We start from the raw sequence: 144,179 nt of genomic DNA on the forward strand, positions 1-144,179 counted from the left end.
ACAGGAGGACTGTGATAAGATGGCGCCCCCTGACAGGAGGATTGTGATAAGATGGCGCCCCCTCTGACAGGAGGACTGTGATAAGATGGCGCCCCCTGACAGGAGGACTGTGAGATTTCTTGTCTCTCTTGCAGCTCACGGCCTCCAGTGCTTCAGCTGTAACATCATTTCTGGGGCCCGATACATAGACAAAGGCTGCACCAGCCCCGAGGTCATCACCTGCTCCCATTCACACAAAGGATTCAAGCAAAGATTCTGCATCAAGACGGAAAGTGGTGAGTGCTGGACCCAAGGCGGACTACAAATACCATGCGGCCTTCACACCTCCCTGACAGGAATGTGAATGCAGTATCTGACAACACAAGACTGCCTGTAGTCTGTTACCATGGAAACACATTGCCGGATCAAACTACACAGGATTGTCTGATACCATGATGTATCTCCATGGTAACAGACAACAAATAACCCTGTTTTGTCTGCAATGTTCTGTAACCTCAGTCTGATCCTACATTATTCTCCTCGCCTCCATGGCAAGAGACCAGACTACACAGGGTTGTTAGGAGTCTGTTACCACGGAGACACATTGTCGGATCAGACTACACAGGGTTGTTAGGAGTCTGTTACCACGGAGACACATTGTCGGATCAGACTACACAGGGTTGTTAGGAGTCTGTTACCACGGAGACACATTGTCGGATCAGACTACACAGGGTTGTTAGGAGTCTGTTACCACGGAGACACATTGTCGGATCAGACTACACAGGGTTGTTAGGAGTCTGTTACCATGGAGACACATTGTCGGATCAGACTACACAGGGTTGTTAGGAGTCTGTTACCATGGAGACACATTGTCGGATCAGACTACACAGGGTTGTTAGGAGTCTGTTACCATGGAGACACATTGTCGGATCAGACTACACAGGGTTGTTAGGAGTCTGTTACCATGGAGACACATTGTCGGATCAGACTACACAGGGTTGTCCTTTGCAGAGGAGCTGATCATTCACAGAGGGAACCTGCTAGATGTGATGCCCGATTGTGACAGAGCGCCCCCTTCTGATCGCCTTCTTCCTTTTTTTTTGTAGTGGTGCTGGGGAAGCTCCTGACCAGCGGCTGCGCCACATCCCGTCACTGTCAGCAGCAGGAGCTGCCCGGGGTGCGGATCCACTGCTGTGACACGGATCTCTGTAATGGGGTCGCACGTCCCCCCGGCCTCAGTCTCCACCTCATCGGCCTCTTGTGGTTGATCTGTTTCTTCCTGTAGGATCCTCGGTGTCATGGCCGATCCAGATCAGAGGCCGAGGGAGTGATTGGGGGACGCACATTGTGACGCTGATCCTCAGGAAGTGTAATGTGGGTCAGTATCATGGTGGACCCTTAATCTGTCTGACCCCACAATAGAGCCTCAGCGATCCCCCATATAATGTCACCCAACGGCCCCGACACAAAGGACCAAAACATCATCTGCCGAGTGTGGGAAACAATGAGGCTCATCAGAAGTAGATCCCTGGGGGATCCACGGACCGCGTCCCTCTGTGGGATCCGATCGATCCTAATTGGTTCTTCTGCTTTTCTATGAATAAAGGTCCTTGGCCGCCTCTGTTCTCACTGTGCTGTTTGTCTCCAGTAATAAGACCTCCGATCCCCGCTCTGACCCCCGATCCCCGCTCTGACCCCCGATCCCCGCTCTGACCCCGATCCCCGCTCTGACCCCCGAAACCTGCTCTGACCCCGATCTGACCCCCGAAACCTGCTCTGACCCCGATCTGACCCCCGAAACCTGCTCTGACCCCCGATCCCAACACGGTTTTGGAGGAAATAGGCTGTTTTTCTAATTCTAAACCCCTTTTGTTGGAGACCAGACGCTAAACCCCACCTACTAATGATAAATGGGTGGGGTTAGTGGTTTAACTTGCTGATAAGCCCCACTTGTGGCTCTCCAGCTGTTTCAAAACCACAACTCCCAGAATGCCTGGACAGCCTTTGGCTATCTAGGCATGCTGGGAGTTGTGGTTTTGCTACAGGCTGGAGACGACTGGTGTTAATGAATAAATTACACAGCAATGGACACAGACTGAGCCGCTGTTCTTCCAGATAAATATATATTTACATATGTTACAGGAATGCTTGTGGTGTGCAGAGCGCCCCCTCCAGGACTGCGGTGTGCAGAGCGCCCCCTCCAGGACTGCGGTGTGCAGAGCGCCCCCTCCAGGACTGCGGTGTGCAGAGCGCCCCCTCCAGGACTGCGGTGTGCAGAGCGCCCCCTCCAGGACTGCGGTGTGCAGAGCGCCCCCTCCAGGACTGCGGTGTGCAGAGCGCCCCCTCCAGGACTGCGGTGTGCAGAGCGCCCCCTCCAGGACTGCGGTGTGCAGAGCGCCCCCTCCAGGACTGTGGGGTGTTGATCCTGGGCTGCAGACATGGCCGCCTCCTGTCAGGAGATGGCGCAGACGCTGCTGTTCTTTTGGTTTTTTAGCACCTGACGTTTCTGTAATTCCCGTGAGATTCGCCTCTTGATGCCCAGAAGATACAACTCGCGGTCAAACAATCCGGCAGCCAACGGAATACTGAGAAGAGCAAAGACAAGAAGCGGCTTAAAACTACAACTCCCAGCATGGCCGGAGCAGTGTTACCACAGAGACTTTACAGCTGCTGCAAAACTTTATAACAGCAGAAGGTGGTCAGCGCACAATGGGAGTCATGGCGGCGCGTCAGCGCACAATGGGAGTCATGGCGGCGCGTCAGCGCACGATGGGAGTCATGGCGGCGCGTCAGCGCACGATGGGAGTCATGGCGACGCGTCAGCGCACGATGGGAGTCATGGCGGCGCGTCAGCGCACGATGGGAGTCATGGCGGCGCGTCAGCGCACGATGGGAGTCATGGCGGCGCGTCAGCGCACGATGGGAGTCATGGCGGCGCGTCAGCGCACGATGGGAGTCATGGCGGCGCGTCAGCGCACGATGGGAGTCATGGCGGCGCGTCAGCGCACGATGGGAGTCATGGCGACGCGTCAGCGCACGATGGGAGTCATGGCGGCGCGTCAGCGCACGATGGGAGTCATGGCGACGCGTCAGCGCACGATGGGAGTCATGGCGACGCGTCAGCGCACGATGGGTAAAAAGGTAACATGGGGTAGGGGTCACCAAAGAGCAATGACCGGAGGCTGCAGCCATTTACGGCTTCATATAGAGTAACTGGGCACAGGAGACCCCGATGTCCCAACTGCTGGGGGTCCAGACACATACAGGACGGTATTATACAGAGTTATTGAACCAATCCTGCACCGTGTCACTGAACGGAAACACTGGTGACCTCCAGAGGCTGCTGACAGTCCTGTTCAGGCCATGCTGACATAGGCGCCTGGTTTGTTACAGTGTGTCAGCCAAGGACACAGTCCTAGATGGTCTATTTTAACCCCTTCCCAACCCATGATGTACAGTTACCACAGGCCAGGTGAGGCGTCTAATATCTGCAGCTGACACCCACCAGGAAGGAATGACAGTGGAGATGGCTCCTATGCCGGTCATTTAAATGTTTAGATGCTGAGTTTGCTATTGAGGCCCCCCTCCGGCCTGTGTCATGTCAGGGTGCAGACAATTTGGGGATGTGACTTACTTGTCTCTGCCGGGTCGGATCCGTACTTCATATAACCCGAACACTGGTCTGTGGTCTGAAGTCTTCACCAGTGAGCAGGCGGCGTACCTCAGGGCTCGAATGTCTCCCTTGTTCCGGCTCTTATACACCACCCGGTCCTGCAGGGGGCGACACAACATGAGTGACTGACACCTAATCCTCAGATACCACAGCACATCATGGCCTGAGATAATGAGGGTCACCAGCAACACATACCCACCCCCCCCCAGCGGACCTGGCTACTGGGCACCTGCGATCCCCCGAACCCCCCCGCCCAGCGGACCCGGCTACTGGGCACCTGCGACCCCCCCCAGGGGGACCCGGCTACTGGGCCCCTGCGACCCCCGAACCCCCCCGCCCAGGGGACCCGGCTACTGGGCACCTGCGACCCCCGAACCCCCCCGCCCAGCGAACCCGGCTACTGGGCACCTGCGACCCCCCCCCCCCAGGGGGACCTGGCTACTGGGCACCTGCAACCCCCCCCAGGGGGACCCGGCTACTGGGCCCCTGCGACCCCCGAACCCCCCCGCCCAGGGGACCCGGCTACTGGGCACCTGCGACCCCCCGAACCCCCCCGCCCAGGGGACCCGGCTACTGGGCCCCTGCGACCCCCGAACCCCCCCGCCCAGGGGACCCGGCTACTGGGCCCCAGCGACCCCCGAACCCCCCCCGCCCAGGGGACCCGGCTACTGGGCACCTGCGACCCCCGAACCCCCCCGCCCAGGGGACCCGGCTACTGGGCACCTGCGACCCCCGAACCCCCCCCGCCCAGCGGACCCGGCTACTGGGCACCTGCGACCCCCGAACCCCCCCCGCCCAGGGGACCAAAAATGACAGCAGGGGCCCCCCTTGGTTTCCATAGGGATAGTCAGAGCCTCTTACTGTATAGGACGGAGTTCTCTGCTTTGATGTTGTGTCGTAGTCGTCACAGCCGATATCAAACTTATACGTGGGGAGGAACTGGATGGCGGCTTCTTCAAAGCCTTTAAATATGGATCCTGGATAAAGAGAAATAATGAGATGATGGAGGAGGAGCGGACGTCAGGGTCACAGTCAGGACAGATGGCGTCGGCTCAGACTATAATCCGCACTACACCACGTGTGACTGGGATACGAAGACCCATGAGGGGTCAGTGGTCTGGGACGCGTCCTATACGCCGCCATTACCGTCATTCATCTCTTTGATCAGCTGATCGTACTGCAGGAGATGTGACATGTCTCGCTCCGGTTTACGTTGCAGAATCGAATTTACTCCCAGACGATCCTTGTTCAACCGGAAGTTAAAGTCGCCGAACCAGAAGACTTCATCAAATCGGCTGGTGACGTCCACTAAAGGGTTAAACAAGAGACAAAAAGGAGAAGGTGACAGACGGAGGAGATTATCAGCTGTGGAGCGGACAATTAATCTGCTGTAAGATGGGGGGGGGGGGGCAGTCACATGACCTTTACAGGAAGGACTGGCACCGGCGCTCACACTTACTTGACATCTGTTATATAGCAAATAAATATATAAGCGTGAACGCATGCTGGGAGTTGTAGTTTTTCAACAGCTGGATTGCTGCAGGTTTTACACTTAGACTCTAAGGTAGTATTTCCAAACTAGGGTGCCTCCAGCTGTTGCAAGACCACAAATCCCAGGATGTCCGGACAGCCAACGGCTACAGCTGGAGGCACTCTGGAATAAAACTTTGAAAACAAAGATTGTGGTTTTGGGGGGAGCGGACACTGCTGCTGTGCACTGGGCGGGGGGAGGGAGCGGACACTGCTGCTGTGCACCGGGCGGGGGGAGGGAGCACACAATGCTGCTGTGCACCGGGCGGGGGGAGGGAGCACACAATGCTGCTGTGCACCGTGCGGGGGGAGGGAGCACACAATGCTGCTGTGCACCGGGCGGGGGGAGGGGAAGCAGACACTGCTGCTGTGCACCGGGCGGGGGGAGGGGAAGCAGACACTGCTGCTGTGCACCGGGCGGGGGGAGGGAGCGGACACTGCTGCTGTGCACCGGGCGGGGGGAGGGGAAGCAGACACTGCTGCTGTGCACCGGGCGGGGGGAGGGGAAGCAGACACTGCTGCTGTGCACCGGGCGGGGGGAGGGAGCGGACACTGCTGCTGTGCACCGGGCGGGGGGAGGGAGCGGACACTGCTGCTGTGCACCGGGCGGGGGGAGGGAGCGGACACTGCTGCTGTGCACCGGGCAGGGGGAGGGGAAGCAGACACTGCTGCTGTGCACCGGGCGGGGGGAGGGGAAGCAGACACTGCTGCTGTGCACCGGGCGGGGGGAGGGGAAGCAGACACTGCTGCTGTGCACCGGGCGGGGGGAGGGAGCGGACACTGCTGCTGTGCACCGGGCGGGGGGAGGGAGCGGACTCTGCTGCTGTGCACCGGGCGGGGGGAGGGAGCGGACACTGCTGCTGTGCACCGGGCGGGGGGAGGGAGCACACAATGCTGCTGTGCACCGGGCGGGGGGAGGGAGCACACAATGCTGCTGTGCACCGTGCGGGGGGAGGGAGCACACAATGCTGCTGTGCACCGGGCGGGGGGAGGGAGCACACAATGCTGCTGTGCACCGGGCGGGGGGAGGGAGCACACAATGCTGCTGTGCACCGGGCGGGGGGAGGGAGCACACAATGCTGCTGTGCACCGGGCGGGGGGAGGGAGCACACAATGCTGCTGTGCACCGGGCGGGGCGGGCGGACACTGCTGCTGTGCACCGGGCGGGGGGAGGGGAAGCAGACACTGCTGCTGTGCACCGGGCGGGGGGAGGGGAAGCAGACACTGCTGCTGTGCACCGGGCGGGGGGAGGGAGCGGACACTGCTGCTGTGCATCGGGCGGGGCGGACACTGCTGCTGTGCACCGGGCGGGGGGAGGGGAAGCAGACACTGCTGCTGTGCACCGGGCGGGGGGAGGGGAAGCAGACACTGCTGCTGTGCACCGGGCGGGGGGAGGGGAAGCAGACACTGCTGCTGTGCACCGGGCGGGGGGAGGGGAAGCAGACACTGCTGCTGTGCACCGGGCGGGGGGAGGGAGCGGACACTGCTGCTGTGCACCGGGCGGGGGGAGGGGAAGCAGACACTGCTGCTGTACACCGGGCGGGGGAGGGGAAGCGGACACTGCTGCTGTGCACCGGGAGGGGAAGCGGACACTGCTGCTGTGCACCGGGAGGGGAAGCGGACACTGCTGCTGTGCATGTCTACCATCTTCTCAAGAACAGCGCCACACCTGTCCATAGACTGAGGCTGGTCCTGCACTTAATACCAGACACCGCCTAAGGAGAGGAGGGGCGCTGTTCTGGAGGGAACCCTTTCAGTTCGGATACATGACAGGCCGTTCTCATACTCACAGGGATTGGAGCGGTACGGGTTTGTGTCAGGAATATTTCGAGGTAGCGCCAAACCCTCAACGATTTTCTTGTAGTCGAGAATCCGCTCACTGACTTTCCCATCTCCAGCTGCCAAGAGAAACACAAGGATCAGAACATGGACGCCAATCAGAACAGGGACACCGATCAGAACAGGGACACCGATCAGAACAGGGACGCCGATCAGAAGAGGGATGCCGATCATCGTCTAGATATAAATGCATTATTCACCCTAAGATCTCTGTTTACTGTTTGTAAAGATTCTTGTTAACACCCAGATGATTAAACCCTTTCCTCATCTAGGGCTGCACTATATTTCTAGTCACTGACAGCAAGCACAAGCGCTAGACTTTCTACTACTTTTCCTATGAATAAGTTGCAGGATTTCCTCACATTCTGCTTATATAGTCGCCTCAAACACCTTCCTACATATTTGTAAATCACTTCAGTTACCAAAAATTTTTCTTGCCCTGGAAAAGGGCAAGAGGGGACCAATAACAGAATTAAAAGCCCTAACATCCCCTTGTCCCCACTGGGGAACATCATTAAAATCTTCTGCCAGGTACAATTCAAGAGTCATATATAAAAGGCAGGATGGATCCTCTTCATGCTGGATATACATACATGTGAAATGTGATGTGATGAAGAGGAAGGAGGTGCCGAAGAAAGTGAAGGACACGCCCAGCGCGCCTTTAGTCTTGATCTGTGAGACGATCCGCGTGGTCACTGTGGCGGATTCAACCTCTGTAGAATGAAGCACACGAGGTGGGATTATTACATGCAGCGAGTACAGCACTACATGATAGAGTGCCCCCAGGGGGCACCGCTATGGGGTCACCCCACGGGGCACCGCTATGGGGTCACCCGGCGGGGCACCATGATATAATGCCTCAGTGTGACAATGGTGGCTGTGTAACACTTGCTGCCCCCGTCCCCAGCGATATCAGGATCCTTCATAGGACACACTTGCCGGTCATGTAACATTATTCATGCAAAATAAAGGAGCGGCTCTTACCCGAGCAGAACCAGATCAGGTCTCGTCGAATGAAGACTGAGAGGTAGAGGACACCATGAGCGCTGGAGTGGAGCAGCACGTAATGTGGGCCCAGGGTCTCCTGCAGCCGGATCTCCCACTCCCGCCTGTAAGGACACAAGGGTCATAAAAAACTAAACCGAAGGAAGATATCAGTATAGGTATCTCTTCTAAGACTAAGGAGCGGGGGTTAACCCCAGAGGGGACCGATACCTCGGACAGACCCCAGAGGCGACCGATACCTCGGACAGACCCCAGAGGCGACCAATACCTCGGACAGACCCCAGAGGCGACCGATACCTCGGACAGACCCCAGAGGCGACCGATACCTCGGACAGACCCCAGAGGCGACCGATACCTCGGACAGACCCCAGAGGCGACCGATACCTCGGACAGACCCCAGAGGCGACCGATACCTCGGACAGACCCCAGAGGCGACCGATACCTCGGACAGACCCCAGAGGCGACCGATACCTCGGACAGACCCCAGAGGCGACCGATACCTCGGACAGACCCCAGAGGCGACCGATACCTCGGACAGACCCCAGAGGCGACCGATACCTCGGACAGACCCCAGAGGCGACCGATACCTCGGACAGACCCCAGAGGCGACCGATACCTCGGACAGACCCCAGAGGCGACCGATTCCTCGGACAGACCCCAGAGGGGACCGATACCTATGGCAGACCCCAGAGGGGACCGATACCTATGACAGACCCCAGAGGGGACCGATACCTATGACCGACCCCAGAGGGGACCGATACCTATGACCGACCCCAGAGGAGACCGATACCTATGACAGGCCCCAGAGGGGACCGATACCTATTACAGGCCCCAGAGGGGACCGATACCTATGACCGACCCCAGAGGGGACCGATACCTATGACAGACCCCAGAGGAGACCGATACCTATGGCAGACCCCAGAGGGGACCGATACCTATGACAGACCCCAGAGGGGACCGATACCTATGACAGACCCCAGAGGGGACCGGCACCTATGACAGACCCCAGAGGGGACCGGCACCTATGACAGACCCCAGAGGGGACCGGCACCTATGACAGACCTTAGAGGGGACCGATACCTATGACGGACCCCAGAGGGGACCGATACCTATTACAGGCCCCAGAGGGGACTATTCTCACACAATTCTTCTATGTCAGGGTTACAGGCAGGAATGGGGATCTGGCCCTCAGATTTGGGCCTGAAACCTCCAGCACCAATAACTAATCATTATTTTATTAGACACTTAAGCCTCTATGCAGGTTGTATGACGGTGCAACCTGTGTAGAAGAAGAGTGGTGCAGTTACCCATAGCAACCAATTAGATTGCTTTTTTTAAAAGAATTAAAGAAGCTATTTGGTTGCTATGGGCAACTGTTTAACTTTGGGTCAGGGTTGTGCTCACTATCGAATCCCTCAGGTAAATCTGAAACATATAGATGAGGGATAAGGACACTGACCGCTCCGGGCTTCCTTCTTGGACGCCGACCACATACATATCCTGAGCAAAGTCATCATCTGGCGGCAGCAGGAAATCATCCAGGCTCTCCGGGAGCTCCTGCACAAGGCAGACAAGGGGTTAATGCATACACAATAAGGTACAGGACATAATAACCAGAAAGTAATAATCATGATGTCACCTATAAGGCAATACAACAAAGAATATGTTGCCGAGGCCACCCACTGGGAAAATCCAACAACAACAACAAAAGCGTCAGCAACAAGAATGTATGAAACATTACAAAAGTTTATTTATTGAGAATCATATAAAAAATGCATCATAGCGATTAAAAAGCCCAGTGTACACAGCTGGAAGAAAAGGCAGAAACATACAGGCTCAAAGTGAGGGGTATTTGGATGAAAAGCACAGGGCCCCCTGACGAAGCGCATTGGCGTGAAACGTGCGTTGGGGTAGGTGCAGGTAACTACATGGCTCGGTTGTGGTAATATACACTTGTCCTTTTCTCTGACTGTTGTTGCATTTGTACTCAGTTTATTGAGCTTCACTGCATTGTCTGCATCTTTTCATGCGAGTTCCTTGTTTATACAACGTTTGTCAGTGTTCTTTGCATTCATATACCCCTCACCCTGAGCCTGTATGTTTCTGCCTTTTCTTCCAGCTGTGTACACTGGGCTTTTTAATCGCTATGATGCATTTTTTATATGATTCTCAATAAATAAACTTTTGTAATGTTTCATACATTCTTGTTGCTGACGCTTTTGTTGTTGGAAAGTAATGGTCATCCATAATGGGTTCTCCACCGAAAATTAATGGGAGAATGGATTCACCCGACACATGACTGGCAAAGGGAACGGATCAGGTCAAACAATAACACACAGGTCATGTGACCACACAATGGCTCCCCCGCAGAATATTTCACCTATCGGGATATGGATCCCTGTGGTGGGGAACCGATGACACCTGGTATTGTCCACTGCACATGGGTCCGTATCCAGAGGATTAATAATGTCATTAACAATATCCCGAGGGTGAACAGCGTCAGTAATAATATCCCGAGGGTGAACAGCGTCAGTAATAATATCCCGAGGGTGAACAGCGTCAGTGATAATATTCCGAGGATGAACAGCGTCAGTAATAATATCCCGAGGGTGAACAGCGTCAGTAATAATATCCCGAGGGTGAACAGCGTCAGTAATAATATCCCGAGGGTGAACAGCGTCAGTAATAATATCCCGAGGGTGAACAGCGTCAGTAATAATATCCCGAGGGTGAACAGCGTCAGTAATAATATCCCGAGGGTGAACAGCGTCAGTAATAATATCCCGAGGCTGAACAGCGTCAGTAATAATATCCCGAGGCTGAACAGCGTCAGTGATAATATTCCGAGGCTGAACAGCGTCAGTGATAATATTCCGAGGATGAACAGCGTCAGTAATAATATCCTGAGGATGAACAGCGGCAGTAATAATATCCTGAGGATGAACAGCGTCAGTAATAATATCCCGAGGATGAACAGCGTCAGTAATAATATCCCGAGGGTGAACAGCGTCAGTAATAATATCCCGAGGGTGAACAGCGTCAGTAATAATATCCCGAGGGTGAACAGCGTCAGTAATAATATTCTAAGGATGAACAGCGTCAGTAATAATATTCTAAGGATGAACAGCGTCAGTAATAATATTCTGAGGATGAACAGCGTCAGTAATAATATTCTGAGGATGAACAGCGTCAGTAATAATATTCTGAGGATGAACAGCGTCAGTAATAATATTCTGAGGATGAACAGCGTCAGTAATAATATTCTGAGGATGAACAGCGTCAGTAATAATATTCTGAGGATGAACAGCGTCAGTAATAATATTCTGAGGATGAACAGCGTCAGTAATAATATCCTGAGGATGAACAGCGTCAGTAATAATATCCTGAGGATGAACAGCGTCAGTAATAATATTCTGAGGATGAACAGCGTCAGTAATAATATTCCGAGGATGAACAGCGTCAGTAATAATATTCCGAGGATGAACAGCGTCAGTAATAATATTCCGAGGATGAACAGCGTCAGTAATAATATTCCGAGGATGAACAGCGTCAGTAATAATATCCCGAGGATGAACAGCGTCAGTAATAATATCCCGAGGGTGAACAGCGTCAGTAATAATATCCCGAGGGTGAACAGCGTCAGTAATAATATTCCGAGGGTGAACAGCGTCAGTAATAATATCCCGAGGGTGAACAGCGTCAGTAATAATATCCCGAGGGTGAACAGCGTCAGTAATAATATCCCGAAGGTGAACAGCGTCAGTAATAATATCCCGAGGGTGAACAGCGTCAGTAATAATATCCCGAGGGTGAACAGCGTCAGTAATAATATCCCGAGGGTGAACAGCGTCAGTAATAATATCCTGAGGATGAACAGCGTCAGTAATAATATCCTGAGGATGAACAGCGTCAGTAATAATATCCTGAGGATGAACAGCGTCAGTAATAATATCCTGAGGATGAACAGCGTCAGTAATAATATCCCGAGGGTGAACAGCGTCAGTAATAATATTCCGAGGGTGAACAGCGTCAGTAATAATATCCCGAGGGTGAACAGCGTCAGTAATAATATCCCGAGGGTGAACAGCGTCAGTAATAATATCCCGAGGGTGAACAGCGTCAGTAATAATATCCCGAGGGTGAACAGCGTCAGTAATAATATCCCGAGGGTGAACAGCGTCAGTAATAATATCCCGAGGGTGAACAGCGTCAGTAATAATATCCCGAGGGTGAACAGCGTCAGTAATAATATCCCGAGGATGAACAGCGTCAGTAATAATATCACGAGGGTGAACAGCGTCAGTAATAATATCCCGAGGATGAACAGCGTCAGTAATAATATCCTGAGGGTGAACAGCGTCAGTAATAATATCCTGAGGATGAACAGCGTCAGTAATAATATCCTGAGGATGAACAGCGTCAGTAATAATATCCTGAGGATGAACAGCGTCAGTAATAATATCCCGAGGCTGAACAGCGTCAGTGATAATATTCCGAGGCTGAACAGCGTCAGTGATAATATTCCGAGGATGAACAGCGTCAGTATGAATATCCTGAGATCAGGTGCAGAGCGGAGGACGAGGGATCTACAAGGAGATGACACCTCGGGGAGCGCACGGCTCTCAGCACAGGAAAGAAAGTATTTATAGTCGCCCCAGGGTGCACAGGTAAATATAGGTCAAAGAGGAGACTATACAGTGACAGCGCAGGAGCATCCGGAGCCACAACCTGATCCTTGTATATACCAGCAGAGCACCGGGAATATCCTACCTGATCCCCCCACCCGCTGATCAATCCCCCCACCCAATGATTGATCCCCCACCCGCTGATCAATCCCCCCACCCAATGATTGATCCCCCACCCGCTGATCAATCCCCCCACCGCTGATCAATCCCCCCACCCAATGATTGATCCCCCACCCGCTGATCAATCCCCCCACCCAATGATTGATCCCCCACCCGCTGATCAATCCCCCCACCCAATGATTGATCCCCCACCCGCTGATCAATCCCCCCACCCAATGATTGATCCCCCACCCGCTGATCAATCCCCCCACCGCTGATCAATCCCCCCACCCAATGATTGATCCCCCACCCGCTGATCAATCCCCCCACCCAATGATTGATCCCCCACCCGCTGATCAATCCCCCCACCCAATGATTGATCCCCCACCCGCTGATCAATCCCCCCACCCAATGATTGATCCCCCACCCGCTGATCAATCCCCCCACCGCTGATCAATCCCCCCACCCAATGATTGATCCCCCACCCGCTGATCAATCCCCCCACCCAATGATTGATCCCCCACCCGCTGATCAATCCCCCCACCCAATGATTGATCCCCCACCCGCTGATCAATCCCCCCACCCAATGATTGATCCCCCACCCGCTGATCAATCCCCCCACCCAATGATCAATCCCCCCACCCAATGATTGATCCCCCACCCGCTGATCAATCCCCCCACCCAATGATTGATCCCCCACCCGCTGATCAATCCCCCCACCCAATGATTGATCCCCCACCCGCTGATCAATCCCCCCACCCAATGATTGATCCCCCACCCGCTGATCAATCCCCTCACCCAATGATTAATCCCCTCACCCAATGATTGATCCCCCCACCCAATGATTGATCCCCCACCCGCTGATCAATCCCCCCACCCAATGATTGATCCCCCACCGCTGATCAATCCCCCCACCCAATGATTGATCCCCCACCCGCTGATCAATCCCCTCACCCAATGATTAATCCCCTCACCCAATGATTGATCCCCCCACCCAATGATTGATCCCCCCACCCGCTGATCAATCCCCTCACCCAATGATCGATCCCCTCACCCAATGATTGATCCCCCACCTGCTAATCAATCCCCTCACCCAATGATTGATCCCCTCACCCAATGATTGATCCCCCACCTGCTGATCAATCCCCCCACCCAATGATTGATCCCCCACCTGCTAATCAATCCCCTCACCCAATGATTGATCCCCTCACCCAATGATTGATCTCCCACCTGCTGATCAATCCCCCCACCCAATGATTGATCCCCCACCCGCTGATCAATCCCCCCACCCAATGATTGATCCCCCACCCGCTGATCAATCCCCCCACCCAATGATTGATCCCCCACCCGCTGATCAATCCCCCCACCCAATGATTGATCCCCCACCCGCTGATCAATCCCCCCACCCAATGATTGATCCCCCACCCGCTGATCAATCCCCCCACCCAATGATTGATCCCCCACCCGCTGATCAATCCCCCCACCCAATGATTGATCCCCCACCCGCTGATCAATCCCCCCACCCAATGATTGATCCCCCACCCGCTGATCAATCCCCCCACCCAATGATTGATCCCCCACCCGCTGATCAATCCCCCCACCCAATGATTGATCCCCCACCCGCTGATCAATCCCCCCACCCAATGATTGATCCCCCACCCGCTGATCAATCCCCCCACCCAATGATTGATCCCCCACCCGCTGATCAATCCCCTCACCCAATGATTAATCCCCTCACCCAATGATTGATCCCCCACCCGCTGATCAATCCCCCCACCCAATGATTGATCCCCCACCCGCTGATCAATCCCCCCACCCAATGATTGATCCCCCACCCGCTGATCAATCCCCTCACCCAATGATTAATCCCCTCACCCAATGATTGATCCCCCCACCCAATGATTGATCCCCCCACCCGCTGATCAATCCCCTCACCCAATGATCGATCCCCTCACCCAATGATTGATCCCCTCACCTGCTGATCAATCCCCTCACCCAATGATTGATCCCCCACCTGCTAATCAATCCCCTCACCCAATGATTGATCCCCTCACCCAATGATTGATCCCCCACCTGCTGATCAATCCCCTCACCCAATGATTGATCCCCCACCCGCTGATCAATCCCCCCACCCAATGATTGATCCCCCACCCAATGATTGATCCCCTCACCCAATGATTGATCCACCAACCAATGATTGATCCCCCCACCCAATGATTGATCCCCCACCCAATGATTGATCTCCTCACCCAATGATTGATCCACCAACCAATGATTGATCCCCCCACCCAATGATTGATCCCCCACCCAATGATTGATCCCCTCACCCAATGATTGATCCCCTCACCCAATGATTGATCCCCCACCCAATGATTGATCCCCTCACCCAATGATTGATCCCCTCAACCAATGATTGATCCCCTCACCCGCTGATCAATCCCCTCACCCAATGATTGATCCTCCACCCGCTGATCGACCTGCACCCCCATCCATTGACAAATCCATCCCTCCGCCCACTGACTCATAGTCCCACCCACTGCGCTCTTTATCTCACCTTCCTTCCTTGCATATTCCAGGTAGCAATGAAAACTCTGAGCGACCTCTCCGGGAAATATCGATCCAATTCCTCGGCTCCAAGTAGCGCCCCCCTAGCCAAGAGGCTGCCCTCCAGATAACTCCTGAGAAGATAGAACAGAGATATATACACTCAGCAGATACACAGGGATATATATATACAGAGAGGATACACAGGATATATATATATACAGAGAGGATACACAGGAGATATATATATATATACAGAGAGGATACACAGGATATATATATATACAGAGAGGATACACAGGATATATATATATATATATATATACAGAGAGGATACACAGGATATATATATATACAGAGAGGATACACAGGATATATATATATATATACACAGAGAGGATACACAGGAGATATATATATATATACAGAGAGGATACACAGGATATATATATATACAGAGAGGATACACAGGATATATATATATATATACACAGAGAGGATACACAGGATATATATATATACAGAGAGGATACACAGAACATATATATATATACAGAGAGGATACACAGGATATATATATATACAGAGAGGATACACAGGATATATATATATACAGAGAGGATACACAGAACATATATATATATATACAGAGAGGATACACAGGATATATATATATATATACACAGAGAGGATACACAGGACATATATATATATATACAGAGAGGATACACAGGATATATATATATATACAGAGAGGATACACAGGGATATATATATATATATATACACAGAGAGGATACACAGGACATATATATATACACAGAGAGGATACACAGGACATATATATATACAGAGAGGATACACAGGACATATATATATATACAGAGAGGATACACAGGACATATATATATATACAGAGAGGATACACAGGACATATATATATATATATATATATATATATATACAGAGAGGATACACAGGACATATATATATACACAGAGAGGATACACAGGATATATATATATATATATACAGAGAGGATACACAGGACATATATATATATATACAGAGAGGATACACAGGGATATATATATATATACAGAGAGGATACACAGCATATATATATATACAGAGAGGATACACAGGATATATATATATATACAGAGAGGATACACAGGATATATATATATATATATATATACAGAGAGGATACACAGGACATATATATATATATACAGAGAGGATACACAGGATATATATATATATATACAGAGAGGATACACAGGACATATATATATATACAGAGAGAATACACAGGATATATATATATACAGAGAGGATACACAGGACATATATATATATATATACAGAGGATACACAGGACATATATATATATACAGAGAGGATACACAGGACATATATATATATACAGAGAGGATACACAGGGATATATATATATATATACACAGAGAGGATACACAGGACATATATATATATACAGAGAGGATACACAGGGATATATATATATACAGAGAGGATACACAGGATATATATATATATACAGAGAGGATACACAGGATAGATAGATATATACAGAGAGGATACACAGGATATATATATACAGAGAGGATACACAGGATATATATATATATATATATATATACAGAGAGGATACACAGGACATATATAAATACAGAGAGGATACACAGGATATATATATACAGAGAGGATACACAGGACATATATAAATACAGAGAGGATACACAGGATAGATATATACAGAGAGGATACACAGGATATATATATATATATACAGAGAGGATACACAGGACATATATATATATATATACAGAGAGGATACACAGGACATATATATATATATACAGAGAGGATACACAGGACATATATATATATATATATATACAGAGAGGATACACAGGATATATATATATACAGAGAGAATACACAGGATATATATATATACAGAGAGGATACACAGGACATATATATATATATATATATATATATATACAGAGAGGATACACAGGACATATATATATATATATATATATATACAGAGAGGATACACAGGACATATATATATATATATATATACAGAGAGGATACACAGGACATATATATATATATATATATATACAGAGAGGATACACAGGACATATATATATATATATATATACAGAGAGGATACACAGGATATATATATATACAGAGAGAATACACAGGATATATATATATACAGAGAGGATACACAGGACATATATATATATATATATATATATATATACAGAGAGGATACACAGGACATATATATATATATATATATATATACAGAGAGGATACACAGGATATATATATATATATATACAGAGAGGATACACAGGATATATATATATACAGAGAGGATACACAGGACATATATATATATATATACAGAGAGGATACACAGGATATATATATATATACAGAGAGGATACACAGGATATATATATAATATATATATACAGAGAGGATACACAGGACATATATATATATATACAGAGAGGATACACAGGACATATATATATATATACAGAGAGGATACACAGGATATATATATATACAGAGAGGATACACAGGACATATATATATATACAGAGAGGATACACAGGACATATATATATATTATACAGAGAGGATACACAGGATATATATATATATATATATATATATATACAGAGAGGATACACAGGACATATATATATATATACAGAGAGGATACACAGGACATATATAATATATACAGAGAGGATACACAGGATATATATATATACAGAGAGGATACACAGGACATATATATATATACACAGAGAGGATACACAGGACATATATATATATATACAGAGAGGATACACAGGATATATATATATATATACAGAGAGAATACACAGGACATATATATATACACAGAGAGGATACACAGGACATATATATATATATACAGAGAGGATACACAGGATATATATATATATATATATATATATATATATATATATACAGAGAGAATACACATGACATATATATATATATACAGAGAGGATACACAGGGATATATATATATATATATACACAGAGAGGATACACAGGACATATATATATATATATACAGAGAGGATACACCAGGATATATATATATATATATATACAGAGAGAATACACAGGACATATATATATATATACAGAGAGGATACACAGGATATATATATATATATACAGAGAGGATACACAGGACATATATATATATATATATATACAGAGAGGATACACAGGACATATATATATATATATAAATACAGAGAGGATACACAGGATATATATATATATATACAGAGAGGATACACAGGACATATATATATATACAGAGAGGATACACAGACATATATATATATATATACACAGAGAGGATACACAGGACATATATATATACACAGAGAGGATACACAGGACATATATATATATACAGAGAGGATACACAGGATATATATATATATATTTACACAGAGAGGATACACAGGACATATATATATATATATATACAGAGAGGATACACAGGATATATATATATATATATACACAGAGAGGATACACAGGACATATATATATATATATACAGAGAGGATACACAGGATATATATATATATACACAGAGAGGATACACAGGACATATATATATATATATACAGAGAGGATACACAGGATATATATATATACACAGAGAGGATACACAGGACATATATATATATACAGAGAGGATACACAGGACATATATATATACACAGAGAGGATACACAGGACATATATATATATACAGAGAGGATACACAGGATATATATATATACACAGAGAGGATACACAGGACATATATATATATACAGAGAGGATACACAGGATATATATATATATACAGAGAGGATACACAGGACATATATATATATATACAGAGAGGATACACAGGATATATATATATATATACAGAGAGGATACACAGGACATATATATATATACAGAGAGGATACACAGGATATATATATATATACACAGAGAGGATACACAGGACATATATATATATATACAGAGAGGATACACAGGATATATATATATATACAGAGAGGATACACAGGACATATATATATATATACAGAGAGGATACACAGGACATATATATATATATACAGAGAGGATACACAGGATATATATATATATACACAGAGAGGATACACAGGATATATATATATATACACAGAGAGGATACACAGGACATATATATATATATATATACAGAGAGGATACACAGGAGATATATATATATATATATACACAGAGAGGATACACAGGACATATATATATATATATATACAGAGGATACACAGGACATATATATATATATATATATATATACAGAGAGGATACACAGGATATATATATATACACAGAGAGGATACACAGGACATATATATATATAATTATATACAGAGAGGATACACAGGATATATATATATATACACAGAGAGGATACACAGGACATATATATATATATACAGAGAGGACACACAGGACATATATATATATATATATATACAGAGAGGATACACAGGACATATATATATACAGAGAGAATACACAGGACATATATATATATATATACAGAGAGGATACACAGGACATATATATATATATACAGAGAGGATACACAGGACATATATATATATATATACACAGAGAGGATACACAGGACATATATATATATATACAGAGGATACACAGGACATATATATATATACAGAGAGGATACACAGGATAGATAGATATATACAGAGAGGATACACAGGACATATATATATATAATACAGAGAGAATACACAGGACATATATATATATATATATATACACAGAGAGGATACACAGGACATATATATATACACAGAGAGGATACACAGGACATATATATATATATATATATATATACAGAGAGGATACACAGGATATATATATATATACACAGAGAGGATACACAGGACATATATATATATATATACACAGAGAGGATACACAGGATATATATATATATATATACAGAGAGGATACACAGGACATATATATATATATATACAGAGAGGATACACAGGATATATATATATATATATATATATATATACACAGAGAGGATACACAGGACATATATATATATATATATATATACACAGAGAGGATACACAGGACATATATATATATATACAGAGAGGATACACAGGATATATATATATATATATATATACAGAGAGGATACACAGGACATATATATATATATATATATACAGAGAGGATACACAGGACATATATATATATATATACAGAGAGGATACACAGGATATATATATATATATACAGAGAGGATACACAGGATATATAGATATATATATATATATATATTTACAGAGAGGATACACAGGACATATATATATATATACAGAGAGGATACACAGGATAGATATATATACAGAGAGGATACACAGGACATATATATATATATATACAGAGAGAATACACAGGACATATATATATATATACAGAGAGGATACACAGGATATATATATATATATATACAGAGAGGATACACAGGACATATATATATATATATACAGAGAGAATACACAGAACATATATATATATATATACAGAGGATACACAGGATATATATATATAAATATATATATATATATATTTACAGAGAGGATACACAGGACATATATATATATACAGAGAGGATACACAGGATAGATATATATATATATATATATTTACAGAGAGGATACACAGGACATATTATATATATATACAGAGAGGATACACAGGATAGATATATATACAGAGAGGATACACAGGACATATATATATATATACAGAGAGGATACACAGGATATATATATATATATACAGAGAGGATACACAGGACATATATATATATATACAGAGAGGATACACAGGACATATATATATATATATACAGAGAGAATACACAGGACATATATATATATACAGAGAGAATACACAGAACATATATATATACAGAGAGAATACACAGGACATATATATATATATACAGAGAGAATACACAGGACATATATATATATATACAGAGAGAATACACAGGACATATATATATATATACAGAGAGGATACACAGGACATATATATATATATACAGAGAGAATACACAGGACATATATAATATATATACAGAGAGGATACACAGGACATATATATATATATATACAGAGAGGATACACAGGACATATATATATATATACAGAGAGGATACACAGGACATATATATATATATATACAGAGAGAATACACAGGACATATATATATATATACAGAGAGGATACACAGGACATATATATATATATATACAGAGAGAATACACAGGACATATATATATATATACAGAGAGAATACACAGGACATATATATATATATACAGAGAGGATACACAGGACATATATATATATATATACAGAGAGGATACACAGGACATATATATATATATATATATATACAGAGAGAATACACAGAACATATATATATATATATACAGAGAGAATACACAGGACATATATATATATATACAGAGAGAATACACAGAACATATATATATATACAGAGAGGATACACAGGACATATATATATATATATATACAGAGAGGATACACAGGATATATATATATATATACAGAGAGGATACACAGGATATATATATATACAGAGAGGATACACAGGACATATATATATATATACAGAGAGGATACACAGGACATATATATATATATACACAGAGAGGATACACAGGATATATATATACAGAGAGGATACACAGGACATATATATATATATACAGAGAGGATACACAGGACATTATATATATATATATCAGAGAGAATACACAAGGATATATATATACACAGAGGATACACAAGGATATATATATATACACAGAGAGGATACACAGGATATATATATATACAGAGAGGATACACAGGATATATATATATATACAGAGAGGATACACAGGATATATATATATACAGAGAGGATACACAAGGATATATATATATACAGAGAGGATACACAAGGATATATATATATATATATATATATATATATATATATATATATATATACACACAGAGAGGATACACAGGATATATATATATATACACAGAGAGGATACACAGGATATATATATATACAGAGAGAATACACAAGGATATATATATACAGAGGATACACAAGGATATATACAGAGGACACAGTGATCCGCACGCTGTCCCCCCGTACCTGTTGCGCACATCCTTGGAGCGCAGGGGGGTGAGTAGGCTGTAGGTGCTCCTCATGGACTGATTGGCGCAGTGGTCGCACGCTGCACTGTTCAGTCTCGTGTCGCTGCTGCTCTGCCGGAGAGGCTGCGTTAATCCGTGTAATCCGTCTCCATCCTATTAGTCGTCCTCAGTGTCCTGGGCGCCACATTGCTCTCTATCTGGGGGAGACGCTGCAGGGGCTTCGCCAGGCGCGGTTTATGGGTAACGGACGGACGACTGATCTTTGGAAACCTTGAGGCCGTGCAGGGTTGCAGATGATTGGCCCCTGGATCCTGGATGGCTTCCTGCAGGGACCCGGTGGAGGAGCCACTTCCGTTGGGGTCAGTTAAGCTCCCCTGGCTGGTGGTAACTCTCCGGCGCCAGCTCTGGTCGTCCAGGGAGAAGGCGCGCTCCAGTCTCGGTGGCCTTGGTCTGTCGGGGGGTTTGGGGGTAACACGGTTCGTGTGGTTCTTACCGCCATCATTCTGCTTCTCTATCCAGTCCCCTGATGTCCTGCTCTTTACTTATCACCGCGCCGTCCTCCGCCATGACACTTCCTTGGCCGGACACCTGAGAGGTGCGAGCGTTCTCCATCCTTATGGGCATGGCGGGTCCAGATCACTGCCGGCCATGGAGGAAGGAGAGTTACAGCGGCCCCTGAGCGAGGGTCCCGGACCCCATCCAAAGGCCGATGACTGGAGGCGACATTTTACTTCATGGAATAATATCTGTAAGAGGAGACGAGATGACACTGATCACCGGCACCGCGCTGGTTACTATAGATACGAGCGTCTCATAGGACCCGGGGGACTCAGTGACACAGGCCTCCGGGGCCATAAATACCCGACCATCACAGGTAAGGGGAGCAGGGGCCCCAAACTAACACAGCCCCCCAATACATAACGGGAACAGGGGCCCGAACATAACACAGCCCCCCAATACATAACGGGAACAGGGGCCCGAACATATTACAGCCCCCCCAATACATAACGGGAACAGGGGCCCAACATAACACAGCCCCCCAATACATAACGGGAACAGGGGCCCCAAACTAACACAGCCCCCCAATACATAACGGGAACAGGGGCCCGAACATAACACAGCCCCCCAATACATAACGGGAACAGGGGCCCAACATAACACAGCCCCCCAATACATAACGGGAACAGGGGCCCAACATAACACAGCCCCCCAATACATAACGGGAACAGGGGCCCGAACATAACACAGCCCCCCAATACATAACGGGAACAGGGGCCCGAACATATTACAGCCCCCCAATACATAACGGGAACAGGGGCCCGAACATATTACAGCCCCCCAATACATAACGGGAACAGGGGCCCGAACATAACACAGCCCCCTCAATACATAACGGGAGCAGGGGCCCCAACATAACACAGCCCCCCAATACATAACGGGAACAGGGGCCCGAACATATTACAGCCCCCCAATACATAACGGGAACAGGGGCCCAACATAACACAGCCCTCCAATACATAACGGGAGCAGGGGCCCCAACATAACACAGCCCCCCAATACATAACGGGAGCAGGGGCCCCAACATAACACAGCCCCCCCAATACATAACGGGAACAGGGGCCCAACATAACACAGCCCCCCAATACATAACGGGAGCAGGGGCCCCAACATAACACAGCCCCACCCAATACATAACGGGAACAGGGGCCCCAACATAACACAGCCCCACCCAATACATAACGGGAACAGGGGCCCCAACATAACACAGCCCCCTCAATACATAACGGGAGCAGGGGCCCCAAACTAACACAGCCCCCCAAAACATAACGGGAACAGGGGCCCCAACATAACACAGCCCCCCAATACATTACAGGACCCGGGGGACTCAGTGACACAGGCCTCCGGGGCCATAACTACCCGACCATCACAGGTAACGGGAGCAGGGGCCCCAACATAACACAGCCCCCCAATACATAACGGGAGCAGGGGCCCCAACATAACACAGCCCCCCCCCAATACATAACGGGAACAGGGGCCACAACATAACACAGCCCCCTCAATACATAACGGGACCAGGGGCCCCAACATAACACCGCCCCCCCAATACATAACGGGAGCAGGGGCCCCAACATAACACAGCCCCCCAATACATTACGGGAGCAGGGGCCCGAACATACCACAGCCCCTCAATACATCACAGGAGCAGGGGCCCCAACATAACACAGCCCCCCAATAAATAACGGGAGCAGGGGCCCCAACATAACACAGCCCCCCAATACATTACAGGTAACGGGACCAAGGGACCCAACATAACACAGCCCCCCCCCCCAATACATAACGGGACCAGGGGCCCCAACATAACACAGCCCCCCAATACATTACAGGTAACGGGACCAAGGGACCCAACATAACACAGCCCCCCCAATACATAACGGGACCAGGGGCCCCAACATAACACAGCCCCCCCCCCCCAATACATTACAGGTAACGGGAGCAGGGGCCCCAACATAACACAGCCCCCCCCCCCAATACATTACAGGTAACGGGAGCAGGGGCCCCAACATAACACAGCCCCCCAATACATTACAGGTAACGGGAGAAGGAGCCCCAACATAACACAGCCCCCCAATACATTACAGGTAACGGGAGCAGGGGCCCCAACATAACACAGCCCCCCAATACATTACAGGTAACAGGAGCAGGGGCCCCAACATAACACAGCCCCCCAATACATAACGGGACCAGGGGCCCCAACATAACACAGCCCCCCAATACATTACAGGTAACGGGAGCAGGGGCCCCAACATAACACAGCCCCCCAATACATTACAGGTAACGGGAGCAGGGGCCCCAACATAACACAGCCCCCCAATACATTACAGGTAACAGGAGCAGGGGCCCCAACATAACACAGCCCCCCAATACATTACAGGTAACGGGAGCAGGGGCCCCAACATAACACAGCCCCCCAATACATTACAGGTAACGGGAGCAGGGGCCCCAACATAACACAGCCCCCCAATACATTACAGGTAACGGGAGCAGGGGCCCCAACATAACACAGCCCCCCAATACATTACAGGTAACGGGAGCAGGGGCCCCAACATAACACAGCCCCCCAATACATTACAGGTAACTGGACCAAGGGCCCCAACATAACACAGCCCCCCCCCCCCCCCCAATACATTACAGGTAACAGGAGCAGGGGCCCCAACATAACACAGCCCCCCCAATACATTACAGGTAACGGGAGCAGGGGCCCCAACATAACACAGCCCCCCAATACATTACAGGTAACGGGAGCAGGGGCCCCAACATAACACAGCCCCCCAATACATTACAGGTAACGGGAGCAGGGGCCCCAACATAACACAGCCCCCCAATACATTACAGGTAACGGGAGCAGGGGCCCCAACATAACACAGCCCCCCAATACATTACAGGTAACGGGAGCAGGGGCCCCAACATAACACAGCCCCCCAATACATTACAGGTAACGGGACCAAGGGCCCCAACATAACACAGCCCCCCAATACATTACAGGTAACAGGAGCAGGGGCCCCAACATAACACAGCCCCCCAATACATAACGGGACCAGGGGCCCCAACATAACACAGCCCCCCCCCCCCCCAAAACATAACGGGAGCAGGGGCCCCAACATAACACAGCCCCCCCAAAACATAACGGGACCAGGGGCCCCAACATAACACAGCCCCCCCCCCCCCCCCCCCCAAAGAAAAAAAAACATTACAGGTCCCCGCACTGCCCCCTCCTCCTCCTCCCCCCCCGGGTGTACACCCCGCACTGCCCCCTCCTCCTCCCCCCCCGGGTGTACACCCCGCACTGCCCCCTCCTCCTCCCCCCCCGGGTGTACACCCCGCACTGCCCCCTCCTCCTCCTCCCCCCCCGGGTGTACACCCCGCACTGCCCCCTCCTCCTCCTCCCCCCCCGGGTGTACACCCCGCACTGCCCCCTCCTCCTCCCCCCCCCCCGGGTGTACACCCCGCACTGCCCCCCTCCTCCTCCCCCCCCCCCCCCCCCGGGTGTACACCCCGCACTGCCCCCTCCTCCTCCCCCCCCCCCCCCCCGGGTGTACACCCCGCACTGCCCCCTCCTCCTCCTCCCCCCCCCGGGTGTACACCCCGCACTGCCCCCTCCTCCTCCTCCCCCCCCGGGTGTACACCCCGCACTGCCCCCTCCTCCTCCCCCCCCCCCCCCCCCCCGGGTGTACACCCCGCACTGCCCCCTCCTCCTCCCCCCCGGGTGTACACCCCGCACTGCCCCTCCTCCCCCCCCCCCCCGGGTGTACACCCCGCACTGCCCCTCCTCCCCCCGGGTGTACACCCCGCACTGCCCCTCCTCCCCCCGGGTGTACACCCCGCACTGCCCCTCCTCCCCCCGGGTGTACACCCCGCACTGCCCCTCCTCCCCCCCCCCCCCCCCCCGGGTGTACACCCCGCACTGCCCCTCCTCCCCCCGGGTGTACACCCCGCACTGCCCCTCCTCCCCCCGGGTGTACACCCCGCTAATGCCTCACTCACCGCGATAACAACCACGTCCCCATCCACACGTTCCGGCCCTTAGTAACCAGGACAATGAGCGTCCTAGAGACCAGAGAAACAGCGAAAACTCCACCAGCGGCCTCCAGTGGTAGGAGGAGATCACTGCAACGGCTCGAGACAGCGAACTCTAGTGGTGGGAGGAGATCACTGCAACGGCTCGAGACAGCGAACTCTAGTGGTGGGAGGAGATCACTGCAACGACTCGAGACAGCGAACTCTAGTGGTGGGAGGAGATCACTGCACCAGCTCCACACAGCGACCTCCAGTGGTGGGAGGAGATCACTGCACTTTACACTCCTTTCACCTGATCCTTACACAACCTTCAGCCACAATCTGAGCTCCTCAGTGATTATATAGGGATAGTTACAGTGTGTCACCCCAGGAGTAAGGAGATTACATGAGGAGGGGGTTTGTTACAGTGTGTCACCCCAGGAGTAAGATTACATGAGGAGGGGGTTTGTTACAGTGTGTCACCCCAGTAGTAAAGAGATTACATGAGGAGGAGGTTTGTTACAGTGTGTCACCCCAGGAGTAAGATTACACGAGGAGGAGGAGGTTTGTTACAGTGTGTCACCCCAGTAGTAAGGAGATTACATGAGGAGGGGGTTTGTTACAGTGTGTCACCCCAGTAGTAAAGAGATTACATGAGGAGGAGGTTTGTTACAGTGTGTCACCCCAGGAGTAAGATTACACGAGGAGGAGGAGGTTTGTTACAGTGTGTCACCCCAGTAGTAAGGAGATTACATGAGGAGGAGGTTTGTTACAGTGTGTCACCCCAGTAGTAAGGAGATTACATGAGGAGGAGGTTTGTTACAGTGTGTCACCCCAGTAGTGAGGAGATTACATGAGGAGGAGGAGGAGGGGGTTTGTTACAGTGTGTCACCCAGTAGTAAGGAGATTACATGAGGAGGAGGTTTGTTACAGTGTGTCACCCCAGTAGTAAGGAGATTACATGAGGAGGAGGTTTGTTACAGTGTCTCACCCCAGTAGTAAGGAGATTACATGAGGAGGAGGTTTGTTACATTGTGTCACCCCAGTAGTAAGGAGATTACATGTGGAGGAGGTTTGTTACAGTGTGTCACCCCAGTAGTAAGGAGAATACATGAGGAGGAGGTTTGTTACAGTGTGTCACCCCAGTAGTAAGGAGATTACATGAGGAGGGGGTTTGTTACAGTGTGTCACCCCAGGAGTAAGATTACACGAGGAGGAGGAGGTTTGTTACAGTGTGTCACCCCAGTAGTAAGGAGATTACATGAGGAGGAGGTTTGTTACAGTGTGTCACCCCAGTAGTGAGGAGATTACATGAGGAGGAGGAGGAGGGGGTTTGTTACAGTGTGTCACCCCAGTAGTAAGGTGATTACATGAGGAGGAGGTTTGTTACAGTGTGTCACCCCAGTAGTAAGGAGATTACATGAGGAGGAGGTTTGTTACAGTGTGTCACCCCAGTAGTAAGGAGATTACATGAGGAGGAGGTTTGTTACAGTGTCTCACCCCAGTAGTAAGGAGATTACATGAGGAGGAGGTTTGTTACATTGTGTCACCCCAGTAGTAAGGAGATTACATGTGGAGGAGGTTTGTTACAGTGTGTCACCCCAGTAGTAAGGAGAATACATGAGGAGGAGGTTTGTTACAGTGTGTCACGGAGATTACATGAGAAGGTTTCTTATAGCGCATCACCCCAGTAGTAAGGATAAGTAATGTAATGTATGTACACAGTGACCTCACCAGCAGAATAGTGAGTACAGCTCTGGGGTATAATACAGGATATAACTCAGGATCAGTACAGGATAAGTAATGTAATGTATGTACACAGTGACCTCACCAGCAGAATAGTGAGTACAGCTCTGGGGTATAATACAGGATATAACTCAGGATCAGTACAGGATAAGTAATGTAATGTATGTACACAGTGACCTCACCAGCAGAATAGTGAGTACATCTCTGGAGTATAATACAGGATATAACTCAGGATCAGTACAGGATAAGTAATGTACTGTATGTACACAGTGATCTCACCAGCAGAATAGTGAGTACAGCTCTGGAGTATAATACAGCATATAACTCAGGATCAGTACAGGATAAGTAATGTATGTACACAGTGACCTCACCAGCAGAATAGTGAGTACAGCTCTGGAGTATAATACAGGATATAACTCAGGATCAGTACAGGATAAGTAATGTAATGTATGTACACAGTGATCTCACCAGCAGAATAGTGAGTACAGCTCTGGAGTGCTGACCAATTAGTTGCGGGTGTGGTCGTGCTTCAGCTGTGCTGTGTGTCTGCTGTGTCTCCTGAGCTCCAGGGAATTACCATCTGTTCCACCTGGGGCCTGCTTCCTCCTCCCCAGGGAGGGAGTGGGTTTCCAGGCATGAGTGAGGGAGGCGAGGCCCAGGCTTCTGCTCCTCGGACTAGGCCGCAGGGGAGCAGTAGGAGCCAGCAAGCGGCCGGAACATCGGAGGATTTGGGGGTGAGGCGTTCCACCAGGAGTCGCAGCAATGCTGCTCCAACTCCCCCCACAGAGGCGAGAAGCTCCAAGGTGGGATCCTCCTTGGGAAAGCTGGGTGCTGCCAGTGGAAAGCTGGGTTCGTCCGGAAGAAGGCAGAGTACTCACGGAGGTGAAGCCGACCTCAGTGAGGAAGGCTGGGGAGTGCTGAGGACCCGGGAGTCTATTTCCACCTATACCTCCCGGGTAAAAAGTCACCTCCGTGAGTATGAAGACGCCTGTAAGGCCATCAGGAGGCTCCGAGAGGAACTGCGCTGTGCCCGTGCTAGAGCCAAGGTATCTCCTAAACGGAAAAAAACTGAGATCCAGTCAGAGATAAAAAGACTTATGGCTGACATGCAAGTTTTGGAGGAGAGGAGAGCAGAATTACTGGAGAAGAGTGGGCCATTTAAAGAGAAATTGGAAAATGAGGAGCGCTTCAGGGTGACAGAAGAAGAAAAAAATAAAAGGTTGATGGGGCTGCAACCTGAGAGCCAGGTGGATGATGCGGAGGAGATGGAGGAAGAACTACAGCCAGATCCACCTGGTGGCCTGCGGCAACAGCAGCAGGCCCCGTACAGTGGGCCCCCTGCACAGCAACCAGCATTATCACCTGCCGACTCAGGAGAGGACAGTGACAGCAGCTACCAGGGAGGGGCGCTAATGGCCCAGATCCGCATGCTGGAATCCCCAGTGTGTCCTCAGAACCTGGTGTTTGGAGATGAGCTCCCAGATGAGGCACCTGGGGGTAAGAAGAAGAAGACCAAGCCAAAGCAGCAAGAAGTGGTGAGTTACATCTACACCCCCCTCCCTGTATACCCTGAGTCGGCCGCAGGGTCAGCTCATTGTGCAAGCCCCGTTACCCAGCCCAGCCCGTGTTCTGTGGTGGACTCGGTGCAAAGGTGCGGGGAGAGTACAGATACAAAAAGGGCGCAGAGCTCCATGCCTGTTTGCAGTAGCAGGGATGGAGCAGAGAAGGCATCGGCCGAAAGGCCGTACAGTGAGGGCGGCCCAGCGGTGGGCAGAGAGGCAGACTCCGGTGCTGTAGTTCGCTCCCCTGTGGGAGAGGGGGGTGACTCAGTGCCGGAGGTAACAAAGGGCATAACAGACACTCCTAAAAGTAAAGAAAAACGTTTATTTTGCATTGGTGCCGCTGATCCCATTGATCAGCGGCGCCATGAGAAGACTGGAGATGATGCTGATGAGGCGGAGGGCACTAATAAGAACAGGGCTGGGGCCTCCTCTAGACCGGGCAAGCATGCTGCCCGGTCCCTTAAAGGGCCAGCGGAGGTTGTCCCAGCCCCAGTGCCCCGTGATGCTGAGGCAAAACAGGGAAAAACATCATCATCATCCTCGTTTCCCGGATTTGCTATTTCTGGTCCAGCCAGTGTGAATGAGAAGGTAAATGGGGGTGCGGGGTGTATGACTGGGGAGCGGATGGAGGTTAATGTTATTGGAGAAGGTGATTTTGCTGTTGCTGTAATTGGGGGTGGTGGTGATGGGACTACAGATGAGGCTATTGGAAACAATGTTGTTGGGGGAAGTGCTAATGTTGTTATTGAGGGTGGTGGGGATGTTGTCATTGGCAGTGGTGTAGGTGTAGGGTCTGGTCCGGTTGCCCCCCCAGTGGTGACAGATCATAGGAGTTATGCCAATGTCACTGCTGGGGGAAGTAGAATACTTTCCTCGTCTCCTGACTCTAGGGACGGTTTATTGCAGCGACGTCTCCTGGAAGCTCTGAAAAAGGGGGAAAGGTCGATTAATGTAGAGGGTAGAGCAGTTGATCTATCCTTCTGGATAGAGAGACACGGTCTCTCTGCCTTCCGAGAGGAAAGAGGGGACGATACTGTGTGGTCCCTCCCAACAGCCGGGGCAGGTAGTAACCGTAGGAATGTGGTCCGTCTTCGGTGGCAGGGCGAAGATATGTGTCCTTCAAGGACCAAAGTGGTTGAGCTCTTGCTAAAGATGGGCTTCAAGGCAGTCGATATCTTCGCCTTGATACATCCCTACGGTACTCCTGAATTCGATATCAGTTTTGTTCGGCCAGAGGGGCTTGAGCTTTTCTGGTCGAATTATGAATTGGTAAAGAATGAGCCCGGCTGGCGAGACTTTGCCGTACAGGCATTGTCTCGTCAAAACGAAATAAAAAAAGTGACCGTTTTGACCCGTAACGAATCACTCTCTTGTGTTGACATCATCACCTGGTTAGGACGGTATGGCGAGGTAATGGGGGTCCCGCAGAAGAACAGGGACGAGTTTGGCATCTGGTCAGGAGCCTGGACGTTTTTGGTAAAACTTAAGCGTTCAGGAAATACAGTTACCCATATTCCATCCTCTGCCTTTCTCGGCAGGGATCGTATCCAGATTTTCTACCGGGGTCAGCCGAAGCTCTGTCACAGATGTGGTGACCCCACACACTTCAGTGCAAACTGTACGGTGCAGAAATGTGCCTTGTGTGGGGGTGTAGGCCATCTTGCCGCATCTTGTGCAGAGATTAGGTGTCACCTGTGTGGTGACTTAGGTCACCCATTCAGTCGTTGCCCTCGTTCTTTCGCTAATGCGGTCTTGTCCCCAGCGGGTGAAGATCACGAGCCGGAATCTGCTGGGGAGGGGACTAGCAGGGGTGGAGGAACTGAGGGGTCAGTTAGGAACAGCAAGAGAAAGACACCAGCCCAACTAAGACGTCTTGATAAACGCCAAAGGGATAGGGTGATGGGGAAAGCCCGGGTTACTGGGACGACCTCTCATTCTGTCCCAGAGGCCAACCTTGCTGCTGAGACCCTGAGGGATGGCGAGCTGAATGAGGAGGTCAGGAGGATCCAGAATGAGGAAGGTGCCATCTCCTCAGATAGCGTGGAGGAGGATGATATGGGATGGCAGAAGGAGACACGAAAGCGGGGTACAAGTAAAAAAAAAAAGGGAGATTTGAGATCTTCTCCCACCCTGGTCCAGGTGCCAAAGGAAGGCAAAACTGACTCCCCTCTGGTTGGCCTTTCCAATCGATTCCGACCCCTCAGGGACATCTCCTCCTCTTCTTCGGAAGGGGAGGATGAGGGGGAGGTGGCAGAGGGGCTTCCAGGGGGCGCCGAGTCCTCTTCCCCTGGGGAGGTTATGTCCTCGGGGGAAGGGACTGGCCTAGAATCCGGAGACGAGGAAAGTAAAACGACGTCTGGTGAGATGGACACTTCTATTTCTCTAAAGAGGGTGAAGAGTTCTTCTGATGTGGAGGGTGAGAAGGGGAGTGGGAAAAAGAAAGCTGTCTAACTCAATCACCCTTGATGGCGGCACCCTCTCCGTTGACTCTGGCATCCATTAATGTCGCCAGCATTAAGTCAGATACAGCTCGATTTGCGGCCTATGATTTTTTTGCCCATATTAATGCTGATATTTTATTTTTGCAGGAGACCAGGCTAACAGATATGTCATCTATCTACAAGGCTAAAAGAGAGTGGAGGAATGGGCCCTCCTACTGGTCTCTTGGGGCCGAGCCGTATAGCGGAGTGGCGGTCCTTTTTACCGCAGCGGTAGAATGCCGACGGGTTATCGAGTTAGAAATGGGGAGGTGCCTGATCTTAGATGTCCTCATGAGGGGACAAGAACTTCGCCTTATTAACATCTACGGCCCACAGTCTAAGTGGGACCGGAAGTGCCTCTTTATGAGGATCAAGCCCTATCTTTTTACAAGTCGGCAGGTGGTCTTTGGAGGGGACTTTAATGCTGTCACGAGGCCCCAAGACAGGGGAGGTGCCAGAGACAAGCTGACTTATGATAGCGTCGCCCTTAATAGCATAGCGAGTGAGGCTCGCCTGGTGGATGTCCACATCCGGCACAACCCCAGGCCACGCGGGATTCACCTATCATAGGGGTAGTTGTAGGTCTAGGATAGATAGGTTTTTTTTTAAAGGAGGAGGCCGTCTCTTCAGCAGTGTCTGTTGTTGAGGTGGAGTTCTCCGATCACTGTTTAATTTTGTTTTCTCTGAATGTCACAGAGACCCCCCGGATGGGCAGAGGCTATTGGAAGCTGAATTCGTCTCTCTTGGAAGAAGCGGAGATAAGACAGTCCTTTGAGGATTTTCTTCAGAGCCAGGTACCATTGCTGGGCCTTTGTAACAGTAAGTCAGAGTGGTGGGAGATCTTCAAGGAAAGGGTTGCGAGATTCTTCCGCCAGCTCTCGGGCCTCAGAAGCCTAAACAGGTACCGCTTGTACCAGGGCCTGAGGAAGAAACTTGAGCACCTTGTCTCGACTGGAGGTAGCCGAGAGGATATCTCCAGAGTGAAGTCCTTGCTGATGAAGTGCCAGTACGATAGGCACGCATCTTTGGTTTTTGAGAGGGATTACGGGAAGTACCGCTCGCCCGACCCTTACAGAAACTGCAAGATGTCAGTGAGTAGTAAAGTAGTCTCAGGACTGATTGATAGTACGGGATCCTTGAAAAGGTCCAGATCAGGGATCCTGGAGGTCATCAGATCCTTCTACTCGCACCTCTTGGGAAGGAAGGATCTAGATCGAGATAAGGTATCAGCTTTCTTGGCTGAAACCGTCCCTGAACCAGGAGTAGACCCCTCTCTTGACGTTTTGACAGAGATGATCCGGGAAGAGGAAGTCAGGATGGCTATTGATGGGCTTGCCCTCAAGAAGTCACCCGGTCCGGATGGCTTAACATCTGAGTTCTATAAGACCTTTAAGGACACTTTGGTTCCCCTCTTGACCGCGGTTTTTAATGAGTGTCTATCCTCGGGCACTCTGCCAAAGTCAATGAGGAGGTCAGCGCTGATCATCCTGTCAAAGGGTAAAGACCCGTCCCACATTGAGAATTGGCATCCCATAGCACTTCTCAATGCGGACTTAAAGATTCTGGCAAAAGTGCTGTTTAACCGGTTGGTGGAGTTTGCACCCCGGCTCCTTTCGGGGGCTCAGCATTGCTCTGTTCCGGGCCGCAGTACATTTAGTGCTGTACTCAGTGTGCGGGAGGCTGTGGAGCAGGGTAGGGCTGGCCACTGGAAGGGGTACTTGCTGTCCTTGGATCAGGCAAAAGCGTTTGATCGGGTTAACCATGAGTACCTCTGGTCTGTCCTTCTGAGATATGGTCTGCCAGGGGGGTTTGTTGATTGGCTTAAGACCTTGTATGTAGGGGCAGAGAGTTTCCCGCTTGTGAATGGTTGGATTGGCTGCTCTTTTGAGGTTGGGTCTGGTGTCCGTCAGGGTTGTCCTTTGAGCCCTTTGCTGTACGTGTTTGCAATCGATCCTTTCCTTAGAAGAATTGATTGTGGACCGTTGGCGGGGGTGAGAATGGACCTGGTGGTGCCGGATTTGGCTCTGAGGGCGGTAGCGTATGCTGATGATGTCACCGTGTTTGTCTCCTCACAAGAGGAAGGCCAATGGGTGATGTCAGAGGTGGACCGCTACTCGGAGGCATCCGGGTCCAAGATCAATCAGGATAAGTGTGAGAGTCTCTGGCTGGGAGGGGGAGATCCTGATTTTGATCTCCCGGACGCCCTTCCAGAGCCCCAGGAATCCGCAAAAGTCCTCGGCATCGAATTTGGTCAAGGGGATTACCCCAAACAAAACTGGGAAAGCAGGCTTAAGATCGCCGCTCAGAAGGTGGATCAGTGGAAGGGTTGGTCTTTGACCCTCCGGGAAAGGGTTAACCTGATGAAAACTTTCCTTTGCTGATATATCTGGGCAGTGTATGCATGTTGCCAGAACCTCTTTGGACCCGGGCCTACAGTGTGTTCTTCCAAATGTTATGGGGGAATAGACTGAACCTAGTGAAGAGGGAGGTTACTTACCGTACGAGGAGACTAGGGGGGTTGTGTATGGTCAACCCTGTGGTGTTCCTAGTGAATACCTTTCTTAAGACCAATATAGCAAACCTCTGGTCAGAGAGGGCTCCTCCGTGGGGTATCCTCCTGTAGGGGATGGTTTCGGCCTTTCTTCCAGAAATGGGAGACAGGAGGGCAAGTGAAGGATCTTCGCACACCACACGGGCATCTCCCGGCTTACGCTACCCCGGTTCTGAAGGTTATTCGTCGGTGGGGTCTGGGGATGTGGGAGATTAGGACTCTGCCGAGGAAATTCCTTGACAAGAGGGTCCTGTCTTCTCATTTCCAGAGGCCATTGGCGCTCAAGGACTGCCCAAGTCGGGATCTGGAGGTGGGTTTAGAGCTTTTGAATTCTATCAGGATCCCCTTGAAGTTTTGGGACTTGACTTGGCGCTGCTTCCATGGGAAACTGTGTGTGAGGGACAATCTGAAGTGCAGGAGCTCTGATGACCGGGGATGTCCCCGCGAAGAGTGTGGAGGCATGCTGGAAAGCATGGAGCATTTTCTGCTTCATTGTCCCTTTAACACAGAGGTTTACAACAGGGTGGGCGCTTCCATTGGTTGGCCTCGGCTGGCCAGTCTCTCCTATGCGGAATGGGCCTATGGGGCATTCAGAAACCTTGGAGGCTGGGACTGGTGCACTTTATTCCTAGTCAGCTCAGTGGTCAGGTATTACACGTGGAACGCACGGTGTTTAGTGTCGACGCAGCGTAAAATCCTCCCTGTGGGTGAGGTGGTTAGGAACATTCTTGGTGACCTGGTGAAGGTGCGTTCTCTGGAGTACGAGAGGCTGGGTGCTGGCAGGGCCTCTTGTCTGTGGAGGGGCTCTGCCTTTAAAGTGCCTTAGCCTGTTGTCTCCCCCTGGTGGTGGGCTGATGCTGGCACATGAGTCTTTTTGTTTTGTGCTGTAGATATATGGTGATATAGGGCTTGCAGGCACTGAACTTGAGCTTTAGGGGTTTGTGTGATTGAAAAGCCTTATTGTTGTTTGGTTTGTATAGTTTGCATTATTTTGTATATATTTGTTTTGTTTGTACATTTATGTATATGTGTATATATGTATATATTGTGTTTTTTTTCTAGGGGTTGTGTTGTGTTGGGGTTCAGTGTTAGGTTGGGTGGTGGGTAGATGGGGGGAGGGGGGTTTCTGTGTGGGACTTTTTATAAAAAAAAAAAAAAAAAATCCTGGACTGGTTCATGGACGTCTGTTATCATGTACTGGGGGCATGGGATGCGGGACCAGCTCAGGGCCAAAAAAAAAAATAAAAAATAAAAAAATAAAAAATAAAAATACATTGTATATTCTGTTTGCGGTGTTTGTTGGTGGTTTGACATATTTATTATTTTGGGTGGGGAAATGCAACCGGACCAGTTTTTTAGTTATTATTGTTGTTATTATTATTACTGTAAGTATTATTATTATTGTAGAGTGTTTAGTAGTTGTTGTTATTATAGCGGTGTGTTTGGTGAGAATGAGGCTGCACCAGAAGATACTTGGTTGGACATTTTTGGACTAATATGGACTCATTATTGTATATATTATACAGGTGTATGTTTGTATTATTGTTATGGTGATGTTTGTTCTTTTTGTAATGTTTTATATTTTTTAATAAAAGATCTACAGGATATAACTCAGGATCAGTACAGGATAAGTAATGTATGTACACAGTGATCTCACCAGCAGAATAGTGAGTGCAGCTCTGGAGTATAATACAGGATATAACTCAGGATCAGTACAGGATAAGTAATGTAATGTATGTACACAGTGACCTCACCAGCAGAATAGTGAGTGCAGCTCTGGGGTATAATACAGGATATAACTCAGGATCAGTACAGGATAAGTAATGTAATGTATATACACAGTGACCTCACCAGCAGAATAGTGAGTACAGCTCTGGAGTATAATACAGGATATAACTCAGGATCAGTACAGGATAAGTAATGTAATGTATGTACACAGTGACCCCACCAGCAGAATAGTGAGTGCAGCTCTGGAGTATAATACAGGATATAACTCAGGATCAGTACAGGATAAGTAATGTAAGGTATGTACACAGTGATCTCACCAGCAGAATAGTGAGTACAGCTCTGGGTATAATACAGGATATAACTCAGGATCAGTACAGGATAAGTAATGTAAGGTATGTACACAGTGATCTCACCAGCAGAATAGTGAGTACAGCTCTGGGTATAATACAGGATATAACTCAGGATCAGTACAGGATAAGTAATGTAATGTATGTACACAGTGATCTCACCAGCAGAATAGTGAGTACAGCTCTGGGGTATAATACAGGATATAACTCAGGATCAGTACAGGATAAGTAATGTAATGTATGTACACAGTGACCTCACCAGCAGAATAGTGAGTACAGCTCTGGAGTATAATGCAGATCAGCAGAAGACATTGTATATTTTGTATAAGAGATCGGTCGCTCTTCGGTGAAATCTAAGCCTTTGTGCATTTTTTATTTAAATAATTTTAAAAAACATTTAAAAGCAATTTCAAGTTGGCTCCGCCTCCGGGATCTCCTTTCTTAGTCTCTTAAGACACAGGAGGACGGGGGAGGGGCAGAAAGACCTAGAACCTTAGTGAGGAGAACGTTCTAGAGCAGCGGCAGAGTCTTCTCTGGTTCCAGGTTTAATCAGCATCAGAGAAAGCGAGAAATTATATTGCACTTAAAATCACAGGTATCGGAAAAGAAAGATCAAAACCTACAGGGGAGGGAGGGGGAGGGGTCGCGCCCAAGACCCCCGCACCCACCTGGACCTATTATACAAAAGACTATACAAGTGATTCCAGGAAGACGCCGTCCGGGTCGGGATACAGCTCTGATTAGTCACAGTTTTAAGTTAATATATAATATTCTGGGGGGGGGGGGGCGCAGTCTATATTCTGCTGTACGGGAATATATCCAGGACCTGACGGAGCCGATCACAGAAATCTCCACTCCTCCTGCGCAGTGAAATACGGGAAAGAGGGAAAAGGCCACCAAGAGCGACGTCTGTTCCGGACCCCAGAGGGGTGGGGGTGGGGGGCGGTCGTGGCGGACGCGTCTCAGGATCCCCCTCCCCCATCGTCATCTCACAGGGAATTCATGTTCTTCCAGGATGAAATGTTTGGTTCCTGCAGCCGATGTCGCCTTCACTTCAGGGTTGGATATTTCCGTTGTCCGAGTCGACCAGAACGCGCCAAACCAGAGGAGGCCGGAGACTGCGGGTAAAAAGAGACAGAAGGGAAGGTGAGCAGTATCATATCCTCCAGAGCTGCACTCACTATTCTGCTGTTACATCATGTCGTCTCCTCCAGAGCTGCACTCACTATTCTGCTGTTACATCATGTCTTATCCTTCAGAGCTGCACTCACTATTCTGCTGTTACATAAGGTCTTATCCTCCAGAGCTGCACTCACTATTCTGCTCTTACATCATGTCTTATCCTCCAGAGCTGCACTCACTATTCTGCCGTTACATCAGGTCTTATACCCCAGAGCTGCACTCACTATTCTGCTGTTACATGGTGTTTTCTCCTCCAGAGCTGCACTCACTATTCTGCTGTTACATCATGTCTTATCCTCCAGAGGTACACTCACTATTCTGCTGTTACATAAGGTCTTATCCTCCAGAGCTGCACTCACTATTCTGCTGTTACATCATGTCTTATCCTCCAGAGCTGCACTCACTATTCTGCTGTTACATAAGGTCTTATCCTCCAGAGCTGCACTCACTATTCTGCTGTTACATAAGGTCTTATCCTCCAGAGCTGCACTCACTATTCTGCTGTTACATAAGGTATGATACTCCAATAATGCTGGTTTCACTGTCCAGCAGTTCTAGAACTTTTTTCTCCTTTATTGACCATTTTATTCTCCTGGTTTTGGACATGATGCAGATTTTCTGCAGCACCCAATCATGTGCATTATTTACTGTAGATTTTGGACATCACCATTGAAGTGAATGGGGAAAACACAGGGAATCTGCTACATAGACCGACATTGTGCTGATGCAAACATTTCTCTGCAGACGTGATGTGGAGCTTCTTACAATAGAAGAGGGACAAGAGATGATTCAGAATTAAATAATTATTAAAAAAAATAAAAAACATCAATAATAATAATAATGATAAAAAATAAAATAAATAAAATGAATGAACAACAAAAATGTACTAGGGCCCCAGGAAGCAGCTGAATGTTGAATGCAGCTCTGGATGTGACAGGAGATGAATAGGTTAACACCGCAGCAGCACTGATGTCTCTATATACAGGGACATTGCTTTTCTGGTTGGGACACACTGTAGAAGGATCCAGATTCACCTCTATAAGGAAGAACTCTACAGAGCGATAGGAGATCCCCCGAATGAACTTACTTGTGCAAAACTCGCAGGGTTGTAGAATGGAACGGCAGCGGCAGGAGGAGGAGGAACGGCAGTAGCAGGAGGAGGAGGAGGAGGACCACCGGCAGGAGCCACGTCACCAGAACCCTGGAAGAACAATACATGTGATCAGGTGTCCGATACCGCAGTGCTGTGGGGGGGGGGGGGGGGGGGGGGGGGTCTCCCGGCAGAGCCAATCACTGGGGGGTCTGATGAACCTTATAAAGAAAGTCATAGACTGAGCACTTACACCAGAACCTCGGCCTACCCCCATCCCACCCGGCACTTACCCATCACTACGCTAGCGTACCCCCAAACCTCCCCCTATTATGACCCTGCCGCTCCCCCTTAGCTTAAGCCAGCCTCCCCCTCATCTTTACCCTGGCCTTCACCCCCTCATGCTACCCCGGCACTCCCCCCCCCCCCCCCCCTTTCCTGACTCCAGCACAACCCACTCTTCCTGATGCAACACTCCCCTCCCCCCCTTTATCCTGACCCAGGCGCTCCCCTAAGTCATCCACACCCCTGCCCATTCTGACCCGCCGCTCCCCCCTTGCCCTCGACCCGCCGCTCCCCCCCTTGCCCTCGACCCGCCGCTCCCCCCTTGCCCTCACCCCGCCGCTCCCCCCCCTTGCCCTCACCCCGCCGCTCCCCCCCTTGCCCTCACCCCGCCGCTCCCCCCCTTGCCCTCACCCCGCCGCTCCCCCCCTTGCCCTCACCCCGCCGCTCCCCCCCTTGCCCTCACCCCGCCGCTCCCCCCTTGCCCTGTGGCTCTACAGCTATTGGTGTTTTGGGGTTGCAGACCACACTGCACGGCCTCCTTTGACCTGGTCCTGCTCACACAGCTGAGGGATTGTTACAATGTGATCACACAGTCTGCTGCAGCGTATATCGGTGTGGGGGGGGGTTCCTCTGGAGTCTATACTGTTTATCTCCCAGGATTGTCTAGGTGGAGTACAATGTAACAAATCCTCAGCTGTGGACAAGTTTTCAGCTGCTGATGTGTCCAGCGAGTTCTGCTGAGGAGAATATGGGAAGCTGCTGCTGCTGATTTTTCCTCCTTTCCAGCCTAGATGCAGTTGTACAATTGGAATCTGAGGCTCTGCAGGAAAACTCCCCCACAACACAGCGGTCATAGTGCGAGGACCGGAGCGCAGGACGGCGGCGGGTCAGGTTATTACAGGCACGCTCCATGCAGTGGGAGAAGTGACTACACAGCATGCACATAGACCGAGGGGTTAATATATTAGGTACCAAAGAGGTGTGCACGCTCCGTCTCTGTGCACGTACGGCTCGTCACTGGAGGAGGTGTAATGGATGCTTAGATCTTATACTATTACACTGGATAGTGGGCAGCTTTAGAGGTGACTAGAGCAAAATACAAGACTACAGGATAAAGCAAAGTATTCCCAAGGCTTCTAGAAGTCTGCAGCCTGTGCGTATACATGAGGCCGGACATATTCCAGGGGGCCAGTCAGCAGTGGATCAATCCTATAGTGTCACACTGAGCCCAGATTATGTCTAGAGTGCCTCCAGATGCTGCAAAACTACAACTCCCAGCATGCCCGGATAGCAGTTGGCTGTCCCAGCATGCTGGGCATTGTAATTTCGCAACAGCTGGAGGCACTCTGGTTAGGAAACACTACGCAAGAGCCTAGGTGTCCAACCTGCAGTACTCCAGCTGTTTCAAAACTTCAACTCCCAACATGCCCGGACAGCAACAGCTGGAGAGTCACAGGTTGGGGAACACCACTAGATGCTGCAGGCTCTATGGGCATGCTGGGAGTTGTAGTTTTGTAACAGCTGGAGGTACCCCGGTTAAGAAACACTACCTTAGGACCTACGTGTCCAACGTGCAGCAGTTGCAAAACTACAACTCCTAGCATGTTCGGAGAGGCTGCAGCATTTAGAGTGCAATTCCAAAAATACAACTCCCAGACCAAAAGCTGATGCTGGCTGAGAAGGCTTGCTGGGAGTTGTAGTTTAGCACGAGCTGTGGAAGCATAGATGGGGGACGGTGCTGTAGATATTTAGGATTTGCCCCATTTATCAGCTGTAACCTACAGAACAGTCCCCTGGAGTGAAGTGTGCGCTCAGTGTTTCCTTCCACCTTCACAGGGTTAGGAGAGGGGTGCGATATAAAGCAAGCAAAATAAGTACAAAAAAGGCGTAAAATGTGAGTGCAATGAAGAAATAAAAGGATGCATGGCCGCCAGCCGCGTATACCTGATGGAAATGTTGGCTTACTTCACGCGATAAGGAACTCAGAGAACTAGATCTAGAAAGCTACAAAAAAAGCAAAATCCACACAAAAAAATTAAAAATACTCATGCAAATCACCGTGCGTCAAATCCTCCAAAACCGAACTACACGGCAAACAAATAAGAGAAGACGAGAGCGCAAAATGGTCTGGGAAAGGCTGAGCGACAGATGACGGCTTCTTACAGGGCTGGGGGGTCCTGTCTATAAGGGGGGTCCAGGCATACTGGGAGTTGTAAGTTCACATCAGCTGGGGGGATTCTGGTTTGGAGAAAGTAGGTGTCCAACCTGCAGCAAAACTACAACTCCCAGCATGCCATGAAAATGTAAGGATCACAGGTTCGGGAACACTGATGCAGGCTCTATGGGCATGCTGGGAGTTGTAGTTTTGCAATGGCTGAAGGCATTCTGCTTGGGAGACACTAGAGTATAGTTGTGCAACCTGCAGCAAAACTACAACTCCCAACATGCCCGGAAAGCCTGCAGCATCTAGAGTGTTGTTCCCCAACCTGTGACTCTCCAGCTGTTTCAAAACTACAAATGCAAGCATACCCGGAGAGCAAACGTCTGTCCAGACATGCCTGCAGTTCTAGCTTTTCAACAGCTGGAGGCACATCGGTTGGGAAAAACTACCTTAGAGCCTAGGTGGCCAACCTGCAGCATTTAAGCTTTTGCAAAACTACAACTCCCAGCATGCCCTGAGAGCCTGCAGCATCTTCAGTGTTGTTCCCCGTAATGCAGCTTTATGTAGGGAACATGACCCTATACTGGGGATTCATGTGGCCGCTCTGTATTGTGTACATGTGGCTATAAGGCCAGGACCCCCGTATGAGAGCTGGGAGTATGTGGGTTATGTAATCACAGATATTGGGGGGTCCCTGCTGCTTCCACCGGTCCCAATACCATATAAGTCCCAATGAATGAGAATAGTGATGACTGACATGACGTCTGTAATAGCGGGACGGTGGCGTTAGCTCAGTGACATTGTGATCACACCGGATCGTACCTCTCCAGAGGGTACGTCTTCATGATTTGGTGCCGGGAGATCCAGAACGGGGGCCGTGCTAAAAAACTGAAAAGGGAAAAGGATAGAAGCGTAAAGGAGGCGTCCAACCAAAACGGTCATCCTGCAGATCAAGGGTGGAGATCAGCGATGCAGGAGCAACGTCACAAGTATAAGGTAATATAGCTGCACAATCATATTACCAGCAGGCGAGGTTACATCTGCAACGGGTAACTCCAAAAACATGGAACAGCAATACATCCAGACACCATTATATAATCTATACAGGACCACCTACCAATACATCCATCAGAGACCATTATATCATCTATACAGGACCACCTACCAATACATCCATCAGAGACCATTATATCATCTATACAGGACCACCTACCAATACATCCAGAGACCATTATATAATCTATACAGGACCACCTACCAATACATCCAGAGACCATTATATAATCTATACAGGACCACCTACCAATACATCCAGACACCATTATATCATCTATACAGGACCACCTACCAATACATCCAGACACCATTATATCCTCTATACAGGACCACCTACCAATACATCCAGACACCATTATATCCTCTATACAGGACCACCTACCAATACATCCATCAGAGACCATTATATAATCTATACAGGACCACCTACCAATACATCCATCAGAGACCATTATATCCTCTATACAGGACCACCTACCAATACATCCAGAGACCATTATATAATCTATACAGGACCACCTACCAATACATCCATCAGAGACCATTATATCATCTATACAGGACCACCTACCAATACATCCATCAGAGACCATTATATCATCTATACAGGACCACATACCAATACATCCAGAGACCATTATATCATCTATACAGGACCACCTACCAATACATCCAGAGACCATTATATCATCTATACAGGACCACCTACCAATACATCCAGACACCATTATATAATCTATACAGGACCACCTACCAATACATCCATCAGAGACCATTATATCATCTATACAGGACCACCTACCAATACATCCAGAGACCATTATATCATCTATACAGGACCACCTACCAATACATCCAGACACCATTATATCCTCTATACAGGACCACCTACCAATACATCCAGACACCATTATATCCTCTATACAGGACCACCTACCAATACATCCATCAGAGACCATTATATAATCTATACAGGACCACCTACCAATACATCCATCAGAGACCATTATATCCTCTATACAGGACCACCTACCAATACATCCAGAGACCATTATATAATCTATACAGGACCACCTACCAATACATCCATCAGAGACCATTATATCATCTATACAGGACCACCTACCAATACATCCATCAGAGACCATTATATCATCTATACAGGACCACATACCAATACATCCAGAGACCATTATATCATCTATACAGGACCACCTACCAATACATCCAGAGACCATTATATCATCTATACAGGACCACCTACCAATACATCCAGACACCATTATATAATCTATACAGGACCACCTACCAATACATCCATCAGAGACCATTATATCATCTATACAGGACCACCTACCAATACATCCAGAGACCATTATATCATCTATACAGGACCACCTACCAATACATCCAGACACCATTATATCCTCTATACAGGACCACCTACCAATACATCCAGAGACCATTATATCCTCTATACAGGACCACCTACCAATACATCCAGAGACCATTATATAATCTATACAGGACCACCTACCAATACATCCAGAGACCATTATATAATCTATACAGGACCACCTACCAATACATCCAGAGACCATTATATCCTCTATACAGGACCACCTACCAATACATCCAGAGACCATTATATCATCTATACAGGACCACCTACCAATACATCCAGAGACCATTATATCCTCTATACAGGACCACCTACCAATACATCCATCAGAGACCATTATATCATCTATACAGGACCACCTACCAATACATCCAGAGACCATTATATCCTCTATACAGGACCACCTACCAATACATCCAGAGACCATTATATCCTCTATACAGGACCACCTACCAATACATCCAGAGACCATTATATAATCTATACAGGACCACCTACCAATACATCCAGACACCATTATATCCTCTATACAGGACCACCTACCAATACATCCAGACACCATTATATAATCTATACAGGACCACCTACCAATACATCCATCAGAGACCATTATATAATCTATACAGGACCACCTACCAATACATCCAGAGACCATTATATCCTCTATACAGGACCACCTACCAATACATCCAGAGACCATTATATCACCTATACAGGACCACCTACCAATACATCCAGAGACCATTATATAATCTATACAGGACCACCTACCAATACATCCAGACACCATTATATCCCCTATACAGGACCACCTACCAATACATCCAGAGACCATTATATAATCTATACAGGACCACCTACCAATACATCCAGACACCATTATATCCTCTATACAGGACCACCTACCAATACATCCAGAGACCATTATATAATCTATACAGGACCACCTACCAATACATCCAGACACCATTATATCACCTATACAGGACCACCTACCAATACATCCAGAGACCATTATATAATCTATACAGGACCACCTACCAATACATCCAGAGACCATTATATCATCTATACAGGACCACCTACCAATACATCCAGAGACCATTATATAATCTATACAGGACCACCTACCAATACATCCAGAGACCATTATATAATCTATACAGGACCACCTACCAATACATCCATCAGACCATTATATCACCTATACAGGACCACCTACCAATACATCCAGACACCATTATATCACCTATACAGGACCACCTACCAATACATCCAGACACCATTATATCCTCTATAAAGGACCACCTACCAATACATCCAGAGACCATTATATCATCTATACAGGACCACCTACCAATACATCCAGAGACCATTATATCCTCTATACAGGACCACCTACCAATACATCCAGAGACCATTATATCATCTATACAGGACCACCTACCAATACATCCAGAGACCATTATATCATCTATACAGGACCACCTACCAATACATCCAGAGACCATTATATCCTCTATACAGGACCACCTACCAATACATCCATCAGAAACCATTATATCATCTATACAGGACCACCTACCAATACATCCAGAGACCATTATATCCTCTATACAGGACCACCTACCAATACATCCAGACACCATTATATCCTCTATACAGGACCACCTACCAATACATCCAGACACCATTATATCCTCTATACAGGACCACCTACCAATACATCCAGACACCATTATATCCTCTATACAGGACCACCTACCAATACATCCAGAGACCATTATATCCTCTATACAGGACCACCTACCAATACATCCAGACACCATTATATCCTCTATACAGGACCACCTACCAATACATCCAGACACCATTATATCATCTATACAGGACCACCTACCAATACATCCAGACACCATTATATCCTCTATACAGGACCACCTACCAATACATCCAGAGACCATTATATCACCTATACAGGACCACCTATCAATACATCCAGAGACCATTATATCATCTATACAGGACCACCTACCAATACATCCAGACACCATTATATCACCTATACAGGACCACCTACCAATACATCCAGAGACCATTATATAATCTATACAGGACCACCTACCAATACACCCAGAGACCATTATATCCTCTATACAGGACCACCTACCAATACATCCAGAGACCATTATATCATCTATACAGGACCACCTACCAATACATCCAGAGACCATTATATCATCTATACAGGACCACCTACCAATACATCCAGACACCATTATATCCTCTATACAGGACCACCTACCAATACATCCATCAGAGACCATTATATCATCTATACAGGACCACCTACCAATACATCCAGACACCATTATATCATCTATACAGGACCACCTACCAATACATCCAGACACCATTATATCCTCTATACAGGACCACCTACCAATACATCCAGAGACCATTATTTCATCTATACAGGACCACCTACCAATACATCCAGAGACCATTATATCCTCTATACAGGACCACCTACCAATACATCCAGAGACCATTATATCCTCTATACAGGACCACCTACCAATACATCCAGACACCATTATATCCTCTATAAAGGACCACCTACCAATACATCCAGAGACCATTATATCCTCTATACAGGACCACCTACCAATACATCCAGAGACCATTATATCATCTATACAGGACCACCTACCAATACATCCAGACACCATTATATAATCTATACAGGACCACCTACCAATACATCCAGAGACCATTATATCCTCTATACAGGACCACCTACCAATACATCCAGACACCATTATATCCTCTATACAGGACCACCTACCAATACATCCAGAGACCATTATATCACCTATACAGGATCACCTACCAATACATCCAGAGACCATTATATAATCTATACAGGACCACCTACCAATACATCCAGACACCATTATATCACCTATACAGGACCATCTACCAATACATCCAGAGACCATTATATCCTCTATACAGGACCACCTACCAATACATCCAGACACCATTATATCCTCTATACAGGACCACCTACCAATACATTCAGACACCATTATATCCTCTATACAGGACCACCTACCAATACATCCAGACACCATTATATCCTCTATACAGGACCACCTACCAATACATCCAGACACCATTATATCATCTATACAGGACCACCTACCAATACATCCAGAGACCATTATATCCTCTATACAGGACCACCTACCAATACATCCAGAGACCATTATATCACCTATACAGGACCACCTACCAATACATCCATCAGAGACCATTATATCATCTATACAGGACCACCTACCAATACATCCAGACACCATTATATCACCTATACAGGACCACCTACCAATACATCCAGAGACCATTATATAATCTATACAGGACCACCTACCAATACACCCAGAGACCATTATATCCTCTATACAGGACCACCTACCAATACATCCAGAGACCATTATATCATCTATACAGGACCACCTACCAATACATCCAGAGACCATTATATCATCTATACAGGACCACCTACCAATACATCCAGACACCATTATATCCTCTATACAGGACCACCTACCAATACATCCATCAGAGACCATTATATCATCTATACAGGACCACCTACCAATACATCCAGACACCATTATATCATCTATACAGGACCACCTACCAATACATCCAGACACCATTATATCCTCTATACAGGACCACCTACCAATACATCCAGAGACCATTATTTCATCTATACAGGACCACCTACCAATACATCCAGAGACCATTATATCCTCTATACAGGACCACCTACCAATACATCCAGAGACCATTATATCCTCTATACAGGACCACCTACCAATACATCCAGACACCATTATATCCTCTATAAAGGACCACCTACCAATACATCCAGAGACCATTATATCCTCTATACAGGACCACCTACCAATACATCCAGAGACCATTATATAATCTATACAGGACCACCTACCAATACATCCAGAGACCATTATATCCTCTATACAGGACCACCTACCAATACATCCAGACACCATTATATCATCTATACAGGACCACCTACCAATACATCCAGAGACCATTATATCATCTATACAGGACCACCTACCAATACATCCAGAGACCATTATATCATCTATAAAGGACCACCTACCAATACATCCAGAGACCATTATATCATCTATACAGGACCACCTACCAATACATCCATCAGACCATTATATCATCTATACAGGACCACCTACCAATACATCCAGAGACCATTATATCACCTATACAGGACCACCTACCAATACATCCAGACACCATTATATCCTCTATACAGGACCACCTACCAATACATCCATCAGACACCATTATATCATCTATACAGGACCACCTACCAATACATCCAGAGACCATTATATCATCTATACAGGACCACCTACCAATACATCCATCAGAGACCATTATATCATCTATACAGGACCACCTACCAATACATCCAGACACCATTATATCCTCTATACAGGACCACCTACCAATACATCCAGAGACCATTATATCCTCTATACAGGACCACCTACCAATACATCCAGAGACCATTATATCCTCTATACAGGACCACCTACCAATACATCCAGAGACCATTATATCCTCTATACAGGACCACCTACCAATACATCCAGAGACCATTATATCCTCTATACAGGACCACCTACCAATACATCCAGAGACCATTATATAATCTATACAGGACCACCTACCAATACATCCAGAGACCATTATATCCTCTATACAGGACCACCTACCAATACATCCAGAGACCATTATATCCTCTATACAGGACCACCTACCAATACATCCAGAGACCATTATATAATCTATACAGGACCACCTACCAATACATCCAGACACCATTATATCCTCTATACAGGACCACCTACCAATACATCCAGACACCATTATATCCTCTATACAGGACCACCTACCAATACATCCAGAGACCATTATATCACCTATACAGGACCACCTACCAATACATCCATCAGAGACCATTATATCCTCTATACAGGACCACCTACCAATACATCCAGAGACCATTATATCATCTATACAGGACCACCTACCAATACATCCAGACACCATTATATCCTCTATACAGGACCACCTACCAATACATCCAGACACCATTATATCCTCTATACAGGACCACCTACCAATACATCCAGACACCATTATATCCTCTATACAGGACCACCTACCAATACATCCAGAGACCATTATATCACCTATACAGGACCACCTACCAATACATCCATCAGAGACCATTATATCCTCTATACAGGACCACCTACCAATACATCCAGACACCATTATATCCTCTATACAGGACCACCTACCAATACATCCAGAGACCATTATATAATCTATACAGGACCACCTATCAATACATCCAGAGACCATTATATCCTCTATACAGGACCACCTACCAATACATCCAGACACCATTATATCCTCTATACAGGACCACCTACCAATACAACCATCAGAGACCATTATATCCTCTATAAAGGACCACCTACCAATACATCCAGAGACCATTATATAATCTATACAGGACCACCTACCAATACATCCAGAGACCATTATATCCTCTATACAGGACCACCTACCAATACATCCAGACACCATTATATCCTCTATAAAGGACCACCTACCAATACATCCAGAGACCATTATATCCTCTATAAAGGACCACCTACCAATACATCCAGAGACCATTCATTATATAATCTATACAGGACCACCTACCAATACATCCAGAGACCATTATATCCTCTATACAGGACCATCTACCAATACATCCAGAGACCATTATATAATCTATACAGGACCACCTACCAATACATCCAGAGACCATTATATCATCTATACAGGACCACCTACCAATACATCCAGAGACCATTATATCATCTATACAGGACCACCTACCAATACATCCAGAGACCATTATATCATCTATACAGGACCACCTACCAATACATCCAGAGACCATTATATAATCTATACAGGACCACCTACCAATACATCCAGAGACCATTATATCCTCTATACAGGACCACCTACCAATACATCCAGAGACCATTATATCATCTATACAGGACCACCTACCAATACATCCAGAGACCATTATATCATCTATACAGGACCACCTACCAATACATCCAGAGACCATTATATCATCTATACAGGACCACCTACCAATACATCCAGAGACCATTATATCATCTATACAGGACCACCTACCAATACATCCAGAGACCATTATATCATCTATACAGGACCACCTACCAATACATCCAGAGACCATTATATCAACTATACAGGACCACCTACCAATACATCCAGAGACCATTATATCCTCTATACAGGACCACCTACCAATACATCCAGAGACCATTATATCATCTATACAGGACCACCTACCAATACATCCAGAGACCATTATATCATCTATACAGGACCACCTACCAATACATCCAGACACCATTATATCATCTATACAGGACCACCTACCAATACATCCAGAGACCATTATATCATCTATACAGGACCACCTACCAATACATCCAGACACCATTATATCCTCTATACAGGACCACCTACCAATACATCCAGAGACCATTATATCCTCTATACAGGACCACCTACCAATACATCCAGACACCATTATATCATCTATACAGGACCACCTACCAATACATCCAGAGACCATTATATCATCTATACAGGACCACCTACCAATACATCCAGAGACCATTATATCCTCTATACAGGACCACCTACCAATACATCCAGACACCATTATATACTCTATACAGGACCACCTACCAATACATCCAGAGACCATTATATCCTCTATACAGGACCACCTACCAATACATCCAGAGACCATTATATCACCTTTACAGGACCACCTACCAATACATCCAGAGACCATTATATCCTCTATACAGGACCACCTACCAATACATCCAGAGACCATTATATCCTCTATACAGGACCACCTACCAATACATCCAGAGACCATTATATCACCTTTACAGGACCACCTACCAATACATCCAGAGACCATTATATCCTCTATACAGGACCACCTACCAATACATCCAGAGACCATTATATCCTCTATACAGGACCACCTACCAATACATCCAGAGACCATTATATCACCTATACAGGACCACCTACCAATACATCCATAGACCATTATATCATCTATACAGGACCACCTACCAATACATCCAGAGACCATTATATCCTCTATACAGGACCACCTACCAATACATCCATCAGAGACCATTATATCATCTATACAGGACCACCTACCAATACATCCAGAGACCATTATATCCTCTATACAGGACCACCTACCAATACATCCAGAGACCATTATATCACCTATACAGGACCACCTACCAATACATCCATCAGAGACCATTATATCATCTATACAGGACCACCTACCAATACATCCAGAGACCATTATATCCTCTATACAGGACCACCTACCAATACATCCATCAGAGACCATTATATCATCTATACAGGACCACCTACCAATACATCCATCAGAGACCATTATATCCTCTATACAGGACCACCTACCAATACATCCAGAGACCATTATATAATCTATACAGGACCACCTACCAATACATCCAGAGACCATTATATCCTCTATACAGGACCACCTACCAATACATCCAGAGACCATTATATAATCTATACAGGACCACCTACCAATACATCCAGAGACCATTATATCCTCTATACAGGACCACCTACCAATACATCCAGAGACCATTATATCACCTATACAGGACCACCTACCAATACATCCAGACACCATTATATCATCTATACAGGACCACCTACCAATACATCCAGAGACCATTATATCATATATACAGGACCACCTACCAATACATCCAGAGACCATTATATCATCTATACAGGACCACCTACCAATACATCCAGACACCATTATATCACCTATACAGGACCACCTACCAATACATCCAGAGACCATTATATCCTCTATACAGGACCACCTACCAATACATCCAGAGACCATTATATCATCTATACAGGACCACCTACCAATACATCCAGACACCATTATATCATCTATACAGGACCACCTACCAATACATCCATCAGACACCATTATATCATCTATACAGGACCACCTACCAATACATCCAGAGACCATTATATCATCTATACAGGACCACCTACCAATACATCCAGAGACCATTATATCCTCTATACAGGACCACCTACCAATACATCCATCAGAGACCATTATATCATCTATACAGGACCACCTACCAATACATCCAGAGACCATTATATCATCTATACAGGACCACCTACCAATACATCCATCAGACACTATTATATCATCTATACAGGACCACCTACCAATACATCCAGAGACCATTATATCCTCTATACAGGACCACCTACCAATACATCCAGAGACCATTATATCCTCTATACAGGACCACCTACCAATACATCCATCAGAGACCATTATATCATCTATACAGGACCACCTACCAATACATCCAGAGACCATTATATCCTCTATACAGGACCACCTACCAATACATCCATCAGAGACCATTATATCATCTATACAGGACCACCTACCAATACATCCAGAGACCATTATATCACCTATACAGGACCACCTACCAATACATCCAGAGACCATTATATCATCTATACAGGACCACCTACCAATACATCCAGAGACCATTATATCATCTATACAGGACCACCTACCAATACATCCAGAGACCATTATATCCTCTATACAGGACCACCTACCAATACATCCATCAGAGACCATTATATCATCTATACAGGACCACCTACCAATACATCCAGAGACCATTATATCATCTATACAGGACCACCTACCAATACATCCATCAGACACTATTATATCATCTATACAGGACCACCTACCAATACATCCAGAGACCATTATATCCTCTATACAGGACCACCTACCAATACATCCAGAGACCATTATATCCTCTATACAGGACCACCTACCAATACATCCATCAGAGACCATTATATCATCTATACAGGACCACCTACCAATACATCCAGAGACCATTATATCCTCTATACAGGACCACCTACCAATACATCCATCAGAGACCATTATATCATCTATACAGGACCACCTACCAATACATCCAGAGACCATTATATCACCTATACAGGACCACCTACCAATACATCCAGAGACCATTATATCATCTATACAGGACCACCTACCAATACATCCATCAGAGACCATTATATCCTCTATACAGGACCACCTACCAATACATCCAGACACCATTATATCACCTATACAGGACCACCTACCAATACATCCAGACACCATTATATCCTCTATACAGGACCACCTACCAATACATCCAGAGACCATTATATCATCTATACAGGACCACCTACCAATACATCCATCAGACACCATTATATCCTCTATACAGGACCACCTACCAATACATCCAGAGACCATTATATCATCTATACAGGACCACCTACCAATACATCCATCAGAGACCATTATATCATCTATACAGGACCACCTACCAATACATCCAGACACCATTATATCCTCTATACAGGACCACCTACCAATACATCCATCAGAGACCATTATATCCTCTATACAGGACCACCTACCAATACATCCAGAGACCATTATATCATCTATACAGGACCACCTACCAATACATCCAGAGACCATTATATGACCTATACAGGACCACCTACCAATACATCCAGACACCATTATATCCTCTATACAGGACCACCTACCAATACATCCAGACACCATTATATCCTCTATACAGGACCACCTACCAATACATCCAGACACCATTATATCATCTATACAGGACCACCTACCAATACATCCAGAGACCATTATATAATCTATACAGGACCACCTACCAATACATCCAGACACCATTATATCCTCTATACAGGACCACCTACCAATACATCCAGAGACCATTATATCCTCTATACAGGACCACCTACCAATACATCCAGAGACCATTATATCACCTTTACAGGACCACCTACCAATACATCCAGAGACCATTATATCCTCTATACAGGACCACCTACCAATACATCCAGAGACCATTATATCCTCTATACAGGACCACCTACCAATACATCCAGAGACCATTATATCACCTTTACAGGACCACCTACCAATACATCCAGAGACCATTATATCCTCTATACAGGACCACCTACCAATACATCCAGAGACCATTATATCCTCTATACAGGACCACCTACCAATACATCCAGAGACCATTATATCACCTATACAGGACCACCTACCAATACATCCAGAGACCATTATATCATCTATACAGGACCACCTACCAATACATCCAGAGACCATTATATCCTCTATACAGGACCACCTACCAATACATCCATCAGAGACCATTATATCATCTATACAGGACCACCTACCAATACATCCAGAGACCATTATATCCTCTATACAGGACCACCTACCAATACATCCAGAGACCATTATATCACCTATACAGGACCACCTACCAATACATCCATCAGAGACCATTATATCATCTATACAGGACCACCTACCAATACATCCAGAGACCATTATATCCTCTATACAGGACCACCTACCAATACATCCATCAGAGACCATTATATCATCTATACAGGACCACCTACCAATACATCCAGAGACCATTATATCCTCTATACAGGACCACCTACCAATACATCCAGAGACCATTATATAATCTATACAGGACCACCTACCAATACATCCAGAGACCATTATATCCTCTATACAGGACCACCTACCAATACATCCAGAGACCATTATATCCTCTATACAGGACCACCTACCAATACATCCAGAGACCATTATATCACCTATACAGGACCACCTACCAATACATCCAGACACCATTATATCCTCTATACAGGACCACCTACCAATACATCCAGAGACCATTATATCCTCTATACAGGACCACCTACCAATACATCCAGAGACCATTATATCATCTATACAGGACCACCTACCAATACATCCAGAGACCATTATATCATCTATACAGGACCACCTACCAATACATCCAGACACCATTATATCCCCTATACAGGACCACCTACCAATACATCCAGAGACCATTATATCCTCTATACAGGACCACCTACCAATACATCCAGAGACCATTATATCATCTATACAGGACCACCTACCAATACATCCAGACACCATTATATCATCTATACAGGACCACCTACCAATACATCCATCAGACACCATTATATCATCTATACAGGACCACCTACCAATACATCCAGAGACCATTATATCATCTATACAGGACCACCTACCAATACATCTAGAGACCATTATATCCTCTATACAGGACCACCTACCAATACATCCATCAGAGACCATTATATCATCTATACAGGACCACCTACCAATACATCCAGACACCATTATATCACCTATACAGGACCACCTACCAATACATCCATCAGACACTATTATATCATCTATACAGGACCACCTACCAATACATCCAGAGACCATTATATCCTCTATACAGGACCACCTACCAATACATCCAGAGACCATTATATCCTCTATACAGGACCACCTACCAATACATCCATCAGAGACCATTATATCATCTATACAGGACCACCTACCAATACATCCAGAGACCATTATATCACCTATACAGGACCACCTACCAATACATCCAGAGACCATTATATCATCTATACAGGACCACCTACCAATACATCCATCAGAGACCATTATATCCTCTATACAGGACCACCTACCAATACATCCAGACACCATTATATCACCTATACAGTACCACCTACCAATACATCCAGACACCATTATATCATCTATACAGGACCACCTACCAATACATCCAGACACCATTATATCCTCTATACAGGACCACCTACCAATACATCCAGACACCATTATATCATCTATACAGGACCACCTACCAATACATCCAGAGACCATTATATCACCTATACAGGACCACCTACCAATACATCCAGAGACCATTATATCCTCTATACAGGACCACCTACCAATACATCCAGACACCATTATATCCTCTATACAGGACCACCTACCAATACATCCATCAGAGACCATTATATCCTCTATACAGGACCACCTACCAATACATCCATCAGAGACCATTATATCCTCTATACAGGACCACCTACCAATACATCCAGAGACCATTATATCATCTATACAGGACCACCTACCAATACATCCATCAGAGACCATTATATCATCTATACAGGACCACCTACCAATACATCCAGACACCATTATATCATCTATACAGGACCACCTACCAATACATCCAGAGACCATTATATGACCTATACAGGACCACCTACCAATACATCCAGACACCATTATATCCTCTATACAGGACCACCTACCAATACATCCATCAGAGACCATTATATCCTCTATACAGGACCACCTACCAATACATCCAGAGACCATTATATCATCTATACAGGACCACCTACCAATACATCCATCAGACACCATTATATCACCTATACAGGACCACCTACCAATACATCCAGAGACCATTATATCACCTATACAGGACCACCTACCAATACATCCAGAGACCATTATATCCTCTATACAGGACCACCTACCAATACATCCATCAGAGACCATTATATAATCTATACAGGACCACCTACCAATACATCCATCAGAGACCATTATATCACCTATACAGGACCACCCTACCAATACATCCAGACACCATTATATAATCTATACAGGACCACCTACCAATACATCCATCAGAGACCATTATATCACCTATACAGGACCACCTACCAATACATCCAGACACCATTATATAATCTATACAGGACCACCTACCAATACATCCATCAGAGACCATTATATAATCTATACAGGACCACCTACCAATACATCCAGAGACCATTATATCCTCTATACAGGACCACCTACCAATACATCCATCAGAGACCATTATATCATCTATACAGGACCACCTACCAATACATCCAGAGACCATTATATCACCTATACAGGACCACCTACCAATACATCCATCAGAGACCATTATATCATCTATACAGGACCACCTACCAATACATCCAGAGACCATTATATCCTCTATACAGGACCACCTACCAATACATCCATCAGAGACCATTATATCATCTATACAGGACCACCTACCAATACATCCAGACACCATTATATAATCTATACAGGACCACCTACCAATACATCCATCAGAGACCATTATATCATCTATACAGGACCACCTACCAATACATCCAGACACCATTATATAATCTATACAGGACCACCTACCAATACATCCATCAGAGACCATTATATCCTCTATACAGGACCACCTACCAATACATCCATCAGAGACCATTATATAATCTATACAGGACCACCTACCAATACATCCAGAGACCATTATATAACCTATACAGGACCACCTACCAATACATCCAGAGACCATTATATCCTCTATACAGGACCACCTACCATTACATCCAGACACCATTATATCACCTATACAGGACCACCTACCAATACATCCAGAGACCATTATATCATCTATACAGGACCACCTACCAATACATCCATCAGAGACCATTATATCACCTATACAGGACCACCTACCAATACATCCAGACACCATTATATAATCTATACAGGACCACCTACCAATACATCCATCAGAGACCATTATATCACCTATACAGGACCACCTACCAATACATCCAGACACCATTATATAATCTATACAGGACCACCTACCAATACATCCATCAGAGACCATTATATCATCTATACAGGACCACCTACCAATACATCCAGAGACCATTATATCCTCTATACAGGACCACCTACCAATACATCCAGACACCATTATATCCTCTATACAGGACCACCTACCAATACATCCAGACACCATTATATCATCTATACAGGACCACCTACCAATACATCCATCAGACACCATTATATCATCTATACAGGACCACCTACCAATACATCCAGAGACCATTATATCCTCTATACAGGACCACCTACCAATACATCCATCAGAGACCATTATATCATCTATACAGGACCACCTACCAATACATCCAGACACCATTATATCACCTATACAGGACCACCTACCAATACATCCAGAGACCATTATATCATCTATACAGGACCACCTACCAATACATCCAGACACCATTATATCATCTATACAGGACCACCTACCAATACATCCAGACACCATTATATCATCTATACAGGACCACCTACCAATACATCCAGACACCATTATATCATCTATACAGGACCACCTACCAATACATCCAGAGACCATTATATCATCTATACAGGACCACCTACCAATACATCCATCAGACACCATTATATCATCTATACAGGACCACCTACCAATACATCCAGAGACCATTATATCATCTATACAGGACCACCTACCAATACATCCAGAGACCATTATATCGTCTATACAGGACCACCTACCAATACATCCAGACACCATTATATCCTCTATACAGGACCACCTACCAATACATCCAGACACCATTATATCCTCTATACAGGACCACCTACCAATACATCCAGAGACCATTATATCATCTATACAGGACCACCTACCAATACATCCAGACACCATTATATCATCTATACAGGACCACCTACCAATACATCCAGAGACCATTATATCACCTATACAGGACCACCCACCAATACATCCATCAGACCATTATATCATCTATACAGGACCACCCACCAATACATCCAGAGACCATTATATCACCTATACAGGACCACCTACCAATACATCCAGACACCATTATATCCTCTGTACAGGACCACCTACCAATACATCCATCAGAAACCATTATATCATCTATACAGGACCACCTACCAATACATCCATCAGAGACCATTATATCATCTATACAGGACCACCTACCAATACATCCATCAGAGACCATTATATCCTCTATACAGGACCACCTACCAATACATCCAGAGACCATTATATCATCTATACAGGACCACCTACCAATACATCCATCAGAGACCATTATATCATCTATACAGGACCACCTACCAATACATCCAGAGACCATTATATCATCTATACAGGACCACCTACCAATACATCCAGAGACCATTATATAATCTATACAGGACCACCTACCAATACATCCAGACACCATTATATCCTCTATACAGGACCACCTACCAATACATCCATCAGACACCATTATATCATCTATACAGGACCACCTACCAATACATCCAGAGACCATTATATCATCTATACAGGACCACCTACCAATACATCTAGAGACCATTATATCCTCTATACAGGACCACCTACCAATACATCCAGAGACCATTATATAACCTATACAGGACCACCTACCAATACATCCAGACACCATTATATCACCTATACAGGACCACCTACCAATACATCCATCAGAGACCATTATATCATCTATACAGGACCACCTACCAATACATCCAGAGACCATTATATCATCTATACAGGACCACCTACCAATACATCCAGAGACCATTATATCATCTATACAGGACCACCTACCAATACATCCAGAGACCATTATATCCTCTATACTGGACCACCTACCAATACATCCAGAGACCATTATATCATCTATACAGGACCACCTACCAATACATCCATCAGAGACCATTATATCATCTATACAGGACCACCTACCAATACATCCATCAGACACCATTATCATCTATACAGGACCACCTACCAATACATCCATCAGAGACCATTATATCATCTATACAGGACCACCTACCAATACATCCAGAGACCATTATATCATCTATACAGGACCACCTACCAATACATCCAGACACCATTATATCCTCTATACAGGACCACCTACCAATACATCCATCAGAGACCATTATATCATCTATACAGGACCACCTACCAATACATCCAGAGACCATTATATAATCTATACAGGACCACCTACCAATACATCCAGAGACCATTATATCATCTATACAGGACCACCTACCAATACATCCAGAGACCATTATATCCTCTATACAGGACCACCTACCAATACATCCATCAGACCATTATATCATCTATACAGGACCACCTACCAATACATCCAGACACCATTATATCATCTATACAGGACCACCTACCAATACATCCAGACACCATTATATCATCTATACAGGACCACCTACCAATACATCCATCAGAGACCATTATATCATCTATACAGGACCACCTACCAATACATCCAGAGACCATTATATAATCTATACAGGACCACCTACCAATACATCCAGAGACCATTATATCATCTATACAGGACCACCTACCAATACATCCATCAGACACCATTATATCATCTATACAGGACCACCTACCAATACATCCAGACACCATTATATCCTCTATACAGGACCACCTACCAATACATCCATCAGAGACCATTATATCACCTATACAGGACCACCTACCAATACATCCATCAGAGACCATTATATCATCTATACAGGACCACCTACCAATACATCCATCAGACACCATTATATCATCTATACAGGACCACCTACCAATACATCCAGACACCATTATATCCTCTATACAGGACCACCTACCAATACATCCAGAGACCATTATATCATCTATACAGGACCACCTACCAATACATCCAGACACCATTATATCCTCTATACAGGACCACCTACCAATACATCCATCAGAGACCATTATATCATCTATACAGGACCACCTACCAATACATCCAGAGACCATTATATCCTCTATACAGGACCACCTACCAATACATCCAGACACCATTATATCCTCTATACAGGACCACCTACCAATACATCCATCAGAGACCATTATATCATCTATACAGGACCACCTACCAATACATCCATCAGAGACCATTATATCACCTATACAGGACCACCTACCAATACATCCAGAGACCATTATATCCTCTATACAGGACCACCTACCAATACATCCAGACACCATTATATCCTCTATACAGGACCACCTACCAATACATCCATCAGACACCATTATATCATCTATACAGGACCACCTACCAATACATCCAGAGACCATTATATCATCTATACAGGACCACCTACCAATACATCCAGAGACCATTATATCATCTATACAGGACCACCTACCAATACATCCAGAGACCATTATATCCTCTATACAGGACCACCTACCAATACATCCAGACACCATTATATCCTCTATACAGGACCACCTACCAATACATCCATCAGAGACCATTATATCATCTATACAGGACCACCTACCAATACATCCAGAGACCATTATATCCTCTATACAGGACCACCTACCAATACATCCAGACACCATTATATCATCTATACAGGACCACCTACCAATACATCCATCAGAGACCATTATATCATCTATACAGGACCACCTACCAATACATCCAGAGACCATTATATAATCTATACAGGACCACCTACCAATACATCCAGAGACCATTATATCATCTATACAGGACCACCTACCAATACATCCATCAGACCATTATATCATCTATACAGGACCACCTACCAATACATCCATCAGACACCATTATATCCTCTATACAGGACCACCTACCAATACATCCAGACACCATTATATCATCTATACAGGACCACCTACCAATACATCCATCAGACCATTATTTCATCTATACAGGACCACCTACCAATACATCCAGAGACCATTATATCACCTATACAGGACCACCTACCAATACATCCATCAGAGACCATTATATCATCTATACAGGACCACCTACCAATACATCCAGACACCATTATATCCTCTATACAGGACCACCTACCATTACATCCAGAGACCATTATATCACCTATACAGGACCACCTACCAATACATCCATCAGAGACCATTATATCATCTATACAGGACCACCTACCAATACATCCAGACACCATTATATCCTCTATACAGGACCACCTACCATTACATCCAGAGACCATTATATCGCCTATACAGGACCACCTACCAATACAACCATCAGAGACCATTATATCATCTATACAGGACCACCTACCAATACATCCAGAGACCATTATATCATCTATACAGGACCACCTACCAATACATCCAGAGACCATTATATCATCTATACAGGACCACCTACCAATACAACCATCAGAGACCATTATATCATCTATACAGGACCACCTACCAATACATCCATCAGAGGACATAGTGTCTCACCTGGGTCTGTGCGGTGCCGTCCATACTAGGTTGTTCAGACTGTTGCGCCATTTCTGCCTCTGAACCTACAGGCGGCTGGGACTCTTCGGGGACTGCCAGAAAAAAATAAAGCAAAACAAAGAATTAAATATAAATGTCCTTCAACGCATGGAAAAACTACAACTCCCAGCAAGGCCTAAAGTTTAATCCCATTGTGGCTGTCAGGGCATGCTGGCAGTAGTAGTTCTGTTGCAGCTGGACAGTCACAGGTATGACATCACTATAAAATACTCCAAGACATGAAAACCCTTTGTATGAAAGAATCCGACCCTATGACTCAATGATGCAATTTATAAAAATCCACCCCTCCGGGGGGACAAACTGTCACATGACCGACGGCACATAGGAGGGACCGACGGCACATAGGAGGGACCTGACATGAACAGCACCACAGACCTGCGTTAGGGACAAAGAGATTTGTCAGGATCGGCATTGGGGCCAAGGGAGCAAACAGATCGGCTGGTGGCGGCACAGAGTTTGTAGTTTTATTGCCCCCCGGGTTTAACACATCCACATAGCGGGCGCGGGCTCCTCCTGGAAGAAGGGACAAGAAGAAGGGAGTGCATTTAACGTATTACAGTAAAGAGTCAGACGTGCCCCCTGATTACAGTAAAGAGTCAGACGTGCCCCCTGATTACAGTAAAGAGTCAGACGTGCCCCCTGATTACAGTAAAGAGTCAGACGTGCCCCCTGATTACAGTAAAGAGTCAGACGTGCCCCCTGATTACAGTAAAGAGTCAGACGTGCCCCCTGATTACAGTAAAGAGTCAGACGTGCCCCCTGATTACAGTAAAGAGTCAGACGTGCCCCCTGATTACAGTAAAGAGTCAGACGTGCCCCCTGATTACAGTAAAGAGTCAGACGTGCCCCCTGATTACAGTAAAGAGTCAGACGTGCCCCCTGATTACAGTAAAGAGTCAGACGTGCCCCCTGATTACAGTAAAGAGTCAGACGTGCCCCCTGATTACAGTAAAGAGTCAGACGTGTCCCCTGATTACAGTAAAGAGTCAGACGTGTCCCCTGATTACAGTAAAGAGTCAGACGTGTCCCCTGATTACAGTAAAGAGTCAGACGTGTCCCCTGATTACAGTAAAGAGTCAGACGTGTCCCCTGATTACAGTAAAGAGTCAGACGTGTCCCCTGATTACAGTAAAGAGTCAGACGTGTCCCCTGATTACAGTAAAGAGTCAGACGTGTCCCCTGATTACAGTAAAGAGTCAGACGTGTCCCCTGATTACAGTAAAGAGTCAGACGTGTCCCCTGATTACAGTAAAGAGTCAGACGTGTCCCCTGATTACAGTAAAGAGTCAGACGTGTCCCCTGATTACAGTAAAGAGTCAGACGTGTCCCCTGATTACAGTAAAGAGTCAGACGTGTCCCCTGATTACAGTAGAGTCAGACGTGTCCCCTGATTACAGTAAAGAGTCAGACGTGTCCCCGTGATTACAGTAAAGAGTCAGACGTGTCCCCGTGATTACAGTAAAGAGTCAGACGTGTCCCCGTGATTACAGTAAAGAGTCAGACGTGTCCCCGTGTTTACAGTAAAGTCAGACGTGTCCCCGTGATTACAGTAAAGAGTCAGACGTGTCCCCGTGTTTACAGTAAAGAGTCAGACGTGTCCCCGTGTTTACAGTAAAGAGTCAGACGTGTCCCCGTGATTACAGTAAAGAGTCAGACGTGTCCCCGTGTTTACAGTAAAGAGTCAGACGTGTCCCCGTGATTACAGTAAAGAGTCAGACGTGTCCCCGTGATTACAGTAAAGAGTCAGACGTGTCCCCGTGATTACAGTAAAGAGTCAGACGTGTCCCCGTGATTACAGTAAAGAGTCAGACGTGTCCCCTGATTACAGTAAAGAGTCAGACGTGTCCCCGTGATTACAGTAAAGAGTCAGACGTGTCCCCGTGATTACAGTAAAGAGTCAGACGTGTCCCCGTGATTACAGTAAAGAGTCAGACGTGTCCCCTGATTACAGTAAAGAGTCAGACATGTCTATGTGCACGACAGCTCCTATGGCTCATTCACTTTACCTGCTTTAATGGAGAAAACATTAACTGAAGGATTGGGGGGCGCAAAGGGTGCCCCGGGCCCTACAGGAGCGGCCAGAGGTCTCTTGGGCATGCTGGATGGAGGCGGCGGTAGGGGTTTGTTCTGGAAAACACAATATTACACAGAATTAGAGTAAAAAGATTCTTTGTCCTTATAGATGAGAGCGCGGTCCTCAGACTCCACCGCCACAGCTGGAAACTCACATCCTCCCCCTCCGGCTCATCCTGGTTAATCCATCGCTGTCTGGTCTCATCCCACACAATCTGCAACAAGAACAAGAATCAGCAATGGCTGCACGATGCCAGGCGTGTCACACCCCCCCCCCCCCCCCCCCCCCGAGTGCCAGGCGTGTCACCTCCCCGATGCCAGGCGTGTCACACCCCACACCCCCCCGGATGCCAGGCGTGTCACCTGCCCCGATGCCAGGCGTGTCACACCCCTCCCCCGGATGCCAGGCGTGTCACAACCCCCCCCCGGGATGCCAGGCGTGTCACACACACTCACTGTCAGGAGGCAATAGATAGAAGAAATAAGTGCTTAAAAAAATAAAAATAAAGCTGCAATGCAAAAACACTAATAAAGCAGATGAGCTGTTCCAGTGCGGTTCTGCTCAACCTATTTATACAATGTCCGTGTTCACAGCAGATACTGATCAAACCGGAGTACAATGTCACAGCAGATACTGATCAAACCGGAGTACAATGTCACAGCAGATACTGATCAAACCGGAGTACAATGTCACAGCAGCAGGGACTGGGCCTGTACTGGGGACATAGTGGTCAGCAGCTTACCCAGTAAAATGAGTCGACTGGACACCATCATCCAGTCACTGCTGCACATTTGAAAAAATATATAATTTTTATTTTATTTTTTTAAATAATAAAGAATTGAAAGTTTAGAGGGCTAAAAAACTTTAAAGACCATGTTCCCATGTGTCAGATCCACCCTGGACTTTTTGGGGTGGATTAGGACAGAAAACAGTCTACCCTGATTAACAATCCACATCTTAAGCAAGTGAATGGGGTTTTATCTAACTCTGTTCACACACATCAGAAATGTTGTGCGGGGATTGTGTGTGAACAAACAAGTGGCGCCACATTTACTACAGATCCTCCGCTGCACTGCAGACAATGAGGCTGATCATCTGTGTGTGGATCCACAAAGCGTGGCAGAAATCCAAGGGTGAACACATCCCTAAAGTGTGCGGAGCAGAGACCCAGCTGGACAGAGCACAGGGGGCAGAGTACAGGCCGCTCAGAGACCCAGCTGGACAGAGCACAGGCCGCTCAGAGACCCAGCTGAACAGAGCACAGGGGGCCGAGTACAGGCCGCTCAGAGACCCAGCTGGACAGAGCACAGGCCGCTCAGAGACCCAGCTGAACAGAGCACAGGGGGCCGAGTACAGGCCGCTCAGAGACCCAGCTGGACAGAGCACAGGGGGCCGAGTACAGGCCGCTCAGAGACCCAGCCGGACAGAGCACAGGCCCGCTCAGAGACCCAGCTGAACAGAGCACAGGGGGCCCGAGTACAGGCCGCTCAGAGACCCAGCTGGACAGAGCACAGGCCCGCTCAGAGACCCAGCCGGACAGAGCACAGGGGGCCGAGTACAGGCCGCTCAGAGACCCAGCTGGACAGAGCACAGGCCGCTCAGAGACCCAGCTGAACAGAGCACAGGGGGCCGAGTACAGGCCGCTCAGAGACCCAGCTGGACAGAGCACAGGGGGCCGAGTACAGGCCGCTCAGAGACCCAGCCGGACAGAGCACAGGGGGCCGAGTACAGGCCGCTCAGAGACCCAGCCGGACAGAGCACAGGGGGCCGAGTACAGGCCGCTCAGAGACCCAGCCGGACAGAGCACAGGGGGCAGAGTACAGGCCGCTCAGAGACCCAGCCGGACAGAGCACAGGGGGCCAGAGTACAGGCCGCTCAGAGACCCAGCCGGACAGAGCACAGGGGGCCGAGTACAGGCCGCTCAGAGACCCAGCCGGACAGAGCACAGGAGACCGAGTACAGGCCGCTCAGAGACCCAGCCGGACAGAGCACAGGGGGCAGAGTACAGGCCGCTCAGAGACCCAGCCGGACAGAGCATAGGTGGCCGAGTACAGGCCGCTCAGAGACCCAGCCGGACAGAGCACAGGGGGCCGAGTACAGGCCGCTCAGAGACCCAGCCGGACAGAGCACAGGGGGCCGAGTACAGGCCGCTCAGAGACCCAGCTGGACAGAGCACAGGGGGCCGAGTACAGGCCGCTCAGCGACCCAGCTGGACAGAGCACAGGGGGCAGAGTACAGGCCGCTCAGAGACCCAGCTGGACAGAGCACAGGGGGCCGAGTACAGGCCGCTCAGAGACCCAGCTGGACAGAGCACAGGGGGCCGAGTACAGGCCGCTCAGAGACCCAGCTGGACAGAGCACAGGGGGCCGAGTAGAGGCCGCTCAGAGACCCAGCTGGACAGAGCACAGGGGGCCGAGTACAGGCTGCTCAGAGATGCAGCTGGACAGAGCACAGGGGGCCGAGTACAGGCCGCTCAGAGACCCAGCTGGACAGAGCACAGGGGGCCGAGTACAGGCCGCTCAGAGACCCAGCTGGACAGAGCACAGGGGGCCGAGTACAGGCCGCTCAGAGATGCAGCTGGACAGAGCACAGGGGGCAGAGTACAGGCCGCTCAGAGATGCAGCTGGACAGAGCATAGGGGGCAGAGTACAGGCCGCTCAGAGACTCAGCTGGACAGAGCACAGGGGGCAGAGTACAGGCTGCTCAGATGCAGCTGGACAGAGCACAGGGGGCAGAGTACAGGCCGCTCAGAGATGCAGCTGGACAGAGCACAGGGGGCAGAGTACAGGCCGCTCAGAGATGCAGCTGGACAGAGCACAGGGGGCAGAGTACAGGCCGCTCAGAGATGCAGCTGGACAGAGCACAGGGGGCAGAGTACAGGCCGCTCAGAGATGCAGCTGGACAGAGCACAGGGGGCAGAGTACAGGCCGCTCAGAGATGCAGCTGGACAGAGCACAGGGGGCAGAGTACAGGCCGCTCAGAGATGCAGCTGGACAGAGCACAGGGGGCAGAGTACAGGCCGCTCAGAGCCATCGTCCTTACAGATTTATTCCTGTCATCTGGTAAGTGAGCTTCGTTCTTCCCTTTCCTCGTCAGCCAGCCAAACCAACTTCTCCCGCTCTACAAAATGGTGTAAAGAGAGACAAGTATAAGGACTGGATGCTGAGCCACCGGCCACGTACAACACAGAGGGGTCACTACAGAGACTCCATGATGTTACATTCAGCCATATTATTGTACAAAGACAACGGCCACAGAGGAAATCACATTTACCTGGGAGTGAATCACTGTATGGGTCATTGTCTATGCACAAGGTTTATCTAAGTGACAGCACCTTCCCGGTATGGGGAGAACTCCCATATATTTACACCCAGATTCAGAAGGACCCACTTACCCCATGTGCAGCATTGGACTTTGGTTCTTTCTTGGGTTCTGTCTTCTTTACTTCAGGGATAGGAGGAGGTGACGGCTGCATACCGACAGAGCTCCGCCTGGTGGAACCAATTGAGTGGGTGGAGGACTCTGAGGTGGTCCGGGTCCGTCTCTGCCCATAAGGATAGATAATGTCAGTGATGAGGAGGGGGTCCGCTCTATAACAGAGGGTAAACCTCCATAGAATATAGAACAAAAGTGTCTTACCATATGAGAGGATGACTGAGACACCGTCCTGGACCTGTGCCCTGGAGCCTAAGAGAACAGAAATGGTTAATAGTCACCAACTGCAGAATAAAGTGTACCTGTCCATTTAATGTCAAAACTTTTGATTGGTAGAGACCCCGACCAATCAGGAGAACAAGCAGGCATCAGCGTGCGGTAAAATGCTTTACTTCCCAGCTCAGAGATCTTTGTCTCAATGTCCCATAGTCCAGTGTTTCCCAACCAATGGGGGAGATTTATCAAAGGATTCAGAATGGTTTTCCTGTCTAAATTTGTCGCAGTCTAAATATGTGCGACTTTTCTGCGACTTTTGCTTTTGAGGATTTTTAGAACATGATGCATTCTGGTCTATTTTAGACATTGGTGCTGAATTTATCAAAAGAGACTTTTCAGTGACAAGTCGCATTGGCTGAAAGTCCAGAAATGTCAGACGGTGCTGGAGCGGGATTATATACAGTATAAAGCGTAGATCCCGAAGTCTGTGCGCAGAATTTATCAAGAGCCGCGCGAGTTTTCATAAATTAGACGCACAATGGACCGGACTAACGCTCTGTAGTTTGGTCTATATTGATGCAGGAAATAGACAACTTTGATAAATCTCCCCCAATGTGCCTACAGCCAACGGCTGTCCGGGCATGCTGGGAGTTGTAGTTTTGCTACAGCTGGAGGCACCCTGGTTGGGAAACACTGCCATAGAGCTCAACTGATCAAGACTTTTGGTGTCACAGCCCCATATAAACCCCGAGCTGTACATGTTTGCTCACACACCGCAGACCGGATGCGGACATTTTTGCTCCTGTTCTATTCACACACATGGAACAGAAATCCCCAGGATCCGGCAAAAATCCCCTTTATGTTCAAGCACCGAAAGAGGCAGAAAATATCAAATTCTGCACAGGAATATTTATATACATTTTTATTCAATGCTAAGAGAAGAGATACGAACCATCTTCGCCATTTCACCATAGAAGTCAAAGCCAGTGTCGTGGAAGGTGGTTTTTGTGGGGGAGTTTGTTGGGGGTCTCTGCAGAGCTGAAGAGAGATAAAGACAATGAATAACACTGAGTGAGCAGGACAGGCGGCCATGACAGAACTGCCTACCCCGATCCCATGCTGTCATACACTGCCATCTACAGGTAATATAGGAGTCCTACATGGCGTGCAGTAATGAGCATGAATAATATTTACAATAGGAGCCATGTGACACTATTGTCGAATTTAATTATTAAGTAATAAAAATACACACAAATGTCGCTGCCAGTAACCCTAGTGCTTGCTGCGGTGTCTGGCAGCTTCCTCCCAGATATCACAGTAAGGTGTAACATGGCTGTCGCTAGTGAACTCACCTGGATCCGGGCTCCATTGCTCTAGAGATTCTGCAGGCTGAGGACTCTGTGCAGACTCCATGGGAGCGGGGGGATACGTGGGCACCTGTTCACTGCTGACAGGCACAAACCCTTGCCCGGGTAACGGAGGTGCTAGCATGGGTGAGGGTGCGTATATCTGGGGTGGCACAGAGCTTGGTGGCTCGCTGACTGGAGGAGGCTGATAAAAAGTGGCAGTATTATCAGGGCCTAGAAGAGAAAGAAACCTTGTGACCGACTGCGACATATACAAGACCACACGAACAATGACCTGGAAAAAAGCGCATGGTGAACGGTTCACGGGTGAGAAGGCGGGATACAACCAATGTCCTCAGGATGGACCCGGGAGCCTGCCATCATGCCCGTCACCTCTCAGCTACTCCCGTCATACCCGTCACCTCTCAGCTACTCCCATCATGCCCGTCACCTCTCAGCTACTCCCATCATGCCCGTCACCTCTCAGCTACTCCCATCATGCCCGTCACCTCTCAGCTACTCCCATCATGCCCGTCACCTCTCAGCTACTCTCATCATGCCCGTCACCTCTCAGCTACTCCCCGTCATGCCCGTCACCTCTCAGCTACTCCCCGTCATGCCCGTCACCTCTCAGCTACTCCCCGTCATGCCCGTCACCTCTCAGCTACTCCCATCATGCCCGTCACCTCTCAGCTACTCCCCGTCATGCCCGTCACCTCTCAGCTACTCCCATCATGCCCGTCACCTCTCAGCTACTCCCCGTCATGCCCGTCACCTCTCAGCTACTCCCATCATGCCCGTCACCTCTCAGCTACTCCCATCATGCCCGTCACCTCTCAGCTACTCCCCGTCATGCCCGTCACCTCTCAGCTACTCCCATCATGCCCGTCACCTCTCAGCTACTCCCATCATGCCAGTCACCTCTCAGCTACTCCCGTCATGCCCGTCACCTCTCAGCTACTCCCATCATGCCAGTCACCTCTCAGCTACTCCAGTCATGCCCGTCACCTCTCAGCTACTCCCATCATTTCACATCTGTCCTCACACCAGGCAAGTGTCCTAATCACATGGGCACGTGGGCAACCTCACCAGGGGCAGAGCTGGAAATGCTAACGTTCGCTTCCTAAGCCATACCACATACTAGACACTGAGAACCCAATGGACTCCACTGACTTTAACCCCTTAAGGACCAAGCCCATTTTCCACTTTAAGGACCAGCCCAATTGTATTTATGCGTTTTCGTTTTTTCCTCCTCGCCTTCTAAAATCCATAACTCCTTTATATTTCCATCTACAGACCCATATAGAGGCTTGTTTTTTGCGTGACCAATTGTACTTTGTAATGAAACCTCTCATTTTACCATAAAATGTACGGCAGACCCTAAAAAAGTATTTTTAGGGAGGAAATTTAAATGAAAACAACAATTTTGCACATTGGAGGATTTCGTTTTCACACTGTACAATTTACGGTAAAAATAACGTGATCTTTATTCTGTGCGTCAATACGATTAAACTGATACTGATGGCTAGATACTTTTATATTTTGTACCGCAACAAAAAAATAAAATAAAATTAAATAAATTAAACAAAAATAAAAAATGCGAAAACTTTTTGTACAAAAATCAGTAATCGCCCTATTTTGACCACCTATAACTTTCATTTTTCCGTATATAGGGCGGTATGAGGGCTCGTTTTTTGCGCCGTCATCTGTACTTTATTGCATATATAAAATTTAGATCATTTTATTTTTTGGGGGAATAAAAACAGCAGCATTTTTGTACATATTTTTTAGGTTTACGCCGTTCACCGTACGGGATCATTAACATTATATTTTGATAGTTCGGACATTTATGCATGCGGCGATACCAAATAGGTTTATAAAAAAAAATGTTTTACGCTTTTTGGGGGTAAAATGGGAAAAACTGACAATTTTCATTTTTATTGGGAGAGGGGATTTTTCACTTTTTATTTTTAAAAATGTTTCAACTTTTTTTATTTCATTTATTTATTTATTTTATTTTATTTTTTACACACTTTATATGTCCCCATAGGGGACTATCTTTAGCAATCATTTGATTGCTAATACTGATCAGTGCTATGCATAGGGCATAGAACTGATCAGTATTATCGGTCATCGTCTGCTCGATCTCAGACCAGAGCAGGAGACGCCGGGAGACGGACATGTGACACCTCTGTTCGCCATTACAGATTATCGGATCACCGCGGCAGTGCTGCGGGCGATCCAATCATCTATTTTAACATGCGCATTGCCACAGATGCCGAGATCTGTACTGATCACAGCATCTGAGGGGGTTAAGGGCGGACATCCGCGCGATCGCAGATGTTGGCCATTACCGGCGGGTCCCCGGCTGCTGAAAGCAGCCGGAACCTGCCGTCTGTGACACGAGCACCGCTCCGCTGCTCACGGTCATACACAGGACGTAAATGTACGTCTTGGTACACGAAGTACCGCCAAACCAGGACGTACGTGGTCATTAAGGGGTTAATGATGTTCGTCAGGTTTCCAGCATTTTACCAGACTAAAGTGTAACATGCTGCAATGTTATGTCCAGCAATTTGGACAGAATCTGCAAAAGGAACTCCTAAGGGCATACGCCCTGAATTACTGTAGTGTGAATAGGGCCTAACAGATGTGAACATAGCCTATAAGAGATGGGACGTGTGGTCAGGTGATTATGAAGTGCGGAGTAACCCTTAACATACAGAAATGGTCTGCTTGCTGTTTACAGTGTGTGCCCAAAGCCAAGTGAGGATAAATATGGCCGACTTTACTGAAGACCCCCTAGGGGCAGCTCTAAGATTTCTGAACCACTTCTAGAGTAGTCATTGTCAATGTTTGATCTGTTTTTACAACAAATAGAACATGTGATGAAGTGAGGAAGCAGTAATGTCATTTGTTACTACTCCTCCACCTACATGACAAGTGCTATGGATTTGCTCTTACCTGGCAGCGCCAGCTGGACCCCCGGGGCAGACACCACGCTGGGCAGGAAGTTTGTCAGCAGCGGGTTGTCTGTAGCAGCGGGCACCTCGTGTGCGGCAGTGATGCCATCAGACTGGCTGACGTGGTCGTGCTCAGAGCTCGGCGTGCTGCAGGCGTACTGCTGTGGGGTGGTCCGACCAGTGTTGTATACCACAGTTCCTTGCTAAAGGGTGAAGCAACATGACAGGAAGAGACTGGTTCATCCATGTTCTCTGTGGTCACAAAAGTACCGGTAAAAAAAAAAAAAAAAAACTAAAAATCTTTTATACCTTCATCTGCATGTCCAAGTGCCGGAGGTGAAGCAGCCATGGAGGCTCCACAAACAGCTCCTGCTCTGGCTTCTCCTTCAGCTGAGGATCAAAGAACCTCAAATGTGACGACACCTGAAAGAGCGGTGTACAAAGGGTTAACACCGGATAGGAGGCTCCGCGCAGAATATTACACGACAAGGGAAGCAGCTGAGGTCTGTGAGAACAGAAACACCTGACACAAAGATCACAACTGCGCTACAGAAAGGCGGGTCATGTCCAAGACTGCTGAGCGTTCTAGTTCACCAGGGAAAAAGAAACCTAGGAGTGGACTGAGCGCCGTGCAACACAGGGACCGCCAGCAAATCAGAGCATGCAGACTTGTGGCAGAATTTGCGCCATTTTCCAATCTTTGTTAATATATGTTTAAACTATAGAGACAAAACCCATGTGGAGAACATCTCCCCTCCCCCCCCAGCCCTGCAGAGAACAACCCCCCTCCTCGCCCCGTGAAGGACACCCCCCTCCTCGCCCCGTGAAGGACACCCCCCTCCTCGCCCCGTGAAGGACACCCCCCTCCTCGCCCCGTGAAGGACACCCCCACTAATGAAGCATGTTTCAGGTCTGTCCAGTGGTAACATTTGCTATTTTTTGCATGATTTTATGGCTCAGATTAGAACCTTGTCCGCAGCGACCGCCTCATCACACGTTGGCCGCGGTGTTTAACATCAGCATTTTCCTTTGTGTAGACAACAGCTGCAGGACGGACAAAGCTTTACCCTGCTCAGATTTGTTACAATGTATCAGTTATAGGGCCAGGCTGTTCGTTTATAGTGGTGGTTCTCAATCTTTTTTGCCTGAGTACCCCTTGACAGCCCATTCCCAAAAAATTGTCCCCCATATTAGAGACATTTTGTAATGATTATAGTATAATGCATATGCTTTCCTTTCCTCTATAACAGGCCCCCTGTTCCTCTCCCTAATTTTTCGAGTAACCCCTGGAGAACTGCTAAGTACCCCTGAAGGTACTTGTACCCCAGGTTGAGAACCACTGGTTTATAGGATTAAGTAAACCGGATACAATTGTAGCAGAACCGCAACCTGTTCAATTAATATGTAGATAGGGAAAGTTCCAGAGCTTCTCCTTATACATAAGATCAGACACCCCCTTTAATGAGTAGAAAAGTTCTAATCCCTCCCATTGACTGTAATGGACACAGAGCCGAGATCCCCTTCTCTCTGCAGTTGTGCTTCGCTCTTACAGAGGGGTCACCCACTTCTCTCCCAATAGGTGGGGTCCCCCATATAATGCAGATATAAGGAGTCCCGTCTGCAGACTCACCTCCAGCAGCTGCCCCACCAGCACAGGGGAGTAGTAAGATGGGTGTTTGATGATGGTCTTGGAGATGACCTCACAGTAATGGAAGGCCTGAGCGGAGAGTCCGTATTCAGCCAAGCGACAAGCGTAAATGAACTTAAAAACCTGAGAGAAAATAGTCTGTAATTACCGAGTCCCAAACAACAGACCTGAGCCCTAATATACACGGGGGGGCCTTACCTGTATATTAGGGAGGGAGATGGTCTGGGCTCCCAGGGACTGTGCGTACTCGTAGGCCTCCGTCCTCTGGATCGATTCATTGCTCGCAAACTTAGCAAAAGGCAAACTAAGGCACATGATCATTAGTAATGTATACAGGTTCAGGGCTCATCCCTATAGACTATATATCAGCGCCATCTTCTTACCTGTGGTTGGAGCCAATGAGAACCAACTTGGTTGATTTCTTGGTGAATATGCCAAATCCGACCTGAGCCATCAAATAGCAGAAATGTGCGGCTTCTAGGAGACCTCTGGAGGCTGAGACACAAAATAGTGTGAGGAAACTGGTTTTACCTCTAAAAATATAAAGTTAACATCTCCTAGTCCCACCAAAAAAGAAAAAGAGGCAAAATTCCTGAAATTATACATAGCAAATAGAAATGAGGAGAGGGCAACATAGGAAAGAAAACCTGCAGCCACCAATACAGGTCTAATGTTAGTTCAGGATAGCAGCCACCAATACAGGTCTAATGTTAGTTCAGGATAGCAGCCACCAATACAGGCCTAATGTTAGTTCAGGATAGCAGCCACCAATACAGGCCTAATGTTAGTTCAGGATAGCAGCCACCAATACAGGTCTAATGTTAGTTCAGGATAGCAGCCACCAATACAGGTCTAATGATAGTTCAGGATAGCAGCCACCAATACAGGTCTAATGTTAGTTCAGGATAGCAGCCACCAATACAGGTCTAATGTTAGTTCAGGATAGCAGCCACCAATACAGGTCTAATGTTAGTTCAGGATAGCAGCCACCAATACAGGTCTAATGTTAGTTCAGGATAGCAGCCACCAATACAGGTCTAATGTTAGTTCAGGATAGCAGCCACCAATACAGGTCTAATGTTAGTTCAGGATAGCAGCCACCAATACAGGTCTAATGTTAGTTCAGGATAGCAGCCACCAGTACAGGTCTAATGTTAGTTCAGGATAGCAGCCACCAATACAGGTCTAATGTTAGTTCAGGATAGCAGCCACCAATACAGGTCTAATGTTAGTTCAGGATAGCAGCCACCAATACAGGTCTAATGTTAGTTCAGGATAGCAGCCACCAATACAGGTCTAATGTTAGTTCAGGATAGCAGCCACCAATACAGGTCTAATGTTAGTTCAGGATAGCAGCCACCAAAACAGATCTAATGTTAGTTCAGGATAGCAGCCACCAATACAGCTTGTGCTAGTTCAGGATAGAAGCCAGCCTCCATGATAACCTGATCCCTGGTTATTTTTAAGATCTCTGCTTCCTGTCACTTAATGAAACATAGAATGTGTCGGCAGATAAGAACCATTTGGCCCATCTAGTCTGCCCAAGAATCTGAATATTATGAATAGTCCCTATCTCTATCTTATATGAAGGAATAGCCTTATACCAATCTCTATCTTATAAGGATAGCCTTATACCTATCCCTATCTTATATGGAGGATAGCCTTATACCTATCCCTATCTTATATGGAGGATAGCCTTATACCTATCCCTATCTTATATGAAGGATAGCCTTATACCTATCCCTATCTTATATGAAGGATAGCCTTATACCTATACCTATCTTATATGAAGAATAGCCTTATACCTATCTCTATCTTATATGAAGGATAGCCTTATACCTATCTCTATCTTATATGAAGGATAGCCTTATGCTTGTCCCTATCTTATATGAAGGATAGCCTTATATCTATCTCTATCTTATATGAAGGATAGCCTTATGCTTATCCCTATCTTATATGAAGGATAGCCTTATACCTATCCCTATCTTATATGAAGGATAGCCTTATGCTTGTCCCTATCTTATATGAAGGATAGCCTTATATTTATCTCTATCTTATATGAAGGATAGCCTTATGCTTATCCCTATCTTATATGAAGGATAGCCTTATACCTATCCCTATCTTATATAAAGGATAGCCTTATACCAATCTCTATCTTATATGAAGGATAGCCTTATACCTATCTCTATCTTATATGAAGGATAGCCTTATGCTTATCCCATGCATGTTTAAACTCAGTCACTGTATTTGCAGCGACCACTTGTGCAGGAAGGATATTCCCTGTATCCACTACTCTCTCAGTAAAGTAATACTTCCTGATATTACTGCAGAAACCTTTCCCCTCTAATTTAAAACTATGTCCTCTATATAACACTATGTCCTCTATATATATATATATAACACTATGTCCTCTATATATATATATATATATATATATATATATAACACTATGTCCTCTAATATATATATATATATAACACTATGTCCTCTATATAACACTATGTCCTCTATATATATATATATAACACTATGTCCTCTATATATATAACACTATGTCCTCTATATATATATATATATATATATATATATATATATATATATATATAACACTATGTCCTCTATATATATATATATATATATATATATATATAACACTATGTCCTCTATATATATATATATATATATATATATATATATATATAACACTATGTCCTCTATATATATATATAACACTATGTCCTCTATATATATATAACACTATGTCCTCTATATATATATAACACTATGTCCTCTATATATATATAACACTATGTCCTCTATATATATATAACACAATGTCCTCTATATATATATATAACACTATGTCCTCTATATATATATATATATAACACTATGTCCTCTATATATATATATAACACTATGTCCTCTATATATATATATATATATATAACACTATGTCCTCTATATATATATATAACACTATGTCCTCTATATATATATATATATATATATATATAACACTATGTCCTCTATATATATATATATATATATATATAACACTATGTCCTCTATATATATAACACTATGTCCTCTATATATATAACACTATGTCCTCTATATATATATAACACTATGTCCTCTATATATATATATATATATATATAACACTATGTCCTCTATATATATATAACACTATGTCCTCTATATATATATAACACTATATCCTCTATATATATATATATATATATATATATATATATATATATATATATATATATATATATATATATATAACACTATATCCTCTATATATATATAACACTATGTCCTCTATATATATATAACACTATGTCCTCTATATATATATATATATATATATATATAACACTATGTCCTCTATATATATAACACTATGTCCTCTATATATATAACACTATGTCCTCTATATATATATAACACTATGTCCTCTATATATATATAACACTATGTACTCTCTATATATATATATATATAACACTATGTCCTCTATATATATATATAACACTATGTCCTCTATATATATATATAACACTATGTCCTCTATATATATATAACACTATGTCCTCTATATATATATAACACTATGTCCTCTATATATATATAACACTATGTCCTCTATATATATATAACACAATGTCCTCTATATATATATATAACACTATGTCCTCTATATATATATATATATAACACTATGTCCTCTATATATATATATAACACTATGTCCTCTATATATATATATATATATATAACACTATGTCCTCTATATATATATATATAACACTATGTCCTCTATATATATATATATATATATATATAACACTATGTCCTCTATATATATATATATATATATATATATAACACTATGTCCTCTATATATATAACACTATGTCCTCTATATATATAACACTATGTCCTCTATATATATATAACACTATGTCCTCTATATATATATATATATATATAACACTATGTCCTCTATATATATATAACACTATGTCCTCTATATATATATAACACTATATCCTCTATATATATATATATATATATATATATATATATATATATATATATATATATAACACTATATCCTCTATATATATATAACACTATGTCCTCTATATATATATAACACTATGTCCTCTATATATATATATATATATATATATATAACACTATGTCCTCTATATATATAACACTATGTCCTCTATATATATAACACTATGTCCTCTATATATATATAACACTATGTCCTCTATATATATATAACACTATGTACTCTCTATATATATATATATATAACACTATGTCCTCTATATATATATATAACACTATGTCCTCTATATATATATATAACACTATGTCCTCTATATATATATAACACTATGTCCTCTATATATATATAACACTATGTCCTCTATATATATATATATATAACACTATGTCCTCTATATATATAACACTATGTCCTCTATATATATATATAACACTATGTCCTCTATATATATAACACTATGTCCTCTATATATATATAACACTATGTCCTCATATATATAACACTATGTCCTCTATATATATAACACTATGTCCTCTATATATATATAACACTATGTCCTCTATATATATAACACTATGTCCTCTATATATATAACACTATGTCCTCATATATATATATATATAACACTATGTCCTCTATATATATAACACTATGTCCTCTATATATATATATATATAACACTATGTCCTCTATATATATATATATATAACACTATGTCCTCTATATATAACACTATGTCCTCTATATATATATATATATATATATATATAACACTATGTCCTGTATATATATATATATAACACTATGTCCTCTATATATATAACACTATGTCCTCTATATATATAACACTATTTCCTCTATATATATAACACTATGTCCTCTATATATATAACACTATGTCCTCTATATATATATATATAACACTATGTCCTCTATATATATATATATAACACTATGTCCTCTATATATATATATAACACTATGTCCTCTATATATATATATATATAACACTATGTCCTCTATATATATATAACACTATGTCCTCATATATATATAACACTATGTCCTCTATATATATAACACTATGTCCTCTATATATATAACACTATGTCCTCTATATATATATATAACACTATGTCCTCTATATATATATATATATATATATATATATATATATATATATATATATAACACTATGTCCTCTATATATACATATAACACTATGTCCTCTATATATATATATATATATAACACTATGTCCTCTATATATATATATATATAACACTATGTCCTCTATATATATATATATATATATATATATATATATAACACTATGTCCTCTATATAAATATATATATATAACACTATGTCCTCTATATAAATATATATATATAACACTATGTCCTCTATATATATATATATATATATATATATATATATAACACTATGTCCTCTATATATATATATATATATATATATAACACTATGTCCTCTATATATATATATAACACTATGTCCTCTATATATATATATATATATATATATATATAACACTATGTCCTCTATATATATATATATAACACTATGTCCTCTTGTGGTAGTTTTTCTTGTTTTAAATATGCTTTCCTCCTTTATCATGTTGATTCCCTTTATGTATTTAAAAGTCTCTATCATATCCCTCAGTCTCTTCTTTCTTCTATACATGTTCAGGTCCTGTAACCTTTCCTGATAAGTTTTATCCTGCAATCCATGTGCTAGTTTAGTATCTTCTTTGAACTCTCTCTAGAGTATCTATATCCTTCTGGAGCTATGGCCTCCAGTACTGCGCACAATACTCCAAGTGAGGTCTCACCAGTGCTCTGTACAGCGGCATGAGCACTTCTCTCTACTGCTAACCTCTCCCTGTACATCCATGAGCACTTCTCTCTACTGCTAACCTCTCCCTGTACATCCATGAGCACTTCTCTCTACTGCTAACCTCTCCCTATACATCCATGAGCACTTCTCTCTCTCTACTGCTTATACCTCTCCCTATACATCCATGAGCACTTCTCTCTACTGCTAACCTCTCCCTATACATCCATGAGCACTTCTCTCTACTGCTAACCTCTCCCTATACATCCATGAGCACTTCTCTCTACTGCTAACCTCTCCCTATACATCCATGAGCACTTCTCTCTACTGCTAACCTCTCCCTATACATCCATGAGCACTTCTCTCTACTGCTAACCTCTCCCTATACATCCATGAGCACTTCTCTCTACTGCTTATACCTCTCCCTATACATCCATGAGCACTTCTCTCTACTGCTAACCTCTCCCTATACATCCATGAGCACTTCTCTCTACTGCTAACCTCTCCCTATACATCCATGAGCACTTCTCTCTTTCTACTGCTTATACCTCTCCCTATACATCCATGGGCACTTCTCTCTTTCTACTGCTTATACCTCTCCCTATACATTCATGAGCACTTCTCTCTTTCTACTGCTTATACTTCTCCCTATACATCCATGAGCACTTCTCTCTTTCTACTGCTTATACCTCTCCCTATACATCCATGAGCACTTCTCTCTTTCTACTGCTTATACCTCTCCCTATACATCCATGAGCACTTCTCTCTTTCTACTGCTTATACCTCTCCCTATACATTCATGAGCACTTCTCTCTTTCTACTGCTTATACCTCTCCCTATACATCCAAGCATTCTGCTAGCGTTTCCTGCTGCTCTATTATATTGTCTTCCTACCTTTAAGTCTTTTGAAAGAATTCCTCCTAAATCCCTCTCCTCAGATACTGAGGTCAGGGCTGTGTCAAATAATCTATATTCTGCCCAAGGGTTTTTACGCCCCAGTTGCATTATCTTGCACTTATCCACATTAAATTTCAGTTGCCAGAGTTCTGACCATTCTTCTAGTTTGCCTAAATCCTTTTCCATAATGGAAGCCTTCTTTATATTCAGCATGACAGGAGCCCAGGGACAGCCGCCCATCTCCTCTTATCACCAGGCAGAGTACGTTGGGTAACCCTGGACCCCCTAGACACTTTAATCTCATTTAGTATTAGACTGCTGACTGGTCCACTTTAAGCTATATATAAAACTTGTTAAACTTATTTCACAATGAAGCTTAGTTAACCCAGTGGTAACAAGTCCACATCCGGGAGGCCGTAGACCAGCGTTTTCCAACCAGTGTGCCTCCAGCTGCAGCATTTGGATGTGCGGACATGCTGGGAATTGTAGTTTTACAACAGCTGGAGGCACCCTGGTTGGGACACCACCATAGACATTGTATGCTCCACCCCTACAATACCTGTAGTGCTTATCTCACTTGACACCTGACTCACCCAGTGTGTCTCCCATGGTCACGATGGTCCGTGTTGGTACATCCACATTATTGGTCAGATTAGAGAGCACCATAGCCAGATGTGGTCGCCAGTCCCCCCACTTCTCATCTCCGCAGCACTGCAACAAGCATTGTACATCTTCAAGATCCCAACATGTAAATATGCCGCAGTGAGATACAAGACTGTAATATACAAGAACCGACAGCGACAATCATCCCCCCCACTCACCGTGGCAGCTGCCGGCATCCTCCCAGACAGGAGCTGGTACACCGTCTGCAGTGGGTCATTGATCGGGAGGCTGTTAGCAAACCTATCACAGGAGGAATAAGACATATTACAGCTCTGTATGCCAGCCGGAGGAGTCATCAGACATGGCGCGGCCCAAATGCACAAAAGGATGAAACTTCAGAGCGTGATCGGCAACAGGTTCAGAATTCTTACCAATGTTCTATCACGGCTACATGTGTTTTAATGTTTGCATTGTCTTACATGTAATTCCCCTGACATACTCTGTGCTGCTGTTTTAGTTCTAATCTGCAGTTTACAATTAACCAATAGACTCATTAGCTGCCAAATAAAAAACAGGGCCAGGAGGAAACTAGATTGGAATTAAAACAGCAGCACAGAATATTTCAGAGACCAAAAAATAAAAAGCGTAAAGATTGTGCAAATGGAGGATGCGCAGAACACAATTGACTTCAGCTTCAGAATCTAGCTGTATGATCCATTACACGATAGGCAGTCACAGTCAGCATCCTTCTCTGTACTGACAAGGGGCAATAACCCAGATTCATTCTGGAGAGATCTCAGGCTTGGCATACATTCCCAGTCATGTTCTAAGACTGCTAAGGACTCTACCTGGAAAAGGTGGACGATAGATTGTATTACAGCACAGGTTACCTGGTCATTACGCGGGCGTGTGTGCGGCTATCCATCTTACTGGCGAGCAGCAGAGCGTGACCCCAGAGTCCGTGCTTCATGGCGGACTCCAGTGCATCCTGTGAAAGAAGAGACATTCACAGACATTCAGTCCTGGTGCTGCTGATCCGCAGCCGCTCACAAATGGCCACATAAAATATTCACAAGGGAAGAGAATCAAATATCAAAAGACAAGTGAGAAAGTGCTCACAGGACATGGCGGGAGAGTAACAACCAGTGTGAGCCGACTTCTAGCAAACGTGACTGCTCGGCCGGCGATTGCTTTAGTCTTTTAGGACTGGATCCATCTACACCTGGAGCAGGTTGAAAGTGGATCTACTGAAGACTACAGCAATCACCGACCAAGCCGTCAGGTTCAGCCACATTAACTATAAATTTACACAACACTAGTAAATACACCTTAAAAAGAGACATCAAGTTGTCATAGTTAGGGGGCGGTCAGTCACCTTTTTACGTCCAAAAAGCAGTAGCTCCCTGAATCTCTCGGTCTCCTTCTCCAGAACAACCCCGGCGTTGGGTAAAGTGTCTGTGAGGAAGGAAAGCTGAGACGCCCCCGACTCCTCCTCGTGTTCCAGGGGCTCATTGGTAAAGTCGATCAGATTGGCTTCATTGGGAGACTTTCCTGGAAGCCAGACAGTCTTGTGGTCCTGGAGCAGTAACTCTGCGATGTCTGTCCCTACGACAGTCTACAAGACAGAGTGTAAATCAAGAAAGATGGCAGGAATCAAGAAGGCAGGAAGAGTGCCCCCCGGCTGCAATGCTCTCAATTCAAAAACAACTATAAATCTGCCTAATACACAGCACATTATCACAATCACTACATCAGAGGCTCCTGCTGGCCTCAGAGCATGCTGGGACTTTGAGTTCCTCAGCACTCCCCATAGCAAACCCCATAGAGAAGCCATAAACGTGCATCATCTCTATAAAAGACGACGACTTCACCAGCACAAGACCGGCGGCCAGGGCCGCACACCCTCCATTACTGCCGCCTCCGTATTAAAGAGGTACTCTGGTGCTCCAGCGTTCTGAACATTTTGTTCAGAATGCTCGGAGCCGGAGGCAGTGATTGTGACATCACGCCCCCTCCATTCTGTCACCACGCCCCCTCCCATAGACATGAATGGAAGGGGTGTGACGTGAAGTCATGGGGGGCGTGGCTGTGACATCACAACCACTGCTGCAGTAACCCAGCATTTGTTTAGAATGCCTGGTGCTGCGGGAGATTGGAGGGGGTCCCAGCAGCAGGACCGCTGCAATCAGACATCTTATCCTCTATCCTTTGGATATGGGTAAGATGTTTAGCAGCGGAATACCCCTTTAACTACTCACCCCATTCTGCCGACACATGAGGACAATGAAATCCCAGAGAAGACGCGCCGACTCGTGGTCCAACAGGTTGTCGTTTTGTGAACACTCTTTGGCTTTATTCTGTGCAAAATTGATGACGTCGACTTTGTGAGTTTCATCTCTGCAGAAACACAAGGGTGAAATGAGGAACATGTCCGCGCTGCGATACCAGACGCCTACCTACCAATCCTGAGGAGGCTATTCATTTATAAGAGGACAATGTGACAACACGACAGAGGGCAGCCGCATGGTGATCGCATTACACCACAGGGAGACCTGGAGCCCCGCATCTACTTAAAGGGGTATTCCAGGCCAAAACTTTTTTTTTTTTTTTTTTATATATCAACTCGCTCCGGAAAGTTAAACAGATTTGTAAATTACTTCTATTAAAAAAATCTTAATCCTTCCAATATTTATTAGCTTCTGAAGTTGAGTTGTTTTCTGTCTAACTGCTCTCTGATGACTCACATCCCGGAAGCTGTGCAGTTCCTATGGGGATATTCTCCCATCATGCACAGCTCCCGGGACGCGACATCATCATTGAGCAGTTAGACAGAAGACTTCAGAAGCTAATAACTATTGGAAGGATTAAGATTTTTAAATAGAAGTAATTTACAAATCTGTTTAACTTTCCGGAGCCAGTTGAGAGATAGACAGAATATATATATATAAATTATATATAATATATTATATTAATATATTACATATACATATATATATATATATATATATATATATGTTTTGCCTGGAATACCCATTTAACCATTTGTTCTACAATATAAAACAAGAAGCTTCTTACTTGACCAAGGGGCCGGGGAACGTTCTCATCTGCTCCTGTTCTGGGCTGTTCTGCAGAATAACCTGGACACAAAAAGAAAATTAGAAAAAAAAGGAAAAAACGGCCCGGGATAGGGGAAGGTGAAGCAGAATGTTAAGATAACCGGACACTTCTCTCAAAATGGATCTGACATGGATTCCATCCTGTCGTTCATGGTGTGAACGGGACCTTTGGCAAGCGAAGTATATTTATTAGAGCATCAGACTTTCTGTTCTCCGGTCTTCTCTGATACGTTATTATTAAAGGAGATAGCCAAGAGTTAAACAAACATACATAATTGCCTACATGCAGAAACAGCACCACCCTTAACAACCCTCGGGTTGGGTTTGGAATTACAGCTCATTGCAGTCACTTCAATGAAACTGAGCTGTAATACCACACACAACCTGAGGACAAGTGGGGCGCTAGTTGCAGCTATGGTTTTCTTATCCGGTAGGACCCCTTTAAGTAAGGTCAAGTCGATCACATAACAGACCCTGACCGTACAGAGGTTACACTGGGCCTCACCTCCATATTGTGGATCTCCACTAATGTCGGCTGCCCGTCAGAGGGTAAGTTGGGAAGCACTTTGATTAGATGTCCCCCAGGACCAAACCTGGCACATACATGAGGGCTGCCAAACTTCTCTGGGGTCAGCGATCTAGAAGGAACTGCAGAAAAACCAAGGGTTAAACCCTCTTGCAGGGGCATTAGGTCCCGTCCCATCCACAACGCGCTGCAGCTCCATATAGTATACGCCGTAGCTCCATATAGTATACGCCGTAGCGATCAGAAGTTTGAGCACCCCAGGTAAAAATTTGTATTAATGTGCATAAAGAAGCCAAGGAAAGATGGAAAAACCTCCAAAAGGCATCAAATTACAGATTAGACATTCTTATAATATGTCACCATAAGTTACATTTTATTTCCATCATTTACACTTTCAAAATAACAGAAAACAAAAAAATGGTGTCAAAATGGCGTCAATTTATAGCATGCACTGCCCCCTTTACAAAGCTGAGACCTGCCAGTGTCATGGATTGTTCTCAATCATCATCTGGGAGCAATGAGACCAATAGGTCAAAGAAAGACCCAAAAACTGTCCGGGAACCAGAAGAAAAAAAACAAACTGAACACACCCTCGGACAGAGAACCAAAGGGGGAGAAAAAAAAAAAATAAAAAAAAAAAAAATAAAAAATAAAAAAAATAAAAAGGGCGGGAGCTGTGTCCCCCAATGGATCCTTCGAGAAAGATTTTACGGTAAGTGTTAAAAAGTCTCCTTTTCTCTATCGGCTCCATTGGGGGACACAGACCGTGGGACGTACCAAAGCCATCCCTTGGGTGGGCAGATAAGTAATCAGGCAGACAGCCGGTCCACTGCCGCCTGCAACACTTTACAGCCCAGACTAGCATCAGCCGATGCGAAAGTATGAACTCGGTAAAAACCTAGAGAAAGTATGCAAAGACAACCAGGTAGCCGCCTTGCAAATCTGCGAGACCGAGGCTCTATTCTGGAGAGCCCAGGATGCCCCAACAGAACGAGTGGAATGAGCCACAACCTTCAAAAGGAGGAATCTTCCCCTTACAGCGAAGGCTTCCAAGATGGCAGACCGGATCCACCGAGAAATGGTGGCCTTGGAATCAGGTTGTCCCTTGCGACGACCTTCCTTAAGGACGAAAAAGGAATCACACTGATGAAACGAAGAAGTGAAGGAGAGATAAGACCGAACAGCTCGAACTACGTCCAGCTTGTGTAGTAAGCGTTTCTTAGAATGAGAAGGAACCGGACAAAAGGACGGGAGGACAATGTCCTCATTGAGATGAAAGGCCGAGACCACCTTAGGTAAAAAGGAAGGATCTGGCCGGAAAACGACCTTGTCCAGGTGGATCACCAGAAACCGAGAACGGCAGGAAAAAGCTGCCAGTTCAGACACCCTCTGGATGGAAGTGATAGCCGCAAGAAATGCCACTTTTCAAGAAAGGAGGCGGAAAGACACCTCTCTAAGGGGCTCAAAGTGTGCACCCTGGAGGGCACTCAGAACCAAATTCAAGTCCCAAGAGGGAGAATGTGACCGATCAGGAGAAACAGGGTGCGCCACTCCTTGCAGGAAGGATCGGACATGAAGATTAGAAGCCAGGGGCCGCTGGAAAAGAACAGTAAGGGCCAAAACCTGACCTTTAAGAGAACTGAGAGACAACCCCAGTTCCGACCCTAACTGCAAAAAGGAGAGAAGACGCGGGACCGAGGTGGTCACCGGGGAGAAGTCCTGAGCTTCACACCAACGAAAATAATACCACGAAGTACGGTGGTAAAAAGCGATCCCTCGGAAGGGAGGCGAATTCGATCCGGTAACCGTTGGACACCACGTCCCTGACCCAAGGGTCCTGAATGTGTGAGGTCCAGATGTCTCGGAAAAAACAAGAGACATCCTCCCACCCGAAAATAAACTGCGGGTGGGGGCCTCACTTCATGCAGAAGTGGGTTTGCGGTTGCCCGGTTTGGGCGGTTGGAGTCCGACTTCCAAAACGGGCGTGCCTGGAACGAGGGACCCTTATTGGGGCCAGAGGACCGAAAGGAAAAAGACTTCCTTTGGGAAGTAGGGCAAGCCTTAGTTTGAGGTAACAAGGAACTCTTACCTCCCATTGCCTCAGAGATAATCTCATCAAGGCGTTTGCCAAAAAGACGGCCGCCCGGAAGAGGAAGCTCAGCGAGAGACCTTTTGGAAGCGGCACCGCATTACAAGCTTTAAGCTACATAGAGCAGCGGAGGGCCGCTAGGTGACCCAAAGGCAGAACAACGGGCTGACTGCATGGAAGCTGCGCACAGAAAGTCCCCAACTTTAGCGCATTGAAGAGCCAGAGCAGATAGATCCTCTGGGAGGGGGGGGGGGGATCCCGCTAAGATATCCTGATGGAGCTTTTGGCACCATGTCGAGGCTAACATGGGAATAAGAGAAGAGCCAGCTGCTTCAGAAGCGAACTTCGCTAAAGATTCTACCTACTTGTCCGCGGGATCCATGAAGGTAGCGGCATCTGCCAGAGGCAGAGATCCGGGAGATTGGTGGATCCACAGAGGGAGGGGAAGCCACCTTAGCGACAAGGTCCTTGTCAAATGGATAACGTTCTTGAATTGTCTTGATTCCCGGGAATCTCTTGTCTGGATGTTTCCATGCGGATTCCAGAAGGTCATCAAAGTCAGCAAGAGCTGAACCTTTTTTTAGGTGCTGGCTTAGTACGATGAAATGATACTCCTGGATTGACATCCGAAGATCCTGGGTCCTCCAAGATAAAGGGTGTCTCTTATGGCTGTCACCAAGGAGTTCACCATAGCAATTGAGTCCGAGCGGGTCAGACGCCGGTTCGGAAGCCTCGTTCGCTAGTTCACCAGGGGAATGTGAATAAGTAGAGGCAGTCTTGTAGGGGGGGCAATCCAGACCGGGTACGCGGCTCTGGCGTGGCAGAGTGGTGACTCCGAGAACGTCCTCTAGAGGAGCGACGTTTGTGCCCAGATAATAGGGAGGGGCGGGACCCGTGAGGGGAACGCCCACGTCTATCCGAAGACTCAATGGAAGAGTCAGACGAGGCACCCCTAGCACGCTTGTGAGAGCGTGAGGTACGAGAGGTCCTGCGCTGGGATGACCCCTTCAAAGCGGACACCATTTCGCGGGAGGCCTCAGCCACCAAATGAGAGACTTGGAACAAGTCAGCAATACGCTGGGTCAGGGAAGAATCCCAGGCTGGAGGAGCGGCTGAACCCACCGGGACCGAAGGGGCATCAGGGGGTCTGGGGGAGCAGAGGAGCAGGCAGAGCAAACTGGCTCAGCGGAGCCAGGCATCTTGGATTACAGTGCTTACAGGTATAGTAAGTCACTAATTTCCCAGGTTTCTGTTTAGAGGGATGAACAGCCCAGGGTACGGACATAATGGGGTAAAAAGGAGAAGACAGGCACTTTCTCCCGCAGATCTGTGTCCCCTGTCCGCTGCAGTGAGGAGAAATTGCTCCGTGCAGCTAGCTAGACTCATGAGGCCAGCCAATAGGGAGGGAGGGGTGTGCCTGGAGCAAGGCACAAAGTAACTGACCCCTAAACACAGAACATCGCGCCCGCTCCTTGTGCCGAGCGCCCATCTGACTGTATATGCGCTCGGGGGAACGGAGCGGGCGGCCAGAGCACCAGCAGCCTCTGCAGGCGAAATGAAAGTAAAACTGAGCCGACGCTGAAGCTGAAAACACACACCACACACAAAGGATTTTTTGTAATATATGCCCCCTTAGTGTAACTGCTCCCCCAGCAAATGCAGCCCCTTAAAATAAGGTGGGCCAAAACAGGGGGTCTCCAGAGGTTGCAAGGCTGTACCTGTGGAAAGAGGTACTTACCTCAGTCAGAAGAACTTACCTAATGGAGTCTTCAGTGAAGTCTTCAGCCAGCTTTTGGTCCCTGCATCACACCTGGCTGCTATGCGCGAGCGAGGCGAGTAGAGACATAGGGGGACCCGGACCCATGAGGTACCACTCAGGCGCTGATCGTTGGCGAGGGGGGGGGTTAACAGCGCATATACGCAATGTCTGTGCCCCCTTACTCACAATGGGGAAACAGGGAACCGCAGTCCCTGAGTCCCCACCTGAAAACAGAAAGAAAAAGGAATAAGAAACTAACACGTCCCTATACTAGGGGGAAAAAAAAAAAAAACAGACCTGGTCTGGATAGGCCAGACCAGTCCACCTCCTTCAGACACTAAGCTTAAACTGACTAGCTCAGAGCCTGGAGGCGGGTATATCCTGCTGGGAGGAGCTAACTTTTTTTTATTACCATAGTGTCACACCTCCTAGAGACAGCAAGATACACCCACGGTCTGTGTCCCCCAATGGAGCCGATAGAGAAACCTCGTCTACGTCCTCACCACAAAAATCTGTGTTTGAACTTTGCAAATGAACATATAGACAAGCCTGATGCATTTTGAAAACCAGTTCTGTGGACCGATGAGGTTAAAATTTAACTTTTTGGCCGGAATGAGCAAAGGTACTTTTGTAGAAGAAGGGGAACAGAATTTAATGAAAAGAACCTCTGTCCAACTGTTAAGCATGGGGGTGGATCAATCATGCTTTGGGGTTGTATTGCAGCCAGTGGCACAGGGAACATCTCACGAGTAGAAGGAAAAATGGATTCAATAAAATTTCAGCAAATTTTGGATGCTAACTTGATGCAATCTGTGAAAAAGCTGAAGTTAAAGAGAGGATGGCTTCTACAAATGGATAATGATCCTAAACACACCTCGAAATCCACGGGGGATTACATCAAGAGGTGTAAACTGAAGGTTTTGCCATGGCCTTCACAATCTCCTGACCTCAACATAATTGAAAATCTATGGATAGACCTTAAAAGAGCAGTGCGTGACAGACAGCCCAGAAATCTCAAAGAACTGGAAGACTTTTGTAAGGAAGAATGGGCAAAGATACCTCAAACAAGAACTGAAAGACTCTTGGCTGGCTACAAAAGGCGTTTACAAGCTGTGATACTTGCCAAAGGGGGCAGTACAAGATATTAACTCTGCAGGGTGCACAAACTTTTGCAGACGCCATTTTGCTTTCTGTTATTTGTGTAAATGATGGAAATAAAATCTAACTTTTGTTGACATATTATAATAATGTCTAATCTGTAATCTGATGCCTTTTGGAGATTTTTCCATCTTTCCTTGGCTTCTTTTTGCACATTAATAAAAATTTTCACCTGAGGTGCCCAAACTTTTGATCCCCACTGTACGTTGCAGCTCCGTATAGTATACGCTGTAGCTCCATATAGTATACGCTGTATAGTATACGCTGTAGCTCCGTATAGTATACGCTGTATAGTATATGCTGTAGCTCCATATAGTATACGCTGTATAGTATATGCTGTAGCTCCGTATAGTATACGCTGTATAGTATATGCTGTAGCTCCACACCGCATACGCCGTAGCTCCGTATAGTATACGCTGTGTAGTATACGCCATAGCTCCGTATAGTATACGCTGTAGCTCCATATAGTATACGCTGTTGCAATAGTTTTATCCTTTTCTCCCTTCAGTGAATGAGATTATCTCCCCCTTATACACAAATAACAGACCCTCTTCACTGAAGTATTCAGGATGGTGCTCACCTTGTTCCACAGGCTGCCAGTCATTGCTGCCTGGGTAACCATATTGATAGCCGTCCAGTGACTGCTGGGTGCTGTAGTCATTGGGATACATGCTGTAGGAGTAGTCCTGCAGTGGGGGGTTGGGTACCTGAGCACCATAGGAATTAGCAGTGAGGTCCTGTTCACTCTTGTAGACCTGGCTCTGGAGAAACACTGTCACGTTAAATATTCATCTCTCGGCTTCTTTACCAGCTCAGGGGAAAGGACACGTTCACAGTAACGCACCTGCTGCGAGCGAGAACTGAAGCTGCTGCGACGACTATGGTTGCTGCGTTCGCTGTGCACACTTCGGGCCGAGTGTTCACTGTGCACACTGCGCCGGTCATAATCGTCCTTCACAAGATCCCTCCGAGCATCCGGCTCATCATCAAAACCGCCAACATAGCGGGGGTCATACTGCCAGCGATCCTCATACACATTGTATCTATGACGGGGGAGACAAGTCAGCCACTAACTGCTGCAGAACCTCATGGCGTCCACACTGGTTTACTCAGTGTCATATTCACCTGCTGGTGTATGCGTAGGGAACCTTCCTGCTGTAAACGTCCTCCCGGCTGCCGTACATATAGTTCCAGTAACTGCTTTGTGGGTCCCTGTACCCGGGGTCATAGGCTCCTGGATACCGGTCCCATCTGGAAGGGTCTAGAGAGAAGAGAATATTACCTGGTGCCATCTCAGTCCCCGCCAGGTATACAGAATACAGTCACCTGCTTGGTCTACTCACCTCCATACTCATACTGACTCTGGTAATAGTCATAGTAATTCCCCGGAGCGGTGTACCCCTGTCTATAGGAGGGAAAGCAGAAAGTGGGGTCAAAGAGGAGTCTCTCTAAGGAGTCTGGTGATAAAACATATGCAAAAGAAAAAAAAAAGAAACGTGACTGCAGCACTCTAATATAGGTTAAAAAAAACTGTGGAAAATTTTTAAATATAAAATCTCTCTTGTTGCCGAGACCACCCAATCAACTAAAAACATACCCCTTATTGTGAGCGCCCATATCTTATATGTCTGATAAAAAGACATGTGGTCATGTGACAAACCTCGAGGACGGTCGATCTGAGCAGTGACTGGATCTGGAGCTGGGCCGCTCGGGTTCCTGGTACTTTGCAGGGTTCACAAAGCCAGGGTTACTGTACTGTCTGTACGCGGGGTCATACGCTCCATAGGAGTCCTGCAGGAGGAAACCATCACAAGGCACTTTATACAGTCTTCATTTTCTCTTTTAGGCTGTATTCACACACAGTATCCTGTCCATATTTCATGCTGTGTTGAGTTATTTATTTACAATGAACTCTGCAGCATTAAGTCTGCGCAGAATACTGTACATGTGAATACACCCCTTAGAGTAGGGTGAGACGTAGCACATCCGCAGCGTATTTCCATAGAGTGAGCTCCTTGCTGTGTCTGCACGTAGCAACAATCCGCCGCTAGGGCAGACACACAGGGATCCCCCAGTCCAAAGAATACTGCGCACACTTGCAGTTTACTTTCAGACATCGCGGCCGCTCTTGGCCAAGCTCAGGGAGCAGGAGGAGTGATCACAATGTCTGAGCGTAAACTGTGCGCAGATTCCTGTGTGTCTGCTATAAACGGCAGATTGCTGCTACGTGCAGGACACACGGACAGAGCAGTGATGTCACTCTAAGGACGTCATCAGCGCATCTGCATTGCGAAATACACTGCATATAAAAATGGACCTAAGAAAATACGATACGTGAGCACGTATGTCTACATCCACTTGTCTGTAAGGTGCATAATGTATTAAAGCCTCTATCACCCCATTACCTGTATAGGTGACTGGTACAGGTTATAACATTTCTGGTTCCTCTTATTCCAGTCTCCCTTTATTATCAGTAAACCTCCCCACGGGGTCCCACACACTGCAGAGCTTACCTGGTAGTACAGATGAGGTGCCCGGGGGTCCACAGTTGGGTACGGCTGCTGGTATGCAGAGGGGTAAGCTCCATAACCTCTATAGTAATAATACGGATCGGCTTGCTGAGGAGTCTGAGAAGCTGGAGGTCTTGACGGATCTGGATACCCTGCTGGGGGGATGGGGTTGACTGGTGCAGATGGGGCAGTCACTGGCTGACCAGGATACGGTGGGTGTTCAGGATAGCCGTATTTAACCCCATGCTCTGTAGTGCCTCCATAATGAAGGCTGGCGCTGTTCTGAGCAGCGAGTATAGGACCTTCTGTTTGCTGGGGGTAAGCAGTGGGCTTACTGGTCTGTACTGGCGGTGCTGGGGGCTGAGATGCAGGGGTCATGTATTCATGAGGAACCCCCAGTCCAGGTTGTGATGTCTCCACTGAAGGTTGGGACTGAGTGTCTTTAGTGACCTGCTGGTAAAAAAACTGTTTGTTATTGTCAGGGCCAGGCTGGAAATTAGGGAGACCTCCCACCTGATTGGTATAGGGCGGAGCGTCTCCTGGAGGTCTATTCAGTACAGACATCAGTCCATTGGTGTTGTGACTGATAGGCACACGTGGAACAGTGAAGTCTAATGCCCCTGCATTCTCAGATTTGGTGCCACCAGTACTGAGCAGTGGGGCGTACATCCCGGCTCCGTTATCCATCGGTAGATTCGTTGCGGAGCCGGGGGACGCAGGCTTACATATGGACTCGCCAGCCGAACTCTCAGTCTTAGTTTTCTGATTTTCAGTCGCTAAATTAAGAGGAATTTGGTTAGAAGAGACTAGCGCATTCTGGTGATTGGGGAAGGATTCGGAGAAGAGCTCAATGCCGGCGGCAGATTTATTTGCCAAATTGGAGGCTGGGAGCGGCTTATGAGGAGGTCCAAGCTGCACAAGAGAGGCCGAAGAGCTGGGATCTGCTGGGAACCCGCCAGAAGGAAGCGGCTTGTCAGAAGCAGAGGAGAAGTCTTTAGCAGAATTAAGGTTCTTAATTTGATTGGGTAAAGAAAGAGAGAAATTAACCGGTTGTGCCAAATTATAGGCTTTACTAGGCGGGGCGATCAGAATAGGCTGATTCTGCAGGGTCTCAGTAGGCGGAGAAGACAACAAACTAGCATAACCAGAACTTGCCTGGGACTGGGTCTGTTCCTCCTCGGCCATCTTTGGAGGATTCTCCAGGTTCTCTGAGGATACGTGCTCCTCGGGTGAAGCAGATAATTGGCCCTGATCCTCCTGGCCATGTTGGGCCTCCACCGAGCTATCCTCCGGAGGCTGAATCACTTCAGTCTGAGGCTTTGGAGGGACATAGACAGCCGGGGCTGGAGGGGCCAGAAGGACATTGCCCCCAAAGTTAGGCAGCTCTCCTTGTGCCCACAGGGTGGTTGCTGGACTCTCACACTTCTTATTTGACCCATGGGCTCTCGAGGACGGACGCCGCTCTAGAAGTAATATGTTATCCAGTGCTGATCCTCCTGTGAAGTGGTGTCCACTATTGACGGCACAAATTTCAGCGTTTGGTTTACCCAAAAATATTGTTTCCAAATTGTCAGGAGGTTGTTCCAAATTTCCCGGGGAGGCCGCCAGTCCAGCATTGTGGGAAGAGGATGTTGGAGGCAACTTAAGATTCTCACGGATGTCGCTGACTACTTTGGACTGGTCCATTTCAGGAGGTTTGACGCTAGTATGAGCGCGGACAGGTTCAAAGGAGCTGTTCACACTTGGCTGAAAGATTCCTGTCGGTTTTGGTGGACTTGGTGTTGGTGGCTGAGACAGATTTCCATAGTAGACGTTTGGTGTCATACTGTGATCGGTAACATCTCCGGCCAAAGGCGAGGAATCGATCTGCTTAAAGAAACTGGAGGAGTTTTCATTGTCAGGTCGTCCGATCTCCTTCTGAATGAAGGTCCCCTCCAGCTCCTGAGGTCGGGCTGGAACGGGCAAACTCCGATGACTGAGGTTACTATAGTTAGAAGAGACGCTATCCGATCGGACTGGGCGGTGTAAGGAGTCGGGGGCCTCCAGGTTGGGCCCTCCTTCAGGGTGGCTGACAGGATTCTTGGGCAAAGTAGAGCCCAGAATGGGTGCGTATCTGAAGACCTCAGGGTTGACTCCTGCAGAAAACAGACTGTTATTAGGAGGCTCATTGGGCAGAACCTCGATATTCTCCACATTATCGTACAGCAGCTCGGAGACAGCCTTCACCTCTGCAGGGTGATTCCCTGTGTTTTCATTTTTCCATGGGACATGAGGATCCTGAAAAGTGCTGGCACTTGGTTGAGTGTTCAGATGAGCGCTCGGAGCGCTGGGATGTAAAGGCAAGTATGATGGGACATGGGGCGATGCACCTGGGGGGGCAGTTAATGGGTGTATGTTCCCAGGGTGCCCCAGGTTGTGGTGGTAAGCAATATCCACGGATTGCCTCCTGGACACATGCTGCTGGTCCGTGGACGGGATCTCCACATTTTCAGCTTCATCTCCTTTAAAGAACATGGATACGGTCCCAGAATCTGAGTCATTAGCGGCTTGGGGCCAGGGTCTTGCAGGTTCACTTTGTGGCCGGTCTTCTGGCATATGATATGGCGCTCCGGTCTGTACGGTGTTGAGATTGGGTGGCGGACCTTGTTTTGGTGGTTCTGGATACGACTGTTTGAACCAATGCTCAGGATTCTGATTCTGTGGGTAATCCGCTGGCATGACACTGCTGTACGAGGTCACACCATGCTGCTGTACGTGACCTGGTCCACCTCCAAGAGGGAACGTAACCGGGGGAGTCCTTTGGGGTGCTGAAAAGTATCCCGGCTCATTTGTTTGGGGAGGAGACACCTCTAAATACGGAGGGGAGTAGTAGGGCGCAGTGTACGCCGGGTGCTGGGCTGCAGGGATGTGTTGCGTGGAGGTAGGTGGAGCGGCCTGGAGAGATGACCATGGTGCAGTGGTTTGCTGAGATGTGGCAGGAGGATAAGGCTGTAGTAAAGGTGCACTCCTGCTGTTATTATTCATTTCCATATTAACACTTTGCCTGCTCTGAGATCTGCCCGGCCCAGACGTGTTCTCTATTCCTCCTGCCACGTTCTGTGGAGACGACGCTGCAGGGTGACTGATCGGGGGTGAAGCCATGTTATTGGTGAAATGTCCGCCCTGCACAGATGGAGCAGACACATAATTAAGTGAGGGCCCAGCTGCCATTCGTTGAGATGACCCCGGTAATGACAACTGAGCTCCGTCACCAGAGGAGGAGACAGGCTGGGGGTGCAATGATAGCGAAGAGCTCTGTGTGGTAAAAACATTAGCATTCGATGGCGGTATATTAGATGGCGGTATGTTAGATGGCGGTATGTTCTGGGGGGTCATTCTGCCAAAAGCAAAAGGGTCTGTGACAGGTTGCACTAGAGGGGGCGCCATTGCTGAAGGGGTAGGTGTTCTTTTACGCCAGTAGGGAGTAGTGGTCATTCCCATGCGAGGAGGAGGCGCCCCTGCCCCTGGAGGACCAGCTTGAGGAGGAGGCTGCATCTTCTTCCCTTCAGAAGACGTTTCAGATTTTTCTCTGTAGAATCAATAGAGCTGCAGAACGTCACCTGCGGAGGAGAAGACAAGACAGTAAGACGAGCGGTGCGGGACAAGACAAGACAGCAAGACGAGCGGTGCGGGACAAGACAAGACAGCAAGACGAGCGGTGCGGGACAAGACAAGACAGCAAGACGAGCGGTGCGGGACAAGACAAGACAGCAAGACGAGCGGTGCGGGACAAGACAAGACAGCAAGACGAGCGGTGCGGGACAAGACAAGACAGCAAGACGAGCGGTGCGGGACAAGACAAGACAGCAAGACGAGCGGTGCGGGACAAGACAAGACAGCAAGACGAGCGGTGCGGGACAAGACAGCAAGACGAGCGGTGCGGGACAAGACAGCAAGACGAGCGGTGCGGGACAAGACAGCAAGACGAGCGGTGCGGGACAAGACAGCAAGACGAGCGGTGCGGGACAAGACAGCAAGACGAGCGGTGCGGGACAAGACAGCAAGACGAGCGGTGCGGGACAAGACAGCAAGACGAGCGGTGCGGGACAAGACAGCAAGACGAGCGGTGCGGGACAAGACAGCAAGACGAGCGGTGCGGGACAAGACAGCAAGACGAGCGGTGCGGGACAAGACAGCAAGACGAGCGGTGCGGGACAAGACAGCAAGACGAGCGGTGCGGGACAAGACAGCAAGACGAGCGGTGCGGGACAAGACAGCAAGACGAGCGGTGCGGGAGAAGACAGCAAGACGAGCGGTGCGGGAGAAGACAGCAAGACGAGCGGTGCGGGAGAAGACAGCAAGACGAGCGGTGCGGGAGAAGACAGCAAGACGAGCGGTGCGGGAGAAGACAGCAAGACGAGCGGTGCGGGAGAAGACAGCAAGACGAGCGGTGCGGGAGAAGACAGCAAGACGAGCGGTGCGGGAGAAGACAGCAAGACGAGCGGTGCGGGAGAAGACAGCAAGACGAGCGGTGCGGGAGAAGACAGCAAGACGAGCGGTGCGGGAGAAGACAGTTTATAGACCAAGGGCGTAGACCGCTCCATCACTACAGGATTAAACCAATAGACTAATCTCTAATGTGACCTGGAGGCATCATGTCTTTAGTTGCCACCTGCAAACAACAAGGTTTAGTCTAACCGCCCGCCCCCCCCCCCCCCCCACCACCTCAGTCATTGTGACCACAACAGAACATACAGGACGGCGCCTTCTAGGGGTGACTATAAGATGGACATGAGGGAGAGTTCAGCAGCAAATACACAAATATTACAAGTGAAGTAAAACGTACAAAGCAAATAATGGGCAGCCAGCGTGGAACAGGGCACGGCAAGAGCAAACACATTCTATCCGGGCACACGAGCCGCTGCCAGGAGCTAGAGCACAGGTGACCGGCAACATGTGGTGTCACATGACCCCAGAGGTCAGTCACGGCATAGAGATCATGACTCCTGGTGATGTGCACTACATGTACCAGCAAGCCCTGACCTGGAATAAGCAGAGCTCTACAACAGCGTCCTCCAATTCTGCAGCTTTCCAGTTATTGCACAACCACAACTCCCATCATGCCGAGACACTGCTCCATAACATTCAATCCTCAAGACCTCTGCATGCAGTCAGTGAACGGGGACAACAGGTACAGACCTAATGCTTTCCACAGCTAAGGATCGGTTACAATTGCATCCAGTGTAGACAATCGTGTTTGCCAACCAAGGGGCCTTCAGCTGTTGTATGAAAACAACAAATCCCAGCATGCCCTTTAGCTCACAGAGGATTATCTACCCTGGGACACTGTAACGAGCTGTCAGCTGTGAGCAGCGTCGGGTCTGTACAGATCTGAGCTGTTACATCCCCAGTCACACAGCCCTTTAACCCTTTACTGTGTAAACTCTGAATGACAAACATCCTGCTGGGAGGCCAGCGACTAATGGGTCAACAGGACGTCGCAGATTAGAGGTAAAGCCCCTGTTCACACTGATCATCTAAACCTCCATTATCATCCTGAGGAAGGGAGCGCGGCCGTCCCCTCTATCACATTCATCTCTATGGTCCCTGCAGGGTTTAGGCTACGGGCGAGACGCTCTGCAGAACACAGCTGAGGCACAAAGGGAAGAAAAGCTCTGCAGGGTGAGCAGCCGTCCTACACCCCACCGAAGAGGGGGACCCCAGAGTACAAAGGCCCCCCCCGACCAACCCCCCAATACACTGACTGAACCCCAAAACCTTTTAACATCCAGGTGTCTGCACCAAGGAAATCACTCAAAGGAACAGATTCATTACCTAGAACCATCTTAGGCCCCCCCCCCCAAACACTCACCCAGCCGCCCCCCCCCCCCAAACACTCACCCAGCCGCCCCCCCCCCCAAACACTCACCCAGCCCCCCCCCCCCCCAAACACTCACCCAGCCCCCACATCAGACACACCAAGATCTCTACCCGGGAACATATCAGACACCCCTCAGGGGGCCCCCCCCCATACCCTCATGTCACCCCTCAGGGGCCCCCCCCATACCCTCATGTCACCCCTCAGGGGCCCCCCCCATACCCTCATGTCACCCCTCAGGGGCCCCCCCCCATACCCTCATGTCACCCCTCAGGGGGCCCCCCCCATACCCTCATGTCACCCCTCAGGGGGCCCCCCCCATACCCTCATGTCACCCCTCAGGGGGCCCCCCCCCATACCCTCATGTCACCCCTCAGGGGCCCTCATACCCTCATGTCACCCCTCAGGGGCCCTCATACCCTCATGTCACCCCTCAGGGACCCTCATGTCACCCCTCAGGGGCCCTCATACCCTCATGTCACCCCTCAGGGGCCCTCATACCCTCATGTCACCCCTCAGGGGCCCTCATACCCTCATGTCACCCCTCACACCTCCAGACACCATGGGTTCCCATAAAGGGGTGACATCTACAGCAGGGCCCCCCCATATGGAAGAAGTCGGACCCCGGGGAGGACATGGCCCGGTATAGAGGGGGGGGTCCCGGGTCTCCTCACCTCCTGCGGCTCCGCTCTACGTGTACCGGCAGCTCGAGAACTAAACCGAACTCGGCAGCGCAGCCATCTTGGATATCCGGCTGGCCGACGTGTACATTCCTACGTCATTGCACGTTACGTCATTACGTCACCAGACCGCGGTCTATGATAAAGAGCTGTCAGACGCGGTGGGCGGTGTCTACGTCAGAAATGTGTCCTCGAGAAGGAGCCGGGCGGCCATGTTGTTGGAGTCGGTTTCCAAGGTGATTGATGGGGAAGAAAGTAAAGTGTGAGAAAGAGATGGCGGTAACAGTGCAGTCACCAGGGTATTAACCCCTTACTAGTGCAGTCACCAGGGTATTAACCCCTTAATAGTGCAGTCACCAGGGTATTAACCTCTTAATAGTGCAGTCACCAGGGTATTAACCCCTTAACAGTGCAGTCACCAGGGTATTAACCCCTTACTAGTGCAGTCACCAGGGTATTAACCCCTTACTAGTGCAGTCACCAGGGTATTAACCCCTTAATAGTGCAGTCACCAGGGTATTAACCCCTTACTAGTGCAGTCACCAGGGTATTAACCCCTTAATAGTGCAGTCACCAGGGTATTAACCCCTTAATAGTGCAGTCACCAGGGTATTAACCCCTTAATAGTGCAGTCACCAGGGTATTAACCCCTTAATAGTGCAGTCACCAGGGTATTAACCCCTTAATAGTGCAGTCACCAGGGTATTAACCCCTTACTAGTGCAGTCACCAGGGTATTAACCCCTTACTAGTGCAGTCACCAGGGTATTAACCCCTTACTAGTGCAGTCACCAGGGTATTAACCCCTTAACAGTGCAGTCACCAGGGTATTAACCCCTTACTAGTGCAGTCACCAGGGTATTAACCCCTTAATAGTGCAGTCACCAGGGTATTAACCTCTTAATAGTGCAGTCACCAGGGTATTAACCCCTTAATAGTGCAGTCACCAGGGTATTAACCCCTTACTAGTGCAGTCACCAGGGTATTAACCCCTTAATAGTGCAGTCACCAGGGTATTAACCCCTTAATAGTGCAGTCACCAGGGTATTAACCCCTTAATAGTGCAGTCACCAGGGTATTAACCCCTTAATAGTGCAGTCACCAGGGTATTAACCCCTTAATAGTGCAGTCACCAGGGTATTAACCCCTTAATAGTGCAGTCACCAGGGTATTAACCCCTTACTAGTGCAGTCACCAGGGTATTAACCCCTTAATAGTGCAGTCACCAGGGTATTAACCCCTTACTAGTGCAGTCACCAGGGTATTAACCCCTTACTAGTGCAGTCACCAGGGTATTAACCCCTTACTAGTGCAGTCACCAGGGTATTAACCCCTTAATAGTGCAGTCACCAGGGTATTAACCCCTTAATAGTGCAGTCGCCAGGGTATTAACCCCTTACTAGTGCAGTCGTCAGGGTATTAACCCCTTACTAGTGCAGTCACCAGGGTATTAACCCCTTACTAGTGCAGTCACCAGGGTATTAACCCCTTACTAGTGCAGTCACCAGGGTATTAACCCCTTAATAGTGCAGTCACCAGGGTATTAACCCCTTACTAGTGCAGTCACCAGGGTATTAACCCCTTACTAGTGCAGTCACCAGGGTATTAACCCCTTACTAGTGCAGTCACCAGGGTATTAACCCCTTACTAGTGCAGTCACCAGGGTATTAACCCCTTAATAGTGCAGTCACCAGGGTATTAACCCCTTAATAGTGCAGTCACCAGGGTATAACCCCTTAATAGTGCAGTCACCAGGGTATTAACCCCTTAATAGTGCAGTCACCAGGGTATTAACCCCTTAATAGTGCAGTCACCAGGGTATTAACCCCTTAATAGTGCAGTCACCAGGGTATTAACCCCTTACTAGTGCAGTCACCAGGGTATTAACCCCTTAATAGTGCAGTCACCAGGGTATTAACCCCTTAATAGTGCAGTCACCAGGGTATTAACCCCTTACTAGTGCAGTCACCAGGGTATTAACCCCTTAATAGTTCAGTCACCAGGGTATTAACCCCTTAATAGTGCAGTCACCAGGGTATTAACCCCTTACTAGTGCAGTCACCAGGGTATTAACCCCTTACTAGTGCAGTCACCAGGGTATTAACCCCTTAATAGTGCAGTCACCAGGGTATTAACCCCTTAATAGTGCAGTCACCAGGGTATTAACCCCTTAATAGTGCAGTTACCCAGGGTATTAACCCCTTAATAGTGCAGTCACCAGGGTAATAACCCCTTACTAGTGCAGTCACCAGGGTATTAACCCCTTAATAGTGCAGTCACCCAGGGTATTAACCCCTTACTAGTGCAGTCACCAGGGTATTAACCCCTTAATAGTGCAGTCACCAGGGTATTAACCCCTTAATAGTGCAGTCACCAGGGTATTAACCCCTTAATAGTGCAGTCACCAGGGTATTAACCCCTTAATAGTGCAGTCACCAGGGTAATAACCCCTTAATAGTGCAGTCACCAGGGTATTAACCCCTTACTAGTGCAGTCACCAGGGTATTAACCCCTTAATAGTGCAGTCACCAGGGTATTAACCCCTTAATAGTGCAGTCACCAGGGTATTAACCCCTTACTAGTGCAGTCACCAGGGTATTAACCCCTTAACAGTGCAGTCACCAGGGTATTAACCCCTTAACAGTGCAGTCACCAGGGTATTAACCCCTTACTAGTGCAGTCACCAGGGTATTAACCCCTTACTAGTGCAGTCACCAGGGTATTAACCCCTTAATAGTGCAGTCACCAGGGTATTAACCCCTTAATAGTGCAGTCACCAGGGTATTAACCCCTTAATAGTGCAGTCACCAGGGTATTAACCCCTTAATAGTGCAGTTACCCAGGGTATTAACCCCTTAATAGTGCAGTCACCAGGGTAATAACCCCTTAATAGTGCAGTCACCAGGGTATTAACCCCTTACTAGTGCAGTCACCAGGGTATTAACCCCTTAATAGTGCAGTCACCAGGGTATTAACCCCTTAATAGTGCAGTTACCCAGGGTATTAACCCCTTAATAGTGCAGTTACCCAGGGTATTAACCCCTTAATAGTGCAGTCACCAGTGTATTAACCCCTTAACAGTGCAGTCACCAGGGTAATAACCCCTTAATAGTGCAGTCACCAGGGTATTAACCCCTTAATAGTGCAGTCACCAGGGTATTAACCCCTTAACAGTGCAGTCACCAGGGTATTAACCCCTTAACAGTGCAGTTACCCAGGGTATTAACCCCTTAATAGTGCAGTCACCAGGGTATTAACCCCTTAATAGTGCAGTCACCAGGGTATTAACTCCTTAATAGTGCAGTTACCCAGGGTATTAACCCCTTAATAGTGCAGTCACCAGGGTATTAACCCCTTACTAGTGCAGTCACCAGGGTATTAACCCCTTAATAGTGCAGTCACCAGGGTATTAACCCCTTAATAGTGCAGTCACCAGGGTAATAACCCCTTAATAGTGCAGTCACCAGGGTATTAACCCCTTACTAGTGCAGTCACCAGGGTATTAACCCCTTAATAGTGCAGTCACCAGGGTATTAACCCCTTACTAGTGCAGTCACCAGGGTATTAACCCCTTACTAGTGCAGTCACCAGGGTATTAACCCCTTAATAGTGCAGTCACCAGGGTATTAACCCCTTACTAGTGCAGTCACCAGGGTATTAACCCCTTAATAGTGCAGTCACCAGGGTATTAACCCCTTACTAGTGCAGTCACCAGGGTATTAACCCCTTAATAGTGCAGTCACCAGGGTATTAACCCCTTACTAGTGCAGTCACCAGGGTATTAACCCCTTACTAGTGCAGTCACCAGGGTATTAACCCCTTACTAGTGCAGTCACCAGGGTATTAACCCCTTACTAGTGCAGTCACCAGGGTATTAACCCCTTACTAGTGCAGTCACCAGGGTATTAACCCCTTACTAGTGCAGTCACCAGGGTATTAACCCCTTACTAGTGCAGTCACCAGGGTATTAACCCCTTACTAGTGCAGTCACCAGGGTATTAACCCCTTACTAGTGCAGTCACCAGGGTATTAACCCCTTACTAGTGCAGTCACCAGGGTATTAACCCCTTACTAGTGCAGTCACCAGGGTATTAACCCCTTACTAGTGCAGTCACCAGGGTATTAACCCCTTACTAGTGCAGTCACCAGGGTATTAACCCCTTACTAGTGCAGTCACCAGTGTATTAACCCCTTACTAGTGCAGTTACCAGGGTATTAACCCCTTACTAGTGCAGTCACCAGGGTATTAACCCCTTAATAGTGCAGTCACCAGGGTATTAACCCCTTACTAGTGCAGTCACCAGGGTATTAACCCCTTACTAGTGCAGTCACCAGGGTATTAACCCCTTACTAGTGCAGTCACCAGGGTATTAACCCCTTACTAGTGCAGTCACCAGGGTATTAACCCCTTACTAGTGCAGTCACCAGGGTATTAACCCCTTAATAGTGCAGTCACCAGGGTATTAACCCCTTAATAGTGCAGTCACCAGGGTATTAACCCCTTACTAGTGCAGTCACCAGGGTATTAACCCCTTAATAGTGCAGTTACCCAGGGTATTAACCCCTTAATAGTGCAGTCACCAGGGTAATAACCCCTTAATAGTACAGTCACCAGGGTATTAACCCCTTAATAGTGCAGTCACCAGGGTATTAACCCCTTACTAGTGCAGTCACCAGGGTATTAACCCCTTAATAGTGCAGTCACCAGGGTAATAACCCCTTAATAGTGCAGTCACCAGGGTATTAACCCCTTACTAGTGCAGTCACCAGGGTATTAACCCCTTAATAGTGCAGTCACCAGGGTATTAACCCCTTAATAGTGCAGTCACCAGGGTATTAACCCCTTACTAGTGCAGTCACCAGGGTATTAACCCCTTAACAGTGCAGTCACCAGGGTATTAACCCCTTAATAGTGCAGTCACCAGGGTATTAACCCCTTAATAGTGCAGTCACCAGGGTATTAACCCCTTACTAGTGCAGTCACCAGGGTATTAACCCCTTAATAGTGCAGTCACCAGGGTATTAACCCCTTAATAGTGCAGTCACCAGGGTATTAACCCCTTAATAGTGCAGTTACCCAGGGTATTAACCCCTTAATAGTGCAGTCACCAGGGTAATAACCCCTTAATAGTGCAGTCACCAGGGTATTAACCCCTTACTATTGCAGTCACCAGGGTATTAACCCCTTAATAGTGCAGTCACCAGGGTATTAACCCCTTAATAGTGCAGTTACCCAGGGTATTAACCCCTTAATAGTGCAGTTACCCAGGGTATTAACCCCTTAATAGTGCAGTCATCAGGGTAATAACCCCTTAATAGTGCAGTCACCAGGGTATTAACCCCTTACTAGTGCAGTCACCAGGGTATTAACCCCTTACTAGTGCAGTTACCAGGGTATTAACCCCTTAATAGTGCAGTCACCAGGGTATTAACCCCTTAACAGTGCAGTCACCAGAGTATTAACCCCTTAATAGTGCAGTTACCCAGGGTATTAACCCCTTAATAGTGCAGTCACCAGGGTATTAACCCCTTACTAGTGCAGTCACCAGGGTATTAACCCCTTAATAGTGCAGTCACCAGGGTATTAACCCCTTAATAGTGCAGTTACCCAGGGTATTAACCCCTTAATAGTGCAGTCACCAGGGTATTAACCCCTTAATAGTGCAGTTACCCAGGGTATTAACCCCTTAATAGTGCAGTCACCAGGGTATTAACCCCTTAATAGTGCAGTCACCAGGGTATTAACTCCTTAATAGTGCAGTCACCAGGGTATTAACCCCTTAATAATGCAGTTACCCAGGGTCTTAACCCCTTATTAGTGCAGTTACGCAGGGTATTAACACCTTAATAGTGCAGTCACCAGGGTATTAACCCCTTAATTGTGCAGTTATCCAGGATATTAACCCCTTAATAGTGCAGTTACCCGGGGTCTTAACCCCTTATTAGTGCAGTTACCCGGGGTATTAACCCCTTAATAGTGCAGTTACCCAGGGTATTAACCCCTTAATAGTGCAGTTACCCAGGGTATTAACCCCTTAATAGTGCAGTCACCAGGGTATTAACCCCTTAATAGTGCAGTTACCCAGGGTATTAACCACTTAATAGTGCAGTCACCAGGGTATTAACCCCTTACTAGTGCAGTCACCAGGGTATTAACCCCTTACTAGTGCAGTCACCAGGGTATTAACCCCTTACTAGTGCAGTCACCAGGGTATTAACCCCTTACTAGTGCAGTCACCAGGGTATTAACCCCTTACTAGTGCAGTCACCAGGGTATTAACCCCTTAATAGTGCAGTCACCAGGGTATTAACCCCTTAATAGTGCAGTCACCAGGGTATTAACCCCTTACTAGTGCAGTCACCAGGGTATTAACCCCTTAATAGTGCAGTTACCCAGGGTATTAACCCCTTAATAGTGCAGTCACCAGGGTAATAACCCCTTAATAGTACAGTCACCAGGGTATTAACCCCTTAATAGTGCAGTCACCAGGGTATTAACCCCTTACTAGTGCAGTCACCAGGGTATTAACCCCTTAATAGTGCAGTCACCAGGGTAATAACCCCTTAATAGTGCAGTCACCAGGGTATTAACCCCTTACTAGTGCAGTCACCAGGGTATTAACCCCTTAATAGTGCAGTCACCAGGGTATTAACCCCTTAATAGTGCAGTCACCAGGGTATTAACCCCTTACTAGTGCAGTCACCAGGGTATTAACCCCTTAACAGTGCAGTCACCAGGGTATTAACCCCTTAATAGTGCAGTCACCAGGGTATTAACCCCTTAATAGTGCAGTCACCAGGGTATTAACCCCTTACTAGTGCAGTCACCAGGGTATTAACCCCTTAATAGTGCAGTCACCAGGGTATTAACCCCTTAATAGTGCAGTCACCAGGGTATTAACCCCTTAATAGTGCAGTTACCCAGGGTATTAACCCCTTAATAGTGCAGTCACCAGGGTAATAACCCCTTAATAGTGCAGTCACCAGGGTATTAACCCCTTACTATTGCAGTCACCAGGGTATTAACCCCTTAATAGTGCAGTCACCAGGGTATTAACCCCTTAATAGTGCAGTTACCCAGGGTATTAACCCCTTAATAGTGCAGTTACCCAGGGTATTAACCCCTTAATAGTGCAGTCATCAGGGTAATAACCCCTTAATAGTGCAGTCACCAGGGTATTAACCCCTTACTAGTGCAGTCACCAGGGTATTAACCCCTTAATAGTGCAGTCACCAGGGTATTAACCCCTTAATAGTGCAGTTACCCAGGGTATTAACCCCTTAATAGTGCAGTCACCAGGGTATTAACCCCTTAATAGTGCAGTTACCCAGGGTATTAACCCCTTAATAGTGCAGTCACCAGGGTATTAACCCCTTAATAGTGCAGTCACCAGGGTATTAACTCCTTAATAGTGCAGTCACCAGGGTATTAACCCCTTAATAATGCAGTTACCCAGGGTCTTAACCCCTTATTAGTGCAGTTACGCAGGGTATTAACACCTTAATAGTGCAGTCACCAGGGTATTAACCCCTTAATTGTGCAGTTATCCAGGATATTAACCCCTTAATAGTGCAGTTACCCGGGGTCTTAACCCCTTATTAGTGCAGTTACCCGGGGTATTAACCCCTTAATAGTGCAGTTACCCAGGGTATTAACCCCTTAATAGTGCAGTTACCCAGGGTATTAACCCCTTAATAGTGCAGTCACCAGGGTATTAACCCCTTAATAGTGCAGTTACCCAGGGTATTAACCACTTAATAGTGCAGTCACCAGGGTATTAACCCCTTACTAGTGCAGTCACCAGGGTATTAACCCCTTACTAGTGCAGTCACCAGGGTATTAACCCCTTACTAGTGCAGTCACCAGGGTATTAACCCCTTACTAGTGCAGTCACCAGGGTATTAACCCCTTACTAGTGCAGTCACCAGGGTATTAACCCCTTAATAGTGCAGTCACCAGGGTATTAACCCCTTAATAGTGCAGTCACCAGGGTATTAACCCCTTACTAGTGCAGTCACCAGGGTATTAACCCCTTAATAGTGCAGTTACCCAGGGTATTAACCCCTTAATAGTGCAGTCACCAGGGTAATAACCCCTTAATAGTACAGTCACCAGGGTATTAACCCCTTAATAGTGCAGTCACCAGGGTATTAACCCCTTACTAGTGCAGTCACCAGGGTATTAACCCCTTAATAGTGCAGTCACCAGGGTAATAACCCCTTAATAGTGCAGTCACCAGGGTATTAACCCCTTACTAGTGCAGTCACCAGGGTATTAACCCCTTAATAGTGCAGTCACCAGGGTATTAACCCCTTAATAGTGCAGTCACCAGGGTATTAACCCCTTACTAGTGCAGTCACCAGGGTATTAACCCCTTAACAGTGCAGTCACCAGGGTATTAACCCCTTAATAGTGCAGTCACCAGGGTATTAACCCCTTAATAGTGCAGTCACCAGGGTATTAACCCCTTACTAGTGCAGTCACCAGGGTATTAACCCCTTAATAGTGCAGTCACCAGGGTATTAACCCCTTAATAGTGCAGTCACCAGGGTATTAACCCCTTAATAGTGCAGTTACCCAGGGTATTAACCCCTTAATAGTGCAGTCACCAGGGTAATAACCCCTTAATAGTGCAGTCACCAGGGTATTAACCCCTTACTATTGCAGTCACCAGGGTATTAACCCCTTAATAGTGCAGTCACCAGGGTATTAACCCCTTAATAGTGCAGTTACCCAGGGTATTAACCCCTTAATAGTGCAGTTACCCAGGGTATTAACCCCTTAATAGTGCAGTCATCAGGGTAATAACCCCTTAATAGTGCAGTCACCAGGGTATTAACCCCTTACTAGTGCAGTCACCAGGGTATTAACCCCTTACTAGTGCAGTCACCAGGGTATTAACCCCTTAATAGTGCAGTCACCAGGGTATTAACCCCTTAACAGTGCAGTCACCAGAGTATTAACCCCTTAATAGTGCAGTTACCCAGGGTATTAACCCCTTAATAGTGCAGTCACCAGGGTATTAACCCCTTACTAGTGCAGTCACCAGGGTATTAACCCCTTAATAGTGCAGTCACCAGGGTATTAACCCCTTAATAGTGCAGTTACCCAGGGTATTAACCCCTTAATAGTGCAGTCACCAGGGTATTAACCCCTTAATAGTGCAGTTACCCAGGGTATTAACCCCTTAATAGTGCAGTCACCAGGGTATTAACCCCTTAATAGTGCAGTCACCAGGGTATTAACTCCTTAATAGTGCAGTCACCAGGGTATTAACCCCTTAATAATGCAGTTACCCAGGGTCTTAACCCCTTATTAGTGCAGTTACGCAGGGTATTAACACCTTAATAGTGCAGTCACCAGGGTATTAACCCCTTAATTGTGCAGTTATCCAGGATATTAACCCCTTAATAGTGCAGTTACCCGGGGTCTTAACCCCTTATTAGTGCAGTTACCCGGGGTATTAACCCCTTAATAGTGCAGTTACCCAGGGTATTAACCCCTTAATAGTGCAGTTACCCAGGGTATTAACCCCTTAATAGTGCAGTCACCAGGGTATTAACCCCTTAATAGTGCAGTTACCCAGGGTATTAACCACTTAATAGTGCAGTCACCAGGGTATTTACCCCTTAATAGTGCAGTTACCCGGGGTATTAACCCCTTAATAGTGCAGTTACCCGGGGTTTTAACCCCTTAATAGTGCAGTTACCCGGGGTATTAACCCCTTAATAGTGCAGTTACCCGGGGTATTAACCCCTTAATAGTGCAGTTACCCAGGGTCTTAACCCCTTAATAGTGCAGTTGCCCAGGGTATTAACCCCTTAATAGTGCAGTTACCGGGGGTCTTAACCCCTTAATAGTGCAGATACCCAAGGTATTAACCCCTTAATAGTGCAGTTATCCAGGGTATTAACCCCTCAATAGTGCAGTTACCCGGGGTCTTAACCCCTTATTAGTGCAGTTACGCAGGGTCTTAACCCCTTAATAGTGCAGTCACCAGGGTATTAACCCCTTAATTGTGCAGTTTTCCAGGGTATTAACCCCTCAATAGTGCAGTTACCCGGAGTATTAACCCCTTAATAGTGCAATTACCCAGGGTCTTAACCCCTTAGTAGTGCAGTTACCCAGAGTATTAACCCCTTAATAGTGCAGTCACCAGGGTATTAACCCCTTAATAGTGCAGTTACCTGGGGTATTAACCCCTTAATAGTGCAGTTACCCGGGGTATTAACCCCTTAATAGTGCAGTTACCCGGGGTATTAACCCCTTAATAGTGCAGTTACCCGGGGTATTAACCCCTTAATAGTGCAGTTACCCAGGGTCTTAACCCCTTAGTAGTGCAGTTACCCAGAGTATTAACCCCTTAATAGTGCAGTTACCCAGGGTATTAACCCCTTAATAGTGCAGTTACCCAGGGTATTAACCCCTTAATAGTGCAGTCACCAGGGTATTAACCCCTTAATAGTGCAGTTGCCCAGGTTCTTAACCCCTTAATAGTGCAGTCATCAGGGTATTAACCCCTTAATAGTGCAGTTACCCAGGGTATTAACCCCTTAATAGTGCAGTCACCAGGGTATTAACCCCATAATAGTGCAGTTACCCAGGGTATTAACCCCTTAATAGTGCAGTCACCAGGGTATTAACCCCTTAATAGTGCAGTTACCCGGGGTCTTAACCCCTTAATAGTGCAGTCACCAGGGTATTAACCTCTTAATAGTGCAGTTACCCAGGGTCTTAACCCCTTATTAGTGCAGTTACGCAGGGTATTAACCCCTTAATTGTGCAGTTATCCAGGGTATTAACCCCTTAATAATGTAGTTACCCGGGGTCTTAACCCCTTAATAGTGCAGTTACCAGGGTATTAACCCCTTAATAGTGCAGTTACCCGGGGTATTAACCCCTTAATAGTGCAGTTACCAGGGTATTAACCCCTTAATAGTGCAGTTACCCGGGGTATTAACCCCTTAATAGTGCAGTTACCAAGGGTATTAACCCCTTAATAGTGCAGTTACCTAGGGTATTAACCCCTTAATAGTGCAGTTACCCGGGGTATTAACCCCTTAATAGTGCAGTCACCAGGGTATTAACCCCTTAATAATGCAGTTACCCAGGGTATTAACCCCTTAATAGTGCAGTTACCCAGGGTATTAACCCCTTAATAGTGCAGTTACCCAGGGTATTAACCCCTTAATAGTGCAGTCACCAGGGTATTAACCCCTTAATAGTGCAGTCACCCAGGGTATTAACCCCTTAATAGTGCAGTTACCCAGGGTCTTAACACCTTAATAGTGCAGTTACCCAGGGTCTTAACCCCTTAATAGTGCAGTTACCCGGGGTATTAACCCCTTAATAGTGCAGTTACCCAGGGTCTTAACCCCTTAATAGTGCAGTTACCCGGGGTATTAACCCCTTAATTGTGCAGTTACCCAGGGTATAAACCCCTTAATAGTGCAGTTACTCAGGGTATTAACCCCTTAATTGTGCAGTTACCCAGGGTATTAACCCCTTAATTGTGCAGATACCCAGGGTCTTAAACCCTTAAGGACCAAGCCCATTTTGGCCAATTTTATTTTTGCGTTTTTTAGTACCATATTTGTGTATATGTGATTTTTTTTTTTTTTTAAGTTTACGCCGTCCACTGTACGGGATCATTAACATTATATTTTGATAGATCGGACATTTGCGCACATGGCGATACCAAATATGTTTAATAATTATAACTTTTTATGCTTTTTTGAGTAAAATAGGAAAAAGGGATGATTTAAAGTTTTATTGGAGGGCGGATTTTAAACATTCATTTTTTACTAATTTTAACTCATTATGTCCCCATAGAGGACTATTCATGGCAATCATCAGATTGCCAATACTGTTCAGTGCTATTCATAGACATACACTACATAGGCATAGCACTGATCAGTATTATCGGTGATCTTCTGCTCTTGTCTGCTAGAAGGCAGATCTGTGCGATCAGATCAGTGATTTCAAGTGCCGCACTGCCGCAAATGCCCTGATCTGTATTGATTACGGCATCTGAGGGGTTAATGGCGGACATCAGTGTGATCGCTGATGTCCGCTATTACCGGCGAGTCCCTTGCTGCCGATAGCAGCCGGGACCTGCTGTGCATGACGCAGGACTGCTCTAATGTCATGTACGGGAAGTAAATGTACGTCCTGGTGCGCAAAGTATCTCCGCACCAGGTTGTACATTTACGTTTGTGGTCGTTAAGGGGTTAAAAGGATGCAGGGAATAATGGGGTATGGGAACTGCTCACCTTATAGTGTTGCGCACATGTATGTAGGATTTTAATCCAATTTATTGGGAGCCGCTCACCGTCGGTACCACTAGGCAACGGTGCAGGAACATGCAGAGTTGGGGAGGATAAGGGTTTCCCGGCAGGGATGACCTTGTCTGTGAAAATCTGACTTCTGGCTTGAAGCGCGAACCCAGACATGACAGGATGCACGCTTTCTTTTGAATGGTTTTTATTTCACACAAAAACGAAAAGACAATTGCAGCAGACAACGCGTTTCAAAGGGTACTCCCTTCTTCATCAGGTCCTGCAGGGAAACCCTCATAAAATACATGGGGTCACCTCCCACACCCTGCCCCTCCACTATATAACTCTCACCCTGTGACCTCCACAAGATCAGCACACTCCTCTCCTGAAATACTCTGTACTGCTGTGGACCCTGCTCCTCCACTATATAACTCTCACCCTGTGACCTCCACATGATCAGCACACTCCTCTCCTGAAATACTCTGTACTGCTGTGGACCCTGCTCCTCCACTATATAACTCTCATCCTGTGACCTCCACATGATCAGCACACTCCTCTCCTGAAATACTCTGTACTGCTGTGGACCCTGCTCCTCCACATGATCAGCACACTCCTCTCCTGAAATAATCTGTACTGCTGTGGACCCTGCTTCTCCACTATATAACTCTCACCCTGCTCCTCCACTATATAATTCTCACCCTTTGACCTCCACATGATCAGCACACTCCTCTCCTGAAATACTCTGTACTGCTGTGGACCCTGCTCCTCCACTATATAACTCTCACCCAGTGACCTCCACATAATCAGGTCCTGCAGGGAAACCCTCATAAAATACATGGGGTCACCTCCCACACCCTGCCCCTCCACTATATAACTCTCACCCTGTGACCTCCACAAGATCAGCACACTCCTCTCCTGAAATACTCTGTACTGCTGTGGACCCTGCTCCTCCACTATATAACTCTCACCATGTGACCTCCACATGATCAGCACACTCCTCTCCTGAAATACTCTGTACTGCTGTGGACCCTGCTCCTCCACTATATAACTCTCATCCTGTGACCTCCACATGATCAGCACACTCCTCTCCTGAAATACTCTGTACTGCTGTGGACCCTGCTCCTCCACTATATAACTCTCATCCTGTGACCTCCACATGATCAGCACACTCCTCTCCTGAAATACTCTGTACTGCTGTGGACCCTGCTCCTCCACCATATAACTCTCACCCTGTGACCTCCACATGATCAGCACACTCCTCTCCTGAAATATTCTGTACTGCTGTGGACCCTGCTTCTCCACTATATAACTCTCACCCTGCTCCTCCACTATATAATTCTCACCCTTTGACCTCCACATGATCAGCACACTCCTCTCCTGAAATACTCTGTACTGCTGTGGACCCTGCTCCTCCACTATATAACTCTCACCCAGTGACCTCCACATAATCAGCACACCCCTCTCCTGAAATACTCTGTACTGCTGTGGACCCTGCTCCTCTACTATATAACTCTCACCCTCTGACCTCCACATAATCAGCACACCCCTCTCCTGAAATACTCTGTACTGCTGTGGACCCTGCTCCTCTACTATATAACTCTCACCCTCTGACCTCCACATAATCAGCACACTCCTCTCTTGAAATACTCTGTACTGCTGTGGACCCTGCTCCTCCACTATATAACTCTCACCCTGTGACCTCCACATGATCAGCACACTCCTCTCCTGAAATACTCTGTACTGCTGTGGACCCTGCTCCTCTACTATATAACTCTCACCCTCTGACCCCCACATAATCAGCACACTCCTCTCTTAAAATACTCTGTACTGCTGTGGACCCTGCTCCTCCACTATATAACTCTCACCCTGTGACCTCCACATGATCAGCACACTCCTCTCCTGAAATACTCTGTACTGCTGTGGACCCTGCTCCTCCACTATATAACTCTCACCATGTGACCTCCACATGATCAGCACACTCATCTCCTTAAATACACTGTACTGCTGTGGACCCTGCTCCTCTACAATATAACTCTCACCCTGTGACCTCCACATAATCAGCACACTCCTCTCCTGAAATACTCTGTACTGCTGTGGACCCTGCTCCTCCACTATATAACTCTCACCATGTGACCTCCACATGATCAGCACACTCATCTCCTTAAATACACTGTACTGCTGTGGACCCTGCTCCTCTACAATATAACTCTCACCCTGTGACCTCCACATGATCAGTACACTCCTCTCCTGTATACTCTGTACTGCTGTGGACCCTCTGTACACTCCTCTCCTGTATACTCTGTACTGCTGCTCCACCACTATATAACTCTCACCCTGTGACCTCCACATGATCAGCACACTCCTCTCTTGAAATACTCTGTACTGCTGTGGACCCTGCTCCACCACTATATAACTCTCACCCTGTGACCTCCACATGATCAGCACACTCCTCTCCTGAAATACTCTGTACTGCTGTGGACCCTGCTCCTCCACTATATAACTCTCACCCGGTGACCTCCACATGATCAGCACACCCCTCTCCTGTAATACTCTGTACTGTTGTGGACCCTGCTCCTCCACTATATAACTCTCACCCTGTACCCTCCACACGATCATTACACTCCTCTTCTGTATACTCTGTACTGCTGTGGACCCTGCTCCTCAAATATATAACTCTCACCTTGTACCCTCCACATGATCAGCACACTCCTCTCCTGAAATACTCTGTACTGCTGTGGACCCTGCTCCACCACTATATAACTCTCACCCTGTGACCTCCACAAGATCAGTACACTCCTCTCCAGGAATACTCTGTACTCCTCTGGACCCTGCTCCTCCACTATATAACTCTCACCCTGTGACCTCCACATGATCAGCACACTTCTCTCCTGAAATACTCTGTACTGCTGTGGACCCTGCTCCTCCACTATATAACTCTCCCCCTGTGACTTCCCACATGGTCAGTACACTCCTATCCTGAAATAATCTGTACTGCTGTGGACCCTGCTCCTCCACTGTATAACTCTCACCCTGTGACCTCCACATGATCAGCACACTCCTCTCCTGAAATATTCTGTACTGCTGTGGACCCTGCTCCTCCACTATATAACTCTCATCCTGTGACCTCCACATGATCAGCACACTCCTCTCCTGAAATATTCTGTACTGCTGTGGACCCTGCTCCTCCGCTATATAACTCTCACCCTGTGACCTCCACATGATCAGCACACTCCTCTCCTGAAATATTCTGTACTGCTGTGGACCCTGTTCCTCCACTATATAACTCTCACCCTGTGACCTCCACATGATCAGCACACTCCTCTCCTGAAATACTCTGTACTGCTGTGGACCCTGCTCCTCCACTATATAACTCTCATCCTGTGACCTCCCACATGATCAGCACACTCCTCTCCTGAAATACTCTGTACTGCTGTGGACCCTGCTCCTCCACTATATAACTCTCATCCTGTGACCTCCACAAGATCAGTACACTCCTATCCTGAAATAATCTGTACTGCTGTGGACCCTGCTCCTCCACTGTATAACTCTCACCCTGTGACCTCCACATGATCAGCACACTCCTCTCCTGAAATATTCTGTACTGCTGTGGACCCTGCTCCTCCACTATATAACTCTCATCCTGTGACCTCCACATGATCAGCACACTCCTCTCCTGAAATATTCTGTACTGCTGTGGACCCTGTTCCTCCACTATATAACTCTCACCCTGTAACCTCCACATGATCAGCACACTCCTCTCCTGAAATACTCTGTACTGCTGTGGACCCTGCTCCTCCACTATATAACTCTCACCCTGTGACCTCCACATGATCAGCACACTCCTCTCCTGAAATACTCTGTACTGCTGTGGACCCTGCTCCTCCACTATATAACTCTCATCCTGTGACCTCCCACATGATCAGCACACTCCTCTCCTGAAATACTCTGTACTGCTGTGGACCCTGCTCCTCCACTATATAACTTTCACCCTGTGACCTCCACAAGATCAGTACACTCCTCTCCAGGAATACTCTGTACTCCTCTGGACCCTGCTCCTCCACTATATAACTCTCACCCTGTGACCTCCACATGATCAGCACACTCCTCTCCTGAAATACTCTGCACTGCTGTGGACCCTGCTCCTCCACTATATAACTCTCCCCCTGTGACTTCCCACATGGTCAGTACACTCCTATCCTGAAATAATCTGTACTGCTGTGGACCCTGCTCCTCCACTGTATAACTCTCACCCTGTGACCTCCACATGATCAGCACACTCCTCTCCTGAAATATTCTGTACTGCTGTGGACCCTGCTCCTCCACTATATAACTCTCATCCTGTGACCTCCACATGATCAGCACACTCCTCTCCTGAAATATTCTGTACTGCTGTGGACCCTGCTCCTCCACTATATAACTCTCATCCTGTGACCTCCCACATGATCAGCACACTCCTCTCCTGAAATACTCTGTACTGCTGTGGACCCTGCTCCTCCACTATATAACTCTCACCCTGTGACCTTCACATGATCAGCACACTCCTCTCCTGAAATACTATGCACTGCTGTGGACCCTGCTCCTCCACTATATAACTCTCATCCTGTGACCTCCACATGATCAGCACACTTCTCTCCTGAAATACTCTGTACTGCTGTGGACCCTGCTCCTCCACTATATAACTCTCACCCTATGACCTCCACATGATCCGCACATTCCTCTCCTGAAATACTCTGCACTGCTGTGGACCCTGCTCCTCCACTTTATACCCCTCACCCTGTAACCTCCCACATGATCAGCACACTCCTCTCCTGAAATACTCTGTACTGCTGTGGACCCTGCTCCCCTACTATATAACTATCACTCTGGACCCTCCACATGATCAGCACACTCCTCTCCTGAAATACTCTGTACTGCTGTGGACCCTGCTCCCCTACTATATAACTCTCATCCTGTGACCTCCACATGATCAGCACACTCCTCTCTTGAAATACTCTGTACTGCTGTGCACCCTGCTCCTCAAATATATAACTCTCACCTTGTGACCTCCACATGATCAGCACACTCCTCTCCTGAAGTACTCTGTACTGCTGTGGACCCTGCTCCTCCACTATATAACTCTCACCCTGTGACCTCCACATGATCAGCACACCCCTCTCCTGTAATACTCTGTACTGCTGTGGACCCTGCTCCTCAAATATATAACTCTCACCCTGTACCCTCCACATGATCAGCACACTCCTCTCCTGTAATACTCTGTACTGCTGTGGACTCTGCTCCTCCACTATATAACACTCACTCTGTGACCTCCACATGATCAGCACACTCCTCTCCTGAAATACTCTGTACTGCTGTGGACCCTGCTCCTCCACTATATAACTCTCATCCTGTGACCTCCACATGATCAGCACACTCCTCTCCTGAAATACTCTGTACTGCTGTGGACCCTGCTCCTCCACTATATAACTCTCACCCTGTGACCTCCACATGATCAGTACGCTCCTCTCCTGAAATACTCTGTACTGCTGTGGACCCTGTGCCTCTACAATATAACTCTCATCCTGTGACCTCCACATAATCAGCACACTCCTCTCCTGAAATACTCTGTACTGCTGTGGACCCTGCTCCTCCACTATATACCCCTCACCCTGTGACCTCCACATGATCAGCACACTCCTCTCCTGTAATACTCTGTACTCCTGTGGACCCTGCTCCTCAAATATATAACTCTCACCCTGTACCCTCCACATGATCAGCACACTCCTCTCCTGAAATACTCTGTACTGCTGTGGACCCTGCTCCTCCACTATATAACTCTCACCCTGTGACCTCCCACATGATCAGTACACTCCTCTCCTGAAATACTCTGTACTGCTGTGGACCCTGCTCCACCACTATATAACTCTCACTCTGTGACCTCCACATGATCAGTACACTCCTCTCCTGAAATACTCTGTACTGCTGTGGACCCTGCTCCTCCACTATATAACTCTCATCCTGTGACCTCCACATAATCAACACACTCCTTTCCTGAAATACTCTGTACTGCTGTGGACCCTGCTCCTCCACTATATAACTCTCATCCTGTGACCTCCACATGATCAGTACACTCCTCTCCTGTAATATTCTGTACTGCTGTGGACCCTGCTCCTCAAATATATAACTCTCACCCTGTACCCTCCACATGATCAGCACACTCCTCTCCTGAAATACTCTGTACTGCTGTGGACCCTGCTCCTCCACTATATAACTCTCATCCTGTGACCTCCACATAATCAACACACTCCTCTCCTGAAATACTCTGTACTGCTGTAGACTGTGCTCCTCTACTATATAACTCTCACCCTGCTTCTCCACTATATAACAGACACTTTCTTCCCCAGCAGTCAGACCTCATTGTGGTGCTGTTGGTAATGCAGAGTTCTCAGCTGCCTCTAGAGGGTGACAAATCACTATGAATGTAAAACGTCCCATAGAAGATATTTCCCATCTCCAGGAGGGGTCAGAGGGTAAGGTCTCCCCAGGGGTCATCGCTGTGGCTGATTCTGTTCTTTTCCTCTGTCCGTGGTGACTACACATGTCTGGAAGAAGCTTCTCTGTTCTTCTGCACGGAGGAGCGAATCGATGGGTCCAACCCGAGACCCCCAATCGCAGGAATAGGAGCCCCTTATCCCCCAGTGAGGAGCATAGCCGGCACCCTCCACTGTCAGAGGACCTTGGTAACATCCACAAGAGCTGCACTCACATAGGGAATTGAGCGGTGGTGGATAGTGATCTCTGGGACTTGTAGTACTCCTCGCTATCAGACCCCACTATTCCCTTATCTTGGGGATAGTCTGTGTTCTTCTATCGACCATTACAAAAATATCTTTCTTCCAGACACAGTCGTGCTGCCCTCTACAGGACACAGGGATATCCTGGTCACGCTGCAACCACATTACATAAGTAATAGCTGCCGGAAGGTGGCGCAGACTGGAAGAGCGGAGCAGCAGGACGGGCGGCCAGCAAGTTACCAACATGTCAGCCCCAGTGCTCTCCAGGGACTTCAGGGGGGCCTAAAACTATATATGGGGGCACAGAGGGGCCTACAGCTATATATGGGGGCACAGAGGAGCCTACAGCTATATATGGGGGGCACAGAGGGGCCTACAACTATATATGGGGGGCACAGAGGAGCCTACAACTATATATGGGGGCACAGAGGGGCCTACAGCTATATATGGGGGCACAGAGGGGCCTACAACTATATATGGGGGGCACAGAGGAGCCTACAACTATATATGGGGGCACAGAGGGGCCTACAACTATATATGGGCGCACAGAGGAGCCTACAACTATATATGGGGGCACAGAGGGGCCTACAACTATATATGGGGGCACAGAGGGGCCTACAACTATATATGGGGGCACAGAGGGGCCTACAACTATATATGGGGGCACAGAGGGGCCTACAACTATATATGGGGGGCACAGAGGAGCCTAAAACTATATATGGGGGGCACAGAGGAGCCTACAGCTATATATGGGGGCACAGAGGGGCCTACAGCTATATATGGGGGCACAGAGGAGCCTACAGCTATATATGGGGGCACAGAGGAGCCTACAACTATATATGCTGGGCACAGAGGGGCCTACAACTATATATGGGGGGCACAGAGGAGCCTACAACTATATATGGGGGGCACAGAGGAGCCTACAACTATATATGGGGGGCACAGAGGAGCCTACAACTATATATGGGGGGCACAGAGGAGCCTACAACTATATATGGGGGGCACAGAGGGGCCTACAACTATATATGGGGGGCACAGAGGAGCCTACAACTATATATGGGGGGCACAGAGGAGCCTACAACTATATATGGGGGGCACAGAGGAGCCTACAACTATATATGGGGGGCACAGAGGAGCCTACAACTATATATGGGGGCACAGAGGGACCTACAACTATATACGGGGGCACAGAGGGGCCTACAACTATATACGGGGGCACAGAGGGGCCTACAACTATATACGGGGGTACAGAGGGGCCTACAACTATATATGGGGGCACAGAGGAGCCTACAACTATATATGGGGGCACAGAGGAGCCTACAACTATATATGGGGGGCACAGAGGAGCCTACAACTATATATGGGGGGCACAGAGGAGCCTACAGCTATATATGGGGGCACAGAGGAGCCTACAGCTATATATGGGGGGCACAGAGGGGCCTACAACTATATATGGGGGGCACAGAGGGGCCTACAACTATATATGGGGGCACAGAGGGGCCTACAGCTATATATGGGGGCACAGAGGGGCCTACAACTATATATGGGGGGCACAGAGGAGCCTACAACTATATATGGGGGCACAGAGGGGCCTACAACTATATATGGGCGCACAGAGGGGCCTACAACTATATATGGGGGCACAGAGGGGCCTACAACTATATATGGGGGCACAGAGGGGCCTACAACTATATATGGGGGCACAGAGGGGCCTACAACTATATATGGGGGCACAGAGGGGCCTACAACTATATATGGGGGGCACAGAGGAGCCTAAAACTATATATGGGGGGCACAGAGGAGCCTACAGCTATATATGGGGGCACAGAGGGGCCTACAGCTATATATGGGGGCACAGAGGAGCCTACAGCTATATATGGGGGGCACAGAGGAGCCTACAACTATATATGCTGGGCACAGAGGGGCCTACAACTATATATGGGGGGCACAGAGGAGCCTACAACTATATATGGGGGGCACAGAGGAGCCTACAACTATATATGGGGGGCACAGAGGAGCCTACAACTATATATGGGGGCACAGAGGAGCCTACAACTATATATGGGGGCACAGAGGAGCCTACAACTATATATGGGGGGCACAGAGGAGCCTACAACTGTATATGGGGGCACAGAGGAGCCTACAACTGTATATGGGGGCACAGAGGAGCCTACAACTGTATATGGGGGGCACAGAGGAGCCTACAACTATATATGGGGGGCACAGAGGGGCCTACAGCTATATATGGGGTACAGAGGAGCCTACAACTATATATGGGGGTACAGAGGGGCCTACAACTATATATGGGGGCACAGAGGAGCCTACAACTATATATGGGGGGCACAGAGGAGCCTACAACTATATATGGGGGGCACAGAGGAGCTTACAACTATATATGGGGGGCACAGAGGAGCTTACAACTATATATGGGGGCACAGAGGAACCTACAACTATATATGGGGGGCACAGAGGAGCCTACAACTATATATGGGGGGCACAGAGGAGCCTACAACTATATATGGGGGGCACAGAGGAGCTTACAACTATATATGGGGGCACAGAGGAGCCTACAACTATATATGGGGGGACAGAGGGGCCTACAACTATATATGGGGGGCACAGAGGAGCCTACAACTATATATGGGGGGCACAGAGGAGCCTACAACTATATATGGGGGCACAGAGGAGCCTACAACTATATATGGGGGGCACAGAGGAGCCTACAACTATATATGGGGGGCACAGAGGAGCCTACAACTATATATGGGGGGTACAGAGGAGCCTACAACTATATATGGGGGGGCACAGAGGAGCCTACAACTATATATGGGGGGCACAGAGGAGCCTACAACTATATATGGGGGGCACAGAGGAGCCTACAACTATATATGGGGGTACAGAGGAGCCTACAACTATATATGGGGGGCACAGAGGAGCCTACAACTATATATGGGGGGGCACAGAGGAGCCTACAACTATATATGGGGGGCACAGAGGAGCCTACAACTATATATGGGGGGCACAGAGGAGCCTACAACTATATATGGGGGGCACAGAGGAGCCTACAACTATATATGGGGGGCACAGAGGAGCCTACAACTATATATGGGGGTACAGAGGAGCCTACAACTATATATGGGGGTACAGAGGAGCCTACAACAATATGGTCCTGTTGCAACCCCCCCCCCCCCCCCATTGCTGTGACCACAACAACAATTGCTTTCATGTCTCCAAACTGGATTTTTAACTTTTGCATAACTACAACTCCCAGCATGCCTGGACAGCTGTTTTCTGTCTGGGCATGCTGAGAGTTGTAGTTTTGCAACAGCTGGAAGTCCACAGTCCCCTTCCCTCCGTGCGATGACAGACACGTCCATAATAAATTTGTCAGCCAAAAATGGCTCCTTACCCCCAGAAAAGAAAGCTGTATAGTCTTGGCCACTAGGTGTCGCACTTCTCTACAGTCTGTCGTCCACTGCTTGTTGTCAGGGAATTCTGTCTTTAGTAATAGAGAAAACATTAAAGTGTGGCGGGGCTCAGTGCAGACACGGAACACGGGATGTGGGATAAGTGTTGTGTCCAAACTGCAGCCAGTAGCCGTCCAAGCTTACTGTAGTGTCGTTTTGCAATAGCTGGGGTGCCTCTTCGCCACCCCCCCCCCCTTGTGACGTCACGCCCCCTCAACGTAGGTCAGTGGGAGGAGGCGTGACTGTGTACATACATTACTTATCCTGTACTGATCCTGAGTTATATCCTGTATTATACTCCAGAGCTGCACTCACTATTCTGCTGGTGAGATCACTGTGTACATACATTACATTACTTATCCTGTACTGATCCTGAGTTATATCCTGTATTATACTCCAGAGCTGCACTCACTATTCTGCTGGTGAGATCACTGTGTACATACATTACATTACTTATCCTTTACTGATCCTGAGTTATATCCTGTATTATACTCCAGAGCTGTACTCACTATTCTGCTGGTGAGGTCACTGTGTACATACATTACTTATCCTGTACTGATCCTGAGTTATATCCGGTATTATACTCCAGAGCTGTACTCACTATTCTGCTGGTGAGATCACTGTGTACATACATTACATTACTTATCCTTTACTGATCCTGAGTTATATCCTGTATTATACTCCAGAGCTGTACTCACTATTCTGCTGGTGAGGTCACTGTGTACATACATTACTTATCCAGTACTGATCCTGAGTTATATCCTGTATTATACTCCAGAGCTGTACTCACTATTCTGCTGGTGAGGTCACTGTGTACATACATTACATTACTTATCCTGTACTGATCCTGAGTTATATCCTGTATTATACTCCAGAGCTGTACTCACTATTCTGGTGGTGGGGTCACTGTGTACATACAGTACATTACTTATCCTGTACTGATCCTGAGTTATATATCAGACAGGAGGCTCGTATCTTGCATTAATCTTTCTTTATTAATGCCCATAGCAGAAAATTAAACTTTCAGATTAATGTATTGAAAGAAAAATGCTTTGCAAAACTACATCTCCCAGCAGCCCCTTTGAGGACTAGTAGCCAATCATATGCCGATGACCTCTATAAAGGGAACTGCTGTGCCATAACTCCTCCTCTTTCTTTCTGCTCATAGCGACAGATAAGTATTTCTCTTCACACTGTATTCATAAATATAAGTTTTTTCCTTACTAACATTCGGGGGTACTCTATCGGTATACCCGTCCTTATCCCTGCTGGTGTCTGCGTCGCGTTCATCAGCCGGGTGTTACTAAATCCTATTAAATTCTATTTCCCTCACGGACACGGCACTTGTTGCACAGTGTCCCCAGTTTTCACATTCTATATTTTTCCGGCGCAGGTCGCCCCACTGACGACCCTGCGCTCCGTTCTTTGTTCCCCTTTATTCATTCATACCTTTCTCCCGGCGCCATATTGCGGCGCCATTTTCTCCTTCTCCCTCAGTTCACTGTTCCCGCCGCTCTCTGCCTTCCCGCGCGTCTGACGCGCTCGGAGGGGCGGTCCGTTCTAGGGGCGGCAACCAACGACCAGAGACTCGGAGTGGCGTAATCTCGCGAGATTTCGTCCCCGGGCTCTCTAGCTCCGCTGTACCTCTCACCACAGCCCTCAGTTCAGCGCTGTCGGTGAGGAGAGTCAGAGCCTGAGCGTTACGGAGCATCTGTGCAGTTATTAACAGGTTTTTTTCCTGTCCTCCTGTCCTCCTGTGCTACTGTTCCCCTATAGGCCCCTTCCCTGGCAGGTCTACCCTTGACCTCCCTCTCAGAACCCTATATATATACCACTTAGATAGATATATATATATATACTTACCTATATTTCTCTGATATGTCTGAGGAGGCCAATACCAGCTCCCTTCCTGGGATGAGCTCCCAATCTGAAGCAGCGCAGTTCATGAATGCTGCACAAATTCAGGAACTGATTAGCAAGTCAGTTCAGGCGGCCCTTGCATCTGCCGCTTTACCGTCAGGGTCTCATCAACCCTTACCACCAATGTCACTGCCAATCGCAAATGACCCGATTATTAAGAAAGGCAAAGCCTCGCACAAGCGTAAGCACACAGTGCCCGCTCACGACTCCCCGGCAGGGGAAGATAATTCCATGCTCCGGGCAACCTCTATCACGGTTAGCCAACCCACTTTACCTTCAGACTCTCTCCGACCCTCGGGCCTCGAGGAGATAACAACTAAGAGGCATAGATCCGCCAGGCGGGCAAAGCCAGATTCTTATGTGGACACCTCTGAGGAGGATACGTCCGGAGAATCTGAATCCTCTGCAGAGTCTGACGCATATGATGAGGAAAGCGGGACTACTGCGTTTCCCAACAACGCTACCCCTGAAATCCAGGGCGAAATAATTCTTGACTCTCTCGGAGAGCCATTTTTTGACCCGGATGCGATTTCCCACCCTCGCTCCGGAGATTGGGCACCTCTCCTACAGGTCTCTAGTTTTATAGAACACTGGACCCGTAGGTCCCTGGGGAGATCAAATAGGAGTAAACTTAAGGCAGAATGCCCTAGACCCTCGATTCCGAGGAAAGTGACCGATACTCCAACGGTAGATCCCATCCTCGTTAAATACCTTACCAAAAATGGTAAATTTCCAAAAAAGGGCATTGAACGGTCCTTTAGATCAATACAGGACCGTATCCTGGATCTTCTAGGGCCTTTGACGAAGATCCTAAATCTTTCTGAGCAGGCCGTTGCATCCAGCCAGCCTGTGGATCTCACCCCTCCTATCGGCCTCCATCCAGGCCATATTTCCGGCCCCCCTTCACTATCGGGCCCTTCAGAGACTAAAAACACTACACCTCCGACAAGGCCTCAGATATGTGGACGAGGTACCCCTCTGTCCGGAAGCCAAGGAGGAACTACAGTGGTGGCTGCGTCATGCCGTCGACTGGAATGGCAAGACCATATTCAACTCCAGCCCGGACTTCATTATAGAGTCGGATGCGAGCCGACAGGGCTGGGGCGCTCGGTGCGGAGAGTCCTCTACAGGAGGGACGTGGTCCGCATAGGAATCTCTATTACAAATCAACGCGCTGGAATTGCTGGCGGCATTCTTCGCCATAAAAAGTTTCTTACCACACGCATTCAAATGCTGCGTGTTGTTGCGCATGGACAATGTGACAGCGGTTCAATACGTCAACCGCTTGGGAGGTGCGAGATCCATAATCCTGGCGGATATCGCAAAAGATTTTTGGCACTTCTGTCTTCTCCGCGACATAGTTCCAGTGGCGGAATACATTCCGGGGGTTTCCAACTCAGTGGCAGACTGGAATTCCCGTTACATGATCGATGCCAGCGACTGGAAGCTGGATCGATCAGTATTCCTGGCGTTACAGCGACTCTGGGGTCCATGTAGTTTTGCAAAGCGTTTTTCTTTCAATACATTAACCTGAAAGTTTAATTTTCTGCTATGGGCATTAATAAAGAAAGATTAATGCAAGATACACGCCTCCTGCCTTCATATAACTAATATTTTCCGTCGCGGAAGCTAGGAAAATCTCGATTTATATCCTGTATTATACTCAAGAGCTGTACTCACTATTCTGCTGGTGAGATCACTGTGTACATACATTACATTACTTATCCTGTACTGATCCTGAGTTATATCCTGTATTATACCCCAGAGCTGTACTCACTATTCTGCTGGTGGGGTCACTGTGTATATACATTACATTACTTATCCTGTACTGATCCTGAGTTATATCCTGTATTATACTCCAGAGCTGTACTCACTATTCTGCTGGTGAGGTCACTGTGTACATACATTACATTACTTATCCTGTACTGATCCTGAGTTATATCCTGTATTATACTCCAGAGCTGCACTCACTATTCTGCTGGTGAGATCACTGTGTACATACATTACATTACTTATCCTGCACTGATCCTGAGTTATATCCTGTATTATACCCCAGAGCTGTACTCACTATTCTGCTGGTGGAGATTTCCCCCAATACCCATAAAACCCTTTTACAACATTTCATCTCATTATTTTTTATATGATTTATTATAACAAAACATTTGTGTACAAAGCCATAAAAAACATTATAAACTACATCTTTGCAGATAGATACAATATTTTTCACTACATTCTAGTCTTTTTTATTTTTTCTCCATTTAGTTTTACAAGATGGCGTCTGGCGCTCCGGGTGATCGCCCAAATTATATGACGCACTGGATAGTACTGCTCTCCTCAGTGCTGATTCACTTTTTACGTCCTTTTCGGAAACACTTTGGCGCGGATGATATTGTGGGTAAATCACAGGCATCCTGACATCCATTTGTTCGTATGAGCGTCCATTGCTGAAACGTCTTTGTGAGATGATAGTTCACAGTGCAGGATCGGCGCGGGCGCGTGTAACCTGAGACGCCGTACGGTCAGTGATATTCACGTAGACTTTTTAAACAAAATCCACTGTATCGGAATCTCTATATACAAAGCTTAGGATGGCCACAGGCTTGTACCAGAAAGTCACTTCTTTGTGTTCGTTCTCTGGGGCGCGGAGGGTGCGACCAGAAACCGTGAGAACAGTCGACTACGGAGGGAGAGAGGGGACAACAGGGACAACAAACCGTGCGACAATCATAAAAAAGGTTAAAAAAAAAAAATACATCAGTCTATGAGGAGATTTTACACAAGCTGCATTTTTTTTTGTCGTTTCCCATTGAGATCTGGAAAAAAGTGATTGGAAGAAAAGTACATTCAAGTTTTAGTGAAGGTCCGACCGTAATACTGGAGGAGGGGCGGCGGCCGCCGGCTGCGCACAATATATAGATTTGTCTCTTTTCGTACAAGGTTTTTGGCAGCGGAGGCAGAGTTGTTTTGTTCTATGTAAAGTATGGAGGACGAGGGGGCGCAGAATAAATACAACGTAATACACCGAATCTGTCCTTACACTTTCCACAATAGATGTCTATATAAAAAAATAAAAAAAACTTAAGGCAGGAATCTAAAAAATGTTTTTTTAATAAAAAATTTGGAGAAAAAGTGTAAAACATAAATAAAAGGGGCAGCGCCGTACGGTTCGGGTCTCCGGTCAATAAATAAAAGACAATTGTTCATGTCATCTCTCGTATATAAAATCGTATAAAAATGTTTTTTTTTTATTAGTCTTTGCCAGTGTGCGACGTGGACCGGCAGCAGGGGAGGGGGTGCGCAACTTATTTAAAGGCCTCGGGAATGTGGTTGTGCTGTGGCTGTATATTCGTGGGGGGGCTGGATATACCCTCAGACCAGTCAGACATGTTGGAATGGGGGGAGGAGCTTGACCACTGGTCAGGTGACTCCGGTGATGGGGTCAGGAATGGGTGGTCAGAGACCTGCAGCTGGTGGCTGGGGGTGTTGTCCATGGGGGAGGAGTAGCTGTGCTGGGAGGGCGGGGTAAGGAATTGGGTGGTGGACATGGACTGGGTCAGGGTGGTCGGCATGGAGCCGCTCAGGATCTGGTTGTCCTGGGACATGATGGAGCGAAGGCCGTTGCTCGTCAGTTGCTGAATGTCTGATTGGGCCAAGTCGCTTGCACAGAAGGCTGCGGCAATGTGTGCGCTGGAGGACGCCACGCTGTGTTGTTGTTGTTGCTGCTGTTGTTGTTGCTGTAGACTTTGCTGCTGAAGCTGCAGGTTTTGCTGCTGGATCTGTTGGATCTGCTGGGCCTGCAGGAGGTGCGGCTGGGTGCTCATCCGGGTGTTGGGTATGGCCTGGTAGGTCATCATAGGAGACAGTGTGGTGGTGGGCAGCCCGCTGTGCAGGGAGGTCATCAGGCTGTGCTGGAGGGCACTCGTGTTCTGCTGATGGGTGCTTCTCATAGGGTTGTATTGGGTGGGCACCATCCCGCTCTGCAGCCTCAGCCAGTCGCACTGACCATTCATTGCCGATCCCCCCACGGTGAACTGCATGGAGCCCCCGTTCAGGACGGTGCTGGGGCTGGAGACTGACAGATGAGCCAGACGTGGGGTCATAGATTCGAAGCCCATGCGGTTCCCACCACTGACCATCTCCGGCTTGGCGGACATATTCATGTGGTTCATACTGATGTGGGTATCGGGCATATTGCTGAGGTGGTTGAGCGGCATGGATGGAGACTGCTGGAACGGAGAGGTCATGAGAGGTGGAGAAGACACGTCCGACAGGTATCCATGAGGAGACTCCAGGGAGTCCACGGGGGACAGGACGCTGGAGCTGCTGTTATCCAGCAGGACTCCCCCTTTACCATCCTGAGACTTCTTCCTTCTGGCTTTAAGATCTTTTGAATCCTTACACCCGGTAGCTTTGGCGCTCGGCTTGCGAGCCTTTTTCCCCTGCACCGCCGGCTTCATGTTTCCAATGTAGCCATTAGGGGAGCAGATGGGGGATAAGGTCGAGGCCCCCATGGGTCCGTTGTGCAGCTGAGGACTCCTCACCAGGTTGTAGTCATCCAACAATCGGACAATGTCGTGGTGCATGCGCTCCTGTGCGATGTCCCGCGGGAGCCGGTCCATGTGGTCAGTGATGTCCCGGTTGGCGTAGTGATCCAGGAGGACCTTGGCCGTTTCATAGCTTCCTTCTCTGGCGGCGAGGAACAGCGGCGTTTCCTCCTGCGGATAAAGATGGAGCCGGTGAATTCCGGAGCAGAATATTTCATCATGTCGGGAGACAATACAATAAACCAGCACGGCCCTTACCTTATTATTCTGCATGTCCTTATTGGCGCCATTTTTCAGGAGAACCGCTGCCGCTTCTACGTTATTCACAGCGGCCGCCCAGTGCAAAGCAGATTTACCTGAAGGAGGGGACAGAAACACAGAAATTTAAAGAACAATTCCCAGAATGCACAGGGACAATAAATAACATAATAGGCATGTGTTTACCAAGATCGTCCACCGCGTTCACATCCGCGTGAGAGTTGATAAGTTCTTCCACCATGCCCTCCACCGCCAGACGAGCCGACAGGATCAGAGGCGTCGTGCCGTCGTACATGCGGGCATCCAGCTCTGTGGCTCTGTTCCGAATAAGAATCTGTTCATGAAGAAAAAAACGCAATTAATAATCAGAGGACATGAGAGCGGCAGGAGCGCCACGTCTGGACATTATGTGCTACTACACTGATCAGGAGGAATGAATGGCGCGGCGGTCACAGATACGTACTGCTGTTGTTTTAAGGGGCTGACAGAGAGAGCAGAATCACATATTCATCACAAGCTCAGTACAATAATCAATAGATACATATGAGTGTATGGCTGCTTCACTAGAAAGAATCTCTTCGGGAGACTGGGAAAGCTGGGGGAGTACTGCGAGCCCTGCATTGTGTACTGCCTGCTACCCATCTTTTCCAGTCTGTTTAAAAGAATATTTTTCTGGTAAAGCAGCCATACTTCAAGAGACTGGGAAAGTAGGGAGGCGTGTATACTGGTGCCACCCATCTTTTCCAGTCTCCTAAAGCACCAGTAGTGAAAGGCTGCTCGTCCTGTCTGCAGCTCTCCCCCTGCCCACACACTTAAGTCTCATCCTTCCTTCTCTCCGCCTGCCCTGTCCCCTGCACATAATCTATTCTCTGCACCTGCCTAACAGTTAACTCATACTTTACAATGACATTCATGACATTGGTCCGGCGACAGGATGTCTAAAAGGTCCCGGGCAATCTCCGCAGCCTGAGAGTAACACGATCAGGAGATGTACTGGGACTTGGGTGGGACTTCTAATACACCTCCTAATGGTGTTCTTCTCGGGAGGAGATATCCCCAAACTCTACTGTATTTTATCTTTGACATATAAATAACATGTGATCTAGTTTATCTGCAGCCACTCGTTAGCTATTATATATAGATATATATATACTTGCAACAAGAAACAGCGTTCGGCACAGCCAGCCATACAGCCAAAAACCGCTCCTTAGCAGAAACAGGTGTGTACAAGCGTCACCTCCGGTGGGGTGCTCAGCCTTGACAGGATCATAAATCAGACGTGTAGAAGAATGTGTAATGAGCGGCACTCACCACGTCCAGGTAGCGACAAACTTCTTTATTTCTTAAAGTGCAGTTAGGACATACGGGTGCAGGGAGATAGGAACGCTGGAAAATCCGGTAGACTGGTCACAGCCGTATCGTACTTCCGTCGATGGTCTGACGAAGTGCGGAAGTACGATACGGCTGTGACCAGTCTACCGGATTTTCCAGCGTTCCTATCTCCCTGCACCCGTATGTCCTAACTGCACTTTAAGAAATAAAGAAGTTTGTCGCTACCTGGACGTGGTGAGTGCCGCTCATTTCACATTCTTCTACAAGTCATATATTTATATATATTTTATATATATATATATATATATATATATATATATATATATATATATATATATATATATATATATATATATATAGTTCAATTAATTACATGTTAGAAGCAGTAACATTACATTATATTAAAGATTCTAAACCCAAAACTACGCACCTGGAAAACCCCCTGAGCATCGGCGGCGACCGCGGCATGAAGAGGGGTCCGCCCCATGTTGTCTGGCACGTTGGCATCAGCACTGGACTCCAGCAGCCGTTTGGCAGCGTCAGCGCGTGCGTATCGAGCAGCCAGGTGCAGCGCGGTCTCTCCAGTGCGGTCGGTTTGGTTGTGCAGATTTGCACCTTGTCCGATAAAGTCAGAGATCATGTTGGCGGAGGCGTCCTCCTCCTCCTCACTGTTCCCGGTCTCCAGTCCTCCTCCGCTGCACGCAGCGATCATTAGTGGGGTGAAGCCATCTGAGGGGACAGGAGGGGTCAGCGGAGACTCTCGGATAATAACCCCGGGGGTTGCAGAGAACATTATACACAATAGATTGGCTCACCGGGTCCGCGCACATTCACGTCCATGCAGTCGGTATCAATTTCTCCCTGAGGCGGAGTGGGCGCCATAGACGGAGCTCTGAGGTCGGCTGCATCCAGGTGTTGCTGAGTCCATTGTCTGTGGTCGGTCTGATCATCCAGATCGGGGAGGATGACGTGATCATCAAACTAAGGGAGAAAACCATGTTCAGGATGAGATGCATAATCTTTCTTTCCAAGCAGTGCGCTTTAATCTGGTGCAAAACTACAACTCCCAGCATGCCCAGACAGCCTTTGGTTGCAATGGCATCATCTAGAGCAGTGTTCCCCATCCCGTGTGTCACTGGTTGAGTAAAACCAACACTGACACATAAGAACGTATGGACTGATCTATTACAAAAATGGCACAGACCCAAATAGGTAACCATGAGCGTGAACTAAAACGAGTGTCTCCTCTTACCCGGAATCGCTTGCTTTCCGATTCTTCATCTCCCCACTCGTTCTGATTATCATCCATCAAACCATCTGCTGCATTCTTTAGGGGCCTAGAATAGAAAAAAAGGCAAAATATTAAACAAAACAAAAAACAACAAAAAGAATCATTTAATAAGATAGAAGAAAAGGAAAAACAAAAAAAAACTAAAAATGATTATATTATTATTAAGAAAAGGTAAAACATTAAAACCGAAACAAAAAATATAGAAGAAAAGGCAAAACATTAAAAACAAAACTTATATAAAATAGTAATTAAAATAATAATTAAAACAATAATAAATTAAAAGAAAAAGGCAAAAAAAATATATATATAAAAAATAGTAAATAAAATTATTAAATATTATTCATATAATAGAAGAAAAGGCAAAACTTTAAAAACAAAAACAAACAAAAAACTAAACAAAAAATAAAAACTTAAAAATGCAACAAAAGATTCATAGTGAAGTAACACCAGTGCTGCAAAACTACAACCCCCAGCAAGTTCTGAAGACCACCGATAAACAGTCAAAGACAGAGCTGATCTTTTCCAAAAACAGCGCCACCCCTGTTCTTAGGTTGTGGGTTGCATTGCAGCTCAAATTTATTGAAGTGAATGAGGCCAAGTTGTAATACCACACACAACCTGAGGACAGGGGTGGCGCAGTTTTAAAAAGAAATTAGCATTTTTTCTGTTCCTGGATAATGTTGGGATACACAAATAATGTAGGATCTGATCCCGCCAATATAATAAAGAAATGTGCCGCTTGTTCACACCCGGCGCCGGGCTCCGCACTTACTTTAACCCCACAGAGTCCTCCCCGAGCGGCTCGCGCCTCTTCTTCTTGGTCGTCTCTTTGGGGTTGAACCCTTCTGGGAACCAGAGGTGTCCGTGCTCCCGGCGTCGCTTCTTGTTGATGACGATGACTCCCACCACGGCGAAGATGAGGAGGAGGACGCACAGGCTGACCCCCAGACTGGGATAGAGCGGTGAGCTAGGCGGAGGAGTCGCCGATTCACCTGGAAATAACCACAAGCTCGGTGAGACCGACATTAAAGCTGCATCACGAAGCACCGGCACAATGGAAATGAACTGAAGCTTCTTTAACAAAATAAAAAAATTGTGCGCAAATAGAAAGAAAAAAAATCATTGCAGAAAGGACAAAAAAAAAATAATAAAATAAAGAAATAAAGATTATTTCCCGTTCCTCATCAGAATTGCAAATTACCCTTAAAATTCTCTGCTGCCCCGATCGGCAGCGTCAGGAGACACAGGGTTTTTCTTTACTCCTTTAAGAGGGCGGATTAATCCCCTCACATCGGCGCGCTCTCATTGAGCTGTTAAGACCCGGGATTTAGGTGGGATTTTCGAGATAACGGTTCCACCACCTCGCGTTTCACTATCGATCGCCCCCCCCTCCCCTCTTTATTCTTAGAGAATTAATGATCCTGACGTAAATCCAGTCAAAAGTTGAAAGGCGTTGTGTGTTTTTTTATTTACTGCATGCCGGACCGCCGGACTCGGGGAACTTACTTCTCACGGCTTCTATCTTGTACGGCAGGTCCAGGTTGCCGAGAGACGCCAGCGCCCCCAGGAAGGCAGCCACGTCCGTGGCACTGTTGAAGCACTGGGACGTGGTCTGGAAACACTGACGGTTATCTATCTCCAGGTAGACGATGGACCTGTGTGTGGGGGGGGGGGGGATAGAGGGGTCGTCAGAAGCTTTATCACTACAACTCCCAGCAAGCCCTGACAACCTGTGCCTGCAGTGGAGTCATCCAAAGCAGTGTTCCTCAACCTGCAGCTCTCCAGCTGCTGCAAAACTACAACTCCCAGCATGCCCACACAATCTGTGGCTGCATCTAGAGCAGTCTTGCCCAACCTGTAGCTCTACAGCTGTTGCAAAACTACAACTTCCAGCATGCCCATGCTCCGGCATGCTGGGAGTTGTAGTTTTGCAACAGCGAGAGGTACCCCAATTAGAAAACACTGCTCTAGATGCTACAGTTGCACCTGAAGGCTGTTCGGGCATGCTGGGAGTTTTAGTTCTGCTACAGCTGGATTGTCACAGTTTGGGAACAGTGCTCTAGATGTTTTAGCTGAAGGCTCTCAGGGCATGCTGGGAGTTGTTGTTCTGCAGCGGCAGGAGAACCAGAGGTTAAGGAACATTGCCAGGACAGTGTTTTCCCAAACAGGATTCTGCAAAACTACAACTCCCAGCATGCCCAGACAGCCGTTGACTGCAACGACTTAATCTATAGCATTGTTCCCCCAACTGCAACTCTCCAGCTGTTGCAAAACTACAACTCCCCGCATGCCCGAACAGCGGTTTGCTGTCTGGGCATGCTGGGAGTTGTAGTATTGCAACAGCTGGAGGCCCCCTAGTTAGGAAACACTGCTTTATCATGTGTGAGTGTTGGAGACAATTCTCTACTTACCCTTTGACCTCCAGCTGGTCGAGTTCTCTGCGGTGTCGGGAAGCAATGACGCTGCTGAAGATGGCGGCGGGGGCGGCGGGCCATCCGGTGGCGGACCTTTTGATGTGATGTTTCTTCAGCTCCTCCTTGTTGCCGTAGTACGGGATGATCATGTACTCGCCGTGCTCGTCCTTCTTGAACACCACGTTTGTGTGGAGGATCCGGCTCAGCTCTCGGAGGAAATCCACAGACATATTCTTCAGCTTCTCCGGGGCCACCAGCACTACAAGTACCAGGGTGCCGTCCGCCAACTTCTCGGGCACATTGTTGGCACAGTCCAGACCGTCCCACTCGCATTCTGCATTGTTGCAGCCTTGGTCGCAGTGGCCGTCCTGGAAGTGGTCCTTGCAATACTGATCATAGAGGGGACTGGAAAAAAAATGGCGGAAAATAAGAGTCAGTCACAGGTGCGGGGATCAGTGAATCATGTACAATACAATACAATCGGTTTCGATGTGTAAGCGGTTTAATCACCTTTATACACATCTAATAATTTATTGATCGTTTATGATCAATGTATTAGGGCAGTATTTTCCAACCAGGGTGACTCCAGCTGTTGCAGAACTACAACTCCCAGAATGCCCGGACAGCCATGCTGGAAGTTGTAGTTTTGCAATATTTAGAGACAGCCTGGTTGGGAAACACTGCATTAGGTAAAGGAGTATTCACATATAGCAAGAGTATAAAAATAACGCAGTAAGACTGACTGGTTTCGGCTGCTACAGCCTTACTCATAGTCATTATTACTGATCCCAAATAACAGAGGTCAATTGTCGCTCAAATGAACAGACACAGCGAGCACGTGCAGCCAGCCCTCCATTCATGCTCTATGAGGCTTTCATACATTGCAGAGATCAGGGCTCCCGGCGGTCGCACCCCCCACTGTTATGATAGTTCTCCCTCTATCTTATGAACAGGGGATCATTTCCGATCTTGGGATAACCCCCTTTAAGCACATTCATTCCTTCCTGATCCTCCTACTGCAGTGTAATAACAAATTATTACACCTAGGGGGCTTTAACCCATTGTGATAATCTTGTACTGCCTATGGACTCCAAGAAGGGAAAATTGCGGTACATATGTTTTTTGTTTTTCTGATTTTTCATAGGCAGCACACACTTATCCAGGGATAGAAAAACAGAGCAAATATCTTCCAAAAACTGCACCTCCCCTGTCCTCAGGTTGTGTGTGGTATCACAACTTGGCTCCATTCACTTCAATGGAACTGAGCTGCAATACGGCACACAGCCTGAGGACGGGGTGGAGCTGTTTTTTGTAAGTTTTCAGCTCTATTTTTCTATCCCTGGATAAGCCCTTTAAAGCCCCCAAGGTACAATAATTTGTTATGGTGCTGCCTACGGACTCCAGGAAAAAAAAAGAAAAAATTGGTACATATTTTGTTTTCCTGACCGTCCTTAGGCAGCACAAACTCGTCAAAATGGGTTAAAGGGATCATGTACCCTTGTCCTCAGGTTGTATGTGGTATTACAGCTTGGCTCCTTTCACTTCAATGAAACTTAGCTGCAATACCGCACATAGCCAGAGGACAGGAGTGATGCTCTGATTTTCTATCCCTGAATAACCCTATTAACCCCTTTTGATCAGCTTGCGCTATCTATAAACAATCAGGAAAACAAGAATGTATGTGTTGCAATTTTAATTTCTTGGAGTCCATAGGCAGCACAATAGGTTAAAGCTCCATAGGTCCAGCCATTTGTTATTGTGCGGCCTACGGACTACAGGAAATAAAAAAAATATGGTAATTTTTTAAAAATAATTTAGTAAAATGTCTAATCTACGATATAACTTACTTGCACTGGTTGTCGATGTTCTGGCAGTCAAACCCATCGTAAAGGCATCCGGCGTTGTTGCACTGGGAGTCGCATTTGCCATCGTTGAAATACTTCCAGCACTGCAGGGCCTCGGTGCAGTTCTTCCAGGGATCGTAAAAGTCGAGTGAGCAGTCTCCGCCATCCCACCCGCAGGCGTGCGTGTTGCAGTTGGTGTTACAGATCTTATTCCCGGCCTGAGAGGCACACAGGTCGATCCCGCACACCTCTTTGATGTCGGACGGTTCCACGTCCCGCCCCGGACCGCCGGTGAAGTTGTAGTCCAGGATGTGGCAGAAGAGGCCGTTGAAGTTGCGGGGGCAGAGGCACTGGTAGAACGGCTCCTCGGGGATGAACTTGCACGTGCCGCTGTTATAACACGGGTTGGAGTTACAGGGGCTGCTCACCGGGTACTGGCACAGGGGCCCCGTGAACTCGTCCGGACAGACGCATTTAGGGGTCTTCAGGGCAGATATGCAGGTGCCGCCATTGTGACACAGAAGGTTCCCGCACAGGCGAGTGTCATATTCGCATGTGGCCCCATCAAATCCCTAATAACAATGGGGGAAAAAAATGAGTTCTTCATCACTAAGTCTCTCTTGCAAAACCACAACTCCCAGCATGCCCGGACAGCTGTTTGTGAAACAAAGTGCACACAGCTGTTGCACAACTACAATTCCCAGCATTCCCAAACAGCCATCGGCCAACCAGTGTCCATACAGCTGTTGCAAAACTACATCTCCTATCATGCCCGGACAACCATTGGCCAACCAATGTGCATGCAACTGTTGGAAAACTACAACTCCCAGCATGCCCAGTCAGTGGCCGACCAGTGTGCATACAGCTCCTGCAAAACTACAACTCCTAGCATGCCCGGCATGCTGGAAGTTGGAGTTTTGCAGCAGCTGGAGAGCCATTGGTTGGGGACCAATGCTCTACATGCTGCAGTTGAAGGCTCCCAGGGCATGCTGGGAGTTATTTTGCAACAGCTGGAGGCACACTGGTTGGGAAATGCTGAGCTGTGATTGGTCACATAGCTGCAGTTTTTGAACTTTAATAGATCTCTGCTTGCTGTCAGCGAAGCAGAAATATTTTTGTGTACTATCAGAGGCTAAGAATCTGTCCTGATCATGTGTGCAGCTCCTGTGTGCAATCAGGTCAGGGTCTCAGCCACTGACCGCACACTTTCACCTTAAAAAATTATGATCTCTTAAAGAGATATGTCAAAAGTTTTGAACAGTTGGGGGTCTGCAAAAGGGCACTAAGGGGGTTCTCTCCTGACCCTGTGTCATATGACCGAAATAAACGTACCATATAAGTCTACAGGATTAAGAAGAGCACCGCTGCGCAATTCTCTCCCGACTTATTCTAACAACTGCTAATGCTCAGAGTGTTTAGACCCTTACCACAGCGGGGACAAAATGGTGCGGCCCCCAGACCCCGACAGGTCAAAACATTTGACTTTTATTTTTAAGCGACAGGCAGACTAAGCTTTATTTTTATTGAAATGCAGCCACTACTACGTTGCAACACTGGTATCTCTCCTTACCGGGGGACAGCGGCAGATGAAGCCTCGCTCAGTGTTACTCGCCACAGAACACGATCCGCCATTCCTGCACGGTTTTCCTTTGCAGCCATCGAGCAGGGACTCGCAGCGCCTCCCTGATAAAATACAGAATCGTGATTAGTGATCCAGGGATCTGCGGCAGAGGAAAGAACCAAATCCGGTGGTGTTATTATTACCTGTAAATCCTTGGCGGCATTCGCAGCGGTAATCATTCACCAGTTGGACGCAGTTCTGAGTACCGCGGGTGTCGCACGGGTTGGAGAGGCATTCGTTCACATCCCCCTCGCAGCGCTCCCCGACAAAGCCCGCCAGACAGTTGCAGTGGTATCCGCCCACGCGATCCACGCATTTACCGCCGTTGAAGCATTTGGGCTCCTGGTTTGGCGCCTCGTACAGCGGGTTACAGTCGTCTATATTAATTTCACAGTGAACGCCTGGAATGGAGGGAAGGGCAACAGTGAAGTGAATGGATCCTATTGCGCCCGCTCAGTATTCACCCCCCTCTCAGCTGACATGGCGTGGCCCTACCTTGGGTGCCTCTAGGACAGGAGCACTTGTAGGTGTTTATCAGATCAATGCAGGTTCCTCCATTTTGGCAGGGGTGCGAGTGACATTCATTGATCTCCTCCGAACAGTTCACCCCGTGGTACCCGGCGACACACTGCACAACAATACATACATTATAGTACAAGGACCAGCCCGGCTAGTATCTACTGACACACAGTAACAGAAGGCAGAGCTGCTCACCTCGCAGGAGTAGCCGCCCAGGTAGTCTGTACAGGTGGCGCCATTCTGACAGGGATTGGGGGAGCACTCGTCCACCTGCTCCTCACAGTAGCTCCCCGTGTACCCCGGCTGACACAGACAGTAATGGGTGTTCCCCGTGTCACGGCAAGACCCCGAATTCTTGCAGAGGTTATGGACATCCACACCTGGGGGCAGTAGCGTTACAATGTGACAGGATTCTGGTGAAAGGGAACAGTAAACACATGACCATGAGAGCGCCACTCACCTCGCTGTAATGCCGCCACCTCACAGGAGACGTTGGGGACGTCACAGTACAGCCCGGTCCAGCCGCTGTTGCACTCGCAGCGATACAGGTTGTTTGTTTGCCAGCATTTCCCTCCGTTTTTACACGGCGATGAATCGCACCATCTCACCAAGTTCTGTAGAAATAATCAATATAATTACATGGAATCAGGAACATTGAACATTCTGACACTTCTAATTAAGACATGCCCCTAGTAGGTAGGTAGAAGCCCCCAGTAGGTAGAGGATGCTTTTTATTAGGTAGAAGCCTCAAGTAGGTAGGTAGGTAGGGAATCCCTCCTATTAGGTAGAAGCCTCCAGTAGGTAGGTAGGTAGGTAGGTAGGGAATCCCTCCTATAAGATAGAAGCCCACAATAGGCAGGGAATCCCCCCCTCCCCCCCAATATGGTAGAAGCGCCCAGCAAGTAGGGAATCCCTCCTATTAGATAGAAGCCTCCAGTAGGTAGGTAGGTATGCAATCCCCCTTTACAAGTAAATGCCCCCCAAGCACCAATACCAATACCATCTGCGCACATACATATCAGGACATCCCTACATTGTATTAAATGTTACCGTATTTGAAAGTAGTAAATTAAATGGGCACGGTCAGAATGCTCAAGACCCTGAAAGCTTTTGACATGATAGGGGGGATTCCCTACATACCAGGGGCTTATCTTGACCGGTGGAGTAGTTGGCGCCTACCTGGCAGTTGAGGCCGGTGTAGCCCTGGGGGCAGGTGCACTTGTAGGTCCCATAACTGTCCTGGCAGGTCCCTCCGTTCAGACACGGCCGGGAGTCGCACTCGTTGATGTCGTGCTGACAGTAGCTCCCCGTGAAGCCGGGCGGACACTGACAGGTGAAGGTGTTTATCCCGTCCACACAGGTGCCGCCATTGAAGCAGGAGCTGGAACAAGAGAGAAGAATGAATAAAGAGGAACTCCACACGATCCCCTGGGAAGTGAGAGCTCCGAGGCTGCCCTACCTCTCTGTACAGTCCGGAGTGTTGATTTCACAATGGATTCCGCTGAACCCCGAGGGGCAGGTGCAGGTGTAGCTGTTCACGCAGTCCGTGCAGTTGGCGCCGTTCTTGCAGGGATTGCTGGCGCATTCGTTTATATCTTCCTCGCACTTTGGCCCGCGGAAGCCAGGTAAACAGTTGCAGTAGAAGGCGTTGATCCCGTCGGTGCAGGAGCCGCCATTGTGGCAGGGGTCTGACAAAAAAGAAGACAAGAAGATTATTACGTTTCTCGATTCATCTATACATGAAACGCGAGACGGTCTGCGGCGGGGGTGCGGCGAGACAGTCTGCGGCGGGGGTGCACTCACTGGGCTGGCAGTCATTGATGTCCGTCTCGCAGTTCCTGCCGTTGTATCCTGGTTTACAGACACACTTGTAGCTGCCGTTCGTGTTCTGACACACGGCGCCGTTCCGGCAGGGGTTCTTCACACACTCGTTTATATCGATCTCACAGGTTTGACCTTTGTGAGGGGGAAAAAAAAAATAATTAAAAAACATTTGTATGAAAAAAACATTTGTAAGGCTGCAGGAATTCTTATAGCGATTCATACAGATCAGGTGACTGAAAACATGGCGACTTATCCACCATCACATGGGAGATATGGGTCCCTGCGGTTGTTGCAAAACTACAACTCCCAGCAGGAACTGACAACCTGTGGCTGCAATGGCACCATCTGGAGCAGTGTTCCCCAACTTGCAGCTCTGCAGCTGTTGCATGCTGGGAGTTGTAGTTTTGCAACAGCTGGAGAGCCGGAAGAGGGAAACACTGCTCTAGATGGTGCCATTACAGCCGCAGTCTCCCAGGTCATGCTGGGAGTTGTAGTTTTGCAACAGCTGGAGGAAAAATGTTTGGAAAACACTGGACTACAGCCTAGGTCTCTAAACTGTGGCCCCTCCAGCTGTGGCTGCAATAGCACCATCTAGACCAGTGGTCTTCAACCTGCGGACCTCCAGATGTTGCAAAACTACAACTCCCAGCATGCCCGGACAGCCGTTGGCTGTCCGGGCATGCTGGGAGTTGTAGTTTTGCAACATCTGGAGGTCCGCAGGTTGGAGACCACTGATCTAGAACACTATCCCCAAACATGAAACCTTCCAGCCACTGTAAAACTACAACTCCCAGCATGCCCTGAGAGACTTTGGCTGCAATGGCACCATCTAGACAAGTGTTCCCAACATGGATTCTTTCCAGTTGTCGCAAAACTACAACTCCAAACATGCCTGGACAGCCATTGGCTGTTGTGGCATGCTGGGAGTTGTAGTTTGGCAACATCTGGAGGGCCACAGTTTGGAGAGCACTACTGCACAGTGCTGGTATTGAAGATCCAAACCAATATTTCAGCTCTGACGTTACCTTGCCATCCAGCGGGGCAGACACAGGAGAAGCTTTCGTAGTCTTCCGATTCCTGACATTTCCCGTCGTTCTTACACGGATTGTTGGCGCAGGGTGCTAACTCGTCTTCACATGTGGCCCCTGGGGAACATGAACGAGCAGCATTAAGAAAATGTACCAACAGCCCCCCATTATCATAGCCCCCTGTGCCAATGTTTTTTACCGTAAATATTTTTAAATGCAGCAAAAAGGTAAAATCTACGACGAACGTAAATAATGGGAAAGAACAAAAAAAGAGAAAAAACTTTCGGAAACTTTTTATTATTTTCTCCGTGTCTCCCAGATAGGCCGTGGACTTTTTCCAAAGCCTTCGCTATCCTCATCGGGGTTACCGTGGCGACCGGGGCCAGGCAGGAAATTCACCAGAGTTTCCTGCAATTGTGCGCATTTGCCATTTAATGGTAGGGGAAGCAGGAAGCAGGATCTGACTTGGACAGCAATTCCCATCTACTGCAAATCTGTCAAAATAATCCCTCACCGCCGCCGCACAACGGGGGCCGGGCCTTCCAAAACTGTCCAAAAAATAAAAAATGGCCCCCAATCCGCCAACACAGAGGAATTTTTCCACCCGGCCCCATGGAAAACACTCATTGCATGGTCTTCACTGTTTTTGGAGAGAAGGGGAATGAGGGTAACAAGGGTGGAACGTGGTGGTGGTGGGGGGGGTCATCGAGAAAGTGAACGGGGGGAGGGGGGGGAACAAGGTGGGGGGGGGGACGAGAAAGGGAACAAGGTTGGGGGGACGTGAGAGGGAACAAGGTGGGAGGGGGGACGTGAGAGGGAACAAGGTGGGAGGGGGGACGTGAGAGGGAACAAGGTGGGAGGGAGGACGAGAGAGGGAACAAGGTGGGAGGGGGGACGTGAGAGGGAACAAGGTGGGAGGGGGGACGTGAGAGGGAACAAGGTGGGAGGGGGGACGTGAGAGGGAACAAGGTGGGAGGGAGGACGAGAGAGGGAACAAGGTGGGAGGGGGGACGTGAGAGGGAACAAGGTGGGAGGGGGGACGAGAGAGGGAACAAGGTGGGAGGGGGGACGAGAGAGGGAACAAGGTGGGAGGGGGGACGTGAGAGGGAACAAGGTGGGAGGGGGGACGTGAGAGGGAACAAGGTGGGAGGGGGGACGAGAGAGGGAACAAGGTGAGTGGGGGGGACGAGGGGGAACAAGGTGGGTGGGGGGGACGAGGGGGGATAAGGGGGGAGGACGACGAGGGGGACCGGGGGTGGGGGGGACGAGGGGGAACAAAGGGGGGGAGGACGACGAGGAGGACCGGGGGGGGGGGGGGGGGGGCGACGACGAGGGGGAACAAGGGGGACGACGACGACGACGAGGGGGAACAAGGGGGGGGGGGCGACGACGAGGGGGAACAGGGGGGGGGGTCGACGACGAGGGGGAACAAGGGGGGGGGGTCGACGACGAGGGGGAACAAGGGGGACGACGACGGGGGGGAACAAGGGGGACGACGACGACGACGAGGGGGAACAAGGGGGGGGGCGACGACGAGGGGGAACAGGGGGGGGGGGTCGACGACGAGGGGGAACAAGGGGGGGGGTCGACGACGAGGGGGAACAAGGGGGGGGGGGACGACGAGGGGGAACAAGGGGGGGGGGACGACGAGGGGGAACAATGGGGGGGGTGGACAACGAAGGTTTTTTTCTAACAAAATATTTTCTTGCTTTTCCTCTGACTCGTAGGGGTGCGGGCTCAGACACAGGAGGACATGGTGTCCAGGGTCTAACACTCACCTGTATAGGGTAACATGCAGTTACACTTGTATCCCGCCACGCCATCGATGCACGTCCCCTCGTTCAGACATGGGTTGGACGCACATTCATTAATGTTGGTCTGACAGTTCAGTCCTATAAAGGAGGAGACATTGAGGATCAGATATAGATATACAGGCCCGTTCACACTACAGCATTACTGTACGTCTGGGATTCTGCCGCACCGCGCACACAGAGGGGCGAGAATTCCACTGCGAAAATTCTAATTCTGAACATATTTATCCTTTCGCAGAATCCACTCAGGTATACGTTGCCGTCAATGGTGACTGCACATGTCTGAGCGTGCACGGAATGTCCGCCTGTGAATTTATCCGGACGGACATTGCACAGTGAACGAGCCCCCTAAGCGTCCATTACAGCTGCGCGGCACTGACTGGACAGCCATACGTACCGCTGAAGCCCGGCCTGCAGGTGCAGACGTAGCCGCTGGTCATGTCCTTACAGGTGCCGCCGTTCATACACGGATTGGAGTCACATTCATTGTTATTAATGTCGCAGTTGGTTCCGCTCCAGCCCGAATCACAGTCACATTTGTATCTGGAAAACAAGACGCAGGCAACAATGACGCAGTCATTCAATATGGCGGCTCCCACAACAAATACATCCTTGCCACATGACCACTGAAAAACACAGCGGAGCTCTTCCAGAAACAGCGCCATTCTTGTCCTCAGGTTGGGTGTAGTTCTGCAGCTCAGTTCCAATAAAGTAAATGCAGTCAAGTTGATATACCACACACAACCTGAGTACAGGGGGGGCTCTGTTCTTCTATTCTTGGATAACACAACTTTAATTCTATCCACAATCTCCAGTACAGACCCCGCTGATCTCCTTTGGAAACCAGCAGGAGTGACTGTCCGCTCAGGAATATGGCAAGTAGCTGGGCCGAACAGGAGATTACAGGGAGTCTCAGTGA

At 47.1% G+C, this 144,179-nt stretch overlaps 3 protein-coding genes across 6 annotated transcripts in view; all 3 read right to left on the reverse strand.

The window, feature by feature from the left end:
- Window positions 1-2,008: 2,008 nt before the first annotated feature.
- On the reverse strand, window positions 2,009-23,293 carry INPP5E (inositol polyphosphate-5-phosphatase E; the record flags this gene model as incomplete). Its single annotated transcript, XM_056540109.1, is given in 11 exon segments — window positions 2,009-2,564; window positions 3,614-3,750; window positions 4,514-4,629; window positions 4,799-4,960; window positions 6,973-7,080; window positions 7,615-7,734; window positions 8,006-8,130; window positions 9,486-9,583; window positions 15,365-15,488; window positions 22,750-22,882; window positions 22,885-23,293. Coding segments are annotated over 11 exon segments (1,665 nt in total), but the record flags the coding sequence as incomplete, so codon positions are not given.
- Window positions 23,294-38,066: 14,773 nt separating this feature from the next.
- SEC16A (SEC16 homolog A, endoplasmic reticulum export factor) lies at window positions 38,067-100,470 on the reverse strand. 4 transcript variants are annotated; one of them, XM_056538328.1, is made up of 32 exons: window positions 100,334-100,470; window positions 93,806-97,401; window positions 92,953-93,083; window positions 92,636-92,697; window positions 92,418-92,553; window positions 92,137-92,335; window positions 91,873-92,053; window positions 86,266-86,408; window positions 85,720-85,781; window positions 84,903-85,041; window positions 84,020-84,259; window positions 83,535-83,632; window positions 82,863-82,944; window positions 82,635-82,752; window positions 75,581-75,692; window positions 75,396-75,501; window positions 75,180-75,320; window positions 73,859-73,972; window positions 73,551-73,752; window positions 70,593-70,820; window positions 70,193-70,278; window positions 69,229-69,276; window positions 68,984-69,133; window positions 68,632-68,709; window positions 65,744-65,803; window positions 65,522-65,642; window positions 63,891-64,028; window positions 63,456-63,547; window positions 43,260-43,325; window positions 42,221-42,280; window positions 39,989-40,102; window positions 38,067-38,837 (listed from the first exon to the last, which is right to left on the reverse strand). In XM_056538328.1, the coding sequence occupies exons 2-32, from the start codon at window positions 97,334-97,336 to the stop codon at window positions 38,769-38,771; spliced, it is 7,107 nt and encodes a 2,368-aa protein (XP_056394303.1). In that variant the 5' UTR covers window positions 97,337-97,401; window positions 100,334-100,470; the 3' UTR covers window positions 38,067-38,768. The 4 variants fall into 4 exon arrangements, with proteins under 4 accessions (XP_056394303.1, XP_056394305.1, XP_056394304.1 ...); XM_056538330.1 differs by lacking the exon at window positions 68,632-68,709; XM_056538329.1 differs by lacking the exon at window positions 42,221-42,280.
- A 26,439-nt stretch (window positions 100,471-126,909) lies between these two features.
- The window catches only part of NOTCH1 (notch receptor 1), a gene marked incomplete in the record, with an annotated part of 63,124 nt that continues 45,854 nt past the window's right edge, over window positions 126,910-144,179 (reverse strand). Inside the window, 21 exon segments of the mRNA XM_056538627.1 lie at window positions 126,910-129,489; window positions 129,577-129,674; window positions 129,763-129,910; window positions 131,339-131,637; window positions 131,724-131,889; window positions 132,161-132,245; window positions 132,972-133,191; window positions 133,706-133,854; window positions 134,611-135,018; window positions 136,461-137,029; window positions 138,028-138,140; window positions 138,222-138,479; window positions 138,574-138,706; window positions 138,793-138,977; window positions 139,058-139,211; window positions 139,777-139,978; window positions 140,057-140,285; window positions 140,401-140,553; window positions 141,447-141,566; window positions 143,228-143,341; window positions 143,658-143,803. Coding sequence (XP_056394602.1) covers window positions 128,077-129,489; window positions 129,577-129,674; window positions 129,763-129,910; window positions 131,339-131,637; window positions 131,724-131,889; window positions 132,161-132,245; window positions 132,972-133,191; window positions 133,706-133,854; window positions 134,611-135,018; window positions 136,461-137,029; window positions 138,028-138,140; window positions 138,222-138,479; window positions 138,574-138,706; window positions 138,793-138,977; window positions 139,058-139,211; window positions 139,777-139,978; window positions 140,057-140,285; window positions 140,401-140,553; window positions 141,447-141,566; window positions 143,228-143,341; window positions 143,658-143,803 — 5,362 coding nt within the window.

Source organism: Hyla sarda, chromosome 9, assembly GCF_029499605.1.
Source record: "Hyla sarda isolate aHylSar1 chromosome 9, aHylSar1.hap1, whole genome shotgun sequence".
NCBI lineage: Eukaryota > Metazoa > Chordata > Amphibia > Anura > Hylidae > Hyla > Hyla sarda.

Bases quoted from the DNA above. Each gene is read 5' to 3' on its own strand.
- SEC16A (XM_056538328.1), bottom strand. From the start codon at position 97,336: ATGCAGCCTCCTCCTCAAGCTGGTCCTCCAGGGGCAGGGGCGCCTCCT. The intron at 70,821-73,550 runs GTAAGAGCAAAT...TTTCTCTTCTAG, and splicing joins GGTCCAGCTGGCGCTGCCAG to GCCCTGATAATACTGCCACT. The intron at 65,804-68,631 runs GTAAGGACGATG...TTCTTGTTGCAG, and splicing joins CAGATGACAGGAATAAATCT to ATTGTGTGGGATGAGACCAG.